Source organism: Pyrgilauda ruficollis, unplaced genomic scaffold (assembly GCF_017590135.1).
Source record: "Pyrgilauda ruficollis isolate IOZ18807 unplaced genomic scaffold, ASM1759013v1 scaffold52, whole genome shotgun sequence".
In the NCBI taxonomy this organism is placed as follows: Eukaryota; Metazoa; Chordata; class Aves; order Passeriformes; family Passeridae; genus Pyrgilauda; species Pyrgilauda ruficollis.
Window position 1 is genome coordinate 694,526 of NW_024526822.1, and position 141,879 is coordinate 836,404.

The 141,879-nt window shown below is 50.2% G+C and overlaps 2 protein-coding genes across 4 annotated transcripts; one reads left to right on the forward strand and one right to left on the reverse strand.

Moving 5' to 3' along the window:
* The first annotated feature begins 16,248 nt into the window (after nucleotides 1-16,248).
* KCNJ1 (potassium inwardly rectifying channel subfamily J member 1) lies at nucleotides 16,249-17,379 on the forward strand. Its single transcript, XM_041480598.1, has one exon. It carries the CDS (start codon nucleotides 16,264-16,266, stop codon nucleotides 17,377-17,379), a length of 1,116 nt encoding a protein of 371 aa, XP_041336532.1. The 5' UTR covers nucleotides 16,249-16,263.
* A 10,642-nt stretch (nucleotides 17,380-28,021) lies between these two features.
* FLI1 (Fli-1 proto-oncogene, ETS transcription factor) lies at nucleotides 28,022-115,097 on the reverse strand. Of its 3 annotated transcripts, XM_041480572.1 has the most exons (9): nucleotides 114,873-115,097; nucleotides 112,982-113,063; nucleotides 67,479-67,687; nucleotides 57,126-57,280; nucleotides 53,624-53,827; nucleotides 47,153-47,218; nucleotides 32,525-32,587; nucleotides 31,457-31,504; nucleotides 28,022-30,459 (listed from the first exon to the last, which is right to left on the reverse strand). In XM_041480572.1, exons 2-9 carry the CDS (start codon nucleotides 113,018-113,020, stop codon nucleotides 29,930-29,932), a joined length of 1,314 nt encoding a protein of 437 aa, XP_041336506.1. In that variant the 5' UTR covers nucleotides 113,021-113,063; nucleotides 114,873-115,097; the 3' UTR covers nucleotides 28,022-29,929. The 3 variants fall into 3 exon arrangements, with proteins under 3 accessions (XP_041336506.1, XP_041336509.1, XP_041336508.1); XM_041480575.1 differs by lacking the exons at nucleotides 112,982-113,063; nucleotides 114,873-115,097 and adding an exon at nucleotides 102,848-102,970; XM_041480574.1 differs by lacking the exons at nucleotides 112,982-113,063; nucleotides 114,873-115,097 and adding an exon at nucleotides 101,333-101,706.
* Between the last annotated feature and the right edge of the window lie 26,782 nt (nucleotides 115,098-141,879).

A 141,879-nucleotide genomic window follows, 5' to 3' on the forward strand; every position in this document is an offset into this window, starting at 1 on the left:
AGCTCATTTGCTTTTAATTTCTCAGTTTTGAGGATAATATTTAACAGAAGTAAATCCCTTTAAGGGCTCAGCTATGGTCTTTGAAGCTAGAGGGAAAAATCCCATTGAGTTTCAGCACAGGAGAACCAGCCAGATGCTTTGGAAAATTATGTTAAACAATCTGCAGTGTGTTAAGTGATGCAAGAAAATTAATTTGTGCCATCATGAACTGCCAATAGGTGAAAAAGATGGGAATCCTGAGTGTAGTAGGTAGGGTATAAAAATAACCAGGTCCTTTCAGGGTATACTTCATCAATCAGTTCCTGGTAAAGGGTCTGGAGCAATTCCATCCTCAGCTCCTGGTGCTGTAAAAGCCCAAAGGTGTTGGTGTGACACAGCTGCCTGCCAGGAGGTGTAACAGGGACTGACATGCTCTGCAGATGAAAAGGGCTGCCTGAGTGAGATCAAATTTGTTACTAATGACAGAGCTATTAGAACAAGGGGTGTCTAATAGCAGAGTTAATTCCTTGTTCCTGTGCTTTTGTCCTTGCAGCTGTGGGGCACGCGCTGCCTCCCTGAGCCACAGAGCTCCTCTGGTTCACTCTGAGCACACCTGCCTCTGCCCAGGTGTTAAAGAACTTGTTTTGAACATCCAAATCCTGTTCCCAAGTTCCTCAAGCCTTGGAGGATCCCATCTCCAGCTGTCCCTGGTGGTGTCCAGAGGCACCGGGCACTTGTTGCTCGATCCCCAAAGAAAGAGCAGCTTCCAGGCTGGGGTTGTTGAGGGAAGAACGAACTCATTTATTTACAGCAGGGCTTCCAAAACTCAGGGATACAGCCTGCCCCAGCCATCCTCTGCTGATGGAGAGGGATGGGCACCTCCACAAAGCAGTGCAGCCTTGGACACCTGCCTGAGAGGGAGAAGAGGAGATGCCTCCTGAGCACGAGTGGAACCAGACCTGGCTTTATCAGACACCTCGTGTCTGTGTGTCTGCAGGTGTGAGGTCACTTGGTCCCTCAGGGTGCAGAGGATGGAGAACTACAAAAGATGGACATTTCTTTAAGCTCCAAGGTGACAGAAATGCAGAGAGACAAACAGCAGTCTCAGTGAGGTTACTCCTGCAGCCTCAGTGGGGTCACTCCTGCAGCCTCAGTGGGGTCACTCCTGCAGCCCCTCCCCTCTGCAAAGGGCTCAGATGGACTCAGGTTCAGCTCAGACCTGGGGGAGAAGTTAGACCAGGAGTTTGGGCAAGGACACAGCCAGCTCACAGAGCACAGCCCCATTAAATCAGGCTGCAGAGGGTTCTGCAGCATGTGGGGTCATCAAGAGGCACCTGGTTCTTGCCCAAACCAGCTCCCCGTGCAAAGGCAAGGCCTGGAGCTCACAGGTGGCCAAGGCACCCATGCTGTGCCTGTGCTGGTGGACTGGGACACGAGGCTCAGGCGTTGGGCAGCAGCAGTAATGTCACTCCTCCAGGGAACGCTGCATTACTGTTTAACTTTGGCAGCCCAGCTCTTCGCTGCCTCCCCATCCATCCTGCAGCCCATTCCCCTGCCTTCCACATGCCCCGTGCAGATGAGGCCCAGCATTAATGAGCCATTGCATACAGATGAGCTGGCAGCCAGTCCGACCTGCCACAGCCACACATAAAAGCCAAGGAGGGCCTTGGGCTCTCTTCCTTTGATGCAGGAGCTGCTGGACCCAAGTTCCGTGGGAGTTCCCTGCTCAGGAGGACACGGGCAGCTCCTCTCCATCTCCCTTCTGCACTGGGTGAGACACAAGGTAAGGGTTCTACTGTTTTCCCATCATACTTCCCTATATACTGTCCCTTCTGTCTCCTTGCACAAATTTGCCATGTCAAGACTACAGCAAGGGAACCAAAAAATTTTTTTTTTTTTTTTTTTTTTGTGGAATCACATGTGTGGATTCTAGTCTGCCTTGTCACTGGCTCGCCTCTCCTTGGGCAGCTCTTTGCCACTTCTGTGCCTTCATTTCTGCTCCCACTAAGCAGCTACTGAGGAGAACACTGCCAAAGAAAAGTTCTGCATCTGCTGCAGTCCCCTCAGCCACCGAGTGCAGCTGATGGCAGCTCAGGCACTGCTCCTGTCTGGGAATGCTGAGTGCATTTCTGACAGTGACATGGGGCTAGAAGGGCCTTCAGCCTCAGCTCTGGGAAAAACTGGGGTGGGATAAGCTGCTACAAGCTCAGAGCATGTCAGATTTGTGTGGGACCTCCCAGCACTGCTGTTTAGCCCTGTGTTAGTAGCAGCCACCTGGGCTTCAGAGTGACTTCAGCAACTTCAGAGTAACTGAAGGGCTAATTAAGTGTGTGCAAGTGGACAGTTAATGAGCATCAGCTCAGGGTTTCCACAGCCCTACCTGAGCTGGGAGGTGTTTTAGTTCCCCAGAAACAACAGCTCAGAGCAGAAGTTCCCCCAGCTCAGCTGCAGGAGATGCTCAGAGCTCTAGGAACAAGGTTCTCTAAACTTCTAAAGTTAAAAAAAGTAACCACCCTTAAATTCTCTTCCATTTTGGGCATGACAACGTGTAGTGCATGGTTCACTTCCTTAATCCCACAGTCAATTGCTTTTCTCAACCCCTATAAACATCAGCAGGGAAAGAGAAAAAATCTGCATATGTGTTAGTAATAAATTTAAAAATCAGGGCATACCACTTAAGGGTTCACTTGTCAGAAAATGGTAATTAAAAGTGTTCCAGCTGACAGTGCTGCTTTAATGAATTATTAGTAATGTTCTCAGAGAACATTTGATGAAAGACACCATAAGAGCTCTTGCTTAAACAAACCAATTTTCTGCATCATGCAACTTCAGTGCACAAGAGGGGGAAAATCTCTCCTATAGAATTACAAAAATAACCAGGTAATGGTTTGAATGATCACGAAGGAAAAAGTGGCCTTCATACTCGGCCTGTATTTCCTCCACCATGGCCTTTTTCCATAGGTACTTATCTGAGAGCTGCCACTCTTGAGTTAAACTCTGTCCCAAAAGCCCAAAGAGGTGCAGTGTGAGAGCTTCTCACAGTTCCAGGTGTTCTCCATGCACAGGGCAGTGTCCCTGAGACAGGCACAGAGCCTTTGGCTCCAGGTCCCTGATCACATCTGGGGCTGCTGGATCCCTCCAGGCTCTGCCTGGCAGCGTCTGGGGGAGCTGGACAAGGCACACAGAACACAGGGGTGAGGAGCTGGAGCTGGATGCAGAGGGCATGGAACTTTAGGGATGGGCTCTCTGAGTACCTAAATCAGTTGTCCAGTGGTTCTTTGTGCCCTTTACTGCTTGGCATCTGCTACAGCTCCTGCAGGAGGTCCTTACTTCAGACAGAACCTAGGCTGGCAAGAAGACACTGAAGGGAGAGTGTGTGGAGAATTGGAAACACAGCCCTGGTTAGTGGGAGCGTTGTATGGAGTGGGAAAGGATGAGGGCAAAGAGCACTAAGCCTCAATCATGGATTTGTGATTGGATGTAAAGGAGACGGTGGTGGGAGAGAGACTCCCATGGTTCATTTTCTTGCCATGGGATTTGGGATTCTTGCTGGGTTCCATCTCCATCCAGATTTGTTTTTTGTCCTTGACAGGAGAAATGTAAGAGTGCAGCTTGGGGAATTCACCTCTCTGGCAGAAGTCCCGTGGACCCAGCCCAGCACTGGTGAGCTGCACATCCTGGGGAACTGTGGGGCTCTTGCAGGGGTGGTGGTGGGAAAGGCCCTTCCCAAGAGGAGTTCAGAGCTCCAGAGGGCTGTAGTGGGTTCAGCAGCTCACCTCAGCCCCCTATGACTAAGGCACATCCCTAAATCTTTGGATTACAGCAGAAATGAGGGCAGTTTGACACGGGAATGGAACCTCCCCTTCCCAGCCAGGGCGCCCCAGGAGTGCCCGCTGTGTGTGCCCTGGGCACGCAATCCCAAAGCTGCACCAGCACCACACGCCCTGCCTGGACTGCAGCTCAGCCTGCCCACAGAGAAAAGGAGCTTTAGAGCTCAGTTCCAGCGCTCTGGCTGCCCCCCATCAGGAGTCCTGTCCCCAGAGCAGGAGCTGGGAGCAGCACGGGGCCGATGAGGGCTCACCCTCCCTGCTGAGCCTCACTCAGGTAAGGGTTTGTTCCCTTCTTGCTTGGCCCAGTGTGGTGGTTTGAATAGCTTGGTTTTGGTGAGGAAAGCAGGGCAGGGACATGGGAACCTGCTTCCTCTGCATGAGAAAGGCAAGGGACTTTAACTCAGCTCAGGCTTTAATAAATTCTCCCAGCCACTGTGTGCTGTGGGCAGAGCTGTGCACAGAGGAGCCCAGAACGGGTAACAAGCTGCCAGGTACTGCTCAAAGCCCTTGGAATGCCCATCCCAAAGGGAAAACCAGGCAGTTCTACAAATGTGCATCACAGGGCAGAGCTGCTGCGACCTGAATGGCCACCCTCTGTGTGGAGGTTTGTTAATATCGAGAGGAATCCGTCTCACTTCCCTTTTTTTGTTTAAATTTGGGGGCTGTGTCTAATCTTGTCACCCTGGGTGAGAGGAGACGCCCTGAAGAGCAGCTCCTTCAGCCCTCAAATTTAAACTGCAGCTCTGGTGCCTCTCTTAAATGAGCTGCCTGGGCTCTTCAAATGTTTGAAGGGGTAAAGTGAGGTGAGAGTAAATCCTTCATGGGCTTTACACCGCTTTAGTAGAACTTTGGAAAGCTCAAATAACATCCTGAAGTTTGCTGCATAATTGAATCCTACATGAAGTGGCACAACTGATACAAGATTTTTTAAAGCTCATTAATGGCTGAGGTCAGAGCTTCAGTTTTGGAAGTAATTTAGTCCCAGGTTCAACTTAGGTACTTAACAGAAGCAGAAACTTAAAAAAAGGAATCTTGGTACCTAGAACTGCTTGTGTAGCTGATGATCCAGGGAAGTTTGAAGCAATTCACTTTGAAATGCCAGTTTCTGAGAACTGAGAGGAATTCTGAGGCACCAGAGTCACTTGAGTAAGTTCCTTCAGGTTGGTGGAATGAATCACCACCACAGAAAATTCCATTGAGATTTAAGCTCTTAAATGAGTGGGAAGGATGTGAGATGCCTGGATAGGTTAAGCTGTTTTTCCCTGGAAATGAAACAGTGGGATATACGTAAAGGGAGTCCAAGAGGTCAACATTGCTCCCTCTTTTCTGTCTGGTTCTGTCTGGAACATAAGGACCTCCTGCAGGAACTGCATTAGGTACTGAAAAATAAGAGGCAGAAAGTGCCACTGGGCACTTGGTGATGGTGTAATTTAAATACAAAGCCTTGCACAGTGTGGGAGCTCATCATAAATCCAAACTTAAGACTTTAATTTGCAAAAGGATCTGCAAATCAGCTTTATATTTGTCCCCCTCCAAAAGCCATTGTATATTCCCTCTGCTTCACTCCTTGCTGAGAATATGGGATACTATATTCGCAGAATTTTTTCCCTTCACAGATAATAAACAGGTGCCTGCCAATATAACAATGGGGCATCTCTTGAGACTCTCCTAAAATCTGTGCTCCATTCCAACTCTGACTACAGCAAGCTGATGCTGTTACCAGCCCACAGCTCCACACTCAAAACTTTGCAGTCACTGAATTTATCCACCCAACCCCCTCCTTCCTCTGCCATCTTACCAGCAGATGGGGAAACAGGCACCAAGAGGAGAATATTTGTCTCATAGTACACAAAAAAGTGGAAAGTTGGGAATTCAGCTCAGCTATTTGGACTCTGGGGAATGCTTTATCACTTGACTGCACTTCCTAGGTCCTGCAGCCAAAAGCCATTTGATTAGGACAGATCAGTTGGGTTTTGGGTTAAGACAGAATCTGCTCCCTAAGTTTACTCCTTGCTGTGAAATAGCAAGGAATGAATGTACTGAATGCTGGTCTCTGACCTTGGTAATAAGTTGATTTAATTGGATTTGATTTTTCAAATGTAACATCTCAAGTCAGCCATAAACGCTGGAATTAGCATAGCACATCTCGGCACAGGAGAGATTTTCAAGCGGCAGAAGGAGCTGAAGTCCGTGCCCAATGAATTTCAAATTACACTGAGGATGAACTCAGCCATATGCATGTCAAACCCAAATTGGGCAGGCTCTGAGTGCAGCAAGGCAGCACAGTTATTAATGGCTTACATTTGCTATTAGGAATGCAGAGTAGCTGCTTTGCACCCAGTTTGTTCTGACGTCTCCTCACATCAATGACCCATGTGACGGGTCAATAATTCACTCCGTGCACTCTGCAAGCCAAGAATGTCTTGCAAGTCAATTACACTCATAGAAATAATTAGGAGCACGAAAGTAACTGGAGGATGGGGATAGAAAAAGCCTTGCTGGTGAAATATTGCATATCCCAGGCAAAGCAGAGTGTTCCTGCCTTTAGATCTGCAGCTCGTGCTCCCCAGCACCTTCCAAGGGCACTGAGCATGCCCCTGACAGCAGGAAATGGCCTGAAAAGGGGCAATTTGCAGTGCCAGTATTTCAGGCAATAATCAGGTTCCCGTGTAACTAAAAGCTATTTTCTTTCTGCAGGAGATGTATAAAAAAGTAGGACATTAGGCAAATAGCTGCCTGCTGAGATCTGAGCCTCAAAATTGTTCCTGAAATTTGTTTAGCTTCCATGGCATTAAACTGTAATAAATCCCAGGAACATTTTAACCAATCTGCTGGGCACAAGCAGACTATAATCCAGATGGACAAAATCTGCTTCATCAGACCCTGTACGAAAGAGCACAAAATGCCTTTACCAGCTCTGGGTTCAGCTGGGTGGTTCTGAAGCCAGGCTTTTCACAGCCTAAGTCTTGGGCTGAGCCTAAAGGCCATAGCAGGGGCTGCAGGCTGTGCTGAGCATCTCTGGAATTAGGGCTGTTATCCACACCATGGGGAGGCAGCCAGGGAGAGCTGAGGGATGGAAATTGCTGAGGTGAGATTGGAGTGGATGTTACTGAAAATGATAGGAATTGGGCCTCAGGAACCAGGGGCAGGACAAAACCCATCAGTGCCAGTCTGGAGCACTTGTGATGGACAGGAATCTTCCCAGCCACTGGTGTCTGGTCTGTGAATGTGCAGCCTGGCCTGGTCCAAGGTGGAGTATCAGCCTGCAGGGGCCAGCCTGAGCAGCCCAGGAGAGCAGGGTCAGGAGCAAAAACAGAGCAGGGAAAATCAGCAGGTCATGGCTGATGTGCTTCAGTGTCAGCTCAGCTCATCACATGGGCAGACACTTAAAGGATTTCACAGGGCAGAAAACCTGTATTATCCAAAGGAAAAGTGCATCTGTTCAGGAATGCAACAAATCCTTTCCCTTTTGAGAAATTCTGTGGGGTCACCGGAGGTTTCTTTGCTTTCTGGAGGTACAGGGAGAATTAAGAGGTTGCATTCTCCCCCCAGTTCCCCCATTCCCTGTGGTGCCACTATGGCCCAACTGCAGATATCAGGGAGGGCCTTTGTGCTTCTGAGGTAAAAAGACAGTTTAAAAGCTGAAGTCCAAAATGTCTATTAATGGAGAGCAAGTCTGGAGTGATGTTCCTTTCAACACATCTGCTGGGAAACTCCTGAGTGAGAGGTGAGACACATTCAGAGGAACCTAGAACATGACCATGAAGCACAGGGTCTGTTACTACTCCTGTCTGAGAGAGACTGATCCTACATACAGAAATTCAGGAAACAAGGACAACTTGACTGCAAAACAAAGCCAAATCCAAGCAACAGCAGAGTCAGGAACAGACAGAACAGTAGGAGAAGAACTAAGAGCAGAAAAGCCCTCTGTAAATGATGTATTTGTGGGATTTACTATGAAAGTACTGTTATTTAAAGAAGGGGATGTGAGATGCTAAGTCATGAGCACAGAACTCAGGCTGCAGTGCAGCCTTTAATCCCTGGCAGGTGAGACAGGCAGAGCTGGGAAATGCTTCACACACAGTGCAGTGATGTAAATGATCCAAGGGAAGAGTTCCACACACACTTTGATCTTGAGAGAAAGCCTTCCTCACTTTGTTCTGTGTTTACATGAAGAAAGAGATAAAATGTGAAAGAGCTGCCTTCTGTGGGAAACAAATCACAATAAATTCTATTTATAGCACAGCAGGGCTCCTGAAAGGTCTCAGAATCCCTGACAGCTTGCCCAGGGATCACTGCAGTTACTACTGAAGCAGCAGCAGTACTCCAGCAGGGCAGGGCAGAGGGTGCTGGGCAGTAAAACAACACCTGGTGAAACCCCAGCCTCAGCCTTAAAATAGCCTCACACTTGCATGTAAAGTAGAGAAATGATTCGTATTTCCTTTGCAGACAGGGACCAGGAGTTAGAGAGAGATGGAAACACCTGAGCACACAGAGTCAGGGCCCCAGCTCAGCAACTGCTGTTTCCAGGCCAGTGAATCCTCACGTGAACCATCTCAGGGGCCTGGGCAGTGCAGCTCCCCCCCATCCCATCCTGCTGTACATCTGCAAGTCTTTCCTCTCCAGTTCTGCTGTCTGGGAAGTGCTCAGGGGCTGCCATTCCCAATGGAAACCTGGCAAAGCAGGGTTTGAGTCTGGCTTATCCAGACCAGTGTGACAGACCTCTGTGCTCTGCTTGGGTTACTGGCGCCCAGCCAGCACAGCACAGGGGGGGTTTAGAAACCAAAGTCACCTTGGTAAGCACCAAAGGCTGGGCTGCTGGAATTACAGCCTCAGGTGAGGACAGTGCTCTGCACATTCCATGAAAACATTCCCTGGCTGACTGGGGTTTTCCCAGGTGCTGTAAGCAGGGGAGAGATGGCAGCAGAGCAGTGACCCCCGGGGTGGCACTCACACCAGGGCTACCAGCAGCTTTTTGTATCCCAAAACCACAGAGCAGCCCTTCCTGCTGCAGTCCCACACAGGACAGGGTTTCTGTGCCTTTCCCTCAGCTTCCTCAGGCTCCCCCACAGGGAGCATCCCACCAAATGCTGCCCTAAGGATGCAGGGTGGCTGTGGCAGGGCCAGCCAGGTCTTGGGTGTGTTCTGAGCACCCCTTCCCATGTCTCTGCTCCACAGGTGGAACTGCTCTCTGAGCTGCTGTGGGGAGACTTTCTGTCTCTCAGCATTTGCTGTTTTGTTTCTGTCCTTGTGCACAGCCCAGCAGAGGAGCTGCAATGCTCCTCCTGTGCCCTGAGTGAGCAGAACCCTTTCCCAACCCACTGAGGTGACCAGTGCTGAGTTCTCTGCCCCCACCCCAGAGCTGGGGTGGTACCACAGCAGTATCAGCTTACATATACTGGCACTTTGGGAAGAAAGCCTGCACAGGGGCAGAGCTCTCACCTGCCAGGCGGTGCTGGGTGCTGAGGGATCTGACAGCAGAGCAGGGTTAGACCTATCTGTGCTCACAGGTGCTTCTGCCTTGGCAAAGCCTGTCCCCTGCTGTGTCCCCAAGCCCAGAACCAGCTGCCAGCTGGTGACTGCCCCTTGACATTGCCAGCCTGGAGAAACACCCCGGGAGTTAATGATTCAACCCCTTAAATGCCTCAGCAAAGAACACCAGCATGGGCAATGTGCAGAACTGGCTCACATGACTCTGCCCGTTTTCCCTGTGGCTTTTTGGTGTGATTATGCAGCATTTGCCTTCCAGCCTCGCTGCTGAGGGTTCACTGCATTCAGATCAATCCCACATGTCCAGGTGAGAACCCATTTCCATCTGCCCTTCTCACACGTTCACAGGGCAGTGCCTTTGTCTGGCAACACAGAGCAGAAGCAGCCACACAAAACCTGCCTTTCTGCATTAAACATTTCAGCTAAAAGCAAAAGGCTTTATATCCAAGGCTCCCCAGCCCATCAAAATCAATTGTTCTTAAAGTAGAACAGAAATCTAGTGCAACACTGGGGGTAAGTTAAATCCCTCTTTTTTCTTCTCATGCAACCACAACATGTCACACACAACTCTACTGCAATGAGAATTATTTGTGGAGATTTTTTTGTCCAAATTAAAATTCCCAAAAGATAGAATTTGCTTGAGAAATTACTCCTCCTAGACAGCAATTTCCTACTAAAACCTGAATCTTTTCAGTGGAAACCTATTTGTCTGAAAATAGAAATGAGTTCTGCTGAGAAATCCTGCTGGAAAGGCAGCTCAGCTCCCAGTCCTCTGTGAGCAGAGGCAACATCCCAGCATGGCTGCACCTGAGCTGGTGCCTGGGAATTCCCTGTCCCAGCAGCAGGTGCAGCAGAGGTTCAGGCCAGTCATGGAATCAACCTGGCACTGCAAAAATATCCAATCATGATGTTTTCCCTGGTGCCTGTGAAGGGATTCTTGCTGAATGCTGGCAGATGGTTTTGTGCAGCCAGAGGTGCTTCCAAGGGCCAGGACAGGAGGAAATGCTGCTCCTCTACCAAACCCTCCCCAGGTTTGTGTATGGGATGTGCCCTTTGCTCTCAGTCTGTTGGAGCCTTTAACTCTCCCCCAGCAAATGCAGCCCTGGATTAATTTCTGTGCAGCACTAATTACAGTATTATTAATTGCTAGCAATGACAGTAATGTCTTTATTGCTGTAAATCCTTTATTTATACATCTGAGGTAAATATTTTAACCTTTGAGGACCCCAAACACTCCTAAGCTTTCAGAAAACAAGATTTGTTTGAGTCCCCAGTGCTGCAGTGCCTGTTCTTTCATTTATTCACTGGCCTGTGTTCCCATGAGGGAATTATTTCTTCCCCTCAGATCTGGGTGGGGGGAACTGCAGCCCCTCCTTTCAAACCATGTATACAGGGCACAGCATTCCTGGGTGGAATTAGTGACTGTTTGTTATCACAGAAATATGATGGAAGTGGCTCCAAGGGGCACCCAAGTCACACTGGGGCTGCTCAGCAGCAGCACATCAGCACCAAACCCTACAAAACAGGCAGGAAGCACCAGGAGAAGATCTCGTGTAAGGCAGAGGGGCAGAACCCCCCTGGCAGGGCAGGGCAGCACTTCTGAGGTGACTGAGTCCCTTGAGCTCCTGTGGAGTCCCTACATCCCACAGATGCCAGAGCTGGCAGGGTTCTGCTCCCGAAAGTCAGGACATGAGGAGAGGAAGGAAGGGGACAGTACCCATCCTGGTTATGGTCCTGCTGGCCTGGGCTGGGCCAGTCCTGCTTGGTGCAGGTCTGGGACAGGAGCATGGGGCCTCTCCCTTCTCCCATCTAAGGGGGACAGTTTGGCACTTCAGGGGTTTCTTCACTGGGTGCTCACACAGAGCTGTGTGCTCCCACAGAAATCTGGGCTGGGACACATCTCTTCCAAGGATATTCCATTTTCCCAGGGGATATTATGGACTATGCCCAGCCCTCAGGCAGGCAGGTGTCCCTCTGCCTGTCCTGATGGAAAAGGGCAGCTTGGAAAGCTCACAGTAATTCTGTTTAGCAGGAGAGAGGGCAAGGCAGGGAATAAGATCCTTTGGGGTATCCACTTGAAATTCCACTTGGGCTTTAGGCAAACACAGTCACTTTGGCTGGAGCTGTGACAAGACTCCAGCTTAGCTCTGAGCCGGATGGAAGGATCACATTTCCCACATGGAGCTGGCAATTCAGGTGACACTCTGAGGCGCAGCCAAATTGCTCAGTGCTCCAAGCTGCTGCCAAGGATAAATATTCCATGGTGGCATTGCCAGGGCCAAGAAGGAGCTGTGCCAGTGCCAGCAGGTCTGGTCCCTTGGCAGCTGTGTCCCTCAGAAGGATGCTCAGAGGATGGTTCAAATCAGGTTCTCTACAGACAGACCCCAAGGCCAACTGGCTGCTGTAGGGACCTCCCAATTAATTCAGCTCTCTTTGACAGTCCTTGATTCTGATTTTGATATAAGCAACAAGACAGAATGGTGCAATTGCTATCCCCTTCCTACAGGCCCATTCCTGCTCCCCATCCCATCCCATCCCATCCCATCCCATCCCATCCCATCCCATCCCACAGCCCTTCCTGCCCTCTGTCCCATTCCAACAGCCCATTCCTGCTCCATCCCATCCCAACAGCCCATTCCTGCCCTTTGTCCCATCCTGGCCTATTCCTGCTTTGCCCAGGGCAGCTGGCAAAGGGCAGAGGAGCTCTGCTCCCCAAAGGGCTCAGCAGTGAAGCAGCCAGAAGATAATACACCATGAGAGTAAGTGTTAGAGCTTGCTATTCTAATAAAAACGGATTTGATAAGGTATTAGGAATTGGATATTTCACGTATTTTGTTCAGAGAAAGTTCAACAAAAAGAAAAACACAGAAAGGACTGAAAGAAGATCTGAATTTTGCAAAGAACTGAACAGGACTGAAAAAAAAAAATAATCCTTTAACTCTGTATCCCCTTTCTTCTACCTAAGCTGCTTAGAACTTCCTCTGAATCCCTAACAAAGATGTGTTTCCAGGCAGGCTGCGGGCTCGGAGCTGCTCTGTCTCCCCCTAATGATCCCCTGGAGCCAGCTTGGCTCCCTCACCCTCTGCTGCCAGGGAGGGAAGGAGTCTGGAGCCACAGACACCAAACTTCAGGGACAGAGCAGGAGATGGAACCTTGCTCTTATCAGGCCCCCATCAAACATTCAACACTTTTTCCTTCCTCCCCCCTCTGATCTCCTCAAGGGCTGCACGTGGCTGGGATTAAAGCCAATTCCCTGGACTAAAACTTACCCAAGGAACAATTGAATGTCCTTATCCCCCACATCCATACTTTTCAAAACAGTCCAGTTGAAAGGAAGTAAGAGCAAAGAGAAGCACTCAGTAACATTCCTGAGGCAGCAGAGGAGCTCCAGCTGCTCAGGACCTGCAAGGACTGGTGTCACCCACCTGCAGGGCTGCAGAGAGCAGGCAGGAATACAGGTAACAGCTCTCAGATATTTGGGGTGGAGGCACTGCTGGAGTGCTGGGAAAGCTGAGAATGGAAGCATGGAAGTTTTTCCTTCCTCTGGTGATCCCTGGGAAATGTGAGACTGGGCCAGGGAAGTGGAACCTCCTTGTTTTCGCAGCTAACCTTGACAGGTCATGCTTATTCATGGGGTTTTTATTGGTGAATGTCCCCCTGTGCAGGAACTGGAGCAGTGCACTCTCTGTAAACACTCCATGCCTGGGGACAGCAGCATTCCCCAGGTCCCACAACACAGAATTCCACACTCCACACAGACAGCAGTGCCCTGTTTATTTGGGTAGAAACAGGAAACATACCTGGTAAACATTAGCTAGGATGTAGTCAGGCACCTTTGCTGATTTGAATTAAAAGGCTTTTAATTGCTGTATTATATAACTTTATATAATCTTCTCCAGACAGTCAGTGATATGCTCACAGCATGCTTATCCAGGAGGGAATTTTTCTCCTGCTGAAGCAAATCAACACATTTCAGCTGTGTGTGGGGGCAAAGGATTTGTTGAAAGGAGTATTCCTTTGTCAACCTGCCCGAAGAGAGGTGTAATTCTTCTGCCTCTTTGATCTGCTCCAGGGTAGCTTAAGCAGGGCTTGTAAAGGAGCCTCAGAAGGGGCCATGGATAATTTAAAAAGGCAGGAGAAGAATGGTGGAGCTGGGAACCTGTTTTTAAGGATCCAGGCTGAGCATCTTGTGGTTCTCAGCTCTTCTGTGGTTGTTATCTGTTCAGCTGCATGTCCAGATCCTCACCCAAATTCCAGGAGGTTTCCAGTGGAGGCTGGATCAGAACTGTGACAGTAATTTGTCATGACTCCTGCTGTGAGGACGTGGGCAGATTAGAAACCAGAATTCCTGCAGATTTCTCCCCTTCATACCTATTCCCTGAGGTCAGGACCCCCTCTATGCCTAAGGAGTCCACGTGCAGCTCATGATGTACAAGGTGAGGCATCCCAAAATTTCACCCTGCCATTCTGGTAAAGCCAATTCCTGCAGAAAAGGACAAAATGAACACAAGAGCCTGCTGAAGTTGGGTGCTTTTGCATAGCAAATCTAAACCCTGGAAAATTTCTTGCAATAATGTGTTGCACAGGAATATTTTATTTCTGCTCAAACTATGCATTAACATGGGCATATTAAAAATGCATCAGGAAAATAAAACTTGAGAATTGCTCAGGAAAGTGTGACCTCATTCCCCTTTCCTTGAATACAGGCTTAAAGTTTAACCTCTGTCAGCTCCATATGCAACCAATAAATTCAACAGCAAAAGGGTGAAAAGGTACAGTACAAAGTGACCTTCACTTCTTTCTTTTATTGAGCAGGGGAGGAAGGTGATTCAGAACAAGTGCAAAAAGAAGGCAGCTGTAAGAGACATAGAAATGAGTTTATTCTTAGGGCTGCTGATACTAACAAGGACACTAAATAATAGAATTACTTCTGGCTTTACAAAATGCAATTAATTTGTACTTAGATTCTGTCCTTGATAATTTAATATTTTCTCTTTGCTACTGATTGACACCTGTGAAGGTGTTTTCTGGTGCCTGTAACTGGGTCCGATGGGAGGATTTCTGCTTTAGCCAGCTGAGACATCAGGCAGCTTCTTTAAATTAATATTACAGGGTAAAGGGACCGTGCCAAACAGCAATCCTTGACTTCATAAAGCTGTTGTGGTAGCAAGGGGACCCTCAGAGGGGGCACTTGGTGCTCCCTGTGTCAGCTGTACAACTGGCACACACGCTTCCCCAGAGTTTAAATGGCTGCAGTTAAATGAGACAAATTTCACAAGAAACTCCCACCAGTGTCTAACGGCTCACTTGGGATTATCCTCATTTTGGATATATGAAATCAGAGTTTAGGAAAGGTAAACAGCTCTTGTCACAAATACTTAAGCACATGAAATCAAGCAAAACTTGGACAGTCCACTTGCCACCAATTTGAGCCCAAGCATTTTGCTGCTGACCAAAGGAAGCCTGGGTGGGCTGGTGATAGGAGGCAGGGTTTGAGATAAGGGTGTAGCATCTTTAGCTTGCTCTAAAAAAGTCATCCCTATGGCTTGTTTTACTGTCCCTTACTATTTTGAAGGTAAAGTAACAACAGAAACACAAAGCCCTTGACATCTCCTCGTTCCAGGTGCACTCACAGGTTTTCCCAAAGGAAGCATCCCCTGGCAGCTGAGGAACCCCAAACCCTCACTGTGTGTGGCTGGGGATTCTCCTCCTCAGAGACCCAGCAGGCTCAGAACAACCCTGTGTGAGTCAGCACTGGGAATATTTTCCCCTCAAGTTCTTTCTTGGTTTGGAAGCTGCAGCATTTTGCCCCAGGACCCATGATCACAGCACACAGCTCATTCAGTCACTCAAGAAGGATTTTGTTCAACAAAAGCTAGATAAAAAGGCACACATGGGTCCAGGGCAGGCTCACTGTGCACTAATCCAACATCCTCTCTGGCAACCAAACACATTTTATGCTTCAAGGGTGATAAACTCAGAAATCAATTCTTTCTAAGAACACTCCTAAGTTTTGGGTCAAAATCAGGCCCTAGGATGGTCCAGGAGCATCCCAGGCAGTGTCTGACTCTGCAGTGCATCAGCGTCTCCCCACACCTGTGTGTCTGAGGAACTCCAAGACTGGAATTTTTCAGATGTAGGGTGATCCAAATTCCAGTCTGAACACATCTGTATCTTTTTCTCCATCAATGACTCTTATTTCCTGGGCCTCTCGTTAACATGGTTGGCCATATGGGACAAAATAAGAGGGACAGAGAAATACACTTTTCTTTAAAGGATGAGGTTCAGAAATTCATTCTTAGTCTTAGCATCACCTTTGTGGTGAGCAAACACCCAAATTCTCCTGCTAGAGTTTCATATTTTCTTTTGTTCTCACTTAATAATCCTATTTGAGATGCTTGTGTGATTCTGGGGTCTGAATTTCACACCTCCAAACCCATCTCTAGCCATGCTAAAAATAACTGTGTGTCTGGCTTAATTATGCTTTCTGCATCTGCTCCCCTTTGTCCCTAAATGTCCTATCCACATTTCATCCAGGGTCTCCTAATGTCAAGATACACACAAAACTGCATCAACAGACCAGGATTCATCTCCTAAAAGGCAGAAAGGTCTCCAAACCCAGCAGTTTTCCCCACACATGCCCGTGATGGAGTTATTGCTGCTCCAGGCTTCACTTACACAACTGAGCACAGGACAATATTAACACTTGACTGACTCGGAGTTCATTGAGCAAGCCTAAATGATTGGTTTTTGCTGGAATGCTCCTTAGGCAAGGAACCCTTGAGTTTCCTCACCAACTTACTGGAACTCTTCCCCACCAACTGCGGGAAAATATGCAAATTATATAACTTTGCCCTAATCAAGCATCTTGAGCCTGGGTCAGAGTTTCCCCCTGGCCTGCAGGTAGAGGTTAAACCGCCCTGGTTGTTGTTTCTCGCCCTGCAGAGCCCTGTCAGTAGCGGGGATGTTCAGCTACCTCCGGGAGCGCTTCACCAGCCACCTCCGGGAGCGCAGCCGGCGCCGGGCCAGGCTCGTCTCCAAGGATGGGAGGTGCAACATTGAATTTGGCAACGTGGAACAGTCCAGGTTTGTCTTCCTGATCGACATATGGACAACCATCCTGGACCTCAGGTGGAGGTACAAGATGACCATCTTCATCTCGGCCTTCCTGGGCAGCTGGTTCCTGTTTGGGCTGCTCTGGTACGTCGTGGCCTACATCCACAAAGACCTGCCCGAGTTCAACCCCTCCATCAACCACACCCCCTGCGTGGAGAACATCAACGGCCTCACCTCGGCCTTCCTCTTCTCCCTGGAGACCCAGGTGACCATCGGGTACGGCTTCAGGTGTGTCACAGAGCAGTGTGCCACTGCCATCTTCCTGCTCATCTTCCAGTCCATCCTGGGTGTCATCATCAACTCCTTCATGTGTGGGGCCATCCTGGCCAAGATCTCCAGGTCCAAAAACCGGGCCAAGACCATCACGTTCAGCAAGAATGCTGTCATCAGCAAGCGTGGGGGGAAGCTCTGCCTCCTGATCCGCGTGGCCAACCTCCGCAAGAGCCTGCTGATCGGGAGCCACATCTACGGGAAGCTGCTGAAGACCACCATCACCCCCGAGGGGGAGACCATCATCCTGGACCAGGTCAACATCGAATTCGTAGTGGATGCTGGCAACGAGAATCTCTTCTTCATCTCGCCCCTCACCATTTACCACATCATAGACAAGAACAGCCCCTTCTTCCACATGGCAGCAGAAACCCTCCTGCAGCAGGACTTTGAGCTGGTGGTGTTTTTGGATGGCACCGTGGAGGCCACCAGTGCCACCTGCCAGGTGAGGACGTCCTACATCCCCGAGGAGGTGCTCTGGGGGTACCGCTTCGCTCCCATCGTGTCCAAGACCAAAGAAGGGAAATACAGAGTGGACTTCCAGAACTTCAGCAAGACAGTGGCTGTGGAGACTCCCCACTGTGCCTTCTGTCTCTACAATGAGAAGGAAGCCAAAGCCAAAGAGAAGAAAGGCTATGACAATCCTGGCTTTGTCTTGTCTGAAGTCAATGAAACCAGTGACACAAAAATGTAGTGCCAGGTATTCGTGGGGCTGAGTTTTCAGAGAGAATTCAGTCTTGAGATGATTAACAAATAATCAGTAAAACAAAACAGAAAGACAGGTTTGGGTTTGCTCTAACCCAGCATTTGTTTTCTCAAAAACCTCCAATCAAAGAGGAGCAGCATACCAGTTATCACTATTTAACTACACTATATATATTTAATAGAATTTATATTTTTATATCCATGGGACATTTAATAAAGCTGCTATGTTGGAATGTCCAACTCATTGAAGTTTTCAGGGGCATATAAAGGTGTTAAAAAGCCTGAAAAGATGGAAAGAAATTTTAGGACATTAAAGATACACAGCTGCTGGAAGGAGAACGTGAAAAGACAAGATAGAAGGCAAGGCTAAAGAAACCTAAAGGACTTAGGAGCCAAAACCTGAAAAAATTTTCTGGTTGTCAAAGTCCTCTATGAAAACAGAGTATCTGGCTCTGGAACTTGAGCACCTTTGAATGTTCTGGAACAATTCCGTCCCTCTTTCTTTGGGGCTGGTACAGCTGCAGGAGAGAGCAGTACGGGATGGGACAAGCCTAGGAAACAGAGGAGACAGAGCTTGGGCCAAGCTGCTGCATCTCCAACTCCAAAATGTGACTTCTCCCCTCTGAAAGCCTTTGACTCCTTTCAGGGAAAAAGAGCCAAATGGAAATGACAACTGAAAAACCAAGGAGAAGCAGAGACCCACTCTGGGACAAAAGGAATTTTGCAGCTTATTCCCAGTTGTCCCAGCCTTCAGCTGCTCTTCACTGCCCCAGGAGCTGCCTGGATGGGGAACAGGGAACCATTTGAAGACAACTCTCCAGAAAGGTGGGGAGATGGAGAACACATTCATTCCTTCACACCTGGCAGAAAGCACTCCACTGGAGAAGAGAGGAAGTTCCCAGATCTGGATGTATCCTTCCAAAAAATCCCCAATGCAAACAGAGATTATCTTCTCCTTTGAAGCACAAAGGTCTTGTTCAAACAAAAACAGAGCCCAGGAGCCTCCTACCAACATTTGGCTTCAGATTTGGTTCCAAACTGTTCATGTCCCCATAGCCAAATGTGCATCCCTACAGGAAACAACTCCAGCTCAGTGGGAGCTGAGTAGTGCTAAAGATTTTCTGGGGATGATTTTTGACATAAATGCAACAAGAAGCTTCAGTACCTTTTTAGTGAATTTCTACTTCCGCACAGTCAGTTTTTTTTCCCCCAATTAATTCTGTTACTGAGAGTCCTAGTGGCAGACCAAAGAGTTTTTGGGAACGCTTCCTGGTGATGGAACTCAACTCATCAATTTTCAATGCTGTGGTAAAATGCAAATAGTGTTAAAAGCTGCTGGACTAAGTGGTTTTAAAAGAAGGGGAGAATTCAGCAGGTCAGATGATGACAAGAGAAAGTTGTGCTGCAGATGAGCACGGTGTGAGCATGTAAATCAAACTCTGGGAACCAGGAGTGTTCAGGTCCTAGTCCCAGAGTAGTGTGAGCTCCTCTCTTGGGTCAGAACAAATCACTCTACTCTGTATCTCTGATTGCCATCAGTAACACTGGACATAAACACTGACATTGTACAGAGAGCAATGGTATGAACAGTTATGTCACTAAAGCACTTTAAAAGCCAATTCTCAGCTGTGTCAATCTTTCCTCGGTGCACCACTGTCACACCCTTTTCCACTCTGGATGGAAAGGTCAGCACACAAAGTTCTGCTCTCATCACACATCAGAGCTACCAAAAGTGACTGCACCAGAACTGTGAATAGAAAAGCAGGAGTGAGACCTTTGAGGTAACTCACAGATACTGCTTGAGATTTTAATTGTGCTGGATTGCAACTTTGCAAACCAACAGTGTAAAAAATACTTTACAGTCCCGATCACCACTGCACCTTAGTGCCCTTCATATAATCACCTTGGAAGGGCAGTTTTGATCCCCCAAAACAAACATCAAGAAATCAGTGGCCGTGCACAGAAATCTCGGAGGGAGCAGGGAAGTGAAATGATGTGTCCAGAGTCCCAGAGTGGTCTGAACCAAAAGGCTGCTCCATCCTTCCAGAGCTGCTGCTGCATTTCCTCCCAAGGCTTCCTGTACAGTTCCCTGGGTGTGGTGTCTCCAGAAAGTGGCACTGTCAGTGCTCAAGGCTCACAAGCTATACCTCTTACCCCTGGGAGAGGAGATGCATCAAGATGCCTTTAATAGAAGCAGAAAAAGTGTCCCCACTGGACAAAAATAGCAAATCCAAGGGAAATCCATTCGAAAGGTCAAACCCAGCTGTGCAATGAGGACTCAGGGAAGATTCCTACTTTAAGTACTGTTTTGGGATGTTAGTGCTAGTGGGAAAAAGAAATCAAATGCTCTGCAGTGCCTGTCCAAGAGGTGGTGGACACCCTCCAAAACTTAGAGGGTCCCTAAACAATGCACTTCCAGGTACTGCCCTTGGAAAGGCTCCTCAAAATCCTAAACCTCAATGTTCTTCTGACCCAGCGATGGAACCTTTTGCCCTGTCTCTGCAGTGTGAGCATGGGGAGGTGTTGCTCCATTTCTAGAAGCATGAAGTGCTCCCACAGCTCAAAGAGAAGACACCTGACCCCCTGAGGGGGTGGTCAATCTTTCCTCGTTGCCTCGTTGCCTGTGCTCCCTCCTGACAGTCACACCTGCCTCGGAACCTGCAGCGCAAGGGAGCTGCACCAGGGGAAGGGTGACTGTGTTCTTTTGTGTATTTTGGTATTACTGGAAGGGATCCAAGAGCAGAGGAAATTCGAGGGGATGGATCCCAAGCTGACAGGGCCATGGCTGAGCTATCAGGCTCCCTTAGAGCAGGATCTTGCTGGGAGCTGACTGGGAATCCCAGAGCGAGCCTCCTGCTGGATGCCACCCCAGGAAGCCCTGGCAGCCCCGCAGCAGCAGGAGATAGAGCTGAGGCAGAGCCCAGCAGCAGCACAACAATGAGTGGAATTTCCTCTGGCTGCCCAGGGAGAGCAGTTTGTCACCCTGCAGATAAAGGCCCGGCCAGGAAGGAGGTTATCGGGGACAGGCCGCTCGGGACACGCTCCGGAGGAAAGCTATTTTGGGGGCTGTCAGCCCTGCTGCCATTAAAAGAAAGTTCAGTTAAGAGGATGAAAATAAATTTAATCTTGCTGAGCAGAAGTGGCTGGAGGGAGCCACAGAGCCGATACTGGAAGACAAACGCCGCGTTCTTCACCCTGGCAGGGCTTCACTCCTCTGGCTCTGCTCAGCTCCTGCTCCCTCGGGTGCCCTCCTGCCTTTGGGCTTCCCCAGAGACTGGGACACCCCGTGGAGCCAGGTCCACACCCTGCAAAGGTCTCAGGAGAAAGGCCTGCCCTTCAGGGGAGCAAACCAGACCATTCCTGCTGCATTAAGGCCTAAAGGATTTCACTGGGAGAGCCAAGCAGCCAGGCTTGGGAATAATGTGTCTGCACTAACTTAATTTATCTTCTCATTTCACAAACAACATGTTTCTTCTACTGTATTTATTTTAAACACTCATTCAAGCTGTGCATAATATTTCAATCATTTTGAAATAGATTTACCCTCCTGCTGGCAAATGAATAAGGCATCCTGCTGACTGCTGGAGAAAGGGCCATGAATTAAAACGACTGCTTTTGGTAAACTGACATGTGCTGGTTTGCTGTCTGTCTGCACACATGCTCTGGGAGGAGCTGGTGAAAAGACACCCCTAAATAATAATAACAACAATAATAATAACAAAAGTCCCTGGCACACTGTTCAGATGCTGCCACTGACTTGCACTGCTGGATTGTGGCAGACCACTGCTCACAGGCTGCCAGCGAATGCCTGCATAGCTCCTGCCTGGACACAATTCCCTGGAAACTCTGCTGCTCACCACAAACCAGTCAGCAGGGGGCAAAGACACAAGTGGTGGCAGCTGAGGTGCCCCATCCCCTTCCTTCTCCCCAGACAAACCCTTGGGAATTCTGCTGGGAACAGCCAGGATTTCCGCCTCGTTTCTTCCCCCTAAAATCAGCCCTGCCTTGATCCACAGTCCTGGTGCTGTGGATCCCCACAGGAGCAGGGAGAAAACACAGCACCAGGCCAGGAATGTGAGCAGAGAGAGGGAAGCAAAGAGGGAAAATATGCAAGTTCCTAAACTCTCTGGTGAATTCTCCTGCTGCAGCTTGGGGAACCTCTGGCACCACCAGCAATGGCCCTAAATCACATTTAACCCTGTGGCAGCATCACTGGAACAGGAGTGAGGAAGGCTGAAGCTCTCTCCATGGCTGCTTGAATACACACAAAGATAATTCCTGAGGCCAAGCTGACATTCCTGTGGTGGAAGCATCTGCCTGGGGACACTTTCACTTGAACAAACTCACTGCTGCACATCAATTCTGCCTGCTCAGGGGAGGTGGATGAGCGAGGGGAGGCTGGAGATGAGACAGACTCACTTGGTGTCTCCTTTTTTTACACTGCTGGCCAAATTTAAGCAAAGAAAGCTTTGATCCTTTGCTCTCCTGGGCAACCACATCCCAACCAGCTGTGCAAAATCACCATATTAATCCATTGTGATAGCCCAGCACAGAGCCAGGTCGGGATTCTGGGGACTATCAGGGATTTTGGGGAGCACAGGGCTTCTGGGGAGCACGGGGAATCCTGGGGAGAACAAAGATGCTGGAGAGCATCAGGGATGCTGGGACCACGGGGATGCTGGGGAGCACAGGGATCCTGGGAGCACAGGGATCCTGGGAGCACAGGGATTCTGGGGAGCACAGGGATGCTGGGGAGCACAGGAATGTTGGGGAGCACAGGGATGTTGAGGACCACAGGGATTCTGGGGAGCACAGAGATGCTGGGGAGCACTGGAATGTTGGGAAACACAGGGATTTTGGGGAGCACAGGGATATTGAGGAACACAGGGATTCTGGGGAGCACAGGAATGTTGGGGAGCACGGGGATTCTGGGGACCATCGGGGACGCTGGGGACCATCGGGGATCCTGGGAAGCCCAGGGATGCTGGGGACCAGCGGGGACACTGGGGACCATCGGGGACGCAGGGATGCAGCCATGCCCGCGGTGCTGTCTGTGCCGCCGCCACAGGATGGCACCGCTCACCTGCGGATCAGCCGCTCCGCAGCCCCGAACTCCGCAGGGCGACCGCGGCCACCTTGAAAAGCAAAGCAAGAATTTATTGGGACTGTTCCGTGTTTTATTACACAAAGTTCAGTGCATTTAGTGGCTCGGTTTTGGCACGGGCCGTGCCAGCAGGATGTATTTACTCCCTTCACAGAAGTGTTGGGAATTCTCGGCGGTGAATTCGGAGCTGCTGCGTGAGTGGAGGGCTGGGGGCTGTAAACATCGGCTGCTGCTGCACCCAAAACAGAGAGGGGGGATCAGAACGGCAAGGCTGAGTCTGGAGAGATCCATATTCCATAGGGAATTCTGCTCTGGAATGCCAGACCAGACACTGCTCCCTGCTTTGTGCCTCAGTTTCCCCAGCTGTTAAAACCCAACAGCACAGTGGTGCTGAGCTAATGCTTGGATTCCATGACCTCAGAGGGCTTTTCCAATCTCACAGATTCCATGATTCCACCACAGATCACCTCGGGACAGCCCCGAATCCTCACTGTGTTAGTTTACAGCAGTGCCCAAGGCTCCTGCTCAGATGAAGCTCCCCCGTGCTCTGGTGCAGTGCTCCTGGTGCAGCACGGAGCCAACACCCCCAAGGAGTCACTGTCACTGTGGCAGGGCCTGCAGAGCCTTGGGATGGTTCTGGAAGCCCAGGTCACATCCCTTCTTGCTGCTGTGCCTGGAGCTCCCCAAACTCTGCTATGGAACCAGCCCAGAATGCCAGGATGGTTTGGGCTGGAAGGGACCTCAAAGCTCATCTCCTTCCACCCCCATGCCAGGCCCCCTGCTCCCCTCTGTCCATCATAGAGAAGGATGCTTCTCCCCACATTCCCACAGCAAGGTTGGGATGCTGGTGCCACTGGGTCTGCAGAGCTTGGAATGTGCTGGCTGAGGATTTTGGGGAGCTGCTCAGCTGCTTGTCAGCCTTGAGCCTCCAGAAATGGAGCATTAAGGGAAGTTTTAAATCCTCCACAGAAACATCTGTCCCAAGCTGACCCCCCTTCTTGATTTGTTTTACCCTAACACCACTGTACACTCTTGTATCAGATATGTGTATATATAGACACACACAATTATATCAAATGTAGGTACATGTACACACACAATTATATCAAATAGGTGTATATACACACACACAATTATATCAAATGTGTGGATATATGCACACACACAGTTCTATCAAATGTGTATGTATATATATACTGTTCTATGAAATATACATAAATCTATATGGGACCACAGAGTGGTTTAGGTTAGAAGGGACCTTAAAGCTCATCCCATTCCACCTCCTGCCATGGGCACTATCCCACGTTGCTCCAAGCCCCATCCAGCCTGGCCCTGGACACTTCCAGGGGTGTGGTAAGTGTATATATATAATAGATGATAGACAGGCAGATAGATAGATAGATAGATAGATAGATAGATAGATAGATTGTATGTATGTATGCATCTATGTAGGTATGTATTATACATGGGTCCTGAGGGAGACAGAAAACCCAGGGAAGGTGTTCAGGTTTCTACAGGTGCCCTCTGCCAGCGCTCCCAGCACAACCCGCTTGAGCCACTGCTCGGGGACACCAGGGACACCGGGAACACCGGGAACACGGACCCTGTGCCCAGGCCGTGTCCCTGCCAGCCTGGTATGGGGACACCAGGACAAGGACCCTGTACCCAGGCGGTGTCCCTGCCAGCCTGGTTTGGGGACACCAGGACAAGGACCCTGTGCCCAGGCCGTGTCCCTGCCAGCCCGGGCTGCCCGCCTGGAGGTGCCGGGCAGAGCTCGGCGCTCGCAGCAGCAGCAGGGGAGGTGAGCCCAGCCCTGGGCTTTACAGCTCCGGCAGACACAAACTCAGGCAGAAGCCAAAGCAAATAACAAGTTTGCAGCAGTTCCTGGAAAGGAAGGAGCCGGCTCTGGTGGTGAAATCGCCCCGATCTGCCAGAGCCCCATCCTCCTTCACCGCTGTGGCTTCACATAAGAACTCCAGGACCGAGTCCTGTTGTCCTGGCCCTGGTTAGGAGCAGCAAGGCCCCTTCACCTGGGAACCTCCCCTGCCCAAAGCCCTTTCCTCTGCAGTTATTGTCCGGGTCGGGGTGGCTGCTGGGCTGCAAACCCAGCTGTGCCCATCCCCTGCCTCCCAGGGCAGATCCTCGGGGCTCCCTGGGCAGCTCCCCGCCGTGGGGTGCAGGGCTGATGGGCTTATTGCTGTCATGGCCTCAAAACTGCTCTGCCTTTGGTCTTCACATCCTGGGGGTTTGGTATCAGGCTCTGTTTGCTGCTCTTGGAGCCTGAAGAGCTGATTTTTGCCAAGGATCTCTAATTCTATTCTGATATAATAGAAGAATCTGAGCTTCATGTGCAGGGATTTCTACCTCTGTAGTAGAAAAAATCAGAACACACAAGCTAAATTATGTGTTGTCATCCTCCACACAACCTTAATCAGAGGTCTCTCAATTCTTTTCTGATTTGACAGAAAGGTCTGAGCTTTATTTGCAGTGACTTCTGATTTCACAGATGAAAATTGTCATGTGTGTGTTATGCTGGGTATTGTGCAAAAATATACAAATAAGGTCTTTGAAGTGAATTCACAAACGCCAGCCCCCGACGTGCCCCTGGACTGCAGCTCTAATTAACACCAAATGCAGCCACGCTCGGTTTGATGTGGGAGAAAAGACTTGGGTAGGCAGCAGGCTGAAGTCTCACCAACTAATTTCACAGAAGTTATTAAAAATACTGGATCAGCACAGCAAAGCAGACTGTAAAAACTCTATTATTGTAATAGGATAATGAAGTGAAGCTGGCTGCTTTCATGCAGCATTTACAGACTGATGGCTCTTTTCCTTGTGACACAGAGGTGGGAAACAGCAGCTGGGTTCATCCCTTAGAGCACAAAGCTTCAGGCCTGGGCATTTACTGCCGTGTATGTGGATGGAACACTGCTGGGCAGCTCCAGCCTCACATTAAGTATTTACATCAACAGAAGTTATGGCAGATTTCCCTCATAATTAATGTCTCGTTTGGGCTGGAGTGTACTTGTTGGGCACGAGTATGAGAAATCTGTCTTTGTCTTTACTAAGGGAAGGTCTTGACACAGGAAAATCCCTCTCCCCTGTCCTGGCACAGAGAAATCCCTCTCCTTTGCCACAACACTCTGTTAGAAATCTGAAGCTGTTTGGAAATTCATCCTCAGGGCTAAAATACAATTTTTAGGTATATAAATCAGGAAGGCACCAGTGTGCACAGGACATGGCTTTTGGCATTCAGGGATTCTGGACAGGAGTGATCTCAGGGATTCTGCACAGGAGTGATCTCAGGTGCTTGGGTCTGGAAGGATTTATTATCCCCTAGTTTAGTGCATCTAACAAGTGCTTAAGCTGGGAGCTCCTTCTTCCAGTGGGGATAAAAAGCCTGCTTCAAAACCCAGTTCAAAGCAGGTTCTAAACCTGCTGGCTGTAATTAAGCAGAAGGAATTCACACACAGAGGCAGGACCAGCTCAAACAGAGAAAAGCAGCACAGAGATCCAGCCAAGAGAGCCAGAGCTCTGAGCCTGTACAGCCATGGCTGATTCTATTCCATGTACAGCTGCACTCTCTATAGCTAGAGGAATGTAGAGTTAATTCCAGTTTGGCATGTCTGATTAGATCCCATTCAGGGTTTGAGGCTGGTGGAACAGAAATCCTGGGGAAATACCAGATCCCTGGAAATCAGCAGGTGAATTCACCCTGAGTGCAATGAGAGCTGGGTTTCCTGGGAAGCTCTGAGTCCTGAAAGTCAATGCAGGGAAGATTTTCTGCTGTCCCTGCTGACTCCCAGCTCACAGCCAAGTGATCCCAATCACCTGCCTGGTAAACTTGCTGATTTAAGCCTGAAATACTTGAATTCAATCTGCCTTGTCCTCCTGGGAAAAGCAGAGAGTAGCATTAGGGCTGTCAAGTTCCTTGTTTGCTTTGTCCCAGTGTGCCCCAGAAACTTGGGCTGGGAGGGCAGATGCCCCTGTTCCCATCCCTGCAGCTTCCAACATGGCAAAGCCAGGTTGATTTTGAGGGGTACAATTTACCCATCTCTGTCTTATTACTCTTTCTCTGAGTGAGGAATGTAAATTATTGAGATCCTGTGAAAATGCTCTAAAAGGTGCCTGGGAAGTGCCCCAGCAGTGTGAGGCTGTCTGGCACTCTGGGGTGAGATCTCCTTGCTCTAAGATCTCTGGATGCCTTGGGAATGACTGGACTGGAGTAGGAGGCAAAATCTGTCTAGAGCTAAATATTAGCAAATACTGGGGAAAAAAAAAAAAAGATAAAGATAAATATTAGTGTATACAAATATTTAGAAAGGATTAATGCCAGCAATGCCTGAAGGGAAGGATGAAAGGAGGCAGAGAAGACCTGAGCTGGGATGCTGCTGATCACCTCCGTCTCAGGAGGGCTCCTCTAACACACTGGGCAGCCCAGAATCAGATGCTTCTATTTTCAAATGTCTTTTCCCCCCCCCACCCCCGCCCCCCCCAAGGTTTCTGCTGGCCAAATTTTGCTGTGAGGGACATCTTTGCACTCTGATAACCTTCAGATTCTGCCTTTAGATGCTTTTGTGCAATCTCACCTTCTGATTTTCCTATTACTGGCAGGCGGGCAGGACATGGTATTCAAATAAAATACTTGATATTTCCACTGATGCTGCACAGCCAGAATTAATCTCGCTGGTGCTGCAGTGGAAAACAACAGAGATAAGCAACAAACCACCCGCTCTTGTGACTAAATTGAGCAACTCTGTTGGAATCCAGAGAGGCAGCAGCTCTGGGGTGCTGGAAGTGGCCCTTTTCCCGAGCCAATCAAGCTCTGTCCTGGCGCTCAGCAACAAAAGGTTGTGTGCAGGAAGGAAATGCTGTGCTTGTGCAGCCCTGCCTTCCCAAGGCTTTATCAGGTCTGCAGGAGCTCCAGATATCTCTCAGGACCACCGTGCAAAAGTGCAGGAAGTGCCTCGGCCTGACCTTTATCCACAATCAGAAGATTCCTTGGCAGAGCTTGTTTTTGCAGCCTCCACCTCAGGAATGCTGTGGAGCACTGGCTCTCCCTGGGGTTTGGGGATAGGTGGGAAACAGGAGCAGGCTGGGCACACACTGACATTCCTGGGGGGTCCTGGGGCATCCCAAGAGCCACCCCGACACTTCAGCTTCTGAGCTCTGGCTGCCCTCCCACTTTCTCTGTCTCTCCATGGACAAAAGCCAGAGCCTGGGTTTTAATCCCTTCAATGACCAAATCCAGTCTGACCATCTCTGGCAACAATTTTCTGGAATGAATGGTCAATACTACAGGGATCAGGATGGGTTGCCACTACTGTGGAGCTGCTTTCTTTCCCTTTTTAGCTAAATTTAATTTCAAGTGCATGCAAGTGTGAGAGGGGAGGGAGAGAGTGGGACAATTTCATGCCTTAGAGAGAAAACCACCATTTATTTTGTCACTTTTTTTTACATCATCTTCTTCATACAACTGTTTCATTGTAACATTAATACATTTAAAAAAAAAAACAACCCACCAAGATAGCTTGCAAAATTATATATATTTTAATATCCAAAAAGTACATTGCATATATATAGTAGCAAAAGCCCCATTTCCATGGGTAGTTCGTTCATACTTAAATTTTGCGATTATTGCAGAAATGTTGCTTAAAAACACCCCGAAAGCACTAGGACCTAACTGTATTAGTTTGATCTTCTCTTCCCACTTTGTTAAATAATGGCATCAGTGCTTGTGTTTAATGTTCTGAGCAGACTCCAATGCTCTGGTTTCAGACTCCCCTCCTGCAATGGGATGCACATGGACCAAATCCCGCCCCCACAGAGTCCCAGGGGTTGGTCTAGACTAGATAGTTGTGATCCTGTTAATTGGCTGCCACTTAATACAAGTCAGCTAATGGGTTGTACATGGAAATCTCACCCCCCAGACATCTGTTCCAAACCCCAAACGCTTGTGGTTTACCCTCTGTTTATGGCACCAAACCGCCGCTTGTGCAGCATCACATTCACATCTGCAAAGCTGGGGATGGCTCAGAGTTCTGGAAGGGGTCGGATTTCCACAGAACCCCCCCCAGCAGAAGCCATCAAAAAAAGGAATATTTCATCTTTTTATCTATGAAGTGGTTAAGATCTTCCCAAATTTCAGGATTTGGGTGAAAAGCGATCACAGAATAGTGCAATGGTTGCCTTGAGATGTTGGGCCTGTTTTCAATCAGCCTCAATGCAAACATGGGAGTAAGTGGAGTTAATTTGCAGACAGCTACAACAGAGTAATAGAGAAAATCCTCTCCTCTAGACAAACCCAGGGCAACCTGGAGGGTTTCTGGCCACTTTGGTGGTCAGTCATGGATCCAGTTGCAGGACTAAGCCTATCTCCAACAGATACATTACTTGTGTCTTATTTTTTTTTTTTTTTTTTTTTTAGCAAAAAGTACAAAGCTACAGCCCAAATGTACAGATTGAAAAGATGTACAAATTACATTAAAAAAATAAACAAAAAACAACCGAGCTGATAGTAAAAAACAAACCTGCATTTGTGACCGAGGTCAACTCGTTTTATTTACTCTTTCTTTTAAAACTGTGAGATATAGGGAAAAATAACTCTGCATAATTTATACAGTAATTTGCCTTCTGGTTTGTTGACCCTTGGTTGACGGTCTGACAAACGCACAGCGTTCGCGAATCGGTGCTTCCAGAGCCCCGCGGCTCGGGCGGAGCCAGGGACCTGCTGTCGTTTATTCACTTCCCTTCTGCTTCCCAGGAATGCCTGTGCTTGACTTTGCCTTAGCTTTGTTCTGGTTTCTGCTGCTTGCTGAGTTCACACACAGTCAAATGAAGTTGTACTATAGGAAAGTTCCTTCAATGCCCTTTACTTCTTAAAATATACATGTACATATATATATATGAATATATATATATATATATTTAATTTCCAGTTGGGTGAAATTCCTCCTCTGCCTTAGAGCTAAGATTCCAGTTGTGGTGCCCTGCAGCCCAACATCCTCCACTGAATGGTCAAAGGGCCAGTGAGAAAAACCCCATTGTGGTTATCTTTTCCTATGACCCACTGCTGGATCTATGCCTTGCCAAAAGCCTTTGAATCCTTAAAAATTGCTCTCATCCAAAAGCTAATAATCATTCCAGGGAATGGTGAACCATCTTCATTGTCACTTCCTACAAAGGACACAAGCCTTAAACCCCAAGGAAAAGGCAGAGTACTGGCCCACAGGAGCTTCCATCTCTCAGTTCAAGACACAAGAGGCAAAGTTACAAAAGTAAAAGGTTTGGTCCAGGAATAACAAATATCCAGTTTCAATTCTTCCCCAGAAAGGCCACAATTATCCATTAAGGGTCCCCCCAAAAACCATACAAATCCCAGGAGTAAAGAAAAAGTCCAAACAGACTGCTCAAGGCCACTGGCAGATCAAAGCATTTAGTAATAGCTGCCCAAGTGCGGTGTGACGTGGGCGTTGGGGTGGCGGGGCACGTTGGGGTTGGGGTAAATGCTTCCTGCAGGGGAGGTCCAATAGGGAGAGGCAGCTCCAAAGAAACTGGATGATGTGACAGGCATGGAGGAGGGGTGTGGGGGCACAAAGTTCACCTTCTGCTGGTGGGCATGGTAGGACGGCATGTAGGACAGATCCGACGGGTACTTGTACATGGAGGACTCGGTGGGGTGGGGCTGCAGGGCCTGGGCGATGCCGTGAAAGTCAAATTTGTAGGCATACCTCTTGCCATGCACTTTGGTCATAATGTTCTTGTCGTAGTAGTATCGCAGCGCCCGGCTCAGCTTGTCATAATTCATGTTGGGTTTGCTCTTCCTCTCGCCCCAGCGCCGCGCCACCTCGTCGGGGTCCGTCATCTTGAACTCGCCGTTGGTGCCCTCCCAGGTGATGCAGTTGGAGTTGGAGCTGTCCGACAGCAGCTCCAGCAGGAACTGCCACAGCTGGATCTGCCCGCTCCCTGCAGACACAGCCAGGGGAAAGGAAATGACTCGGGCCTTCCTGCTCGGGGCACACACAAAGGCAGGAAACAGAAGGGCTATCTCGATCTCGACTGGGAACTGCTCCTTCGGGCCTTGGAAAGGCGGCCCTAGCAGTGGATAAACTGTTCCCAGCAAACAAGTTACTCAGCCCTTTGTTCTGGGCCTGGGCCTGAGGTCACACTACATTTCATAATGGTTGCCTTTGGCCTTAAAATCCTCGGGCTATTCATAAACAGGGCTTTCTATGAGGACACTGCTCTGCAGAGTTTTCACTGACTGGCTAGCACAGTGTCCTTCACCCCTCCACTGCTCTCTGTTTGCCATGGAGATTGTTTTGGATACCTCCAGCTCTCTTTCCAGTGGGTCATCTGAGTTATAAGGGATGATTTGTTCCCCAGATGACTCCTGGTTTTACTCAGTGTAGTTGTACAAGTAGTTAAGGGTAAGTTAAGAGCCTTAGGAGGATGTTTCCTTACAGGCATCCCATGTGTACAAGTTTGGTTAGTTCGAGCAGGATTTGCTCCAGGCAAATTACTTACTCCCTAAAATCAGGGATTATTTACTGCAGATGATGTGCTAGGGACAGTTACACAGTCACTTTCAAATGTCACTTTTTTCTGCCTTTCTTCTTGTAACCCACAGCAGGCAGTGAAAAATTAATCTGTACTGCAAATCTGAGAGACCAGCACTTAGGCCCACTATAAAACCCTTCTCAGAAAATGCTGGGTTTGGGTCAGAACATCCAGGATGAGGATTTTGTCCCAACAGAGATGTTGTTGCACCACTTTGCTCACTTTTCTGCAAGGGTTTTGGCAAAAGCCCTTGTGAGGTCACAGCTGCCGAGTTCAGTGGCTCTCACAGGTCCCCCCCAAGGGTGCAGGGGCAGCAGCTGCTCCCCCAGTGCAGGCTGGAGAAGCAGCTCCAAAGGAAAATTCCTCTTTGGTAAGGGGGGTCTGAAATGTAAAATGAACTCACCTGGATTGGCAAGACGGCTGCTGGTAGGCCCCAGGATTTGGTAAGGATCTAAAAAATAAAATAAAATTTTAAAAAATCATCCAACAAGATTTAAAAGATGTTTCATCAAAAAGAAACTCCAGGTCATTAGGTTTGTTCTAGAAACCAAATTTTCATTTTTCTTTCTTTACTCCTTCTGTTCCTTCTCCCAGGGCCTGGAAGTGCTCCTTCTTTCTTTCTTAGCAAACAACCACCAGGTATTTCTGGCATCTAAAATGGCACAGCCACAGTCTCTGGCACTGCTCTCAGACCTGCCTGCTTTTGCAGCTTGAGATCTCCTTGGACATAGCCTGCACTGTGTGGCAACCAGAACATATCAAACGTGGAAAAAAACCGGTGGGATAGGAGAACAGCCACAAAGCAGAAGCAAATGTATTTTTCCTAACAGAAAAGAGCTCAATAAAAAGGAGAGCAGATGAGATTTTCAGATTCACTGGTTAGCAGCTGAGCTCGCTGCTCTGGGAGGGCAGGAAATGTTCACCCAAGTCTCTCTTTGTGAGGGAAACACAGCATTAGAGAGATGAGAGTAACAGGAGTTTGTCGCTGGCTCCACCAAGGCTGAGCGGTTCTTGAAACCCCACAAAGCATTTATTAGGAATGAATTCCTTCCCTTTCTGTGGGGCCTCCTCAGCCCTAATCTCTGCACTTGTGCTTTGCCTCTGCTTGTGGTGATTTGGATCTGCAGCCCTTGCTGGTGGATTGAACCGGTTCCAAGACAGCCAAGCCCGGAGCAGGGGAAGGGGATGGGGAGCAGCTGTGCTGGGCAGAGAAGGTGAGGAGGCAGCAGGGGACACTCCCTGCTCTGCCCGGAGGGGCTGCTTTCCTCCCCTGCCTCCCTCTGGGCCGGGCAAGCCCTGCTGGGAAGGGACAAGCTGGGATGCTCCAAGGGGACCCTGCAGATCCTGGCCCAGGGATGGGCAGGGACAGAGCAGGGGCAGAGCAGGCACAGAGCCCCGGGGAGAGCTGCTGGCACAGCCCAGCCCCTGCCCTGAGCCCTCCCCAGCCCAGGGTCACAGACCCCACTCTCACCTGGCTGGGGCCGCTGCTGCTCCGTTGTCTTATTCACATTTTGTGTCCCTGCCACAGGAGGGCCTGGAAAGAGAGAAGGGGTTTATAGCAACAGAGAACAGGTACAAAGTACAAAACACACCCCACAGGAATCACAGCAACTGCAAGGGAAAGGTTTGCTCAGACTAGATTTTGGGGGTTGCACTATAAAATAAAGAGATGTCCCTAGAAATTTAAAATTTCAGTGTAAAATGAAAATGTACCAATAAGGAAAGCATTATATAGATATTTACAATTTGCCAAATAGTCAGTGAGACAAGGGAAATATTATGCAGCTACCTCATTAATATTCTGTCTTTTCTTGCAACTGAACTTCCATTCTAGTTTGCATCCATGTTGTGAACAAAAACTTGGATTATTAAATGTACAAATGCCTACCTCCTTCCACATTGGAGCTTTTCCCACATTTTTTACAAATGCAAATTCTTTTTTAGACAAAAAAAAAAAATTAGGGTTTATCAAACATTTAGTTGATAATATCACGGTGATTTGTATAAATCCCTTCAACAGGAAGATCTCCTCGTTGTATCATTTCTCACAACAGAAACCTGTGACTCAAAGAATAATTCTCACATTTGGGGTGAGCACAGCTCAAGAAGCTGCAGAGCAAAGGGAGGGGACTCTGCCAGGTGCTGCCACATGCATTTACAGCAGAAGAACCCTGCTGAGGCTCAGACGTGCCCACCCTGCCCAGGGAGAAGCCCAGCAGTGGGACAGGGAACAGTGGCTCAGAGCCAGCAGGCTGGGCCAGCTGCAACAGGGATTTTAGGGACAGAGAATTGGTCTGGGATGTCCAGAAATCAAAAAATCAAAAATCAAAAAATCAAATCAAACCAAAATCACTACACCTTCCTGTTGGAATCCAAGGCACTCTAAACCCAGCAAGAACAAGAGCTGGGTGTGAGCAGGGCTGGAGCAGAGGGGCCCCATCTGCTGCTGGACTTTGCCTTTCTGCAAAGCTGGCAGAAGCTCTCAGAATGTCCAGATCTACCCCTAAAACCATCACAGCAGGGGACAGGTCTGTGATTAACAGGGTGCAGAGGATTTGCTACTGACTCCTTAACCAAACCCTACAATTTTACTCTGTCCATAACATCATTCTACTTCTTATCTGTCCCCAGTTCTACCTCTTATCTGTCCCCAAATCTTGTGCTCCTCTGACACAGGCCAGCTGTGCCCAAGTCTCATTTTAACTTTCCATTGCACCGTTTGTGATTCCCACTGGGACAACTTACTTTTGGAGAGGCCAGAATTCCCACTACTGTCCCATCCTGCTCTCCTGACTGCACCATAGGAGAGATCTAACGACAAAGGACAACAGGCACACAGGGGTTGGAAAGAACTTTTCCTAGAAAAAAACTTGTAAGACTTTGGCTTACAAGTTTTGCTTGTGGTCCCAGCTAGCTTAGCTTCTGTAGGGCTGCGTTCTTTTCCCCTCCCACATGTCCAGTGCTCCCCCAGCCCCTCACAGAAGGGTACCTAGGGCTGTAAATGCAGCAGTGGGGCTCTTTGGGCAGTTCTCAAGCCTGACACATTCTGACCGTGAAGTGCTGTCCTTGCACTCAGTGGAATTCAGTGAGACCCATCCCAGCCAAAAGGAGACCCCTTTCTATCATCCCAAGACCACAGGCAGAGGAGGAGGAGATGAACCCTGTTACTATTTCACAGAAATGAAATTCAGATTTTAAAACCGGGGAGGCTGAGGATTTGAGGTGACAATAAGGAGGTTATTTCAAGGGATGCAAAAGGGGGAAAAGCATCCTCAGGGACATCCCAAGTGCCCCACTGCCCAGCACCTCCTGCCTGTGGGGCTGTGCAGCTCCCTGAGGATCCATCCCAGGCACTGGCACATTCCTCCAGCACTGGGAAAGCCGCTGAGGCTTTGAAATTACAGCCTTGCAGTTATTGGCATGGAAAGGAAAACACAGAGGGATGGGAGAGGGGAGGGTGGGGGAGCCAGAGGAGGAGGGAAGAGAGAGGAATGGGGAAAACAGAGCTCGTGTAATCTGCCTGTTTTTATTTTTATTTTGCTTGCTTGTTTTTTTCCCTTTTTGCAGAAACCACAAACCCCACTGCAAATAGATCAGACTGGAAAACAAACCACTGTGGTTTCAGCTGGGACAAAGACTGGGATGGGACAGCTCAGGAAAAGGGAGGTGACAGCTTCATCTACACTGTTCCAGCAGGGAGACCTGTCCCAAAAAGGATCCCTGTCCCTGTTAGGGGTCCCTGTCCCATTCAGGACCCCTGTCCCATTCTGGATCCCTGTCCCCATTAGGGATTTCTGCCTCCATTAGGGATTCCTGTTCCCATTCAGGATCCCTGCAAGGGATCTGTCTCCATTAGGGATTCCTGATCCCACTAGGGATCCCTGTCTGCATCTGGAATTCCTGTCCCATTCTGAATCCCATTCCCATTCTGGACCCCTGCACCACTGGGATTCCTGTCCCCATTCCAGATCCCTGTCCCCATTCCAGATTCTTGTCCCCATTCCAGATCCCTGCCCCCATTTTGGATTCCTGTCCCATTCCAGATCCTTTTCCCCATTCCAGATCCCTGTCCCCATTCTAGATCCCTGTCCCCATTCTTTATCCCTGTCCCCATTCCAGATCCCTGCCCCATTCCAGACCCCTGCCCAATTCAGGATCCCTGTCCCCATTCAGGATCCCTGCCCCATTCAGGATCCCTGCCCAATTCAGGATCCCTGTCCCATTCAGGATCCCTGTCCCTGTCCCCGTGGCCCCACAAGCAGCAGCAGGGCTGTCCCCTGCCTTGTGCTGCTGGCACCTTTCCCCAGCCCAGCCAAGGGCTGTCCCTGCTCTAAAGCAGGGGCTGTTTGCAGGAGGCGTTTCCTGCTGCAGTCCCGATGGATCCCAGGGCACGGAGCTCTCCCAGGGACCAAAAGCAGCAGAGCAGGAGGGTCTGAGGCAGGCCCTGCCTCTGTCCATGTCCTCGCTGCAGCCAGGCTCTGACTCCACTGCTCCCTGGGATATCTCTCTGAGGTATTACAACCACAGCTCTCAGAGCCATGTTTGGGGAAACGCTTTGAAAAATCCAGGTTCTGCACTGAGGAAAGCAAAACCCTCAGCAATGTCCAATGGAGATGTTAATGTACATTTTGGTTTGTTCAATCCATAAACAGTTCTGTAATGTAACATTAATGGAAATGCCATATGATTGATCCTGTTAAAGGAAGGCAGCAATTCTTTTTCCAAGAGAAAAATCCTTTTCAAAATAGGGAAAAATTTCCTTCCCAAAAAGTAGTGGAGCTCATTGAAAATTTTCAGTTTTCTCTGATTTTTTGGGGGTCCAGATCATTAAGTCAAGGGAATCAACTGCTACAAAGGGGTTGTTTGATCCAGAGTCATCAGCACATTTTGGGTAAATAAATAGGCCATGATTTGGAGAGATGATCTTCCTCCTCCTCCTCCTCAGGTTTAATCCAGGCTGACTGAGTCCCTTTGCCTCAGTTTTTCCTCTATAAATATGGATTATGGAGCAAAGTGTGGGAATGTATAGGGGCAGCCTTGTGTGAGAGATTGGGTAAGATTTGGCCCTGAGTGTGACTTGGCCATAATAAGAAGGGCTAAATATGATAATCAGCCCTGCTATTGAAACACCGTGTGCACTCAGCTACTTCAAGTTTCCAATTCTCTCTCTCCTTCAAAAAAAAAAAACAAAAAAAAAAATCCAAATGCAGGAAACTATTTTTATTTCACAAAAATCTCTGCAACGTGAAAGAACCACACCAGCCTTCCTGGCTTCCAGGCCCAGGTCCAAAAGCCGAATGTGTTTAAAGCAAAATGGAAAAGGCAGAGCCAGGGAACCCCTCCAGACTTTTGCAGGTTCCTGCAAAAACAGCATCATTCCCAGGACCTGACGCCCAGTGGCTCGAAGAGATCCTACAGAACAGCAGCCAGACAGTGACACGAATAGTCCTATCTGTCATTTAAACCACTCTGATTTTACACCAAAACTTGCCATGGGATGGAAATTCAATTAAAAGACTTGGACTGGGGGTCTCTCCTGGTGTAAATCAGCAAATGGCTACAGTGAAGTGGGGCAAATTTATCCCAGAAAGGATCAGGTCCCTGAGTCTGGTTTAGACTTAAAAGGCCCCGTGGAACAAGAGCCCTATGACAAATGTGTGTTCAATACAAAATGGAATTAAAGAGCAGAAAATAAATCATAGATGCTTTCAAGAACTGTCATTCTGCAGCTGTCTGGTTTATGTCCAGAAATTCCCCAGCATGAATGCTCAGTCTATTAGGAGGAAGGTAAAGGATATTAATAATGCTTTGCACTTTCACAGCAGCTTTCAAGCGAGGATCTCACAGCTTTGCAAACATTCGCACTCACAGCGCGCCTGGGAAGAAGGTTAAATATAATTTTATTTATTCACAGGCATAAATGCACTTTCTGCAGGCTTTAGCTGCCTTTTCCAGATGCACTGCCTTCTCAGGAATTGGGCTATGGGGGGCAGGTTGCAGCCCTGCTCTCTGTGCCCTTTTAGCCCTGGTCTCCACTCTCTCATCCCAAATCTGCCTCAGCTTCTCCCCTGGTACTCTGTGCTCAGCTCTCCAGACAGCCCCTGTCTCCCCTGGAGCTGTGTTCCCTCCCAGCACCTCTGGGGCATATTTAGTCTGAACAGACTGATAGATATAGCTGGGGGCAGATGGACAGACACACAGACTCCCTTCCCAGGAAACCAGCCTGAAAACCCCCAGGTGGATTCCCACACCACCATCCCAAATCCTTGTCAGTCCTGTCAGCCTGAGTGCAGCCCAGTGAGCAAGGGAGTCTGTGTTTGAGATGTGATGTATTAGGGAGCAAACCCTCTCTGATAAACTTCAAAAAAACAAAACAAACAAACAAAAAACAAAACAAAAAAAACCCCCACCAAAACAAAAAACAAAAAAAAAAAAAAAAAAAAAAAAACAAAAAAAACAAAAGACCCAACCCTGGTGTTTTATAAATCTGAGAGTTTGGGACAGAGGGGAGGCGAGGGGGGGTTCAGTGAACAATGGGCTCACAGTGCCTGTGCTTCCTGAGCTGCTGGGAAGTGCTGACAGCCCCTTCATCCTGCTCCCTCTGAGGAGCTTTCCCAGTCAGGCACCACTTTGTGCTACCAGCCTGATGAGGCTTTCCAGGAGAACAACGAGCTTGGGGCCTGGAATAGCCACATTTCTTAGGCCTTTATTTTTCTAGGATGGATACAGTGGGGCTGGGTCATTTATGGACTAAATGCTTTATGGGCACTATAGGGGAATCTTATTTGGAATGCCACCCATGCTGGCACTACAGGCAAGACTGGGAAGGGATGGAGAGCCCAGGAATCTCTGGAGCTGGCACCTCCAAGGAAATTCAGCAGCTGCAGGGTGGGAAGGGGCTTGTCCTGAGCCATGGAGACAGAGCCAGGAAGGGAGACAGGGAGAAGGCAGACCCAGGGGTCCTGGGGGATCCAGGCGAGTGATGTGGACAAGTGATCACTTGGGGTCTATTTTGTGGCAACCACTTTATAGGGAGAGAGGGAAAGGAGGGTCAGGTACCTGGAGAATCTTGTGGATCTCATAGCCCACTTCAGATTTGCAGCCTTCTCCCGACCTGCTTCACTGAAATCCCTAAGGCCAAGTCCTGCCTGGAAGTACCCGTGCTCCCAGTCCAGGCGAGACAGGTCACCCCAGAACAGCTCCTCCTGCACGGCAGGCTTGGGCCATGGACTCTCCGTGCACAACACGGGCTGGGCTTTGCAAGGAGTCCTCCTGCTTCAGGAGGAAGAAAGGTCCTTGGCCTGGTGGCTGGAATTTAAATTAGCTTCCCTAAATGGGGAAAGCAACCCCAGGTGTCCTGGAGGTGCAGACCTGTCATTAATCCAAGTGGTCCCTTGGGGTCTATTTTGTGGCAGCCACTTTATGGGGAGAGAGGGAGAGGAGGGCACAGAGCCCCTGGGCCTCTCCTGCCCAGGTGAGGCTGGGGTTGATGGCACCCCGCTGGTGCCTTGGAAAGGTCCCAACATGGGAACAAACCCAGCCCCCTCTCCTGCTGCCAGCCCAGCCTGTCAGCCAGGCCTGCCCAGGTGTGTGTGCCCAGCCCTCAGGCTGCCCCTTCCCCTCCTGGGCATCCCAGCGAGGAGCTGGGGCTCAAAGCCAGTGGAGAGCAGATTCCCAGGCTGCAGTTTCTGCAGGGACCAGGGGGCCAAAACCACCCCAGCTGCTCCTGGAAACACCCAGGGCACTGCTTTACATGGTGGCAGCAAGCATTTAACTGTGGAGCCCAAAAGGTCCTTCCCTGGCTCCAGGGACATGTTCTGAGTGCTCCACAGACCCCCAGGACATTTCTGACTGCCCCACACACACAGGACATTTCTGAGTGCCCCACAGACCCCCAGGACATTTCTGACTGCCCACACACAGAGAGGATGTTTCTGACTACCCTACAGACCCCCAGGACATTTCTGACTGCCCCTCACCCAGTGCAAACCTCCCAGGTCAGCAGAGAAGCTCCAGCTCCCCTCAGCACAAAGCTGTGAAGGCTCTGGGCTCTCACCTGTCTCTGGGTGTGCGCAGGGATGATGGCACAGGGACTGGAGCAGGGCAGGGTCTGAGGACTCCTGTGGCCTTTTCCAAAGGCTGTCCCATCACATTTACCCAGGTGCAGGGACATGTGTTTTGAGGCACTGAGCCTCAAAACCTCACAGCATCACTTGTCCTGCAAGGAACTGCTTTTCAACTTACTATCTCTGCTAATTAAAACAGTTAATTAACACATGTGCCACATGTCTTTGTCATTCCTGGCCAGTGTTACTGTGACTGTTCCCATGGTTACATGAGACTTCCCAGCCCTTCAGCACCAAACTCTTTCTTTTCCCCTTCAAGACACAATGTGCTGTTCAATGAGCTGAGGAACCACCACTCCCAGGGTCAGAGGAGGAAATCAGTAATTCTAAGTCTCTTCACTAAGAGGAAGAAATTCACTGAGTGCAGAATGATTTCAAAATTACTTCTATTTTACATTATCAGGCAATTTGATTATTTCACAATTGAAAAATATTATCAAGCCATCTTTTGCATCCAACTGGGTGCACTGTTGGTCTCAGAGGTCTTTCCAGCCTGAATGATTTTGTGATTCTCTGCTCTCTACATTGCTGTTAACCTGTTTCACAGATCCCAAATCCAGGAACAACGCTGGGTTTTGACCTGAAGTCAACTCAAACCAAGTGAGAAGGGACTGATTGCTGGATGTAGGTGAGAAATCTGCTGCAGAGATGGATGTGAAGGGCAGATTTAGCCTGACGAGAGTCTGAAAGTAGCTGAGAGCCTGGTTATGAATTGCTGCCCTTACAGAAATACAGATCAGAGGGATTAAACCTTTCTGATTGAACTGCTCTAAATCAGTGATGGACTAAAGACCTGTGGCTGAAGGCCGCTCGTTTCCAGAGTCAGACAGCATCTGGATGGTGCAGGAATAGAACTGGGACTCAGTATTGCTGTCCCTGGGACTGTCCCAGGCCAGGCTGGACAGGCCTTGGAGCAATCTGGGACAGTGGAAGGTGTGGGACAGTGGAAGGGGTGGCACTGGATGTGTTTAAGGTCCTTCCAAGCCAACCCATGCTGGGACCGTGATTTCCAGAGGGGATTTCCTGAGGCAGGGCGTGCTCAGGACAGGTGGCTCTGTTTGAGCCCTGTGCCCTGTCCCTGAGCAGGGGTGCAGGGAAGGGGCTCCCACAGGGCAGAGAGCCCAGCTCTGCTCCCCACTCAGCCCAGAGTCTCTCCCTGCTGCCCCAGCCAGAGGCAACAGCCCCCAGTGGTGTCTGGGGCTGGGAAACATCCCTGAGCCAGCAGCGCTGGCACTTCCTGAGCCACGTCTGCCTCAGCCCTGCCGGCCTCACAAAGACACATTATGGAGAAAAGGAGGAAGTAATGAGAAGACTTTTTTCCTTGTTGTTGCTTTTTTAATATCAGCAGCAGAAATCCCAATGCACAGTGCACAGAGGCTGAAGAATGTGTCCTGAGAACCCTTCCCAGAGCCAGCCTGGAAAAGCAGATGCTCTCCAGCCAGCAGAGATGCTCCTGAGCCACGCAGGGCTGCAGGCACAGCCACGGCACAGCTGTACAACCTCTGCACACCTACAGAACCACCCAAACACAGCCAGCAGCGGGCAGGAATGTGCTCACAGCACTGTGTGGGTTTTACCCCCAGCACAGGGTGTAAAACCAATCATTGACAGGCTGGAGGTTGCTCTTGTTGAAAAACACACAAATGCAGAAGTAAAAAACCCCAAACCTCATATCCATGGAGAAAAAGGCCACGCACACATGAGAGAAAAGAGAAGACACACATGCACAGCCATGGCAGTTTTACAGCTTTTAAGTCATCATCAGGAAACAAATTAACTCTTGTTTTAGGAAACAGCCCAAGCACTTCCAAGGCTTTGGGAGGGAGAGCCTGGCACCCCAGCAAACGTGTGACCCCCCCAGCACAAAAACACTCCTTGCACTGCACTCCAGGCAAAATAATAATGGCTCTTTTGCTGGGGGAAAGGAAGGATAATGGTTACTTAGAAAGTGCTCCAGACAAGCTGTCAGGTTGAATTCAGAGAACTGGAGTCTACTCTGGGACAGCGCTGGCTCGGGGTGATCCCTTGTGAGTTGGGTTTCCTGCCTGCTACAGCTTAAAGACAACGATTCTTTGTTTCCAGTTTTTCTGGTGAAAAAACACACGCCTGCCTCCGAAGAGGGTCAGGGAGAAAGCAGACAAAACACTAACTCTGGAATTTCAAAGGAAAACAATTAAAAAAAAAGAAAGTATAAAAAGCAAAATCCAAGCGCGCTGGCTACTGTCTCCCCTGAACTCATAAATCCCTGCTTGGCCACGCAGCCAAAATGAAAGGAGACCTAAAAAAGCCTCCCCTTTTTCTGCTGCTGAGCTAAAAATGGGATATTTCATCAGCAGGCACACAAATATCATAGAGAAATGTTTTAGCAAGTACAGACAATTAGGAGGGCACAAAGCTGCAGCTGCTTTTCCTCTGCCACAACTGAAGCTGGGGAGTTTAAAATCTTTGCTGTGAAAAGGGGCTGCACTGACACACTCAGAGGAGAGTTTATTGAACATGGTCAATATTTTTCACTACAACCTTTTAACCTGAAAAATGGCCTTTTCAGAAGAAGGGTTTATGCAGGAATTTGAGAGTATTTCCTGTGGGAACTGTGCTTATGCAACCGCATTCCCTGCAGTCTCTGCCCCTGTCTCCCCAGTCCCCCAAAATCTGAACCTGTTACCCCAAATTGTCACTCAATTTACAAGTGGGAGAGAAGAGTTTTGAGGAGTTTAAAGGGAACAGAGGCTGCAGCCCTGATGGGGAGAAAAGCAGCTGCACAGACTCATGTTTTGTGAGGTACCAGAGAATTGGAGTGAGAGAGGTTTTAACTGATGCTCCAACACCAGGAAACTCTTTCTTAGGGCCTCACAACGAACATTGGTACAAAGCCCCAGAAATCACACTGGATTTCAGAGTTCACTGATTTATTTATCCTCTAAAACTTGCCAATAGCCCCACCAAACACACACACACCCTGTACCCAAACATCTTCGTTGTTCACACAACAACTTCTATAACGTGATCATAAATATGGGATAGCCACAGAATAAACCCTTAAAATTCCCCCCTCCATCCCTGTTCATGCATTCACATAGAGATTTCTTCCCTCTTTGAAAGGTACCACATCCCTTTTTCTTGCGCTCTGCTTGAGTTTTTGTTGGATTTCTGAGACTTCGGGCTGGTTTGTCACTGTTCTCAGCCAAATCTGGAAGGCTCAAGAAGGATCAAATCCCTCTCTGCAACTCCCTGCCAGGAGCCAGGTGGGGTTTGGGGTTTCTCCCAGGAAAAACTACAGGACAAGAGGAAACACCCTCAGGCTGTGCCAGGGGAGGCTCAGTTGGAATTTCTTAATGGAAAGGTTTGTTAAACACAGGAAGGGGCTGCCCGGGGAGGTTTGGAGTCCCCATGCCTGGAGGTGTCCAAGGAACACCTGGAAGTGGCACTCAGTGCTCTGGACTGGGTGGCAAGGTGGGGATTGTTTACAGGTAGGATTTGATGGTCTGGGAGGGCTTTTCCAATTTAAATGATTTGGGGACTCTGGGATTCTGCTACCTTGGGCTGAGCACAGTGTGTGCAGAGGACAGACCTGTGCTGAATGCAGCTTTTGAACCAAGATCCTGAACGACCTGGAGACAAACAGCCCCAGGAACCCCTCTGGTTAATTGTCACCTGTGATGCTGAGCCTCCCCTCACACCCTCTGCCACCTCCCTGCACAAAACCCACTTCCCTGGGATCAGCAGTGTTGGAGCTGGGGGTGCTCAGCCTGGAGAAAAGGAGACTCAGGGGTGACCTCATCACTCTCTACAGCTCTGAAAGGTGCCTGTGCTCAGCTGGGGCTGGGCTCTTTCTCCAGGCAGCACTGATACAACCAGAGCACACAGCCTCCAGCTGCACCAAGGGAAATACAGGTTGGATATCAGGAAAAAAGTTTTTTACAGAAAGGGTGATAAAGTTCTGGAATGGCTGCCCAGGGAGGTGGTGCAGTCCCCATCCCTGGGTGTGTTTAACAAAGCCTGGATGTGGCACTGGGTGCCAGGGTTTAGCTGAGGTGTTGGGGCTGGGTTGGACTCGATGATCTTGAAGGTCTCTTCCAACCTGGTCATTCTGTGAATTGGAAAGTACCACACATCCCAGGCCAGGGATTCCCACAGGGAACTTCACACATCCACACACCAGGGCTCTGCCTCGCTGGGAGCCCCCAGCTCTGCCCTGGCCTCAGCTCCTGCACAGCATTCTGCTCCAGTATTAAACACAGGAATTACACAGACCCCAACACACTAAAAGCTTTAAAACTGTGCTGGAGTGAGGCCAGAGAGCTCAGAGCCCTTTGGGGACATGGCCCTTTGGCCTCCCAATGTTGTTGTATGTGAATATTCTTTCCATTTCCCTATGGAAACCTGCTCAAATGACACCATTCTGCAGGAGAGCACTTTAGGGTCTCCCTGGACTGGGGCAGATCGTGGGCTCAGATTCCTGTGCCTGTCTCTAGTACCCACAGAAGATCACTCATTTCTCCAAACAGTCCCAGAAAATGACCCAGACCATCTCTGCAGTGGGAGGGGGACAACTCTTTCCATTCAGCCATGAGAGCAGCCTCATTTCATTTCCCAGAAAATTGCTCTCCAGCCAAAAACCACTGGTGATTTTCATTAGAGCCATTTACTCCTCTGAGGCAGCTGAAGACAATTTGTCCCAGTGACGCTCAGTCCCATCCTTTGGAGTGTTTATGAGGCTGGGAAGGGGAGAAGCTGAGGCAGCAGGAGGCCTTGGAACAGGACAAGGTTCTACCTGTCTGCTGTGAGAACACTCAGCTGCCCTGGGCCCCACTGTGGGACTTCAGGATCTGCTGTAAAGATTCCCAAAATTCCTGCTGCAGAGATCTGCACTTGAGCTGCAGCTCCTGTTTGCAGAGCTGGCACTGCAGGGAGTGAGAGGGCAGAAAACAGAAGGGAAAAAGAGAGTCAGGTCTGCAGCTGCAGCCAGGGCACCAAAGCCAGCCCAGGGACAGCACTGGGACAGGGCCAGGCTCCCTGTGCTCCTGGGGACATCGTCCTGGGGGAGGGAGCAGAGCCTGTGCTGCATCTGGAACATCTGCTGCTGTCTGTTCTGCAGCTGCACTATTTTGTTTTTTTTTTTTTTTTTTTAACTAAGAGAGAATGTCCTGATCTACAGACAGATTCACTGAATCCAGGCTGCAGCTGCACTATTTTTTTTTTTTTTTTTTGACGTGTGGGTTCTTTTTTCCAGCCATGGAGGGAATGTGTTGTGTAAAGCACAGTGTAAATGTATGCAAAGGGCTCCTGTCTCTCCCTGCAATCTGCACAAGCAGGTTATTTGCACTAGTTACATAGAAAAACTACAGGAGGAGTGAAGAAAATGGTATTTTTTTCCTATCTTTGGCATGGTTGGTACTATTTCATTACCTGCTTTTGAATCCTCAAGGGAAGGTGGTTAGAAAAACTCGCTTGTTTTTATTCACAGACATAGGAGAAATATTTACAGGACTGGTAGATTCCAGATGCATTGGCATGAAGAAAACTGTTTAATCTTTTGAGAAGTTAAAAAATCTTTTAAAAAATCATAATTTTTAACCCGAAATTCCTTTTCCAAAAGAACATAATCTTTTGGAGCAAGAATATCATCTTCAAGTGAGCGCATTAAAAAGGAAACAAGGAAAATCCTGTTTCCTAAAAAAAACCAGACTAAGGAATTCCAAGTCCAGTTTTATGAGCATCATGAGTTTCTGCTGTGCTATTGGATGAGCCACTTCACTCTGCTCCCCCAGTCCCTTGTGTGCCAGCCTGTCGTGCTCTCCCATCCCTTTCCCTTATCTCAGTAACCTCAGGCAGCTGCAGTGGGTTGGAGTGGGGCAGTTTATGCTACACCAACACCCAGTGTGGAAGGAATGATGGAATTTATGCCCTATAGGGAGAAATGGGGGAGGAATAGATGGGATTTCAACATTTCTACGTAGTTCTTAATTTTTATTTGCCTCTCTCCTGGGCGTGCTTGGTCCTTTATTGCCACATGATGAAAGTTCCATGTGAAGCTGAGGGCTCCACGCTGACAGCAGTGAACCCAGAGCTCTGTCAGCTGCACTACAGAGACACCCTCGAGGCCACTAAAAATGCAGGGGGAGGGACACTTTCCCCTCAAATTTCTTTCAGCCTGAGTAACTCAAGGCCCAAGTCAAAAAGTGTTTAAAAATTCAGAGGAGTGCAGTTCTACACAGATTTTTGTCTTGAAGAAAAAAAAAAAAAAATTAAAAATCAGACTTTTCTTGGCTTTAGTTTTAGCAACTGCCTGGCCTGAGACAGAATGAGCAGAGGTTTGGGTGTGAGGGGAAACTCTGAAGGAGTACACGTCCCTACTCTATTCCCTTTATTCCCACTATATCCCTGCTACGCAGTGAAAGCCCAGCTGGGATGAACTTTAAATAGTCATTGTTAATGTCAAAGCAGCAGTCAGAGCACAGCCCGAGTGGCTCTGTCCCTCTGTGGCTCCAGTTTTATCACCTGTGCTGCCTCAGAGGAGAGAACAGTGCCAGGGAGCTCCAGCGGGCATTTACCTGCCGGACAAAAGGAGCTGCTGGAGGAGCAGCCCTGGCCTCGTGTCCAGCTCTAAAGCAGATGTTGGGGATGAAATGCAAGGAGAAAGGAGGGCTCCGGGGGCAGCACAGGAAGGAGGCAGCCAGACCCTCCCTGCAGGAGCTGTTAAATGTGGGCTCTGTTTGCTGCAGCCCCTCAGTGCAATGGGAGGTTTTGTCTCTCCAGCTGCTTCAATAAAAAACCTTCTGCCTTTCCCCAGTGTTCTTTTAATCCAAACTTGAGGCTTGTCCATGCAGCCACGTTCTCTGAAGAGCAGAGAAGCGTTTGTGACAGTCAGGGAGCAGGCACAGGGACAGGCTGGCCTCAGGGGGTGGGCAGGAGTTTCACCCTCCACAGAAATTTCTCAACGAGGAGCTGAACAGAGCCCAGGGAACAAACCCAATGTTCCTGCAGCAGCACAAAGGGAAAGGAAAACCCCATTACAGGCTCCTGTCCCTACACAGGAGTTACAGAGCACAGAATGGATTTTTGCTCTTTATCACCCTACTTAGGGGTGATAAATTCACCCAAATAGTCACTATATCAATTCAACTTCTCTATGTAGGTAAGGGATGTGCTTCATCCTGTCCCTGCCCAAGGCCATGGACTGGAACCAGGTGATCCTTAAGGTCCCTTCGAATACCAGCCATTCTGGGATTCTGTGGTCACACCAATGCTCACAACTTTATCCTGACTGAGAGTCCAGTTTGTCAATAAAAATAAGAACAAGAAGCAGGGCTGGAGGTGCAGAGGTTTCAGAAAATCCTGAAACACCTGACTAAAGCACCCACAAACAACTCCAAAGCCTGAAGGAGTCTCAAGAGGGTTATTAACTTTTAAACTCCAAGGTTTCTAAGCTATAGCTACATGGTCAGAATTTCTACTAGATAAAAAACAAATGGGTTATTTGAAACAAAAAAGAAAATCAAATTATTCCAAAATGAAAGTGTCAAAAAGATACAATTCATCTTCCTTGCTGGTTGAAACAAGCTACACATCCATGGATGGGTTTGGAATACCTGAGTGGCCTTTACAATAGTGAAATTTATTGTGAGAAGATTTGATCCTTTCAACTGTGAACTCAGAGAGGAACAGAGTCTCAGACCTTGTGTCTGTGTGAGATTCCAAACTGTTCACACCAGGAACAGAAAATGTGCCAGCAGTTCACCAGCTCAGCAAAACACCAGTGTGACAGTGACATGTTTGATGCCACGGTGCTGGCTGGACAAGCAGAGATGGCATTTCCAGCCTGGGTGGGACTGCACAGTGAGAATTATTCCTTTTTAACTGTGCTGTGAATGCAGAGTGGAGCAGAACATTTTCTGCCAAGGATATTATTAACAAGGTCTAGTTTTAACCCAGTCAAACCCAGGACATTTATATGTAAGAGTTTCACTGACCTTCTTTGGTGGCAAGACGTGAGGAATCTGTGTGGGATGGAGTGTTGTAGACCAGCAGTGAGCTACCTGCAAGGCAAAGAAAAGGAGTTAGAGCAGTCTGGGCACACTGCCACGGGGAGTCATCAAGGTAGGTAGGAAATGTTGTTAATGACATGAAAAAAAAATTTTGCTGTTAATTAGGCAGACATTTTCTGTGAAATTCATCTAAAAGCTTGGTAGCTGCAGGGCACACGTGCTGCTGTTTCCTCACTTGCATAATAAAGATATCTGTCTCCTTCATTGAGTGCCTTGATGTCCCCCATTGAAAACTGATCTTAAGGGGTGAGGTTGTACAGGTACAGGATCTATCCCAGCCCAGCCTCCAGAGATGCCTGTGGCACAGTTTGTGTGACAGGATAAGGAAGAAGCTTTCCTCTCACTGGCTGTGATAGAGAAATTTCCTGTTTGAGGAACAGGCAGGAGAAAAGACACAAATTGCACTGTCAGGACCTTTTTGGCCATTTTTAGAGTGTCACATGCTTGGTTTGGGGCCAGCAGCTGCACAGCTCTCACTGGGATTCCAGCATCTCCCTGCTCTGGGGAATTTGGGAGCAGCTCCCTTGCTTCAGAGAAGCCTTTCCATCCAGCCCCACGTGACACACAAGTGCAGCACAAAAAGAATCTGTTGGAAGTGTCTCTGTTCTGCACAGTCTGTGAGGAAATGTTCCTTTCTAAGCATTTCCCTCTGGTTCTCCTGTAAACTCTCCTGGAAATGGAGGAGGACATCCTGGGAGTGCATGGAAGCCAGCATGAAATGCCCATTTCATGGCTGTCTGGTTAAGTGTGCTCACATCACCCCCTGGGCTCACCTTCCTGCAGCTCTTGGAGCAGCTGCTGCTGGGTCAGTGACAGCCCTGACAAGGCACAGGGTCCTGTTTGTCCTGAGGCTGTGGCTGGAGCACCAATCCTGCCCTGAGTGCTTTTACAGCTCTGCAGATCCCCTCCATAAAGGGGATCCTGCCCCTGGGCATCCCCAGCCCCTCAGCAGGGCAGGAGCCCCTCTCTGCAGGTCCCAGCTGAGCAGGACTTGGGGCTGAGCCCTGCCCGTTTCTCTGGGGCACATAGTCCCAAATGACCTCAGCTGCCCCTCTGTGCTCTCACAGTGTCTCTCCTGTGAGAGCTGAGGTTTGGGCAGGTCCCTGCCAGATCTGAGAGCCATTGCAGGTGCTGGATGTTGCTGGCCCTCTGCCCTCTGCTGCAGTCGATTTCTGTCCTCCCCAAGGCAAACAAAGCCAGACACTGCACAAGCCAGCAGGACACGAGGCAGGAGGTGCTGGGAAACAGAGCTGCTCGCAGGGAGGGGAGGATGGATGGTACCAGATGCTGCAAGTCAGGGGATGCTTCCAAAGCCAGGATGAATGGTGAAGGAGGAGGTAAAGAGTTCAGAGGGATCCCAAGGGCACCCTGGCTCTGAAAGCTGCCAACAGCCAAAGGGATTGGCTGGAATATTTAGAGAGATTGGCTGCTGGAGGAATTGAAACAACTCTGTCCACGTAACTCATGTTTTCATCTGATGGTTTCTGGCTTTGGCATTTCTTTCTTGAATATCTGTGGGGAAACTCCTGTCCACCACTCTCTCCTTTTCAGGTTATTTAAAGCAATCCTGAGTGCAACGCCCAGCCCAGCTTCCCCCTGCCAGACAGGGAAGTGCTGGGGAATTCAGAAACGTGGTTTTCTATGACTAAATGGGCTGCAAATGAGTGGCTGGGGCGGTGGGGGTGGGGTGATGAATAGCACTGAGCGAGCAGGATCAACCTATAGCTACTTTAGGGTAAAAAATGCAGCCCAAGCCACTGGAAAGGACCGGCGCCTCCCCCGGTTTAATTGCTCAAAGTTCTCACCTTTGCCCGGCAGTCTGAGGTTTCTGGTGGGAACACCACAGAGAGGGAAATGTGTTTCCTATTAAGGGTTTCAATGGAGGAGGGAAAGGGAGAAAGGCAGAGACCCAGATCAGGACAGAGGGAAGCAGACAGACAGACAGACACAAGCCAGGCTGCTCCTCCCTCTCTCCTTCGGGGGCAGAGCTTTGGGTGATGAATTTTCATTTTCGTTGCTGTTCCCTCTCCCTGGGTCAGCAACACCATGGATGGATCAGCTCTCTCTGGTATGGTTAATGCAGTGAGGGCTGTTCTCCCATAACTAATGTTTAAACACGTTCTTTTATGGCACCCCAGATCCTTCCTTTTCTTTTATTTCCCTTGCATTCATTACAAAAAGACGGAGAAGGACTGAAAAGCAAGAGAGTTTTTCCCCGTAAACCCTTTCCCTCTCACAAGGCAGCTCATCCTTCAGAGGGACAGGAACACAGCCTTGGGGTTTATTTAACTTTAAAGTCTTTTTTACCCTCACCTTCCCCAGGCCCTGCATGGCTCCTGCTGGAATCCAGGTCCTGCTGCACTTGGCAGGATGGTTTTGTTGGGCATTAACACATGGCTCAAAATCACTGAACAGTTTTCTACCTCTCACCACAGCCTCATTCTTTCCCCTTCAGGCTCTTCCCCTTTGTGCACATCCCACAGCCTGGCCCCCACCACCAGGGAGGGAAAGGATGGAGGTGGCAGCTCAGCTTCTTTTGATTTCATCCCAAACACAGCATGGAAGCATCCAAAACTCCCTTCCCCTGCCCAACAGCTGCCTGGAGAGGATTCACCAGGCAGAATGTGCTGGAGAAAGATCAGTCTGGAGCCCCAAAGTGTGTGGGGATGAACAAAAAGAAGGTGAATCAAGGCATGGCTTCATGATTTTGGAGAGGGAACTAAAAGGAACATGTAAAGAAAGATGATTGTTTGAGGGGGTGGGCAGGGAGCTCCCTGAAAGAACCACTGGGGTGCTTTGGGAGGCTCCAAATGATGGAGAGTGCTGCAGAACTGGGCTCTGCACTCTGAAATGTCCTGAGGATCAGAGGAATTCCTGCCAGCTTCAGTGGCTTGTGGCAACAGGAAACAACTGCACCATTCTGAGCCAGGCCTAAGCCGGAGACTAAAGGTGGTGTGGGATGAGTTTGGGTTACTCTCGACTTCATTACACAGCTCATCTTGAGCTTTCCACTGCTAAAACTGAGACTGAGCTTTTGTTGAGGTCATGCAGATGTTGCTGGTTTGTTTTTTCAGTCTGGACTCAGATGTGCCAAAAGAATGTATTTCATAGGCTGCCTTAAGGAAGTTTTCACCCTGATTAGGAGTGTAAAATGCTGAGAACCTTCTGGGAAAGCTCATTTTCAGGGGATCTCCTTGTCGGGTGAGCAAACAGCCCAGAAAGTTCAGATCAGCTTTGTTTCTTGGAAAACAAACCCCAAAGCTGAGCATTCATAAATCATCACATATCCAGCTTAACATCCTGAGACCACAAACACCTTTAGAGAGCCTGGGCAGAGGCAACCCAGCCTGTAGGTCTGCACTGCCCCCAAATCCTGCTGTGCTGGTGGCCATCACCTGTTCCCTACCCTAAGCAGGAGCAGAGCCGAGTGTCTGTGGGACAAACAAAAGGGGACCCTTCCAAAAAGGGAAAACTCGTGAAAATGAAAGCCCAAATCCCCATGGCACTGAGCTCCAGCTCGGCACTGAGCATCCACTGGAAGCTGGTCTGGAAAAGCCATCAGCTCCTCTGGAAGGTGTTGCTGTGTGAGGAAGCCGCCCAGCACTGCCCAGAGCAGCCTGTCCCTGGGCTGGGAACAGCTGCAGGGAAGTAGGAATGCTCTACCCAGCTCCAGCAGCCAGGAGCTGCTCTGATGAGCAGGGCACTCGCAGCAGGTCTGGGATCAGCACACACAGATCCGTCATCCTAAAGCTGGCATGGACTGGCACTGAATTCCCTGTGAAACAGGAGTGAGCAGTCTGCCTGAACCCAGCAAAGTTCCTCGGGTTTTGCAGTGTCTTAATAGCACAGAAATCACTGCAGGCACTGCCCTGGCAGGACAGGATGTGTTGATGATCATTATTGCAGCAGCACTTAAATATTGCATCTGCACCAGGGCTGCAGTGCTGGGCTGGGGAGGTGTGAGGCACAGACCCTGCTCCACAGACCCACCATCCTGTGACAGATGAGGAATGCCAGCTGACTCTCACAATTAAAAGGCAAATATTATGTATATGCTAAGAGAAGTTTTATAGGTTTACAGTTATGTTTTACCCCCCTTGAATTGTTATCAGGGGGTGGCCTGGGTTTGGGACATTTGGGAGGGTTGACTTGTTACTCTGGCAACACCTGACCTCCAATGTGTAAGAAAGTGATCTCCTCGAGATGCCAGGAAGTGATCTCCACCACTGGACAGTAAAAAAAGAGTCGATGGACAAGATTTTGGGAGGGGCTAAAGGGTTAAAAGGTGGACCATCCATTGTGTGGATGAGGACATGGTGGGAAAAATCCTCTGCTCCCGGCGCCGTAATATTTTCTCTATTCAGTCTTCTGTTGTATTTTTTTCAATAAGGTTTTAATAAACCTTCTAAACTTTCAGAAGTGAGTATCATTCCTCACAATGCCAATGGAAGGGCCCAGCGAGAAGGCAGGATGGCTGGTGCCACCTTACAGACAGCAAAATCTCCTCATTTCAGGTATTTAAAGGCAAGGTGTGAGCCAGGGACTGCTGTCCTGAGTGTCAGCGTGCCCTGGTGCTGCCTGGACACAGTGTGACCAGACCTCAGTGCCCAAGGGATCAAGCAGGAAGTTGCTCCTGAGGAAATGAGCAGCAGCAGATGGTAAAAGTGGCCACTGAGCCCAGGTTTTGGGGCTCATGCCATGAGATCAACAATGCAATTCCCCTGATCCTGCCTTTGGTCAGCCCAAACAATGGGACACAAACACTGGGGACGATCCTGGAGATGCCACTCCTCTGCCAAGCTTTCCAAATCCAGCCCGCTCGTGTGCTTTGACTCCATCCAAGTCCATCTCTCTGACAATTCTCAAACCTTATCAATATCACAACTCAAGTGTCTCACTTGGTGTTTATCTTGTGGGAATTTAGAAGCGTTTCCGCTTACAAAGTGCCTGATTTCCCCAGCCCCAGTCAGCAGGTTTGGCCAAAGCACTGCTGGCTGCACAAAACTGCCTTCCCATTTCCCAGGAAACTGTCTAATTCCACAGGCAATCCTTCGAAAGCTTGCTGTGGACTAGCAGCTCTTTTCTGATGGAACAGAATTAAATTTGTCTACGATTTTGGATGGGAAATTATTTTATTGTCCAGTCACAAGGGACAACTGTTCAAATCCAACAGTTTGGGTTTTTTGTTGTGAATCATTTCCTTGGCTCGACTTCTCAAGAAAAATAAAGGTGGGGCTTCCAGAGGCACCCATCTGTGATCTAACTTCTGTGCCACTGGAATCTGTGAAACTCCCACTGATTTTGGGCAGGGAGAGATCAACTTTGAAGAAACACCCTAAATTCTGTATCTCTGCTTCACTGGCCAGAGGAGACATATTCAGCTGCCTTTTCATCACATTTGGAGTTTCTAGTGGAGAAAATACACTTTTGCCTTTCTCTCCTTGCCCTTCCACCTTGATTTATGTCACCTTCTCCTGATTTTTGAGTGGTTAAATAATGATAGTCCTATAAAAGCTGTTTCACTGGGAAAAACAGCAGAGCATGTTCCCAGCTCCAGTTCTCCGGCTCATCAGAGCACCATTACCCTCAGCACACCTTTGTGGGGAAAGGAAATGCTCTTAGCTCCATTTACAGGTGAAGAGGAGACATTTGGAAGCTGTGGATGTGATCATGATTGCACAGAAGTCTTGGAAAAGCTGAAATCTAAGACTCCCAGCATCAGGTGCATGTGCACCTAAGATGATCATTCCTGTTTGGGTGCTGGGATAACACTTTTCCAGACTGCTCACAGCTCCTGGGTTTGGGGCTTAATAGAGCAAAAAGGGGAATTGGATCCATCCCATACTCAAGTGTGGGGCAGAAAGGAGCAATAAAGAGTTTCCACAACCTTTTCTCAGAGTCCTGGGTCATTTGCACAACATCTGCTCCAGCACATTTACATATGGGGAATCACTCTTGGGTTTTCAACTCTCTCCCACAAACCTGGGCCTGCAGGAGCACAGAAAAGCTCCAGCCCTGGCCACTTGTGGGTCCTGCTTATGGGGAGGGCACAGCCCTCTAACTGCAGAGCTATGGAATCGTTTGCCTGAGACAAATCAGTTAATGTCAGGTTTAATCTCCATGGCAAATTTGTGTATTTTTATCACATAGCCACAGATGTTGTTATCTGTAAGACTTATCTAATCTCCTCCAGAGCCCTGCTCAGTTCTTCACCTCCCTGATAGCACCAGTAGCTCCATCTGTGTTCATGTGAACTTTCCAAGCCCATTTCACTCCCTGTTTCCCTGTTTGCTCTCTCTGCTCGTCTTTCTCTGCTCATTTCCCTGTCCCTTGCTGCAGGAGGAGCCCTGGGAGTTCACCCTGGGGCAGGGCTGGGATGGCCAGGGCAGTACTCACTTTCCCTGAGGTAACTGAGGTGAGACAGCAGAATTTCTGTGTTGTAGGGGGAGGTGGTGCGCAGGAAGTCTTCCTTGTTCATTTTGCAGAGCTCCTTGCCGTCCATGTTCTGGAAGATGGTGGTGTCGATCTCCATCAAGCCGTACTCCTTGATTGCCCACTCCAGCCACTGGCGCACGTGCTCCTGGGTCCAGAGGGTGGGATCTGGCAGGAGAGAGCAGAGGATGGGCACACACACACCTCCAGAGTCCCTGCAGCCCTGCCACAGCACGAGCCATTGTTTCCACAAGCAATTATTGAATTTACTGACCCCCTTTGCCAGGATGAACAGGCACCGTGCTGGAGCAGGGCTCAGGATGTACAACCTGGCATGGTCACTTCTGCCTTCCCCACCTGCCCAAAGCTCCCTCCTCTGCTTGGGAACAGCCCTGGTGGCATTTGACTCTTCTCTGTCTGGAAAAAAGCTTCCCGGAGGAAGCTGAACCCTTTGAGAGGGAGTTCCTGTCCCGGTGTGGCTCTGCAAGGCTGTGCAGTGACATCAGGGCTGTGTGGGTACCACCATGGGCATTAGGGAGCCCACAGCTGGCACAAGAGACCCTGAGCATGGGGTATTCATGGTCAGCAAAGGGACTCAGAAAATTAAAAAATAAAAATAAAATAAAAATTACAATTAAAAATTTAAAACCAAAATAAAATAAAATAAAATAAAAATTTAAATTAAAATATAATAAAATAAAAATTAAAATAAGAGAAAATAATAAAATTAAAATAAATTAAAATAAATTAAAATAAAATAAAATAAAATAAAATAAAATAAAATAAAATAAAATAAAATGGTGCTTCTAGAACAGAGCAGCTTGCCCTGGGTGTGAGTCACAGTTATTCACCCCAGTGCAGGAGCACAATTCTGCCTCCTCTGTCCCTGTAAAGGCAGCCAGCTGTGCGAGGGCAGGGTGGATTTTGTGCTGTCTGGGCGTCCCTGAGTGTCAGCAGACTCCAGCTGGGGGATCTTTATTGCTGCTGCTGACGCAAGAGCTGCTCCGAGCCCGGCTGGAGCTCAGGCCCCGTGGAGATGAGTGGCTGCAGCAGTGGGTAAAAAAAGCAATCAGCCTTTGAATTCTGCAAAGGGCATTAGATCAGAGGGCCCCAGCAAGAGCTGGTGCCACAGTGCTTGACAGTCGTTTTCAGAGCATATCAGCACTCTCAGATGTTTCCTGTGCTGCAGCTCCCCACGGATCCCATTTCCAAACTGGAGCTGCACATTCATGTTCTGCTGCAGCTGCACAGGATTGCAAAGGAGTTCAAACTTTGGAGATGTCTGATGTGTCATTAACAGCTGCTCCAGCTCGGAGACAAACCTCAGACACTCAGATCCCAGGGAGCTGAGAACATGCCCAGGGCTCTGGGGGTGCTCTGGGCAGAACAAGAAATGCCTCTGCGTGCATTTAGGGGATGTGAAGCAGTGCCTCATCCCAGGGCTGGACACTGGGTGCCCAGGCTGAGGGCAGCCCTGGGCACAAAAGGTCAGGAAGAGTCCATTCCTGGCATTCCTGGGCACCTGAGCCCTGCAATAACAGCACCAAACAGGGAACTGAGACCAAGAGAACTGAAATTGTAACTGAGACCTTTCCCCACTGAATCCCCTGAAAACCTGGGCTGCTGAAAGCTGAATTCAGAACATGGAATTTACAACCCCACACCTTTGCAAGTCTGCTCTGAGATGGATTTCCTTCAGGTTTTGGCTATAGTTAATTGAAATTCTGCTTTCTAAGCACTGGCAAAAGGCTGTGAATTTTACAATGCAAGCATTCAAGGGAGGATTCTTTTTTTAATTATTTTTTAATTGAAAGACTTATTTGTCTTGAGTTTTGAAAACAACCCAACATCTAGAGGGCAGAGTGAATTTGTGGCCTCCCTTTAAACACTGTAAAAGACATTGAATGTGTCTGAAAATCTGCCTTCTTGAAACATGGCTTAGAGCTCGTTATTACTACTATTGTAAGCCTAATATGACATTATTCTTGCTTATCTTCACCCTAATGTGCTATAAATCTCCATTCTGGATTAAATTAAAATATCCAAATGCCTTTCTTGGATGACTTGGGCCTCCTCTCCTGCAGCCAGAGATCTGGGATGATGTTCATTATTGTCTTCCAAAGTCTGGTAAATCTCTGCTCTTTCACAAGGATCACAAGGGTTTGATTTGTGAATGGTCATAAGAAGGGGAAAAATCTTTTTCTTCACTTTCCTTCAAAGAGGAGATTTCAAATTTTCTCTTCCACTGGGGGCACTGAAAGTAATTTCCCCTCTTTCAACAATGCTAAACTGTAGCTCACCCGCGTTTTTTTGGTTTTTTTCAAACATACAGGATAAATACTGCCCCTGGAACATCTTTAATAACACAGGGACTGGTTGGTGGCAGCTGCACCTTTCCAGGCAGCTGGAAAGGTGGACACTGGATGCAACTGTGCTGCTGTCCCCAGGCAGCTCAGCCCATCCCTCAAACATCAGCCTCAATGGGATTTAGAGGTGTGCTATCAATCCTTTATTGGCTTCTCCTCACTGCATTCAGTTCAAGCCTTTCCTTTACATCCTAAATGGCAAACAAATGCTTGGGAATTGTCATCTGCTCGTGGTCAAGAGAAAGGAGCTGAATTCCACGAGTGCATTCCCTCCTGCCAGCACTGTCTGCCTGCCCTCCTGCCCTGCTGAAAGCCTCAGAGCAGGGCGAGTTCTGGGATGTCACTGGGCCAGCACTTGGCTCCTTTGCTGGAAACTTCCTGGCCCTGGCTGTTTATAAACTTCACAGGGAAACAGCTCCTCACTCCAGGTTGAGGCTTCCCCCAGAGCAGCTCTCACCCCTGTGTATCCAAATGCATCCAGAGCATCCTGCCAGCTCCAGGGAGCAGATGTGGATACCAAACACAAACAAAGCTGGACAGGAATATTTCTGTGTGACAATTTTTGGAAGGATAACGCAGTTCCTGCAAAATAGAATTTTTCTGGGTTTCTGCTTCTAACAAAAAAAAAAAAAAAAAAAAAAAAAAAAAAAAAAAAAAAGGAAACAAAATAGCTCATTTTGAATCAATCAGTGTGACTTGAAAGCGCAGCTGGATCCTGAGAGCACCAGGGGAGTTATAACTTGGGCCCACTTCATTCCTCTTTGATCATCCCCTGTGTGTCCCAGGAAGCAGATTCTCCTCTAGCACATGACAGGAGATGGATTTGGTTCAGCACACCAAAACAACACTGCATTCCGGGAAAAAAAAATTTAAAACAAAATTTAAAAAAAAGGAAAGAGAAAACACCAGTAATCTGCTGCCTATCCTGATTCAGATCATGCTCTGGGACATGGGAATTCCCACTAGCCAGAAACTCTGATATTTTCCTTATTTTTTGTGTGGTTTGTAAGAGAGAAAATTCCTCTGGGAGCGGATAAACAAACCAAACAAAAATCTCTTCCAGGCAGAGCAGGCCCAGCTGGCCCAGCCCGTGGCAGTACCTGCGGGGACGATGACCCTCCTCTCGTTGGTGGTCATGTTGGGGGGAGGCCCGTTCTTCTCATCCATGTAGGTGCTGTAGCTCATGGGGCTGGACTCGGGCCCTGCTCCCACCAGCTTGCCACACTTGTTCACGCTGCAGTCCACAGGGGACTCCCTGCAAGGCAAAGCAAAGCTGGGTCACCATCAGAGCCCTCCACACAGGAGGGGCTGGCTCACACCACGGACACGGGCCCACGGGGGGACACTCAGGTGTCCCTCTCCCTTATGGACAGGCCATTCCTGACCTGTTGCTGGGTGCCCTTAGGGGTCTGTGCGGCACACAGGGGATTCCTGATAATGCAGCTGGAGTCTCCAGGGGAATGACTCCAGACAAGACAAGGTCTGCAGTGGCTCTGAAATACCAACATGCCCAAACCAGGCAGGCAGCCAGTGCCCAGGACACCAGTCTGTGGTTACACCCCACTCCCTCACCCCTGGCTGCTCAGGGCACTCCAGCAGTCCTGCAGGCAGGCTGGCTGCTCCTGGGAGCCCTGTCAGGCTGTTCCACCCTTTGTGTGCTAAAACAGCCCTCGTGTTGCACTGGGGCCTGGCAGTGGCACACAGGTGCTCTGCTCACCTGCAGAGCTCACAGGGACACAGGAACAGCCCTTTCATGACATCCACAAAGAACCCAGAACACCCACCCAAAGGGACAGGGCTGTCCCCGAGAACACCCAGTGGCAGCACAGAGTCTGATCTGTCCAGGGCTGAAAGGGACAGAGCTTGTCTGTGCTTGGAGCCTCCAGAGCTGCAGGAGAATTTGGATAACACTCAGGGACAGGGTGGGATTGCTGGGGTGTCCTGTGCAGGAACAGGAGATGGACTCAGTTATCCTGTGGTGATCCTTCCAACACAGCCTGTTCAATGATTCTATTGTTCAATTACTCAATTATTCCATTTTTCTGTTATTCTATTATTCTCTGATTAATAGTGCCACAGTTCACTACCTGGTGAGGAAATCTGGGAATCTTGGATGGCCCAGGCATGAGTCAGGAACTTCAGGGGTGTGAGAAGGGTTCTGGCCCCAGTTTAAGTCCTGAGGTGCTGGAGTGACAGAGGGGACATCCAGCAGCTCAGGTGGCACCGTGCTAAGGCCTGGCCTACTGCAGACCCTTGGGAAGACTCTGGGAGAACTGGGAGTCTCCAAAGCCCAGACAGGGAACAGGGATTGTGCTTTTCTCCAGCTGCAGGAGCAGCTCCTGCCTTTTGTCCCTTCAAAGTCCAGCCCCAAGCCTGCCAGGCACACACAGCACATCCCACCTCGAGGGGCTTCCAGAGAAGGGCACATCATTGCCCTCACCTTCCCAAGGCGGGAATTAGTGCACAATCTCTGCACAGAGCAAGCATAGGCTTTAATCCCAGAGCCATTTCCAGGGCAGTTTAGGCCATGCTTTAACCCCAGGGCTGTCCTCCTCCTCTGGCAGAAGCCAAGAGCTTTGAGAGGGAACCATTCCCTGCAGGGTAAGAATGGTGACAGTGCACAAATCCCACCCTCCAAGCTCAGCTGGCAAGAGTTCCAAACAGGACACTAAACAAATTTGTCTCTTAACCTGAGCTGGAGGGGAGGGAGAAGTGCCTGAAATTCAGTTATCATGGCTGGGAGATAAATGCTCCACAGAGATATTCCAAGGCAGACCGTAATTTTTTCCTCATGTCTGACGAAGGGAATGTTGCTGGAAAATGGAAATAAGATGTATAACTTACACATGTTCGAATTTAAGGGTTTACTAGTTCGCCTACTGTTTTTCCAGGCAGGGAACCAAAATCCGCCTTCAGAGGCAACTGCTGAAGGCTCGATGTCCCCTCAGCCGGGAGAGGCTGAGGAGCTGCAAGGACACGGGGCTTTCACAGAGAGAATCAGCAGTGCTGGCTCCCCAGGGCACTGCTCCTGCCAGGGGGGAAAGCCCTGGGCTGGCAGGAACAGCCCTGGGGCAGCAGCAGGGAGCTGAGTGCTGCTGGGCACAGAGCTGAGTGCTTGGGCACAGAGCTGAGTGTTTGGGCACAGAGCTGAGTGTTGCTGGGCACAGAGCTGAGTGTTGCTGGGCACAGAGCTGAGTGTTTGGGCACCGAGCTGAGTGCTTGGGCACAGAGCTGAGTGCTGCTGGGCACAGAACTGAGTGTTTGGGCACAGAGCTGAGTGCTGCTGGGCACAGAGCTGAGACCTGCTGGACATGGAGCTGAGATCTGCTGGGCACAGAGCTGAGAGCTGAGTGCTGCTGGGCATGGCCTGGGCTGGGGAGGGCCAGGGTGGCGTCTGAGATCCAGGTGTGACAGCACAGTCTGGGTGGGACAGAGTGATCCAGGGTGTGACACTGCTCCAGATGTGACAGAGTGATCCACGTGTGACAGAGTGATCCGGGTGTGACAGCGTGATCCAGGTGTGACAGCGTGATCCATGTGTGACAGAGTGATCCAGGTATGACACTGCTCCAACTATGACAGAGTGATCCAGGTATGATACTGCTCTAGATGTGACACTGTGCTCCAGGTGTGACAGGATGATGCGGGTGTGATGATCCAGGTGTGACACCATGATCCAGGCATGACCCTCTGCTCCAGGGGCACATACTGTCCTCCAGCATGTCACATTGTCCTCCAGGGTGTGACACTGTGCTCAGGGGTGTGACACTGTGCTCCAAGGAGCCATACCCTGCTCCAGGGTGTCAGACTGTGCTCAAGGGTGTCACATGATGCACCATGGTGTCACACAGTGTCCCAGGGTGTGACATTGTGCTCTAGGGTGTCAGATCCTGCTCCAGGCTGTCACACTGTACTCCAGGCTGTCACAGCATGCTCCAGGGTGTGACACTGTGCTCCAGGGTCTCACATTGTGCTCCAGGCTGTCACACTCTGCTCCAGGTGTCACTCTGCTCCATGGTGTGACACTGTGCCCCAGGGTCTCACATTGTTCTCCAGGGGCTCTGTTGTGTTCATAGGTCACTACCCCTGGTGAGTGACCAATGTCCTCTCCTGCCCTGCCTGGGGTCCAGAGTTCTCTCTCCCATCCTGTTCTGGAGTAAAATGTCCCTGGAAAATGCCCCTGCAGATGGGACAGGCACTATTTATGAACAAATAATTCTATATATTTCACTCATACAGCTCCAGGACACAGGGAATGGCTTCCACTGCCAGAGGACAGGGTTAGATGGGATATTGGGAGGGAATTTCTCCCTGTGAGGGTGGGCAGGCCCTGGCACTGGGAGCCCAGAGCAGCTGTGGCTGCCCCTGGATCCCTAGCAGTGTCCAAGACCAGGCTGGATGGGGTTTGGAGCAGCCTGGGACAGTGGAATGTGTCCCTGCCCATGGCAGGGGTTTGGATTTGAATGGTGTCTAAAGTCCCTTCCAGCCCAAACTTCTCAGGGATTCTGTGACTCTGTGATATCCAGACTCTTGGATGACAACACCTTGTAAAGAGCATGTTTCTGCTGGCATGGAATGAGCACAGAGCACACGGAATGAGCACAGAGCAGAGTCCTTGGCTGGCTGTGCTCCCTGCTCACACCATGCACGGTGACCTTCACAGTGAAGTAACCAAAATAACCCCGAGGCTGTGAGATGCCCTTGGTGTTTTTGGGATGATTTTTTCACACCACAGACTCTGCTCTGGCAGTTCAGACCCTGCCCATCCCTAGCTCTGTCTCAGCAGCCCAACCCAGACAGCCAAGTACCAGAAACCTCTGGCAGAAAGGTCTGAAGGGACTTGGGACTTTAAGGGACTGAGGTGCCCCTGCTGGGCACTGTGGGCAGAGGAGCAACTCCATGAATCCTGCAGGACACTGAATGTGCTCCAGGTGCCTGGCAGGGTCATGTCCCTGTGCCTGCAGAGCTGTCTTCCTTCCCTCTGGGGAAGTTTTGGGGATGGCTGCATCCAGAGCTGACCCTGTAGGAGACACATAGCTGGGAATAGCATCACCCAGCTGGGCAGGAGACTGAGCTGTCCCTGAGAAAGCACCATGGAATCTTCAGTGACAGCAAGGGAGAAGATCCTTAACTTTGTGTCCTCTGGAACCCAGCATTTCCTACCAAACACAGCCTTTTCTTGGGAATTGAGAAGTTCTGCCAGCCTGAGTCACCCCTGCAGCCCCTGCCCTGCCCTGCCCCAGGTGAGGGATTTACCCCAGCAGGAGGGGGATGTAGCTGTGGCCACACAGGGGAGGATTCAGCCTGGGGAACAATTGTAGTGTCAGAGGAGAGCAGGGAGCTGTGAGCCATGGATGAGTTAATGGAATATCACTCCTTCCTCAGCTCCTCCATCACCCACAGGCAGGCTGGGATTCATAGAAATACTCCCTCATCATTTGAAAGGGTTTGTGCCAGGGCATTTCTGCTGCCACATCAATCCCTGGCTTTTCCCAGAGACTCCAGACGTTGCAGTGCTCTCCATGCTGCATTTGCTCAGGCTCTGGCAGGAAGTGTTGTGGATGCCCACAGGTAAATGGCACAGGCTGGATTCACAAGTTCCCCAGAGCACAGCCCTTGTGGCAGAGGCAAAGTCCAGGGAACAGGAAGCACAGCTCATTCCCAATGTCCAGAGGCTCCTTGTTCCAGCAGCTCTCTCTGGGGATGCCAAGAATTTGTATCTTTTGGTTGGGAAAGTTTTTCCTAGACTGGCCAAAATGGACAAGCAGCTTGCCTGGCACTGACCAGTAAATCCTCTGTACAGCTCCAGCCCCACTCCAGAGGTGTGGAAATAAAACCATCACTGTCCCAGGTCTCTGTCTAGGAACCACCTTTGACTTCTGCTTGAAGGAGCAAGAGATTTCAGGAATTTCTGAACCTGACTCAGGGGAATATTTCCTCCTTTCTATCCATCTTTTCCTATCCTTTCATTCCTCCTTTCTTCCTGCCCTCTTTTCTTTTGAAATTTGATGCCTTTTGGTGCAGAGCCCCGTTTTAATTTGTTGTTGTTGCTGTTGAGTGAAGGAAGGAAGAACACGCACCAGGGTTCTGCCTGTGGTCCCCTCTTACAGAGGGAACAGCCAGCTCCTCCAAACTTGCATCTGCCTGCGCTTCAACCCTGCTCTCAGGGATGCCTCGGGAGGAGGGAAACTCCTGAAAGAGGCTGCAGAACGGCCAAAAGGATGGCAAGGTTCGGGTGGTCTGTCCCAGCCAGGTGAAGGCAGACAGGAGGGAGATGCTGGGGCAGAAGGAGCCGGCAGATCCCACTAGAGGGCTCCGCGGGGAGCTCCTCCCTGCAGGCACCAGAGCAGCTCCCCTTGCCTTGGGCTGACACAACCCCGGGCACAAACACCTTGGGGACCCCCAACCTTGGCGGGATTTTCATGTTCTGGAGCAAGAGAAACATCACATCACATCATAGAACCCCAGAGGGGTTTGGACTGGAAGGAGCCTTCAAGCCCATCCAGTGCTGGCCCTGCCATGGCAGGGACACCTCCCAGGGTTATCCCAGGGTGCTCCAAGCCCCGTCCAGCCTGGCCTTGGGCACTGCCAGGGATCCAGGGGCAGCCACAGCTGCTCTGGGATGTCTCTGCAGAACGGCTCCGGAGCATTCCCAAATTTCATTATTTCAGCTGGACAAAATCTGTGCCACAGCTGGGATTGCCCGGGGAAGTTTGCCCACATCCATCAGCATAGGAGAACTTTCTTTCACATTTGAAGATCAGATGCATTTTGTAATATTTTTTTAAATGGCTCACTGAATTTAGCTGCAAATGCAGATTAGGGGAAGCTCAGTAAATACGGACAAGATCTGGCATTCATTTTGAATTTATGTAAAATATAAGAAAAACTCTATTATTACCATTGGTTGTAAATTGGGTTAAACTTTACCCAGCATTCATCTAAATAATCCTCCTCCTTTATTCAGTAAAATTTCAAATGTGAATTTAAAAAAAAATTTGCTTTGGTTTTAAAATATAATTTTAAATGGGTTTTGCTCTGAGCAAGATGCAAGGGCAGATTTTGAGGCCATAACCTGCCTCAGGGTCTGATAAAAGTAAAGGAGTTAATAAAATTTCTACATCTGAATGTTGCAATAATACAGAATTCCCATCTTCTCCCTATAAACATTGATGCCTGCCTGAGCAGCCACTACAGACAGTTAGGATGCATTTATCTGGAACATTCTTTCCAGTCTGAGGGTAAACCAGGGGATCCTGGCATGGGGTGGAGAGCTGGGTGGGCTTTCTATGTTGGCTAGCACTTGGAGAGTCCTCCAAAGACCCTTCTCCCACCCTGCTGAGGACCAAACCCCCACCACACCCTCAGCCTGGCTCCTGGTCTGAGGGAAAGAGCAAAGCCAGGCACTGTCCCTGCTGTCCCCTGGCACTGGCAGTCCCTGGAGCTGTCCCTGGCAGAGCACACAACCCCAGCCCTGCAGCACTCCCTGGTGACAGCACAGGCCAGGCTGGCTCTGCTGGGGGACACCTGCAACTCGGGGACAGGACACTTGAGAGCGAGAGAGGCAGAGCCAGGGGCAGAGCCAGGGGCAGGGGGCACTGGGTGTTGTACAGCCTGCAGCTGGAGTTAGGTGGGATTGGGGTTGGCATTGGGATTAGTTTGGGGTTGGCATTGGGGTTGGGATTGGCATTGGAGTTGGGATAGGGATTAGTTTGGGCTTGGCATTGGGGTTAGGATTGGGGTTGGGATTGGCATTGGCATGGGGTTGGGATTCAGATTGGGATTGGGGTTGGGATTGGCTGCTCACACGTGTGTGGGGTTGGCCAGGCAGTTGATGGACAGGGGAGTGAGTGATTGGAGTGGCCCAGTCCATCCCCACAGACTGGGATGGACATGCAGGGCAGGGATGAGGGGATGGAGGATAGAGAGAATGTTCTCCTGTCCTGGGTGCCCTGGAGCTCCCATGCTAAGGAGTTATCCAGAGGCAGGCTGGGAGCTCTGGCAGTGCATGGCCCTGACGTTCACAGCAGCCTTTTCTTCTCTCCTGACAGGGGGTTACCTCTCTTTAGGGACACTGAACACATATTTCATGTCCAAGAACCCTGGAGTCTTCAGCAAGTCTGTGATGAAGGATTTCCTGTTTGCCCAGAACCAACACAATCCAAGGGCCTTTTCCATGGCTCCCAGGGCTCCTACAGTTATTCATGAATCAGTTTGTCCAGGCAGAGCTATTTCCCTTTTTTCTGGATACAGGAGGAAATGGCTACAGAGGAATCACCATGGAAGGACAGCCCAGGACGTTTCATTCCAGAGCACACAGAGCACTCAGACAATTTGGGTGTACAAGTACAGATACACTCAGGATGATACAGAGCTTATGCATATAGGACCTGCAGAGCACAGACACATGTGGTTTATGGCAGCTCAGGGGATGTGGAGGGCTCCTTTTCCCTGCCAGATTTCCTTGGGACAGAGGAGTGGAAAGAGAGGAGCCCCTCTGTGTGCATGGGTCTGGCACTGGGGGCGTGAGCAACTGCAGCAACCACAGAATCCCAGGGTGGTTTGGGTTGGGAGGGACCTTAAAGCTCATCCCATCCCAACCTATCCCATCCCACCCCCTGCCATGGACAGGGACACCTCCACTACTCCAGGCTGGTCCAAGCCCCAGCCTTGATCTGGGCAGCCTGGCAATTCGGCAAAGGCTCCTTCCTCCTTCTCCTGAGAAAACCATCCTTGGTAGCCAAAGGTAACCCCCATGACTATCAAAACCCCAGGCACTTTCAAGATCCATCCTTCTCTCTCGTGTTATGCTTTTTCAGGAAAACTCCTTTTCCCATGTTTCACCCAAGTTCTGAGATTGGGAACACAGTGCAAATACCCATGGGGTTTTCATGGAGTCAAGAAATGCCACTGAGGTACAGTCAGGGTGACATGGAGTTCAGCCTGCAAATGATCCCCACGAGAGAGCAACTGCCACAAAAGCCTTTATCTGAGGGCAAAATCAGCATCTACTGTACACTCACGAGGAAAAAACACCATGCTGCTGTTTGATGTCTTTAACAGCCTCATCTCTCTGCAGAGGGCTGAAAGTGCAAGGCTGCTTTGTGTTTCCAACTCTGTGCTTTGCTGTGTTCTCAGAAACCAGGAAAATGTGCTGCTAAACTCACTCTAAAGTAGAAAAACCTTTGAGAGTTTCACCATGAAACACTACAAATGCAGAGACGTTTGTGACTTAGACATTCAAATCATATTTTAAATTAACATGAACTCTAAAAGCTTTTGCTAAAAACCAAAGTGTATCTATATTAAATATATATTTAAAATTGAAAAAATTATTGACATTTTTACACTTAAAAATTATGTTCAAGAAGGTGACATTTGTTTCCAGGCTGTGGACTTGTAGTAATGTTTCTAAAAGAAGCCACCTGGGCTGCTATAACAAAATGTTGGAACCCTGGCTGCCGAGAATTTCAGACTTTCTGTGCTGACAGACTCTGACCCCCAGGAGAACACTGCATTGACCTGAGGCTGTGGAGAAGGCTTCCAAAATGGAATGACAGAACTGGGATTGTGGGTGTGGAGTTTGGATAGAAGTGTGTGATATCACAGGGTGGAAAACTTAGAGTTTGGGATTTTAGAACATAGTGATATAGATAAAGCAAGATGGAGGTTTTAGGGTAGAGGTTGGTCCTTGTCCTTCTTCTTCTTCTTCTTCACCTTCTTCTCCATGGGTTTGGGTGGTTTTGTGTAATTGGATAAAAAAGTCCACATTGCAGGCACAGGTGATTGGTTATTGGGTTAAAGTAAAAATCATTTAGGTGTCATTTCTTAGTTGGACACTTTAGCCTTAAACAACCTTGTGGAAAGGGATACGGGGCCATTTTTTCCTTGTTAGAGCAATGTGCTATAGAACTCACAGTTTGTGAGACTGTAACGTAGCTAAAAACTAATAAACATCTGAGTCCAAACAAAAAATACTATCTCGGATTTAATCCCAGCCTTAGCAGAAAAAAAGCAAATAATCCATTAACAAAATGTTTTCAAGCCATTCAATTTCTCATTGACCAGGGAAAGGATTCACCTCTAAGTACAAATGACAGGGGCTGGGCTGTGAGCTGGGCAGGTTACACCATCCCCAGGCACCCTGTGGGGCTTCACAAAATTAACCTTCTCCAATGGCTCCTGAATTCCCTGTGTCTCCTCTATCCACTCAGAAAGGGTAGGCACAATGATTTTTATTTTTATTATATTAAATAATTATTCGAAGTCTGTAATGTGGACTTTTCTGTTTCATTACAAAATACTATTTAAACTTATGAAGAAGAAGGAAGAAGAAGGTGAAGAAGAATAACTTGATTTTGTTTTAAAACTTTTATCTTGTTTTAGATCCATTACTATATTTTAAAACTCTAAATTTTTTACTTTGTGATATTATATACTTTTAATTAATTATACACTTGCAATTTCAGTGTTATCAATTAATTTTGGAAGATTTTTTTACGGCTTCAGGTTAAATGCACTGTTCTTCTGGGAGTCAGAGTCTGTTAGCACAGAAAGTCTAAAATTCTCAGCATCCAGAACTCCAACAGGCACAGGCCTCTGGTTTTGTTCCACCTCGCAGACTCCCATAAAGGACCTCAGTCTCCTTCCTTCTCCACAGAACCACAAAATCACAGAATGACCAGGCTGAGAGAGACTTTCAAGTCTCTCTCAACCAGTCCCAACGTCTCAACTAAACTCTGGCACCCAGTGCCACATCCAGGCTTTGTTAAACACACCCAGGGATGGTGACTGCACCACCTCCCCGGGCAGCCATTCCAGAACTTTATCACTCTTTCTGTAAAAAACTTTTTTCCTAATATCCAACCTATATTTCACTTGATGCAGCTTGAGACATCAGAAAGCTTTCAATTCCCAGAAGTTTGCTTATGGTCTGGTAGAGCACAAATAAAAGGTGTCCTTCAGGGAAGCCCTGGCAGCCCAGCAGTGCAGCTTTCAGTGCTTCACTGGCAAAAACTCTGATTATTGCTGCATGTTCCCTCTGTGAGCCCCTGGAAACACAGCACATCCACGGGGTGCTGAAGTCAGAGGTGAAATGTGGGATTTTACAGCAGCATTTGCAGCACGAGCTCTGCCCTGGCAGTCTCATGTCCAGTCCATGGAGTTCCATGGATACTGGGAGGGACATGTCCTGCAGGACTGCTCCAGCAGGGTGATCAGGCTGATAAAAATGAGTCACAAAAGAAGGAATTGCAGGAGATTGGGACATGGTCCTGCACAGAGGTGTTGATGTGCAGGAAAAGAGCACAAACGGACAGTGGGTGTTTTGCCTTCATTTGGGCTCAGGGTTTGGATTCAGGAGCTGGGTTCAATGATCCCTGCGGTCCCTCCCAGCTGGGACATTCTGTGATTCCATGTTTAAGACTGTAAGCGTGGAAAGGGTCTTTCCTTACCTGGATCCGTTCATGTGGTCGTACTCCCGTTTGACACTGACCCTCATGGGCTGGTTGATCCACTCCTGCTGGGGGGGCAGGGGGTTGATCTTGTGGGGCTGCCCGAAGTCGGGGCTGCCGGAGGCCGTCATGTCCTTGGGGAGCTGCGCGGCTGCGCCGTACGTGGGGTCAAACAGGGACTGGTCGTCGCTCACCACCGACAGAGCCTCCTGGGGAGAGACAGAACCAGCCCTCAGAGCTGTGACTAAAGCAGGAACTGCCCTCTGGTTCTCCCTCTGAGCTGGGAGCACCTGCAGGGCCCACAGCTGCCCTGCACTGGCTGCCAGCGTCAGCTGCCCGAGGAGCAAGAGCCCAGGCTCCAGGAGCCCCTATGCAAACCAGGGGTTACTCTGCTCTGCTTTGCCGGCTGCCATTTCCACCTGCCAGGGGCAATCAGAGCCTTTGGGGTCCAGGAGCCCCTATGCAAACCACGGCTTGCTCTGCTCTGCTCTGCTGGCTGCTGGCTTTGGGTGGGAGCAGCGTTCAGGTTCACTGGAGCTCTGCAAACAGCAGAGGAGCTGCTGGGGCTGTCACCTCACGGGGGCTGTCACCTCACGGGGGCTGTGTCACCTCAAGGGCTGTGTCACCCCAATGCTCGCTGTGAGCAGTTCAGTCCCAGTCCCAGTGACCGACCTGCCCACCTGCTGCACTGCTGCTCCAAAGCCACCAGGGAACACCTCTGGAGTGGCATGTGAAGATCTCTACGACTCCTTTCGGAGGGTTTGTGTGCTGTTTGTGTTTTGAGGTTGCTGCTGAAGGAGAAGCAGCCAAGCAGGTCACAGTTAAGGGTGTTTGTGGTAGGGGAAAAAATGCATTACTTTACACTTTTTGTTTATTTTGTGGGAAATGAAGGGCTGTGTGTTACCCAACTGTAGAATTTAAGCATTTCTAGAAATGCTTAAAAACAGGAAACTGTTATCCCTTTTTTTTTTTATTTTTATTTTTCCCTCCTTGCTGAAACTCCAAATATTGACAAAAATTCTGGCTATCAATTTCCTTGTGTGGATGTGCTTGGGTTTTCCAAGCAAGGAGTGCTGGGTTCCTGATGGCTTTGGCACAGCCCTGCCTGACTCAAAGTGCATCTGGCAAGGGCTGCCTGCTCTGGAGGGAGCTCAGCTAACCACACACAACACAGCTGCCTTTATGAGTGGCAGGGCAGAAACCGAAGGAGGAACCTCCTGCACTGAAAGCAGCCCCCACTTTCATGTGAGCTGATGGAGCAGACTCCAAAACAAAGCTACAGACTCACCTACTCCGGGCTCTTAGTGCTCAAAAGCCACCCAGCAGTGGTGTGTGGGCTGCAGAGGCTCACTGAACACAGCTGAAACCTGGGGTGTGCTAACCCCTGTGCTCAACATTCATAGGGCACAGCCTCAACAGGGAGATTCTAAAAATAAGAATTTCTTGCACTCTCCCTGCCCTCCCCCTCCCTTCCTCCAAGTAGTTGTTTCGGAGGTTTGTTTTGTAAATTCTTCCATAACCAGGGAGGGAAATAGAAATTCTGAAAGCTTAGAGAAGCACAGCTCCTGGAATGACACGAGAACCTAAGCACAAATCAGATACCACCAGGCTCACGATATTGTCACAAAAAGCATCAGTAATTCAGAGTTGCTGGGTAAACACGAAAATCCCCCTCAAGTTAACCCACTTAAAGAGAGTCAGGCCTACAAAAACCAGCGCTTTTCTATCTCTGATCTCAGATCATGTAACAAACCCAAACAAGCCGAAGTGGCCTAGAACTGGAGTGGGCCTGGCTAAGCTTGAATTCAGAGGAACCCTCAAACATTTGCATAAATCCTGCTGAAGTTCCAGCATTTGCTGCACTTTGTGGTCAACCTCTCACACTGGTTAGAGCCACTAAACAGCAAAAAAGAGTTTTACCCCATACTGCCCAGTGTGGATTGGTGAAAGCAGCTCACGCTGTGTTCAACCTTTCCTGCAGCTTGGTGGATTCACAACCTTTCAAAAATACATCTCCCTTTTTCAGCTTTAGAGTAAGGGAGGGAGTAGAAGGTGTCCCTGAGAAGGATTGGTATGAATTGTGTCAGAAACCCCTCAGAGGGCTGGCTTTATCTCCAGGCTGCAAACTTTGCCTGTGCAGGAAGGTACAAGAACAAGAGACAGTTCAGTCTTAAAGGGGAGCAAAGCCTTCCCATCAAAGCTCAGGATTTGCTGCTCCTCTGATTCACTGAGGTCAGGATTCACCCCAGGCTGGGGTTCCCAATGTCACATTTTCTGCAGGCTTCTACTTCCTCACAGTACAAGAAGCGTCAGGTTTCCTTCTTGAGGCGGTGGGTGAACCCCACACTGGGCTGCACGACTGGCTTAGGGCCCTGTAGACCCACTCTCATCTGGGCAGAGACAAGGGAAATGTGAATAACACGGAAAATTCATCCAATAAAGATTCTGTGTGTTTGGGTTTTAAGATTTCCAGTCTAAAAACATACTCTAAAGATATACAATAATTGGTTTTTGTTTTAGGGAAACAATATCTGGGAAAATAATGATAATGAGAGTTATCCCACAAAATCAGTGTGAGAGGTTGCTCACAAGATTTTTACTGCAATTCAGCAGGACTTATGCAGGGGTTGGAGGGTTCTGAATTCAAGCTTAGTCAGGCACTCTTAATTCCAGGCTGCTTGTTCTACCTAAAGACATTTTTCTTCTGAAGAAGTTTTCTGATGGTAAAGAAATCGGAAAGCAGGGATCTCTCCAGCTGTCCCAAAAAACCCCAAACCTATCAACACTCCACAGAATAACCCTGGACCAAGACCGTGGGGCTGCACAAAGTACAACTTTACATATACAAGCAAGTACACACTGCTCTGTGACACAGAGTATGTGGCAGAGAACCTCCTCAGATAAGGATCTTCCTTGAAAGACAAAGTGGCTGCTCAGACCTGCCTGCATGCAACTGCTGTTAACTGGGACAGCAATAACCTCACTGGGGCACGGGGAAGGAGCTCTGCCTTGTGCTGCATGAACAGTTTCCTCCTGAAAACAGGAGGAGAAACCCAAATGCTCCGGCTGCTCTTGGCAGCTCCTGGGGCAGGAGTGCTTTGAGCTAAACCCGAGCTGGTGGAGCACAAAGGCTCAGCCCCGGGGGAGCTGAGCCACCAGGCAGATGAGGAGAGATAGGGCTGGTGACACCTGCTCAGCTCCAGGGGCACAGCAGAGCAGTGCTGGTGACATGCAAGGCAGGTCGGGTGGCACTGAGCCAGCCCCGCTGCCAGCAGCTCAGCCCTGTGCCGACATCCAGCTCAGAAAAAACATGGGGGCAAGCAGCAGGCAGCCTTGGCTGGAGGGGACCCCTGCGTAAGGCCAGGGCTGCCTGGGGCTCGGGCTCCGCTCCTGGAAGGGGCCAGGGCTCGGCCCCAGCTGTGGGGACGTCCACAGCCCTCCCTGTGCTCGCTGCGGGCTCCGCTCCCCGGACTGCTCAGGGCGGATTGCCTGAGGCACAGAGCGGCAGTCCGTGAAACACCGAGCTTCTCTCCCCTGGAATCGAGAGCTGCTCTGTGTTTGGAGACTGGGAAACCACTCCGAGGTGTCCAGGTACCAACACAGCCTGCCCAGACGGGCACAGCCCGCCCGGTCCCCACATGGCGCTGCCTCAGCCTGTGGCCTTGGGCCGGACAGCCTGAGGCCGAGACAGGGGCTGTGTGTGCTACTCTGGCGTATATGTTACCTTATAGTGCCTCTGGGAATAGGCTGGCCTCAGTTTTTCCAGGTTTTAATCACATTCCTGGCATAAATGTTGCCGTGGCAGCTCGTCCAGCTCCCTGGGCAGCCCAGCCCCAGCCCCTCCAGGGCAGCCCACCAGTGGCTGCCCCAAAGGAGGAGCTGGCACACATTCCTGCATCCCTCAGGCAGGAATCTGTGGTGTGCCTCTTATTTGTACAGCAGTTTCCAGCTGTAAGAGAGTGAATTACCAGGTTTGCCTTTATTTGGATGAGCCATCCTGACCCAGGTCCCAGGTATGAGGGGTACCTAGCGGGAGGCACAGTTTGGCTTTGGCCCTGAGGGCAGGAGCAGCCACTCTGACATTCTGGGAGGGCTGACAAGCCACCAGTGCTTCTACCAAGTTTTCCTGATCTCCTTGCAAAGGGAGATGGCGCGCACATTTTAGCAAAGGTTTCAGTTAGTTAATGAATTGAACAGGACATTTGAGACAGGAGAAAGGCCAGGGGAACAAGGGCTGGTGAGGTGAGTAGTCAGTGCTGTCACCCCAGGTGTCCCCAATAACAGGTTATTCCATGTGTGTGCAATGAGATTTCACTGAACATCAACTTTTAGCTCTCTACATTCACTTTTCTGGCCATAACCACAGTTAAAAGGCATTGCGTTGCTAAAGATCAAAGCTTCATCCTCCTCCACAAAGGCTGCCTTAGAAGAGAAGACAGTGCTGAGTACCTGAACCATTGTGCCATGGAGAGATGACTCCACCACTAGAGAGGTGGTTGTTTTCTTTCCTATTTCCCCCTCCCCAAAATTTCACCACTCCAGGTCCTGTGAGAAAATCACTCCTGAAATATTTTTGTGAAGAGAATGTTGCCAACACAGACCTGAAGAGCTCAGACCTAACGATGTAAAACACCAAAATCCGAGGTCCAGCAACCGCCCATGCGGCCCAGGGTTTGCACCAAGGAGCAACCCTGGAGTAGAGATGACTTTGGCACTGCAGTGTTAGAAGTCAGTATTTCTGCTGCCAACATCTCATACGAGCACAGAGATAACATCAGACTTACAAGAAAATGAGTCAAGAAACTGAAAAAGTAGCAGGGTCTGTGCTGATTGTGGGGCAGCGCATGAGGATGGATCGGGCACTGGATTGGAAGACAGTGTTCTCATCCCTGCCCTCGATCTTTGGGAGCATTCCCCTCTCCCTGCCTTTCCCTCCTCTGTTGCCCTGTACAGTGCACACTGTGGGATACTGAGCCCTGGGCAGTGCTGCCTCTGGGACACACACAGGAATCCTTTGGGCACACTCTCAGATTTCCACTCTTCCTTTGCTCCCAATCAAACCAAGAGTTCCCACTGCAGCTTTTCCAGACCACATTTCCTGAGGTTTGCTCCTGCTATTCCACCTTCCTTACAAGATGTGGCTGGGGCAAGGACTCCCCAGAACTCCCCCTAGAAAACTGTAATAATGAACATTTGATTGCTAACAACCTCAATCCAATCCTGTGTCCTTCACAATCCACTGAAGTCCTGCTTAGGAGTGTTTCCTGGCTGCAGTTGGAGATTCATCATCCCCCTGCTGAGTGAAGCAGGATGTCACTTGTCACTTCAAGGTGCCCTGTTCTTCCCCCTCATACCCTCCTGCAGCACTTCCCAGTGTCCCCCACTGTGCTGCTCACAGCATTTCCCCACTGCTGCTGGTGGAGCTGGGACATCCCAGCTGCTGGAATCCCTGCCCAGAGCTGTCTCTGCCCCAGGAGGGATGGGATGAGATGCAGGCTGTTGTCACAGAGTCATGGAATGGCATGGCTTGGCTTGGAAGGGACCTTAAAGCTCCTCCTGCTCCACCTCCTGCCAAGGGCAAGGACACCTTCCCCTATCCCAGGCTGCTCCAAGCCCCCTTCCCTGCTGCAGCAGCACTCAGGGTTAAGATGGCAGTAAACCTTTAACACTGTGTCCAAATGTCTGCACATCTGAGGATTTCTGTGGGTATAAAGGAGGGGTTTCATTCATTAATTTTAGGACATCCCACACTGCAGGTTTTTGCCCCAGTCTGCACTAGAGACTTGCTCAGAGCCACAGAGCAGGACAGTGACATGACAAAGAGCCGCCCACGCGGCCCAGGCTGCCCTTTCTTCCTTTTCCTTCTCTTTCCACCCAGGCTACTCCATTCAAGGGTAGATTGGCTGCCTTGGAATACAACATAATTCCTTCCCAATTCAAATGAATGGGAAATCACAAGGTGATAACTCATGTTAGGGGGAAACAAAGCAGGAGTAAGAGCAGCAGAAACAGCAAAACCACTGAAAACCACCAAAATCATGCTGAAATTAGACAGCTCAAAATTGGGGCAAAATGATTTGGCAAAATTCCTCAGAAGGAAAAAAAAAGTCTCTATTTTGGGGGTTATTTTTATGCTCACTATTCCCAAGAAATTTTGTATCAAGTGGGTAAAAGAAGGCTGCTAAAATCAATGCTCTATTTTCATCTCAAGATCCCCAAAAGCAGACTCAAAAAGGATAAAAGTATAAATCATTATTCTGTACTTCACTTCTCAGAAAAGCACTTTACTTCAGGCACACTTTTATAGGATCTGGACCAAAGACTTTTTTTTCCCTCTGTCTAGACTTCACATTAATGGTTTCATGGCCTATTTTGGTTTGTTTCCAGCCAACTGGGAATAACCAGGTGACAGTTTCTCTTTCCCAGCAAGTTGCTGCATTAAGCATAATGATAAGGAGGCTTAAACCAGGCCTGGAACTGTGGGAAATCCCCAGGAAAAGCCTCTGTGAGGTCTCAGCACAGACCCAGGAATAGAGGTAGAATTTTAAAAGAACCTGCCCAAATTATCTCTGTGGCCCCTTGACCTCTGGAAAGTAAATGTGGTGAAAGCTGAGGCTGGAAGGACCATCCCATCCCCATCACCCTGAAATCCTGGCATGTGCTGCAGCTCTTCCCATGGAACATGAGCAGCAGCAGCTGTGCCTGGAGCAGGAACAGCCCTGTCAGTCCCCAGCTGGCTCATCCCATCCCTGGGCTGTGGACAGGGAACTCCCCAAGCACTCCTGCCCTCCCCAGGGCTCCCCACCCTGCTGGGACTGACACTGGGATGAGGTGTATGTCCACTGGGACAGAGCACAGCTTCTGGCTGCCCTTCCCAGAGAACTCCCTGGCTTCTGCTCCCTGCCTGGTTCTGCCAGCCAGGACACACGAGATGATTCGGGATGAGGCCAGAGCGAAACCTGTCCTGAATGCTGGAAGCTTTACCTTTGGCATGGCTTGGGCCAGCTTTCTTATCTTGGCAGGTAATTTCACTGCATCACTGGAAATCTGGCATCCGATAAAAGCCAGAAAATGGCTCTAACTGGGATGGACAGTCCTGAGCTGGAGATTTTCCCAGGAGCCTGAAGTGACACAGAACTCAAAAGGATTCACCTCTATGGATTAACCAGCCTGACCCTGCTCAGGCCGAGGACTGTATGATCTCACAAGATCCTTTCCAAGCCGTGTCATATTCCCAGAAAATCAATCAGCCTTTGCCAGGTATTAACACTCCCTTCAGTCACTTTCCTGTGCCCACAGCTTTTCTCCTCTGAAGCTGTATCCCCTTCTCACTGAGACTGACACTATGGGGTGGTTGCTTCCCAGGGCTGAGCACTCAAATCCACCCAGCTCTAGCTCACCTTCCTTTTCATTTCATTTCTTTGTCCCCTCACGCTTTTAAAATAATTGCCTTGCTCTGAGCAGATGTGTTTGTAAACAGAGACACATGGACCTAACTGGGAACATGCACCCTTCAGTAAATATTATTGTAGCATTTTTATGGTCTTCTCTGCTGAAGAAACAGGGAGGGAAACTGCAAGATGGTTTCAGAGTCTGGCTTGCTGACAAACCCCAAGAATCCCGGAGCACAAATGCAGAAATGCTGTGCTGACCTCAGCTCTGTCCTGGAGCACCCAGTGCCCAGCCCCTTGCCTTGATGTGCTGCCAGAGGCTCTTCCCAGTGGCCAGCATTCCATCAGGACTTTGCAGACTGAGCTGAGCTCACCCCCAGCTGCATCTGCCACTGCAGTGGTGTCTCCCTGTCCCTCAAAGCTGAGCTTCTGGGGAGTATTTTTACTTGTGTCAGAAACTGAGACTGTGACAATCCTGTTGGTTTTGTTTCCAACATGCAGAGATAAATTGAAGCTTTTCAATAGAAATTATTTGCCCTAGAAAGGAAAACAACAAATGGAGAAACCCAAAAATACTGGGGGTTTGTTATGAGAGAAGGTTTGTCCCATCTCTGGGCTTCCTCTCAGGCTGTCTTGGAAAAGGACAGAAAGCAGAGTCTTAAAAGCACAAAGGAATAGGTGCAAACCATGAAACCTCATCTCTTCTCTTTGGGTTCCTACTGCCAAAGCACTGGAAACTGTAAAAAGAGCGTTCTCCCAGGAATTCAAGAGGTGGGAGGGGGCAGCTTCAGGAGACAAATATTTCAGGCTGTGACTCAAGGCTCCAGCAGTGCCCATTCATTATTTTTATTCCACTTTGATACCATTGTCCCCGTTACATTCACAAGCCCGTGCCGTATCCTGTTTTGTTCCCTGACACCGTTCCCTGCACAATCGCAGGAAGCCCATCAGGAAGCAGCCATCGGGGGCTGGTTTGTTTCCATCCACAGAGAACAAAACAAGCTCCTGCAGCCCGAGATGACTTATCCCAGACTGAGGAAAAACAACAGCAAGAAAGGATCCCAGCAGCATCTCCAGGAGCGAGCACAGCCTGCGCTGCTCCCTGGGCCAGGAGCCTGGAGCACCTCAGCAGCTCTCGAGGGAATGCTCAGCTAAAAGGAAGTATATGGAATAATCCATCACTGACACCTACAGTGCATAGCCAAGGTCTGGACACTCTATGGGTGCAAATGCAAGTCCAACACAATCCTGCAGCTGAATCCAAAATGAGATGTGGCTTGGGTTTTCCAGTGTGAGGGCTTGAGTCTATTTGTGTCCTGAGCCGTGAGCCAGGTTTGGGTTAAATCTGAACTCAGGGCCTGGGTGCCCAAGACATCCAGAGTGCAAACTCGGGGTTTGAGCCTAAAGTTGGGTTTGGGTTAAATCTGAGCTCAGGGTCTGGGTGCCCAAGACATCCAGAGTGCAAACTCAGGGTTTGAGCCCAGAACAGACTCCTTGGGTCAGGGCCTGCATCCCACAGAGCCCAGAGATAAGAGGAGAAGGGGTAGGAGGTCCAGGACTCATAGGAACCTGTTTGTTCCCCAAGGAGCACATGCATGCTCCTGATCCAGCACCAGGAGTCTGATCTCTGCCTCTTTGCCAGACAAAGGGCTCTGACTGGGATGGACAGGTGCTGACAGAGAGATTCCCAAAGAGCCTGAAGTCACACAAATCACACTCCCATTTACAGGTGCTGGGAACCACAGTACCATAAATGCCTCTCAAATATCAGGTTTAAATCTCGTGATTGGCCCAGGTTTGCATTTCCCTACCCCTGGGCACACTTGGGTGCCCCTGTGCAGCACTGCAGAATCCCCTGCCTCCTGACCCACACCCCATCTGCTCTGCTGAGCCTGGCAGTGGAGCTGAGGGCTGCCACCCTGCTGGGATGGCACGGATCTATGTTTTCCTTGTGCACTGAGCCCAGCCCCTGTGGCTCCAGTGAGGGGATTGTTTCTGCCTACGCCTATAGCAAAAGCAGAGATTTTGTGAACAAGCCTGCCTGCGGCATTCCAAGGAAAACAGCTCGGCAGGATTACACTGAGATATTTTCTTTGTCAATCTTCATCAAGATATTTGAACAGGAAAACCCAGTTTACACCAGTGGAAATTCCCAGGGGCTTTTGATTTCTTCACAAAGGAACAGTGATGTTTTAACTTTGGTGCAAAAGGAAGGTCCTGGAAGAATTCAGGCATTGCCATCAAAACTACCTCTTGGACAAAAAGGCTGAAACCCATCCTGGCATCTGGGCTGGAGCCCAAAGTTAACACTGCCGTACAAAAAGGAGTTGACAAGGTGCTGTTCCTCCTCCTGATATCAAACATGGCAGAGCAAAGACCACCCCACCAACAGTTCCAGGGAGCTCCAGCAGGGAAAGAGCCTCTGCTGCATAAATGTAGTGAAGCTCTTGCTGAGGACAAACATTCCCACTAAATAAACACATCCAAGGCATTCTCTGATGTTACACCTACAAGAACCAGGCTTGAATCAGCAAGAATCTACAAAAACCAAGCAGTGAATATGGGCTCCTGGCTCACACAACAGCAGATGTGAGAGTAAAATTGAAAAAAGGGCTCTTTCACAGCTGTGTTAATGTCCCCATGCCTCAGTTTCCCTGTCTGTGTGATGCTGCCCTGCAAAGAGCTCAGATTTTGTAAATCCCTTGTCCTTGGAGAAGGAGGCCACGGAACAGCCAAGTATTATCCCAGGGATAGGATTGATAGACAAAGCAAAACTGACTTTCCTCTGAGACTGAGCAAAAAACCCTCTCCAAAATCTCTTATCAGTGACCATTAACAGAAAGGCTGTTGGCTTTATCAGTGTGGTGCTGAGAAGGGCTTTGAGCCTGGCTCAGATAAATGAGGTCCCTTGGCACCTCAAGAAGTCCCAGAATCATAGAATGGTCCAAGTCTGTGCCCAGGGATAGTTTTCCATGCCTGGGAGATCCAATGTCTGGTCAGCAGGGTCCATGGGTGAGCCCCTGGCAGGGATTTTGGATGATGTTCTGCTGCAGGGAGGGCAGACCAGAGCTGCAGCAGAGGCTCCTGGTGAGTTTGGGAGGGGCTGGGAGCCAGGGCTGCCAGGAGGCAAATCCCACCCCAGTGCTGTGGCTTTGGCCAGGTCACTCAGCTCTGCATCCTTCTCCTTCTCTTTCACACTGTCCCCAAGGGCCAGTTTGGGGCTGATTCTGCAGGTTTCTGCCATCCCCAGGACCTCTGCTCAGACCTCTATGGGATTCATGTTATCCCTCAGCAGATCCCCACCTGTACCTTCAATGTGATGGGTTTGTCCTGGTTTATTTTGCTGTATTTTAAATGAAAATCAGTAGCTCTGAGTTGATAACTGAAGTAGGGGCTGTCAAGTTCTGTCACAGCAATGATCCAAAAAAACAAAGCCACCATCTCAGGGGGGCCCTGCAGACACAAATGAGGCTGTTCCAGTAATTTTGCAGCATGGGAACTAACACAAAGCACCCAAACACTGCTCCAAGTCATTGTGTCAGTGTAACTAAACCAAGACTAAACCCCAGCTTGCCCATGAAGCTCTCCTATAGAGCAGAGGATCTGCCTTTCCCCCTGCACTTTGGGGTGTTTTCTGAGCTGACTGCACCATGTCTTCCTTTTGCTGGAGAGTTTCTTACACTCAGCCTGGGCTCAGTAACACAAATAAGAAGCAGAACCCTCGGCACATCTCCATGTTCTCAGCAGAGCTGATAGCACTGCTCTTATCTCCAGCAGGGCAAGTCCCCTGAGCTGTGTTGAAAAGCCTTTTATCAGATGCAGTGTAAGGAGAATTCTCTCTGAGATGTAGTTCTGCAGCTTTGGCAGCAAAGTGGGGCTTCTGAGTGAACCTCCTCTGGTTTTGTTTAGTGCTGGGGTGAGGGAGCAGGACAAGGTCCTGTTTGTGGGGCTGACAAGGCAGGGCTGCTCCTTGGCCTTCCCGAAACAACTCCCCACTCCCTGAGCCAGAGGAAAGCCCTGTCAGAAATGGCTTAACGATCTTCTAATATTTCCCTGCAATTAAAGGGCACATCTGTCTTGCAGACCCTGTCCTCCTTTGCTAAAGCACAGACATGAACTAAACAGTCTGTGGTGTCGGACCCGGGGTAACAAAGGGGCCCATTCATAACACAGCACTCGGCCACTTTGTGTGTGTGAAGGAGAGTTTGCGTTTGGAGAATAACCTGTGCTGGAGCACAGGAGCCTTCTGCTCTCATAAATCAATCAGCTTTCCCTGCTAATAACCCAGCCTGCTCCCAGTCCTGCCCGCAGCGAGCAGCAGCCACCCTGCAGAGACCCAGCTCTGCTGGCAAGGCTCGGGGGAGAGGCTGCTGGCTGCTGAAGCTGTGATTAAAGAGGACTGGAACAGTTGGTATCAACCTGGGTTCCTCAAGGCGTGAGGAGACGGGGCCATGCCAGCCCAAGGAATTTGGGGACACCTCCATGGCCTGAGCTGTGCCAGTCCTGGGCTGGCATTTCACACTGTCCCTGTGGCTGGGTCACAGACAGGGGTGGCCCTGCTCTTGTCTTGGCAGGAGAACGGGAGCACTGCACAGCAAACTGTACCAAACCAAACTGAACCGAACCAAACCAAACCAAACTAATCCAAACTGAACTGAACAAAACCAAACTAATCCAAACCAGACCAAACCAAACCAAACCAAACTGAACCCAACCCAACCCAACCCAACCCCAACCCAAACTCAAACCAAACTGAACCAAACTGAACCAAACCAAACCCAACCAGACCAAACCAAACTGAACAGAACCCAACCAAACCAAACCCAACCAGACCAAACCAGAGCAGACCAAACCAAACCAAACCCAACCAGACCAAACCCAACCAGACCAAACCCAACCAGACCAAACCCAACCAGACCAAGCCAGAGCAGACCAAACCAAACCAAACCAAACCAGACCAAACCCAACCAGACCAAGCCAGACCAAACCAACAACCAACCACCCTCAAAGACCCATTCCTGATTTTAGTGAAACTGAGGGCTTAAACCCAAAGAAAAGCAATTGAGGCACGCCTTGGCAGAGTCCTAAGCCACGGCCAGGTTCTGCCCTGGCTGGGAGTGTCAGGCAGTCCCTGCAGGTTAATCCAGGTGCAGTGTTTAACATTCATTTGTAAATGCCTTAGGAATGGGCTCTTAGATTTGTTTTTTTTTCTTTTCTGAGCCCAGCACCTTGGTCATGGGCTGTATCTCTGTCTCCTAGTGCTCTCCCCATACAAACAAACTGAGTTCACACCTCAGCATACCTCATTTCCTCAGCTTTCAAGAAAGCAGGAAATGGCCAGGAAGTGGCCGCAAGATGGTCCTGTGGTTTCAGTACTACAGTGACATTTGGGAAATGGGGGCTCATTTACCATCTCGGAAGCAAAGTTGTTTGTTCAGCTCTAGCCAAAGTTTTCTGTGTAAAATGAGGGGGAAAAAGGGTGTCAAGGCCATGGGCTGTGGGATGGAAAAGTCCAGAATACGGTAGGAGATCCTTGTCGTATCCTGAGAAAATTCTGGAGGTTGCGGGAAAATTTTCAGTCCTAATGTTGGACAGAAGGTCAAAACAATTATCAAGAGAATTCTACCTTAAATTAACCAAAGTTTGTTTTGGATATTCTGAGTGTTCTATTGCAGTTTTAACCTTTTCAGTTTCCTTAAAATATTGCACTTGGTTTCCAACTAAAGTGCAGTTTCAAAGGAAGGCTTGAAAAAATTGAGAAGGCACCAGGTAGGGCAGCATGTCAGTAATCAGCCTTTCCAGGGAACAGGAGGGCTTGGATCCATTTGCATCTTTCCAAGGAAAAGACACCACGTAGGAAAAGGTCAGACTGTATCTCACAGGAATCTCCTGTATCCGTCCCTGGTACGAATGCAGTGAATTCTGTCACAGCCTTTGGGGACAGGACCAAATTAAGGCTCCCCATGCCAGCACAGCCACTGGGAGCTCTGCCTTTGCATTTGGGGTGATGCGTGACCCAACCTTCCCTGCAACTCTTTGTGTATTTGTGTGCTTTGTGTGAATGCAAGAATGATTCTAACGAACACAGGATCTGTCCTGGAAAACTTCCAATAGCCAAGCAGTTGGAGTCTGTACTTTTAATTATATTTTTAATATTTTATACAAACACTAAAGAAGCAATTGGATCCTTAGAAATAATTTAGGAAAATCTGTTTTGTTTTTGGCTCTGGCTGATGCTATTTGACTGCACAGGTACCTCAACATCACTAACATTTGGCATTTTGATATCATGGTGACTCAAACTACATCAGATTCTTATCCTGCCAGGACTATGGAGATCTCAGAGAGACCAAAGGAAAAGTGGATCCTCCTGGGATACCTGGCACAGACTGCTCTGAGCATCTCTTGCAACCTGAGTTGAGTTTTCTGGGGTCTGATTGTCCTCCGCACTCAGGGAGCTCAGTGGGGCCCTTTGAAGGCACAGGTTCTCCCTGGCTGGGAAGGTCCCACAGTAACATCCAAGGGAGGAAGCAGGAGTGCCTCGTGGCAGATCTTACAGTCACCTTCCTCATCAGCATCCTCTGGGAGTGAGATTTCAGCAATTCAGCAGTGCCTCCCTGGGGGCTGCCCTGCCTCTTCCTGGGGGTCTCAGGTGAGGGTGGTGATGGAATTTCTCTTCCATGGGGGCAACAAAGAAATCCCAAACATTGCTTCAGATGATGTTTATCGGGTTGTCAGTAAAAAAATCAGTCTCACAAAGAACAAAGCTTTGAACGGACCTGGGGCCTGGTTGGGGACTTGCTGACAAAACACCTGATGGAGTTACTGCAAAATAGGGGGAAGAGGGAAAATGGGTAAAGCACTTCAAAATTAGAATTGCAGAGTCACAGCGGGGTTTGGGTTGGAATGTCCTTAAAGCCCATCCAGTCCCACCCCTGCCACAGGCAGGGACACCTTCCACTATCCCAGGGTGCCCCAAGCCCTGTCCAAGCTGGCCTTGGGCACTGCCAGGGATGTGGGGAGGAATAGGTTGGAAATAGGAGTCAGCTCCCAGGAAAAGCTGGTGGGGCCAAAGCCTCCGGTCACATTTTAATTACACAGATAAATGGTTTGGGGGAGCAAAGGAGATCATGGGCAGATAATTTTACATATCTTACACTGATGTAATCACTGATGTTTTACTGTCCCTTCCTCCTTCTCCATGTCACCCCAGAGAGAACATGTTTGGGAATGCCAGGGGACCTCAGGGTTAACCAGGGAGACAACTTTTTCAGTGTCATCAAGGAAAAATGTTGGTGGGGATTGTTAAACATGTCAAAATATTGCCTGCCTGTCTCTCACATGCTCAAGGTCACCTTTAGGGGCAGGTTTCACACTGCTTTTCTCACCTCTGAACAACTTTTCTGTAACACAGTCACAGGAGGCCCAAGGATGTCACTCACTGGGGCTCCCACAGCACAACTGCAGCAAAATTGGGCTGAGAGCACAAGGATTTGGGGGCCCAGGGCACTGCCTCAGGTGCTGAGCCACAGTGGGATGTGCAAACAAGGGGGTTTTCTTCAGGGGCATCTTCAAGGGGGAAAATCTGAATCAGGCAAGCAAAAACATTTTATCCTTCATTTAAACCTTCTCAGATCCTACTCTGTGCCTTCACTCAGTTCATATAAAACAGCACGGAGGTAAAGCCTCGACCAGCCAGAGCAGGGACAGAACATTCTGTCTCTGTTTCATTCATTAGGCCTTTTCTCCCCAGCCTTGCCTGCAATTCCCATTTCCTTGCTTGCCTCTCACAGCAAACAGCTCCATTGCACACACCCACTCTGCCTCAGTGGCTTGCAGGCACAGGGAAACTGGTTCACAAAGATCTTTTAAAAGAATATTCTGGTTCTGAGCATTCCTGCCTGGTTTTTTGGGCAGGAGCAAAGGGATCGGTTGGGCCCTGGTTCCTTCCCCAGTGGGGCCAGTTCCAGTCTGTCCATGATCTGAAAAATTCCCTTCCCATTTTCTCATATAAACAGAAGGAACAATTTATAATTTCTGGAGTTTCATAAAGATGGGATTGACTCTCTAATTACAACCAACTACAATGACAGATCCAAGCTTAATAAGTCTGGGCAATGTAAATCTGGGTTTGTTTATCACTTTGGGAAGGAACTTTTAAAGACTCAAACAGCATCTTCCTTGGATGTGCCCAAGTTATTTTTAATGTATGACCCAAAGTTTTTAGCTCTATTTGGGTAGAAAACCTAAGCCAAGTATTTATAACCTAGGCTTTCAGCTCATTCTGGTTAGCAAAGAGAACACTGCCAATGCTATTTTAAAAAAATTATTTTAAAAAATTAATGGTTTGAATGAAAGCGCTGAGTTAAAAATTCTGTTGTTGCAGGAACTTTCAGTCTGATTCTCTAAAGACTTAACTCATACATGAGAATCCAGGGCCCTCCCCTCAATTTGTTTCTTTTCTCCTTGAGGTATTTCTGTGATTAACAAGCAGATTAACAAGGAGTGTGACTTTTGCTTCCATTTTCACTGAAATAACAAATCCACTTAAAACACAAAATTCAGTAAATATCAGGCATAAAACAAGGCAGGAGGAGTTTGCATTTCTGCTTCTCTCAGTTTAGGTTTTAATGTGCTTGATTTCCTTTGACAGTCAAAATTAAGAATGGGTATAATTTGAAATAACCTTGGACGGAAATGTGGATGAATGTGACAAACTGTGGCATAGGATCCCTGAATGGTTTGAGCTGGGAGACCTTAAAAATAACCCCATGTGCAGGGATACCTTCTGCTATCCCAGGTTATTCCAAAACCCATCCAGCCTGGCTTGGGGCACTTCCAGAGATGGGAAGTGTACATTAAAGTGCAGTTAAGTAATGAAGTGTCATTAATTTAATTGTAATTAAGTGCATATAGACATTCAAGTCAATTCATCTCAATAGCAGGAGATTTTACCATTTTGCTGCCCTGAATTCCTTCCATAAAGAATATTCCTGGTTCACTGAGGATGAATGTTCAACTCAGTGGCACAAACCCCAGAGTGGCTGATTTTAAGCAGAAAAAGCCATTTTCACTGGAGCACAGAGCAGGGGACGTGTGTGTGACTGTGTGGATTCAGTCACACCCTCAGCCAGACACAAACCCTGTGCAAGCTGCAGAAAGAACAACAGGAAATGGCCGGGGGTATTTATAGCAGGATTGTGTTTATCCTGAAGTGATGTTTGCACAGATTATGATGAAGCTTTTCATGGGAGAGGACACAGCTTGTGTCAGCTGGAGGTTTGCATGCACTTCACCCCATGTGCTCCTGCCAGACTCCCTCATCCCCCTTGGCTTTCCTTTGCTTTTTCCAGTTTTGCTGAGCTCCAGGAGTCCCCCCCACCCCCTCTCCCAGTGAGCCCTGGTACCACCGGGGTTGCCCAAAACTTGGTTTCTGCAGGTGTGCAAATCCCCGCTGAGATGGTAGGAGAGGAGAACAATCTCTGACACATCCTGAGCCACTGAGAAATGCAGGCCCTGCTGCAGCCACACGAAAGTTCTTCTCACATTTTGGGTCCCATTAACAAAGAAACTGATGGCACAAAATGCCTTTTATCAGAGCTCAGCTCTGCAGCACAGACTCCTCCTTTCCTGCAATTCTCTTGGGGTATCATTTATGCGTCCTTTACTTTCAGAGGGGTATTGAAACACCTCCCCATTTATCCCTTTTTTGAGGGGAGGCATCCAACAAGAAGTAATAATTTTCATGGAGAGATCATCTTCATATCCCCAGCTTCACCTCTGCCATCTCTCTCTGACTTGAACATGTAAAGAAACTTTTTCTAATTCATTCCCATTACCTAAATTTCCCTGAAGAGGCAAAAAAATTCCCCCAAATATGGGAGGTGAAATAGATAGGGCAGCAGCTTAATATCTCTGTGGGGTAAAGAGCCCTCCACCCTCCCACACAGCCTTTGCAAGCACATGTCCATCCCTGCCGAGCAGTTTATCTCGGCCACAGATATAGAATGGGGAACGCTAAAATAATAATGATAAAAAGTGGAACTCGGGCAGCAAAGAACCTGCTATTACTTCATTGTCAGAACAGTTCTTCCTTATCTGAGTCACATCTCCTGAGGTTTGTTCAGCTCACGAGCGCTCAGCTCATTTCTCTGTTTACACCCCCTGATATCTGAAAACCTTGATTAAAAGCAATCAGAAAAATCCATCATATGACACTGAGACCGTTTGCAGCCTGTGACAGTTATTAGCAAATGTTAACCTTTCCTTTGAGAAAACAGAAGGAAATCCTGCTTTAATTTAGGCTTTCAAAGATCATCCCCCTCTATCTCTGCAGTAAATCAGAGCATCTCCACGAGGCCATTGTTTGCAAATATAATAAGTCTCGGGTTTGTGTGTTTAAAACCAAACAGCGAGAGCAAAGCATCAGGAAGTGCCCCTGAATGGGAGCTGCGGCTCGGGATGGGCGCATTAATTACTGCAATTGAGCCAATGCCCCGTCAGTGCCGTGCGAGGCATTATCAGTGCTATTAGTGCTTCATTAGCGCTGCAGGAGCGCGGGCAGCTCCCCGGGCTCATTTGCATCCTGTTCTGACAGGTGCTGGTCCAGGTGTCCCATTGTCATCCCGAATTAATAAACACGCTCCGACTCCTGCTCCTTTCATCGTCTGTGGAAGGAGGCAAGAATGGAGCCCGAACGGGCTGGCGGGGGGGGCAGAACAACCTGACCTCATCTCCCAAAAAGGCTTTTGCTGGGGCTTTGCCAGGTTGAATTTTGAAGTGATGAGCTCGTACCTGTCAGAGCTCCATCCCTGCCGGAGTGACGGCTGAGGCAGGACTGACACCGGCCCCGTACTCTGCCCCAGGGCTTCTTCCTCCGTCCTACAAATCAGGGGGGCTCTAGGCTGCCCAGCTGTCTGCTTTGGGTCCTCTCAGATCTTCTTTATAAAGTCATCCTTGTCCATCCCTGACCCCCAGGTTCTATGTGACCCTCACTTGCCAGTTCATCACTCACAGACTAAAATTATACTCCTAAAGCCATCCTGCTGGTGGTTTTTACACTTTTATTCATGTCAGGTGCTGATGAGCCTTAGTAGGATGCAAGGGTCTTTGCTTTCCAGTCCCATGCTTTAATTGAACATAACATTAATTGAACATGGAACTGTATTTATAATTGACTTCTCAAACTTTTTAGGATATTATTTCAAGCTCTTCCCTGCAATCTTAAGAAATTCAGTTCTATTAAAGAAAAGGTGATATTCTTATGCAGTTGGAGCATAATTCAGGCTTTCCAGATGAAAACCAAATCCCACAAGAGCTGGCAGCAGCACTGCCATGTCACACAGCATCCCTCTTTCCATCCTTCTTCAGCAGCCAGTTGGCCCCACACTGTCTCTTCTGTGGCTTTTCTGTGTTCCCTGATTTCCCAGAGCCTCCCTGGCCATGTGGTGTCCAGATCCCATCGCCTCTGGCCTGGGCACTCCCATCACACCTGGGCTTTGAGGTGGGGCCAGCTCGGTGCCAGGGGAGCAGTGGCTGCAGGGGCCTCGGTGGCTGCTGTCACCTGCCTGATGGCGCCCACCAGCTCCTCACACTCCTCGGGCTCTTCTGGCAAGCAGGGAATGCACTCCAACCTCATCCCAGGGCCCTCTGTGCCTTTGGGGGGTGCAGAAGCGTCACTGAATCTGCAATATTGCTGTCCGCAAAAACCCACGAATTCCAAGCTGTCCTCATTTCCTTCACTAAGGTAACAATTGGAGCGCCTGCTGTTTATGTACAAAGAATATTCCTGAGTGTCCTAATATTCCAGAAATTCATCCCATCCTGCCTCACTCCACTGAGCTATGACCAGAGGGAGGAAACCTGGGCTTCAGGGCACCTTTCTCAACTCCTGCACTAACAAATGTCCTTGACCTAGTGAGATAATAAGCACTTTTCTTCTTCATGCCCAGAAGAGCAGGTGAATGACCTTATCAGGGGACCACATCCCCCAGGCTTCAGGTTGCCTGCCTGGCTCACCTTTTTATTTAAACTGGGCATCTTTTTATGCAACTTGGGCACCTTTCAATTTACCTTGTGCATCTTTTTATTTAGGATCTGCATCTTTCTGTTTAGCTTGTGCATCTTTTTGTATAACTTGTGCATCTTTTTATATAACTTCAGCACCTTTTCATTTGCCTTCTGCATCTTTTTATTTAGTCTGTGCATCCTTTCTCTCTGAGTGATGAAGCAACAGCCTCCCACACCTGCACTCACTCTTGCACTGCCCCCGTACCCAGCCAGGGCTCTGAGCTTGCTCAAAAACCAAAACTCATTTCAAGTGCGTTTTTTTCACCCCTTTGTCTTTTAAGAATCAGCTCGCCACAAATGGCACTCGCTAAATGACTGTCCAGGCAGACACAAAGGTGCAGCAGAGGAGGAAAGGCCCCATCAGGTGCTGCAGAAGAGCCCCTGTTCTATGGAGCATTGAGAGACAAGAGCTGTTCCTTGTTGTTGCAGCCTCTTGGGAAAATTTGCCTGCCATGTACCCGGGTGTGATCTGGAAGCAGATTTGCACCTGTCCCAGCAGTCCAAAATCAAACAATGACAGGGCTGAGAGAGCCAAGGCATGGCCAGGAGAGCTGTGCTGCTCTGCTGCTCTCGGGTTCTGGGCACCACATCACCAGAGCATGGCTTTTCTGTGATCCCAGACACCCCAAACACCTCTCTGTCCTGGAAGAGCAGCCCCTGGCTAATGGGGCCTTTGTATCTCTGATTGTCAGGGCTGGAAGGAGGAGAAGTGTCCTGGGAGGACTGAGCCATGCCAGCTCCATCCCAGGGGCTCTGGGTGCTGTGGGATGTATCCCCCATCCCTGCTGGGGCTGAAGGGCTCGGGCTGCACAAGCCCAGTACAAGGTGTCCCACGAGCCCCTGTTAATGCATCGCTTTAGGCTGCAGAGCACAGACTGTTTCTCTCTGTGTTTCACAAGCACCAGAACACTTCATGTCCTATAAATAGTTCTTTCCTAGTTTCAAAAGCTGCAACTCTTGCATCCAGCTGCTTTGAACTGGATTTCAGAGAGATTTTCTGCTGACATTTCAGGCACCTGCACGTTCTTTATCCAGGGCTTACAAAACTTTTTGTGGAGACTTGCCACTTCTCAGCTTTACCTCAGAAGAGCATTTCCCATTATTATTTTACAATTAGGAAAATCAAGGCACAGAAACCTCTGATGATTTGCTCTGGGTTTGTGGGTAAGGAGGAGGGATAAAGCCAAGGAGACTCCACTTGCAGGGTTTGATTCTGCCCAAAGCTGAGAGTTTCTAAAGAGGGCCATGTGAGCTGATTGTTATCTGCTGAGCAGAGCAGATACCAGCTCAGAGATCTCTCCTCCTTATCTTCTCACTAAATAATAGATGTCTGATTAGGATCTCATATGCTGAGAAAACTTTTTCATAGATAATGGCAGGTTTCTGAACATGTTTCTCTTCTAGAAGTACCCTTATCTCCATAAGCCTTTAACTGAGTCATAACAGAAGGTGAATATCCAAGGACAGGTTTTGGACACAATTCCTGGGGAAATTCTCACCTCCCAGCCCAGGATGAGCCACCCTCAAGTTGCCCCTGTGCTTGTGCTGGGCAAATACACCCTGGGGATGGATCCTATTCCAAACAGCTCAAGGATGGGCAGGCAGAGGATAAACAGAGAATGACCAGGCCTGCCTGAGAGAGTTCAGTGGCTTCTCCAGGCTGCACAAAAAGTCGCTGGCAGAGCCAGGGATGAATGTCAGGTGCCCTAGATCATAAATTTGTATTTTGAGACCTTGGCACAGATTACCCAGAGAAGCTGTGGCTGCCCCATCCCTGGAAGGGTCCAAGGCCAGGACAACTTGGTCTAGGGGAAGGTGTCCCTGCCCACAGCATGGGGTGGAACAAGGTGATTTTTAAGGTCCCTCCCACCCCACCCCATGCAGTGATTCTGTGATATATGAAATTAGCATCAGCTGAGACTGAGCCATTTTACAGCTGTTTGCTCAGCTCCACCACTTTACCCTGCTGTTTGTACAGGGTGAGAGCACATCCCTTTAATCCCTGAGCTGATGACACTCCAGAGCCCTTTGTTTACTCAGGGCATTGCCCATCCTTTGAGCCCTGTGTGCACAAACCCTGCACGTGCCCACCCGTACCTCCCACTGCTGCATTTGTGGGCACCCCAAACACCCAGGCAGGGGGAGAGGAGCCTGGGGAGGACATGAGGCACTGCTGGAAACCTGAGGGGACCACAGAGTGGTTCTTGTGTGCTAGGAGAGGCTGTGAAAGCAGCACACACTTGTGGAGGCTCAGCTCAACCAGGATGGAGCCCTCAGCACCTGAAAACAGCAGAGGTCATGATCTGGGTGAGGAGAGACCTCGGTGGCACTTGGGACAATGGTCTATCAGGACATGGAGGGATTTCTCTGCACAGCCAGCTCCCTCTCTGCTGCCCTGCTGTCCTGTTCCATCCACATTTCCCCTCTCTGCTGAGTGCCCACACCTTCCACATCCCACATTTGCAAAGGTTTGCCTGGCCACCTGAGCTCCCCCAGCCTGGCACAGAGCTGCACGTGGTGAGCACAGGGCTGCTCACAAGGTGGAGTTTCTGTGGCTTAGGGTTATGTTAATTCATGAATTCTTTTTTATTTTTGGAAGCCTGCAGCTGTTAGTTTTGAAACAACAGAACCTCACCCTGCAATAGGGTAAGAAACAGATGGATGAAAGAGAGAAGCAGAGCAGAGTCCTGAGCCTGGGCTGGCTGCTGGCTTTTAGACACATCACCTTTGGCTCATGCAAGAAGCAATCTGGCATTTAGGCCCTGCTGGAACACTGGCAGTGCTGTGTGTGTGGAACCATGGAGCAGCTCCACAGTCACACACATGGACTCAGCTGCCTCCTCCTCTCCTCCAGGGCACTTGCTGCAAACCCCTGGAAAACCTGGAGGCCTTCACACCGTCTCCTCCTCTGGAACAGCCTTTGGTCTGTGGGAAAGCATTCCTGCCATTCTCCAAAGCCACACTGCAAATATGTGCAGGACCCCAAAGGCTGGGAGCTACACCCACCTCTCAGGACAGGCAAAGTTTGTGGGATGTTAATGAAGGACAAGGATGGGAACAACCACTGTTCTCTCTGTCTGTGCCATGGCACTGCAGGACAGGCCTGCACTGAGATCTCTGCTGCTTCTGAACAGAGCCAAAGTCATTCCCAACTTGGGACAGCATTACTGCAACAGGAGCAGAGGAGGCAGGGAGGGAACAGAGGATTTGCTGAGTCCCACGGAGGAGAGGCTGAGGGACAGAGGTGAAGTGCCTGAAATCCTACAGTGGCACCACAACTGACTGAGCCAGGCTGGGCACTGCTGACACAAAGGCTGGAGTCAATTAACAGCACAGAGTTTTCTGATTCACCAGAACCTAAAAAAGCCAAAGCATCTCAATCCCAGGATTGCATCAGGAGGGCATTTCCAGCTGGGCCCTGAGAACAGCATGTGCCACACCAGTGATGCTGAGAAAAGGCAAATCCAGATGGGGTCAGGTGCAGCTGAGGACTAAGGAATAACCAGGAGAAGGAAGGTGAAGGGATCATAAGGGTTTTGTTTGTCCCAGCAAATGCAAGAGGGAGGTACAGCAGTGGTCTGCAAATGCACTGGGGACAGAAGTCCTGGGAAGGGAAAGTGCTGCAGTGGTGCTGGCATGACAAAGGCATGAATCAGTCATGAGCAAATGCCAGCCCCAAGTCAGAAGAAAGTGTCCAAACCTCAGAAGGAAGAAGTTACGGAAGTCCTGTTCAATGGGGAGCAGTGGGGGTGGAAAGAAAATCCTTTACAGAAACCTTGGAGATTTTGAGAAAGGAATGACAGAAGCTGGTCCTGTCTGACAGCAGAGCAGAGCTCTAGAACTGCTCCCACTCTGGAGTTCAAATTAAGTGCCTTAACTTTTCTTCACTGCTCAGGAATTTTGAGGAGGACTCTCCTGTTACACACAGCAGAGACCACACTGGTCTCCAGGCACTGCTGCAGCACAAATAATTCCTCACACTAATGACCAACCATAATTACATCCTTCCTGCAGCAGACATGACATAGGAGAATACCAAAACTGAGAAGCAGGGAGCAAACTGCAAGTTTATTCCATCCATTCCTGAGCAGGCTGTGTCCTGTGAGGATGAGAGCACGTCTGCTCTCACATGCCGTGGTGCAAATCCAGAGGACTTATCACAAGCCAGCTTGAACTTAAGGGCATTGCTTTCCCTTTCTGAAGGGGATGAACTCTGTCCCTTTGTTGAAACCTTTGCCTGCTGCTCTGGGAAAGAATTCCTGGAGCTGTGGAGCTGGGTTTGGAGTGCCCTGTGGAAACCAGGAAAGGGAGAGACACAACTTCAACGCTGACAGACAGAAAATGTTGTCCCTGGCAGGAATGAATTTGGGTTTGGAGTTAAGATTGGATTCACACTTTCCCTGCCACAAAAAGGATCCTATGGGGCTGCATGTGAGTACAGTTTTTACCCAGCCTTGCACACTCTGCTCACACTCCAGAGGATGCAGTCTCACTGCCAAGAGCAGCACAGAGGAAAGGCCCAAGAGGTGCCAGGGCAAAGTCCTGTCCTGCATCTTCTCTGTCCAGTTCCAGTGTGGGTAAGAACATCCTGGACCTGCCCACACTCCTGCTCCCCTTTCTGCAGCCCAGACTGCAGGACAGAACCGTGTCCTGGGAGGCTGGGCCCAGGGTGGGCAGGGCAGGGCAGGAGCTGGAGCCATGGTGAAGCCTTCATCTCCTGGAGACATCTCGGATCTCCAGCACAGTCCCAGCATCCTGGGGGAATTCACCATCACTGGGGTAAAGTTTGACACACGTGAAACTTGCACACACACTTGTCTGGCAGAAAAACAGATTCAGGGGAAATGTGTGCAGCTCAAAGCACCCCAAACCCTGAGCAGGGACCCGTACTCTTTGTCCCTCACCGGAGCTCGTTCCTTCTCCTGTCACTGGAGCTGTTAAAGACAATTTTGGTAATATTTGCAGGATGATACTGAGAGTTCTGCCTAACAAATCACTCCAGAGAGTGCTTATTTTAAAGCTTGGTTGGTTCTAACAAAGTCAGATGTATGAGTTTAGAAATATCAGCTAAATATAAATATTTGTGCTGTGCAAAGATATACATAGGCATATTAAATCTAATTAAGGAAGGTTGTTATGGCTCGTGTCATGTGAATCCTGCTTCGGGTTGGGAGTGTCAGCAGCAGAAAAATTGTCCCTGATGCAGCAAAGTGGCCCTGAAGGTCCTCTGGTGTGGATCCTCAGTGGCCTTGGAAACACCCCCAGCAGCTGCCTAAAACAGCTCTCAGGTTTTTGGGATCAATGTTGAAGGGATCTGTCCCCTTTTCAGCCTGGACTGTATCAATCATTTCTGCCTCTGGTGATTTTTCAGTGGTAAAACCATGGAAGGTATTTAAAATTCACCAGTCCCTGGGCAATTCTGACGCCAGGAACTTGTGAACAGAATCTTTGCATCTCTGCTGGTGCCTTGCTGAGTGACCAGATGCTTCCTGCATTTCATCTCCTGGTTGTTTTTCCTTTTTCCCTTTGCCTGCTTGGATTTTGGGCTCTTATTCCACCTACGTGCCAGGGTTCTCCTTGATGGGAACCTCTGGGGACAACTCCCATAATACAGGGAATTAATCATAGAGCCACAACTTCTGGTTCTAATCAGGAGCCAGTTCTAAAGGCTGAGCTGCAGCACAACCCTCACGGACAAATCCTCCGAATTTAATAGGGATTAAATCAATGGAGTTTTTATGGAAAATGAATTATACTGTAGAGAAATTGTTCCATAAACAGAACACAGCAGAAAAGGCAAAACTTCCTTGATTATCCCCTCGATTTTAGAGTAGGGATATAATTTTCTGATGCCTTTTGCTGGGCATCCCAAAGTGATTTGATTAAAAATGGCATTTCTGACTGTAAAGGTGCATGAGAACACCTCAAAGCAGTGCACAGAAATGTGCAGAAATGCAGTTCTGTATGAGGGAAATTATGTTAATTACTTTCCTGGATCAAAGTAATGCAGCTCTTACTGCTTCCTCAGTCTTGGGTGAGCAGGATTCCCTGGAAACCCTGCCTGCCTGGCCCTGGGTGTGGTGCAGGAATCCTCTGCTGCCTCAGCCTGGTAAAACCAGGGCCTTGCTCTGGCCACCCTTCCGCACCACAGACACATATTCAGGCATGTCCAGGAAACAGCAAAGTCCAGAATCTCCAATCCTATTCCATATTCTGCCATTCCTGAGTGCTGATGGTTTGAGTAAATGAGCATTGGATTTCAGCTGCCTGCTCTGGGCAGGCTGAGTTGGCAAATTCCCTTGGCTCCACACCCACCTGGGTGGCCAAGGGGCTGCACAGCCCAATTTCCCTTCTCCTTTCTAATTCTGCTGAGCTCCTGGGTCTGGATGAAGGGATAAAATATCAGCATGAACTCTTTATACTGATTTCAGTGGGAATTTGCAGATATCCCATGTCTATTCCTCGGAATCAGGCCCAGCTTTGCTCTGAACTCTGCACTAACATCAGCTCTGCACTTGTCCAGTGGATTCTGGTTGTGTTTGAAGGATTTTTATTGGTATCTACTCAGTCCTGCTCTGAGCTCGTGTTCCTCTGTCTGAACAAAGGAAAACAAGGGATCCTTGTCAGTCAAGTGAACAAGAACTTGGGATTTTTGTGCAGAAAATGCCTCAGCTCTGAGATGTGGTGTTATAAAGGATGGAGCATCTCAGCAGAACAGCTGGGGAGAAAGGGCTTTCCCAAGGAAAAGGATCCTCACTGCAGGGCAGGATTTGGATTTTGCCACCATAGGCTGTTCCCTGTGTGAATGGCAGGACTGCAGCCCCTCACAGCTGAGGGAAAACCAGTGCAAGAAGAGAGTAATTGCCCTTCAGGGGAGTGATTTGAAAATAATCCAAATTAAAATATAGTATACAGGGCTGCCAGTTCCCAGTGTGCCAGTGCAGTGACTGTGCATGCTCCTTTTTGGGAGCATTTCCACCACTGGCTCACACATTTCAGGACATAAATTCCCAGGTTCAAATATCAAAGTTCACAACATCAGCCTGAGCAAATCACTGAGACCTCAATACCTGATACTTCAGCAGGACATGAAAAATCCCATGTCTGCAGTGACACACTGAGCCTTTGGGTGAAGAGTTTCCCTTTCTGTTTTACTACATTTTAGCTACTAAAAGCTGCCAGTGGCAGTGGTTCCCTTTCAATGGCACCGAGTTCTTGCCCCTCTGCAGCTGGCAGAGATGAACAGGGCACTGGAGCTCCAGGCAGAGAAAAGACAAGGCAAAGGTTGGATGGTGAGAGTGTGTGCAGTCCCAAGGAGATTGGGAACAGGAGCAGCAGAGGAGTTACAGTTTCCTTTGTTCTGTTAAAAGGAAAAAGGAAACACATCAGGAAACCAGACCACGGAGCACAGGAAGTCTCACTCTGGCTGATAAAAAGGAACTGATGTGAGGTTGGTTCAGATGCAGTTATAAGTCAATCAAGCTTGGAACAACAAGAAGAGATATTCAGAAGAAACCAGAGAGGCAAATTCTGCATTTAGCTGTAAAAAGAGTATTTTAACCTCTTCTAATATTTTCCTTATCTTATTTTTTTTTAAGAAAAGCTGCTATAAAAGCCATTCAAATGAGTATTTTCTCATCCTACAGAAGTCGGTTTCCTGAACTCACCACACCTTCCCCTGACCCCACCATACCTTACTCCAGTTTCTTTCTTTCACTCATCAACCAACTTAAAAAACTGTATTCTTGCTGATTTATCTCTTCCCCTCAGATCAAAACCAGCAGTATTAAGAGGGGCAGTTTTTTTGCTGAATGAGGAATCAGCAGATGAGTAATGAGAGGCTCTGCTGCCTGCTGGGTTATTTTTCACTGCCTCTGGATGACTGACAAGGATTATAATGTTCAGTTCCTGGATGTGCAGCTTTGGCAGGCTGGGCTTAAGGCTTTCTAATTTATTTTAATTGTTTCTCACTCCTTCACAGCTCCGGTAGAGTCCTGGGTTGGTCTATACTGGAAGAACAAGAAGGAAATAAATACAAATAAAGCAGCAAGCTTATCCATGACACTTCCTCTTCTGGGCTGTTTCTTACTAGATTTTAGTGAAAAATCAGGGAAAGAAAGAATGCTGAACACACATGATGGGTTATTTTCTGTACAGCATCCTGAAGAGAAGCAAAGGCTGGAATTTTGCACAACCCCTGGGTGACTGAACCTTCTTCCTCTATTTCCCCTCGTCCTTCTCAGGGCGTTATTCCCAAATTTTGCCCTTGGTGCTGTTTGGAGAACAAGACATTTGTCAGGAGAGCCTGAACCTCCTGCTGCACATCCCTTTGCTTTGGGGCTCTGCCTTGGGCTGAAGGAAAGCTTCAGGTGGGGGAGGAGGGCAGGAGGGAGGCGCCGTTTGTGGTAAGCTCAGTACCAGAGCCAGGTTTCCAGGTGGGTGTTACCGGCGGGGGAGATACACATCAGTAATTATGTGGCCTGGTAATGAGAGGGAGGAAGAAAACAAGCAGAAAATGCATCAACATCTTGAAGGCTTTGGTACCTGGAACTCAGCAGAGCAGGCACTGGCATACACATTGCTGTTCATCCAGCTTGAAGGGTGGTAAGGGCACCCTGCCTGCCCAGGGCACCCTGCGGAGAGAGCCCTGAGTGGTGACACAGCACCCACACCTCGGCTCCACCTCAGACAAATGATTCCCAAGGGAGGCAGAAACCCACATTCGGGGGGGATATTTTAGGTTGCATTTCAAACCCAGCTATAAATGTGCGGCCACAGTCTTCTCTGAAAATCTTTGTTGGCTCAGAAAATGTTCTTGGCCCTAGCCCAGGGCTGTGTGCCTGGCCCCTGGCACTGATGTGCCCTCAGGCAGATCCTTTTAGATGCCAGAGCTTCATGGAGCACCTGTGTTCAGGTGTGCACCAAAGCACAGCAGAGGCATAGGCAGGGAAACAGACCTGCTGTCCAATTCAGGTGAGAGATCTGAAGAGAATTTCACATTTCAGGTGCAAATTGGCTTCAAACCAAGTTGTAGAACTTAACTGGATGTGTTAGACCTGCTTTTTCTAGGGGCACATCCATGCACACCAGGCTTCTACAGCTTTAGGGGTTCAGTAAACCCACAAATACCTGAAACCCTGAAGTTAATGCTCCCCTGGCTCCTTTCATTTCCCTGCTGGTGCATGTTTGCTCTGCGGTGGGACACTGAGGGTCTCTCTGTAAGTGCTCAGGTGAACTCAGGCACAAGGAGACACTTTTTTTTTTTTTTTTTCAAGGGCAGCTGATGAGGGGCTGTAAAGGAACCTCAAACACCTATGGGCTGTGGGGGAAAAAAGGCAGGGAGGTGCTCTGTGCTGAGGCTGTATATTCATGTGTTCCAGACCTAACCCTTCAGAGCAGATGGGAGCTGAACTCAAGAGGAAAATGCTCCTGTAAGTCCAGGAAGGGCAGACCTGGAGGAAATAAACTCTGCTGCCTGCAAACCTTGCTCCAAGTGCCCTTCCCCCAGCACATCTCACCTCTCAGGGTGTCATCTGAGAGCTCACGCTGAGGTGCAGCCTCCCCTGTGCTGCTTCTGATGGTGACCCTGCAAGGAACAGCATCCTGCACCCCACAGAACTGCAGGGCAAGAAATGCTGTGAGCAGAGACAGAGGCTGTTCCTTCCCTCATCTCACAGAAGGAATAGCCCAGAATTAAAATCAATAACTCAAATAAAAGCTTGAAATCCTCAAGACACACATTGCTACTCCTTTGAGTGACCACATCCTGTGGAGGTGAAGAGAAACTACACCAGGCTCTCAGCACCTCCTCAAAGCCTCACAGCAAAACCCCAAGGACTTCATATCCAAGCAGTTGCATTGTTTTGTTGGGTAAAGGTTTTCTTCAGAGAAATCATCCTTTTCTGAGCAGGAAAAAAACCACTACAGCCTTGGAAAAGGCTTTCCCAGTGTTTGCTGGCAACTGGAAGTCAGCACTGAGCACTGTGAGCTGGCAACACCCAGCAGGACACTGGGGCTGGAGGTTCATGCTTCGGCAGGAGATGTCCTTTGCACACAGATCTCAAAGGGAAAATTCCAAATATCCCCATCAAAAAATATCCCCAAAATATCACCATCAAAATATCCCCATCATAAAATCTTTCTAAATGGTTTTTGATGTAGGAAAGTTATTATGCAACATAAACAACTTTGAATGAGGATTAGGGTAGGAGGGAATATTGCTGTTCATGCCCTGGAAATTCCAGATGGGTTTGTTCCAAATTGCTTTTGAGGGACAGCAACATGGAAAGTTGTTGTCCCTCAAATCTTTGTGATTTATTTATTATTTTTCCAATGTGGAGATTAGGAGCCTTGCCCCAGGAGTCAACACCCTTTAGCCAGGAAAGGCCATCCCTCTGGGGCCAAAGCCGGGGCGATTAAAAGGAGCCAAACAGACACGAAAATTGCTCAAAAAGGAAACATTTTCTTAGTCTGAGATCCCCACGGCCAAGTTTGAGAGCGAGAGCAAACGCCTCCAGCTCACAAACGACAGTGATTGCTCCAAAACCCGGCCCCACCCTTTGCTATGGCAACGCCAACACACCAGTCCTCCATTCAAGGACACGGCTGTCCTCCACTTAAATAATGCAAAAACCTCACTGAACATCCCTTAGAGGGGCTCTCTGATGGCCACAACATCAGGATAATTTTATTTTCCTGGAATGAAGGCAAGAGCCACACAAAATGTGCTTTTTCATGAACAGGCAGGCTCTGGCCAGTATATTTGCTTTAATTATTCTCCACACATAAAGTGGAACTGAAACAATTAAAGCAGCTCGAAACCACAGCATTTGTTGTTGTGAGCAAGGCCATGCATGAGCATCGTGCTGTTGATGAGATGTGCCCTTTTCTGATTTATTGTGTGGCAATGAAACCCAAGTCCCTCAAACACAATGCAAGCCAGTCAAAGCGGGTGTTAACCCAAAGAAGATGGGATTTGAATGTCTAGAGGCGCAATAAAAATGTTGGTGACTATTTAAAATTAGTGCAAACACAAAAGTTAGGAGTTTCTCTGGCTCCAATCATCATCTGCCAGTGCTATTGGCAGAATATGAACAGAAGGTGGAAATAACTCAGATTTCCTGCACTTCTTCCTCCACAGAGCTCTTTGAGCATTGCTGCAGGGGGCACTTCCCAAACCAGCCAGTTCTGCTCGCAGCAGGTATTACACAGATTATTTAGAGAATGCAGCAAAAACTGCCACCAACCTCCTCAGCAGATGATCTGATTCTCCTCAGGATAAATAATCCTTAGTGAATAAATACAAATGTGTTCATTTTTGTGGTGCATTGGCTCAGCACTGTCACGTGCGATGTCAGTCAGTGCATGGTGGGGAATGATGACTTTAAATCCCAAGCTGATCCTGTGGTTTATGTTTCTATCCATGGAATTCCCTGCTTGGGTTGAAAGCCTGAGGACAGCTCAATTCACACTTGCACACAATGTCCACATGGGATCCATGTCTACAAGGATCATCCCAACCACATTTATTCTCTGCCCATGCCCTGTTCCCCAGCCTGGTTCTGAGCCCTTGGGACAGCTCAAGGCTCCAGTGGATTCATCCCTTCACCTGCAGCTGGGCAGGTGTGCAGGTAAATTACTCTAGAGAGGTAAAACCAGCAGTCAGAGAGTCATCAAGATCCTTTCTGATAAAAAGATGAAGAGGAAAATACAAGCCTTTCTTGGTAATGCAACCTAAGACAAAGCCAAATATTGGAGACTGCAGGCAAAGGGAGAGATTTGCAAAGTAGGCTGGACCCAAACCCTTGCATCTGCCAGCCTGCAGTCAAAGGTTCCAGCTCAATTAAAACAATTAGTCTGTGCAATAGCATTGCATAGGTTTAAAAAACAGCCACTTGTCAAATTTAAATTGTTCAAGAAGAAAATCATCTGGAGGGCACAGCCCTATCCCAAATCTAGCAGTTGTCCTCTCCAAGGACAGGACTATTTCTGAGTTTGGGGTGGGAAGCGCCTTTCCCCACGCCGGAACTCAGATTTCATCTGGGACCGCCCCGTGTTCTTGCTGTAGATGATGAAAGAACCTTTCTCTGTTTTTCTTGCTCTCCAGTCACTGATGTCCATCTTTCTGCCATATTTTTCCCAAGACAAATGCAGAGCTCTGAGATAAATCAATGCCTGCATGGCAGAGCAGATCTGAGGGCACAATTGCTGTTAAATTGCTTTGCTCTGGATGTGCCCTCAGAGTCACACCCACTCTGCAGCACAGGTTAAAGACAGAGCTCAGCACACCAAAAGCACTGCAGCATCTCAAGCCACATCCTCTCGTGCTGCCCTTCACCTGTGAGAAGCCAGGCGAGGGGGTCTCACCTTCCCTGCAGCCAGTCTCTCTGTGTGGGAGGCTGGCACTGCCTCCAACCCAGTTTTCTGCCCAGCATGAGAATTTGCAAGAAGTCTCAACTAATCCTTTGGGCAGGACAGGAGCACAGAAAGGGGGTACATTGGCAGAGGGGACAAACAGGACATGGGGACCTACTGATCCTGGAACGGCTTGGTAAAGGAGACCAGGAGGAGATCCTGTGTCTGAATCCTGCCTCTGGATCCTGCCTCTGGATCCTGCCTCTGGATCCCATCTCTGGATCCTGCCTCTGGATCCTGTCTCTGGATCCCATCTCTGGATCCTGTCTCTAGATCCTGTCTCTGGATCCCATCTCTGGATCCTGCCTCTGGATCCTGTTTCTGGATCCCATCTCTGGATCCTGTCTCTGGATCCTATCTCTGGATCCTGCCTCTGGATCCTGTGTCTCCCAGCCCCAAGAGTGTCAGGTTCCTGCCCTAGCAGGGTGGCAGGGCAGCAGGGCAGTGCAGAGGCTGCAGAGCAGCCCCAGGGCAGGCCCAGCCCCGGGCAGTGACCTGGGCTGTGGCCGAGTTCCTCCTTTGGCCGCAGCCTCCAGCGTGACTGAGCCCAGCTCGGAGCACGGCAGTTCCTCATCCCCAAACCGCAGCTGGGGGGAGAGCTCAGGGCAGCGGGGACGGGAGCAGCTCCCGGGGGCTCCAGGGGAGAGGGGACAGCCCAGCTCTGCTCAGGGATGGAGCAGGGGACTCATGGTCTGTGCAGAAAAGCAGGTCCACGTGTGCACCACAGCAAAGGCACAGATGGGGAATTTCTGCACTTTCACTGCACAATATTTAGGGCTCCACAAATCAAAGAAAGTTGTGGTGCATTAAATGTATCCTGAATGAGGCCCAGGTTACTTTTGCTACAGATCTGAGGAGGTGGAGGGGGAAACCTGTCTTATTCCAGCCATACCTCCCAAATACTGTGCTTTCAACACTCCTGCTTTCTCCCTTTCTTTCTGACATTCACCCTTTCATTCCCTCTTTCTTTCCTCTTTCCATTTTCTCTTCCTGCCCATCTCCTTCCCTCCCCCTTCTCTTGAGACCTTTCCAAACTGTGCACTTGTCACAAGCTGCAATCTAAGGGAGACAGTTTCAGTTCCTGCCCGTTTGCAGTTCGTTCTACCCAGGTCAGCAAAATAATTTTTTTTTTTTTTAATAAAAAAAAAAAAAAAAAAGAAAAGAAAAAAAAAAAAAAAGGCACTTTTAAGCCGAGCTCGACACCCCACCCAGGCAGGCGATAGGCATCTTTCGAAATCCTCCAACCCAAACACACCCACAGCGTCTCTCGCTTCAAGGCTCCTCTGTTCGAGCGGCTTCTGTTCCGCAGCGCTCCCCAAGAGCCCGTCACAGTCACACAAGGGTCCCCCAAAGCCAGCCCTGTGCTGCCTCGGCTTGGAGAAGCCCTGCGGGAGCTCGGAAGGGCTCGGTTTATCCTTGCAGGGGCTGAAGGAGCTGCCGGAGGGCAGGAGGGGGAACTGCTCACAGCCCAGCAGCGTCCCTGGTTGCTCAAGGCCACCAGAGGTTGGTTATGTTGGTGGTTTATTTGCCTCACCCTGCTTCCCTTTCCCCCAAGCCAGGGTGATGTTTCTCCTCCAGCTCGGGGCTTTTTCCCCGCCAAAAAACCCAAAAAAGCTGCTGGAGGAGCACGGGCGACCACCAGAGCCAGAGCGCCTCGGCCAGGGCCGAGGGACCAGGGCCAGGGACACACGGACAGCGGGGCAGCCCCGAGCCACGCCGGGGCCAGCAGCTGCCGCTGGCACTGCCCCTGAGCCGGGCCCTCCCCGGCCCTCCTCGGGCCCTGGCCCAGGGCTGCGAGCCGGCTGCGAACCCCCGAGCACCGGGGAGGCGACGGGAGAGCCCCGAGACGCGGCGGCGGCGAAAGAGGAGGAGGAGGAGGAGGAGGAGGAGAGAGCCCGGCCGGAGGCGGCCCTCAGCCCCGCGCCCCTTCCCAGAGCCCCCCCAGCCCGAGGAGACCCCCAGCCCCTCCTGCTCCCTTACCTTAATAGTGCCGTCCATCGGGAATAACTTCCAGCCGGCACCAGCAATATTCCACACATTGACCCGGTTTAGCCTGCGACTGACGCCTCCTGAAGTTTTTTATCCTTCTCTCTCTTTTCGCTCTTCTCGCTGCCCTTCCAGCGGTTTTGTTGCTCTCTCCGTACCCCCTCTCCCCCTCTCTCTCCCTCCCTCCCTCTCTCTCGGTCTCTCTCTTTTTTTAACTTTCCTTCTTGCAGCAGAGCGAAAAAGAGACAGTTAACCGGATGAAACGTTTTTTTCTGCTAATTTTGGGAAGTGAAGTCACTCGAGGAGGAAACCTTCGTCTCTACGCTGGTCCTGCCTTCTTGATGAAAATATATATATTTTACATACAGGATATTTGCTCCATTTAGATAAGAAGGGGCAGAACAATAGCCACCTCTGTCACAGCTCCTGTTTGTCGCTGGGACAGCCCGGCCAGCGCAGAGCTTGCCTCGCACCCCAGCCCGTGTTAGCCAGCCTGTGTCATCTCACGGCTTCGTTTAACGTGGAGTTTTGCCTTTTTTTTTTTTTTTTTTTTTTGGCTGGAGCAGCTTTAGCCTGACTCACTGAATTTCCGTCTCTTCCCACAGATTTTTTTATTAATGCGTTTTCCAGTCAACGGGAAAAATTAAGGGGAGAAAACCGTAAATGCAATTCGGTGACGGCAGGCGGAGGGAGAAAAGAAAAAGGCTGCCGATTGAAACGTATTTAAAGCATATTTCGAGCCCTCTCCTTTACGCCTCCCAGCACGGAGCGTGAGCCTGGGGTGCAGCCGCTGCCAGGAGCGAGCGCTGAGTGCAGTAATGCAGGACAGACAGACGGATTAAAGCCAGCCTGCGGATGGGGCTGCGGGCAAGCGCAGGCTCTCGGCCACTCTCGCCCCTTCCCTCGCTCCCACTCGTCTCGCGGGCTGGGATGTGGGGCTGGGAAGGGAGAGCACCGGCATGGATGGTTTTCCGTCCTTTCTTTCAGGTGCCGGGAGCCCTTTCCCAGCCTCCTCTGGCAGTGCGAGCTCCTGGCGGAGATGTGAAACCCCTCAGAGCGGGACGGACACCCCCACTTGATAAACACGTCAGAACCTCACAATAACTATCAGAACAGCCCAATGTGCCGCTCCGGTGCCGTGTCCTCACGGGCACAGCAAACAAACCCCCTCAGCCAGCAGCCCTTGGACCTGGCGAGCCCCTGACGTGCAATCCTCCCTCATTCAAACCGGAGCGAGCGGCACGGGAGAAACGCGCGTTTTCCTTTTTCCGGGAAAAGCCGAACCCTTCCAAAGGACCGGGGAAGTGAGACAATACCCGCCTGTCCAGCTCCCCCGCTCCCCCGCCCTTGCCAAAATAACCACGGCGGAACACATCATGCAACAGCCGGGGCGGCCCCCCGGCCCCACTTCCACAAACCGGGCACGGAGCAGCGAGGGAAAGGAGGCGAAGGCAAGAGGGAAAAGTGCCAGGGCAGGAAGACACCCTGCCCGTCGGCGGAGAGCGTTACCTTGTCCAGTGCCAGTCGTGTCCAGGCTTTTTGTTTCCCCCTGTCTTTAGTCCAGCCACGGGGAAGGGGATGAGGGGAAGCAAAATTATATCCAAAGTTATCCTGCCCTTGCTCCTTCCGAAGGGGAAAAGCAATAATGCCACCAGTGTTTGTCCCCGGCTGCGGCAGGGATGCTTTATTAATACTTTATTTCTCCGAGCCCGAAGCTGGCAGGAGAGAGCCGCAGATCCCCCTTGCCCCTCCCTCCCCTCCCTCCCCCTCCTCTGAAATTAGCCTCATCAATTCAGCTACAATTTTTCAGTTCGGATGCAGACACGGGGCCGAACGTGACCAGACCTAGAGGTTTTTGGCTCGCTGCTTGCCAGCGATTGAGGCCGCCTGCAGCCGGGAGGTGAGGGGGGGGCGCAGGGCCAGCCCGGCCGCCTCCCCTCGCCCCGCGGCCCCGGCCTCTCCTGTCTGCTCCGCGCTCCCGGGGGCTGCGCCGGGTCCCCCGAGAGCAGCACATCTGGATGCTGCTAGCGGGGTCAGGTCCCCCCTTGCCTAGGGCCACAAAACTGGAGTTCAATTAAAAGAAATCACCCTTAACCCTTTGCTTTCCTCATTCCTCTCGCTTTTCTGTGCCCTCTGTCCTGCCCCCCTCCCCGGCAGTGCTCTGGTTCCGGCTCCCCCCTCGGCGTTCCCACACGGCAGGAGACTGCAGCGCCCAGAAAAGCGAGAGGTTAAAGGGAAGAGTGAAACGCATCCTTCCAAAACCCGAATGGTTTCCTCTTTAGACAACGCTCCCCACCGGCCCCGACAAACAACGCGGGTGGGGGTGATGGAGAGGACAGGTTGAGGTTCTCAGCGGCGAAAGGAAGGGGGAAAAATCCCCTGGAAAGAGCTTCTGTCACCCACCCAGCTCACAGGGCACTTTGAGTCGGGGCTACGGGATCGAAGTGGGGGAGCTGAGGATCCGGGAGAGGGGGGGGAACCACCTGAAAACGGGCCCGGGAGAGGAGCCCGACACCCTCAAACCCCCTGAGCCCGACAGCCCCAAACCCCTGAGCCCGACAACCCCAAATCGCCCTGAGCCCGACACCCTCAAACCCCCTGAACCAAACACTCTCAAACCCCCAAACCAAACACTCTCAAACACCCTGAGCCCGACACGCTCAAACCCCCTGAGCCCGACAGCCCCAAACCCCTTTGCCCAGCTCCGGGCTGAAGGTACAAACAAATCCGGCCCCCGCCGCGCATCCCGGCGCTCCCAAAGACGGGAAGTTGCCAAACAGACCCCCCGCCATCCCACCGGGAGATATTTTTGGAACCTAGCTCTGCATTTTGTGGCCAGACGGGCATCGTGACCCGCAGGGTTTATTTTGCGTGTCTGGGGATGACTAAAGCGGAGCTCAGGTCTGGGTATCATTTGAGATACCGGCTCTGTCAGGATGCTCCGCGCTTCTCCTCCTGTGTTTGGTCTAAAGCAGCATTTGGGAGAATCCAAGAGATAAGGGAATGAGCGAAGGTGTTACACACTCTAAAGAGAAGCCGATCAATCTGCTCTTTTCCGCCCAAATAACGACAAATAGAAGCTTTGCATTATTTTTTCTTTCTGTTTTTGTTTTAACCCCCCACCTTCTACCGCAGCCTCCCCCCCCCCCCCAAAAAAAAAAAAAAAAAAAAAAAAAAAAAAAAAAAAACCCAAAAAAAACACAAACCCCAAAAAATCCAAAAAACAAAAACACCAAAAACCAAACAACCTCTAAAAACCTCAAAACCCAACCCAAAAGCCACCTTTGAAGTTATGCCATACTTTTTGGAAAAGGCTGAAATATTCATAACCTCCGGAGGCCAAGCTCTGAATCATCCTAGGTGGTTGTGCCGTGACTCTGGGTATTTATCTGTTATTTAACTGAGTGTTTGACTGAGGTTTTAACTGGTATTTTACTGAGTATTTAACTATTATCTGAGTTTTTAACTGTTACTGCATTTAACCAAGAAGGAGGGAGTCGAGACAGGCGGGGCAAAGGCGGGCACGGGGCTGAGCAGGATCTGTTGCCACTCTGGCTCTGATGCTCGCCCTTCGGATGCACATGTACGTACAGCAAAGGAATTAGGATCTGTTTCATGTGGTCACCGCCAGACAGTTGGAAAGTCATTTGATCTTGGCAACCACGGAAGATTTCAAATGCTTACATCGGGACAGGCTGGTAGAAATCAGTTACTCTTCTATTGTTATCATTATTATTATTATTTTTCTATTTCACTTCGTTAACGAATGGAACGGAATTGTCGAGCAGCCTTGTTAATTAGCTCAATATTGATCTCGGGCGCCTGGCACGTCCCCAGCTCCTCTCCCCATCCTTAGGGCTGGTCCCAGCGGCTGCAGCCCCACACGGAGAAGGTGAAATCGGCGCGATCCGAAAGGAATGAGGAGCCACTGGGGGGATGTGGCCTGGAGCTGTTTCGTGCCCAGACCCAAAGGAGTTAACCCTCGGTGTAGCTCTGTGCCAGTCCCTCGCAGAACCCCTAAGATTTGGATTTTCTGTCTGTTACCCACACGGGATTAGCGGGCATCACTGAATAATTGAAACCGTCCGGTTATTCCCTAGGAACAAACACAATGAAAGCCTTCCCAGCCCCATTGCAGGCTGGCAATCTGATTTTCCGAGAAGGGGAGAGGGGATTGGCTTATGTCACCCTCTCTGACCCCAACAGCATCAGCTGAGCTCTCGTTGAGCCCAACCTGGAGCTGTCACTGTGAACTAACGCGGGGATAGGGGACAGGAGCTCAAAAACCCCCCAACATCCACGCCCTGGCTTTGTGGCCAGAAAGAGCCTCATTTCCCACTGAATGTGACCAAGTGTCCCCTTTGTAAATCGAGCTTTCCATCCACGCGTATTTACAGAGCCCGCGCGGGGTGCACTGTGTGTGTTATATATCTGATAATACCGCTTTACACACAGCCTGCCATGCGTTCTGTTCTCTCTGAACGTAGGCACAATTCCCGTCATTCTGGACTTGCAGGGGGCCGGAATTTATCCCGCTCCAGCCTTCACTGGAGGGAAACTCTCCCTCAGCTCCAGGGAATGTTTAAAATCCCCGGCTCTGACTTTCCTCTGGCACTGACCCATCGCAGAAAGAAAAACGCGACGTGTTTGTTTATTTTCTAACCCCACATTCTTACTAGCAAAAAGTCCAAACTGCAGCCCTGGGATTTGATCCCCCGAAACGAATCCAAATTTTAGACCCAATTAATTGGGAAAACCTCAGCTTTTCAGCTGCAGCAATAAAAGGGAATCGGGAGAGGAAATCAGAACTGAAGGATCGGGCCCCTCCTCCCGACAGGAACAGCCCAGGAGATCTGGAAGCTGAAGCCGGGAAGTTATTCCCCGCTAATCGGTACTAAGTAAAACATAATGTCTTAAAAGTGGGGTGGAGAAGATGCAGGAGCTTTGAAGCTGCATGGCAATGAGAGGCGAGCGGGGCGAGCCAGGGGTGTCCTGGATGCTTTTATTTGAGTTCCATGTCCCAATAAAACAGCCCCCGCCCTCCCTCCCCCATCCCGCAGTTATTGAAAAGCTGAGGCACAAAAAACAAAAATACTGAAGGCCAAAAAAACAGACTGCAGTGCACTAGCTCCGAACGTCTGGCCCCTCGCTTGAGGCCATAATTAATTTGAGATTTATTTTTATTGGAGAACTCAGTCTCGTCTGACCTTAGCCAAACAAGACTTCAGCGAGACCCTTGATGCGCTTGAATGGAACAGAATATTTCTCTCTAACTTCTCTTCAGGCGGCCGTGCCTGCTTTGAATTTGTTCCTCAGACTTCATATATTTGGAGATTTACAGGAAAGATTTAAAGCATTTTTCCCTTAGCATTCACTCTCTATTTTCTTCCCTTTTCGATCCCCTTTCCCTCCACACCTCCTCTCTTCTAACCGCGGGGCTGGGAGAGCATAGGGAGGGCTGGAATACAAAATTCCCTGGATCCAGCATATGGGGAGGGGGGCGTTTTCCCTGTAAATTGGGAAAGAACGGAGCCATTAAAAGGTCGCAGAGCTGGGGAGGGGGGTTGGTTGCTGCTGCCTGAAGACGGAGGTCACTGGAAAAGCTCGTCCCTTGTGCCCGATTTATTTTAGAAAGCTCCAACGTGCCACAATTCCAGGAGAAAAACAACTTTTCTCCCACCTCCACTTAAATTCAAGCCGCGTCTTGAAGGTAAAGAGGGAAGGAGCAATGCCAGCTCTTCCCTACGCAGCGCGGGGCTGAGCACGGGAAAGAGGCAGGACACGGGCATATGGAGAGGGATTTTTCTCTTTAGAGAGATCTGTGCAAACAAGACCCGAATCCTTAAAAAGTAAGTTGTCATAAGGTGTTAATCAACGACTTGCTAAAAGTCCGACAATTTAGCAGCGTTTGTACCCCGAAAAATGGGTGTTAAAAAGGGAAAGAAAGAGAAACGACTGGGTATAAACGTAATTAGTGATCACGGAAGGTGAGTGAGAAGGAGCTCACAGCGCCCACAGCAGCTCCTGCCCCCGAAGCTACTGCAGTCCCCACCCTGGAGGTGCCTGTCTCCTCCTCCCGAGCCCGGGGGAGCATGACTGGACCTCTCCGGGATGCCAGGAATGGGAAAAAAAAAAAAAAAAAAAAAAAAAAAAAAAAAAAGAGAAGCGGATAAAGCGCTGGAGGATGCACATCAGCACCCGGAGCGGAGAAAAACCACTCCAGGGAGGCTTTGGTTCTTTGGTTTTGCCTTTCCTGCCGGGCTCAGGCTCTCCAGCTGCTCCTGGGGCAGGTTTCTGCCCGCTCCACCCGCGCATCCCCGAGCACCTGCGGGCTGACCCCGCACGGGTCCCTGTGCAGCGCTCGGTGCCCCGGGCACCAATCCCGCTGCAAAACAAACGGAATCCCGGGATATTCTTTCCTGGCAACCTGTCCTGTGCTGCTGTTCGGCGAGAGGGGGACGTGTCTGTGCCAGAGTTTGGCAGCGCCCGCTCCAAAGAAACCTCCCCTGTTTTGTCCTTAAAATAAGAATTTACCCCCTCTCTCTTTAGGGCTTCTGTAAACTTTCCAGGCGGAGGGAGAGCAAGAACAAACCCAATATTGTTCCCAGCCACGCAGCCCCTTTTCCCTGCATGAATATCCTTCTTTGTGCTGCACCACAAACCTTAGGGCTGCCTTAAACCCGGGCTTAAAGCGGGAACCCCGCGCTTGCACTGCGGATCCTTCCCGAGCAGAATCCGTGTCCGTGCCCTTCCCGAGGGCTGGAGCAGCCGGACTGGGGTCACTGCAGGCACGGCAGGGCGAGAGAGGAAACGCGGGGGTGACACCGGCACAGCCGCTCCTCTCCGCCCGGGGCTTCCCTCCTTCTCCAAGGGACCTTCCCTGCGGGGTCTGGCCCCTGGAGCAGGAAAAGGGCTCCAGGAAAAGGAAAGGAGCTCCAGGAGAAGGAAAAAGGCTCCAGGAGCAGGAAGGAGCTCTAGGAGAAATAAAGGGGCTCCAGGAGGAGGAGAGTGGCTCCAGGAGCAGGAAAAGGGATCCAGGTGCAGGAAAAGGGATCCAGGAAAAGGAAAGAAGCTCCAGGAAAATGAATGGCACACCAGGAACAGGAAGGGTCTCCAGTAGAAGGAAAGGAGCTCCAGGAACAGGAAAGGGGCTCCAGGAGCAGGAAAACAGTTACAGGAGATGAAAGGCAGTCCAGGAGCAGGAAAAGGACGCCAGGTGCAGGAAAGGGCTCCAGGAGGAGGAAAGGAGCTCCAGGAGGAGGAAAAAGAGCAAAGGAGCTCCAGGAGCAGGAAAAGGGCTCCAGGAGGAGCAAAGGAGCTCCAGGAGGAGGAAAAGGAGCAAAGGAGCTCCAGGAGCAGGAAAAGGACTCCAGGAGTAAGGGGCTCCAGGAGCAGGAAAGGCAGTCCAGGATCAGGGAAGGGCTTCCAGGAGCAGCCAGGAGCTCCAGGAGCAGCAAAAGGGCTGCAGGAGAAGAAAAGGAGTTCCAGGAGAAGGGAAGGAACTCCAGGAGCAGGAGAGGAGCTCCAAGAGCAGGAAAGGAGCTCCAGGGGCATGGAAGGAGCTCCAAGAGAAGGAAAGGAGCTCCAGGAGAAGGAAGGGCGAGAGGCTCACCCCGTGCTGGCTCGGGGAGGGCAGCGCACGGGAAGCGAAAGCAGAAGCGCTGAGTGTGCGAGGAGGAGGCGATAAAGGGGAATGAAGCGTTTGCATGTTGCCCAAGGGCAGAGAAAAACGAGGGTGAACAATGAATCCCCAAATGATCCTTGTGCCGCTTTACACCTTCTGAAAGCACAGACTGGCGGGGCAGGAGGGGAGCGAGGGCTGCTGTGACCTGCAGGAGCTGTCACAATGGTAATAATTAAAAAATCAGAATTCAGAGGTCATGTTGCTTTGCTTATGGCTCTAATTCTTTCCATATCCCTCCAGTCAGGATTCCAGTGCTGTCTTCTTTTAAAATTTAATTTCCCAATTACATTCCATGTTTCATTCTCTAAAGTCAAGTCCTTGTGTTAAGATGAGATTAGCACCCTCTGATACACTGTGAATTATTAAATATTCGCAGATCAGCCAGTCCCTAATGGTCTGAGGAATAGAAATCCTTCAACAGTTATGCAGAATAAGCCATGAAGGATCAAAATTATTTTTCTATTTCTACTTAATTCCCAGCCCTCCATTGAATTAAGGCCCCTACAGGAGGTGTGTGTAAGACAGAAGCTTGGGCTCCCCTGTCGGGAGCTCAGTGGGGTTGGGTTCCTGTGTCAGGAGTTCCATGGGACTGGGTTACTCTGTCAGGAGCTCTGTGGGATTGGGGTCCCCTTTCAGGAGTTCCACAGGATTTGATTTATGTGTCAGGAACTCTGTGGGATTGGGTTCTCTGTTGTGTGGGATCTGTTCTCAGTGCTCTCGATGACCCCTCTGTGCTGTGATGGAAATAGAGGTTACAGCCCTGAGCTCCAATCTGTGTGACTCCACACAAAAATCCTTGTTAAAACAAAGCATTTTAGATGAAATCCTCCTCTGCCTCCTGCAGCTCCCTCACCTCACCTCACCTCACCCCTCAGCCTGCTTTTGGAAAGCCATGACAAGAACCCTGTGGCCTGAAGGTGTCCCAGGACATTTGGTGAATTTTTTCCTCCTGGGATTCCTGTGCAACACCCCGTAGGTGTGTGGCACACCCCGTACCTGCCCCCTCTGGGCTCCAGCTGAGAGACAACGCATTTTCTGTCCCAGGCACAAAGCAAACCTGAAGTGAATGCACACTGTCCATCTGTTGGGGAGGATTTGTAGAAAAGATCAATCCCCATCTCTCTTGTTCTGGTGGGGGTGGTGTAAACATCCCACAAAAGTAACAAAGAAAATACTTCTACCTTCCATAGGACAGCACATAAGGCTTGGTGGAGAATGAATGACATGAAAAAAAAATATAATAAAGAGAAGGAGGAGAAGGAGAAGGAGGAGAAGGAGGAGACGGACATAAAGAGAGAGGAATTGGGACTCAATCATCTCTCAGTCTTCTGCTTTTCAAACTCAGTGCTTCCCAGAGCTTGGGAAGCCCTCCCAGGTGAGGCTGGGGCAGCAGGAAGGGCAGGAAGGCAGGGGGGTCTCAGTGGGACCTGGTTCAGCTGCACCCACACTCGAAGATGGGGAGAAGCAGCAGCAGAGGGTGGAGGTGGTCAGGGGCACTGAGCTCACTGCACAGGGAGAGGATCCACAGCCACACTTGCACTGCCTGGAGCATTCATCAATCCCAGCCCTTCTGTGAACGAAACAGGCACTGTCAGAGCCTCTCTGCTGCCTCTGGGTGCATTTGGGTCACTGGAAGCTGCCACCAAACCCAGAGGGGCAGAGATTAACCTCACCCATGTGCTTAAGGTTCAAATTCCCTGAATTTCACCACGTTCCCATCTTTATGAACGGCTCTAAATGAGCTGCCCAGGCACCTTTTGGTCCCGCTGGGACAGAGCTGCCCAACTCAAACCACTCAGAGCCAGTGGCAGACATTTCCTTTGTCTCCAGAGGATTTTGGTTCAGACTTCATGGAAATCCTGTTGGTGTTTTTAAGCACAGGAATAAATAATTTCCCCAGTGCCATTGGAGTGGGAGAAGCTCTGCAGACAACACAGCAGAGACAGTATCCTTGCCCAAAATACCCTCAGCTGAGGAGGAAGGGCTGTGGCAGAGGCAGAGTCCAGCACCCCACAGCTCATGCCTCTCTCCACACTGCGAGTCCCACCTGGGGAGCTCTTCCTGGTGGACACAGCACAAACTCCTGGGAAGAGAACCCTGTCCCAGCCCTTTTCCTGCAGGGCTGCCCTGCCTGAGGCTGCCCTGACACAGCCGGGGACAGGCTCCCCAGTCCTGCTGCCATGATCAGTTTTTCAGGCCTGGGGCTCACTTCCATGGTTCCAAAGGAATTTTGCTCCCAACAGGAGCAGCCCTGGATATTCCTCCCAGCCCAAGGCAGTGACACCACTCCAGAGGGTGCCTCAGGGCCTTCCTCTCCTCATTGCAGTCAGAGCATCCCGGGCATTCCCTGCATGCCCCGACTCCGCTGGCTACAGCCAGTCACACACTGGGGAACACCTTCCTGTGCTGCAATTCCGAGGGGATTTGCCTTCCCCAGACTTGAATTTCAGCTGTTTTCCACAATTTCTGTTGTTCCAGAACCTGATCCAGAGCTTTGCAAATTTACTGAACAAAATTACCTCATCAACTTTCCCTGAAACACCAAGATGGGAGTGGGATTTTGGGGGATATCAGCCCGTGGGGAATCCTGCCCATTCCTGGTTGGGTTTGTTGTAGTGATGTGGAGCAGCTGCACAAGCTCAGCCAGTGCCACACGACCTGGGATCATCCCAAGCTTTCTTTTCCACTGCTGATTGTCCCACAAGTGCCCAAACTGAGCCATGACATCGGGATTATTCACAGGAATTGTTCAGTGGGTCATCCCCAGTAATCCTGGAGCACAGATCATTGAGAGAGGGAAAGGGGAAAAAAAAGAGAGACCAAATTCCTGTAATAAATTATTCATTACAAATTATCCACCCAGCTGTAGTTAACACCCTCCTGTGTTTCTTCAGGGACAGGAGAGGCTTGTGGTTTAGATTTTCCCTAAGTGCTGCTGCATGCAGGGTTTGCCTCAAACGTGTAACCCAGATGTCCCAGGCTTGGTTTATTTACATTCTTGGGAGCTGTTGTGAAAAAAACCCCTATATGATGTCAAATATAATATAGAGCTCAACTGAGGTATAAAGGGACAAGGCTGTGCCAACCCTGCTTTGGTTTTTATTTTAATCTTTAAAAAAGAGGCAGAAGTGGCCCATCAAAATACATTGTAAGATCTTTTTTTTTTTTTTTATAAATAAATAAATAAATATATAAATGCAAACAAGTATTTGAAGTGCAAGATCTGGTAACATCAGTTAAAAATCAAAACAACTGAAGATAATTTTCCCACCAAATTGCATGGAAACATTCAAGCACAGAAAGAAATTTCAGGAACACAGAAAGAAATCCCAGTGTCACACAGCACTGCCGGGTGTGACAATCCATTGCTGAGAGAGATGTTTGCCTTTAACTCATTCAGTATTTCCCCCCTCTAAATCCATTCTGAAATGGACCTTTCAGAAACCACACAACTCCACAGATCATCTTGCACACAGGGCTCAGGAGCTGGCACGGCAGAGCAGAGAAAGGAAATTCAGCTCTGGCTCAGGGCTAAGGGGGGCTGGGAAAGCAGAAGGTTGGAAGGAAATGGAAGGAACCACGGTGCCAGCTCTGGGGTACAGCCCGGGGGCAGAGCCCCGTGGGTGTGCTGCTTCCAGAGCAGTAAACCAGGACCACACTGGAGTGAAACACAGCCTGACCACAGGACAACCCAGCAGCAATGAAGGGCAAAAAGAGAAACCCACTTGAACTCATTGTCTGTCCCCAGTGATACAACTTCTGACTCAACCCTGCACGTTTCCAAAACGATAAATTTGATATTTCAGTCTCTGACCCTTCTCCCACTGAAGACCAAGGGATTTTTCTTCCTGCTAAATTCAGTAAGAAAGGGAGTGAGATTTTCAACCAATACAAATGACTGAATTTGGGAGGATTGTAAGTTTTGACATTACCTGTTTAAAGATGCTGTCATGTCTTACCTTGACGTAAGACGAAGTGTCCGGTACAGTCTGAAACATCCTTACTTGTTTGTTAGATATATTTAAAGGTCCTAAATTTGACCTGAAATAAATCACAAAAATACTCCCAGTCATATATTTGGGTGTAGAAAAATAAAGGAATAAAGCCTGGTCTAAATAATAAGATTGGTAATAAAATATAGAGGGGAATGATCAAGCATTTAAGTGTTACTTTTAAAGGACAGAGAACCACATCAACACAGTAACTAGAATCAAGTAAGAGACCCACAGAGCAGGGGTTTATTTCTCTTTTTTAACACCAGTTTGGTTTTTTCCTTTGGATTCTCCCTCCTCCTCAGGAAAAGAGCCTTCTTCACGTTAGACCAGAGCAGAGGGAAACGTTTGACATTTGATTAACTGAATTTCTTAGCCAACAATTAAAAGCCAGCTGAAATACTCGTGTTTTCATGTCGAGCCTAGTTAACCCCATTGACTCGTACCCCGAGGTTTCCCCGGGCTGAGTGAGGGGCAGTTGCCTTTCCTGGCTCATTGAAACCATCCCGAGCCATTAACCCGCCGGCCCCGACTGATTTAAGGAACCTTCCCCACCAACAATAATTAAACCATAAATTCAAAAATACTCCGAAAGGGAGCATCGCTGCAAATATTAAAAGAACTCTCGGGGTTGTCAATCCCGTTTCTGTTTGGGGTCCTGCTCAGACTCAGGGCACCCCATGTGTTTTCCTGTGCTCCCCAGACTCGATGAGCCCCCGATGAACCCTGGGGGTTGGGGTTTTGTGCCTCCAACCCCCAGATCGTCACTGCAGAGACGCGGAGATGAACGACGACGGTGCAAAACGTGATGCTGTGTGGGAAAACAAACCCGCAGCCACCAAAACACCCGACAAACCGATTTTATTGGTCCTCCCCAACCCTCTCAGGGTCTTCAGCCCTTCTGGAACGCGCCAGAAACAATTAGCTAAGTGTAATTAGCCAGTGTAAGTGGTGAATCATTAAGAATCACACCCCTCACACATCCCCGCTGCCGCTCTGGGCTGTTTTCCGGGGATGGAAGGAAGAGTGAGAGATGCAGCGGGGAATTCCCGCAGGGAAGGGACCCGGCGGACGGGAAGGATGCGCAGGAGCCGCGCAGCCCGGCTGCCGGGCTGGGACTTTCTCCAGGCTCCTGAGGAAAAGCTGTGGGGTCCTGACGGCTTGTCCCGGTCTGATCCGAGCCAGCCCCAGGTTAATTACAGACCCGCGTTAATGAGGCTGAGACCCCGCAGAGCCCGGGGACACCCCCGGCCCCTGGAGCCGCGGAACCTTCCGTGGAGTTCAGGGAAAGGAAAAAATAAATAAAAACAAGAAAAAAACCCCCACAGTCCAACAACTGGAAAATAAAAGCTCGCTATCTGCATGTAACCCCCCTTTAATTGATTTTTAAAGTATTTATTGCCCGTCCAGCTGGCACGGGAGGGCAAGCGGCTCTAAGGCGGACAATGTGTTTCTGATAAGTACAATTCTTTTTTTTTCCTGTCGTCCTCCCTCCTAACACATTCCAGTTTCTTTTGCTTCTGAACTTGCCACGGGGGGTGGGGGCAGGCAGAGCGGAGGGACAAGGTAATTTTGCCTCGCCAGTAAATTTTCTGGGGTCAAGGATTCCCATATTGGTTTTCCCCGCTCTCCTCTTTACCCCTGATTAGCGTCCCCCCCTCCGCTCCTTTACCTCCCTGTTGTAATTACGCCTGTGCATGTAAATAAATACATCTGCATATTTTGGAGCGGTTCTCAAAGCCTGCAGCGGATTATTTATCAATCGGCTCGCCCTGCCAGCGTCAGCCGCGATAGAAAAAGGCCTCTTAAACTACTTTTAGAATCGCTTTTTCTTATTGCTATGGTTGAAAAGACTCACCTTTTAAAGCCTTTCCCCTCAGCCAGTGGCAGAGCAGTTTGTAAAGATCCAGGGTGAGACCAAGCCCGAGCTCCCCCCCAGCTGCGGAGCGCTGCCCTTGCCGCTGCAGTTTTGCGGGGAGAAGAGAGATTTCAACTTGTTGGATCCAAAGCAGCGCTGAAGTTAAAATTCCCAGCCCATCCAGACAGGCTGCATCAAGCAGGCATTTCCTCAGGGGGCTTCTGTGCTGCTCGCAGCTCCAGGACGTGCTTTGCTTTCCTTTGCCTTGCTTCTCTGCCCTCGACTTTTCATTTGATTTCCGTTTTCCCCCCTTATCAATATTCCAGCTGTTCCGTCAGATTATTCGTGGCCATGGGGCCATCCTTGCCTCTTGAACCCTCCTGGCGCTATGAGCGACTTTAAACAAAACTCCAAAAACAGAAAAAGAGGGGGGAAAAAGGTGGGGGGGAGAAAAATCACAACTTAAAAAAAAATATATATTGCTGAGGAGTCAAGCCGAAAAGAGACGCTGAGTGGAGCTCAAGTGCTACTTTAAATCCCCTTTTTAAAATAAGGAAGTTTCAAATATCCGTTTTTAAATCATCGATCCTTATTTTGAGGTTTTCTTTCCTGACTATTACCTAGAAAAGAGTTAACCCAAAGCATGACGGAGCACGCTGCAGATGCACAGGGCTGGGAGAGCGCGATGGAATCGGCTCCAAACGATTCTTTTGGTTAAAGAATTCCGCATTTCTCCCAGAGAGCTGAAATCTCCTGCTCTTTTCAGCTATTTCACAAGAGCCTATCAAACAGTAACGTGTTCAGGAGGGAAAGGAAACACATCTTCAATCCAGGGATGGTTTTTCCCCATCGGAGTCACGTTCCTGGTGCATTTTGTCATCTCAGAAACCTTCACAGACAATATTTTGTGCTAACCTGGGCAAAAACTTCCAGGGATTTTAGTACAACATCAATTTTAAATGCAACCCTCAGAAGGGTTACCAAAACTATTTGGAAAATGTTCTTCCATTCTCTATTCTCTTTCTCTCCTTCCCGGCTTTGCCCCAAATTCCAACATATTGAAACATTTTTCTCCTTAATAAGAGGAACATATAAAGTGAAGGGGTGAAAGGGCAACCTGGGAGCCGTGCCTTGAGCTCCGCACACAATTTACTCCCTGGTAGACGAGGCGTTTAGCATTCCTCCCAATTTCCAAGGAAAACAGACTCAGACCTGGACTCGGCAACCAGGGACCTAGCCACTTTTTAATATAGAAATTCTTCGGATTCTTTATTGTTATTTTAATTGTTGTTGTTTGTGGCGAGAGAAGCCCTTTCCCAAGGTGAGAGGACGGAGTTTTAGGGAGACGCTTCTTTGGGATGGAAGGAAAAGCAAAGAGACAGGAGGGACAGGAAGGTGCGCAGGAGGGAAGGGATCGGGGGAATAATCAGGACAGAAAGGGAATAGGGAAAAACCCCTCGAAAATCAAAAGCAGCGTTGTCATCATTAAAGGCTTTTCTACAATCGCGTGCACGGGGTTAAAAATGCTCCTTCCAAGCCTTAATCTCATTATTCTGCGAGGATGGGAACAACTCTGTGCCAGTCGAGCCAGCCGGGACCGCACGGGCTCACGTTTCAAAGCCATCGCTGATTCTTTTCTCACGTTTCCACGTGTGAATTACACAGAGCACGGCTCGGGAGGAACCCGAGGCTCCGCTCTCGTGTTCACTGACGTCTCTTCCCGTTTTCCCGGCGGGGCAGGGTACCCGCGGGTGCATCTCTGCCCCGTTCTCCTTTTCCTCTTATTTTCCTGCACTTTTAAAACAATCTCAGCCTGGGTCCGGCAGGGAGCCCTGAACACACGCACAACCTGGGATGAAAAGTCCTTTAAAGGTTGGCGTTAACAGGAATTTGGGATGTAAAGCACTCCCAAGTTCAGGAGAAACGCCTGTCCCGAATCCCGAGCTGGGTTTGCTGCCCCTTGTAACCAAACCCCAGAGCCGAGGGGAAAAACCCATACGGCCAGTTGCAACCATCCTGGGAGCTTTACTAGCCCAAAAGAAAATTGCTGGCAAATTGGAAACAGCTGTAGCGTCGGAGACTGAAAACCCCCAACGCACCATCCCCCTGCTCCTGGGCAGGGAAAGTCGCAGCAGTTTTGTTTACACGAACATCTCGGAGGCAGAGCCCGCATTTCAGGTTTTCCTGCCCAAACCGGGGGTGAGTTGTTCGTAAGCGACATTTCAGCGTCCATCAGCGGCCGCGGGTTTTTAATGATGCCGATGAAATCCTTCCCTCGGCTCCCGACCCTGTCCCTGTCCCCTTTAACGGGGTGCGAGCGACACAAACCCAGCGACTTCCACCCCACAAAGGGATTTATCCCGGGCACTGACAAGTGCCGCCTTCCCACCAGCTCGGCAGACAATTGCTGCTACAAACGGAAAGGTGGAAAAGCTCCGAGCCCTGCAAAATGTGCTCTTTTCATGTTTTCTATTTATTAGCTACGTTAAGAGAAAACAGACTCATATGAGTCCCAAATGGAGGCAGGGTATTAAAAGAGGCATGTGAATGCTCCAGCAATTACAGCTGAATTTGATTAAAAACGTCATGAGGGCTGCAAAAGCAGGAGTTACCTGATACACTCACCCCGAGGTTGCTTTAGGATGAATTATAACACAATTCATTTTATTTTAATAGGTCACTATAAGATTAACTGTTTAAGGATGGAGCTGCGCTATAAATGTTTACATCAAACCGGAGAGAAGCAAGCTTTCCTTTCGGGTTGTTTAGAAATAATGTTTATTACATTTTAAAATTCCTCAACACGTTAATTAGGAATAAGGGGAAAGTCTGGGAAGGCAGATGGAGCTGCAGTGCTTGACATGGAAGCACACACACACTGCTGTGCTTCAGTTTCTCCTTCCTGGCAGGGAAATGCGGGTTTAGAACTGTTCATCACTGTTCCCACATGCCATGGGCAAATAATGACAATTTGTTGGCCCTTGCTCCTCTGCCAGGCTTGGCCCACAATTTAATGGCAGCCCAAAAGCTGCCGAGGAGAGCAGCCCAGGGGAGGTGACCCCTGCCTCGGTGAAGTTGGCCATCAGAGCTCCCAGGTTTGGGGCTTTGGTGGGGGGAAATGGGAGGATCCAGCAGTGACCAAGGGCAGACCTTCCACATCCTGCCCCCACTGCAGGGACACAGGGTTCACACCCCACAGGTGAGTCCAAGGCTCCTGAATTCCCCTGAACCCCTGGATTCCTGAAATTAAATTATTAGTCTGAGAGAAAAATCCTCTCTGTTAAAATTTATTTTCATTTTCCATCGTTAAAAAGGACAAATTTAGAATTTTAGAATGAAAAATATTTTCTCTCATAAACTACAAATGCAATAAGTTTTCATTCAGAGAGCTGAGAAAGCTCCATTCCAGCCAGGATCCGCTCCTTCATTTCCACTAATTAATTTAATCATTAAAGGCACTTTGATGAAGTCCACTGAAAATCTGCAAACCCACTGTAAATATTTTTGGGACAAATACCTCAGCTTTGCTAAATCACTCTCTAGCAGGAAAACCACCTTTGAAATAGAATACGCTTCACCCTAATATTAGTGATGGATGTGATCGCTGTATTCAAATAAATAATCATAAATTATTGATAAAATCATTATCACAACACAGGGAAAGCTTTAGTTCCAGAGATAAAATGAGGGCATAGGAAAAAAGGGATTGCTGTCGTGGTTGGATGCTCTATTATTCCTGAAAAAGGAATGTTAGGTGAAGGTTCATGAGTGCCCCAGGAATTTTAATTTCCTTGTTCCCTGTCTGTTTGATGGGAACGAGAACCTTTCTCTTTTCACTGTCTGGATTTGAGGACACGTTTGGAGTATTTATTTCAAGGAGTGTTTATTGTGGAGTTACAAAAAGTGAGAGTTTGGTGTTGTTAAACTCCCGATCATTTACAGAACATGGGAGTTTATACACATCCAAGGAAATGATTTACTGCCTGTGGGATGCCGTGGAACTCCAGTTAAACCAGTTTGGGTTGGAGACTGGTGTGAGCCTCAGTTCCCGTGGGCTTTTACCAGTCCCTGGAGAGATTCTCCCGAAGCTGCGTGGGGTGGGACCGGAGGGTGACAGTGACATTTCCTGGACAAAGAAAGCCTCACCGACAAAAGGCAGGAAGGAAAGTTTAGGGATGGGGCGATAAGACCTCAGAGCCCAAAGCAGTGGGGTAGGAAGAGGTGGGACAGGAGTCCTGGGGCAGAGGGATCCAATCCCTGTGCAGAGGGGGACAGGAATTCCTGTGGGAGAGGGATTTAATCCTGTGGTGGCAAAGGTGGAACAGGAATTTCATCCCTGTGGCAAAGGGATTTAATTCCTGAGTGGCAGAGGTGGGACAGGAAACCCTTTGGCAAAGGAATTTCATCCCTGTGGCAGAGGCAAAACAGGAATTTCTGTGGCAAAGGGATCTAATCCATGTGGCAGAGGGATCTAATCCCATAGCAGCAAAGGCAGAAAAGGAATTTCATCCCTGTGGCAAAGGGATCTAATCCATGTGGCAGAGGAAAAACAGGAATCTCTGTGGCAGAGGGATTTATTCTTGTAGTGGCAAAGGTGGAACAAGAATTTCATCCCTGTGCCAGAGGGATCTAATCCATGTGGCAGAGGTGGGACAGGAATTCCTGTAGCAGAGAGATTTAATCCTGTAGTGGCAGAGGGAGAACAGAAAATCCTTTGACAATGGGATTTAATCCCTGTGGCAGAGGCAAGACTGGAATTTCTGTGGCAGAGGGAGGAGAGGAATCCTTGTGGCAGAGGGATCTAATCCCATAGTGGCAAAGGTGGAACAGGAATTTCATCCCTGTGGCAGAGGGATCTAATCCCTGTGGCAGAGGGGGGGCAGGAATACCTGTGGGAGAGGGATTGAGTCCTGTTTTGGCAGGGGCAGGACAGGAATCCCACAAAGCCTCACCCCACACCAGCTCTGCCCCCCTGAGCAGTCCCCAGCAGGAGCCCCCACTCTCCTGGACCTCCCTGCTGGACACGTGGCCCTGGAGACTCCTGCTTTAGCCCAGGATTTTTGTGTTCAGCCCCTTCAGCATCATTTAGTGACAGGACACCCATGTGCCATGATGTCACCCCTCGCAGTGGCACCTGCAGAGGCTCACCTGGGTGGCCCTGGTGACAGCACTGCCACCCCTCCAAGGTTCCTTCTCCACAGAGATCCCTGGCCAGCTGATGTTGACTAGAAAAAGAGAAGAAAAGAAGGAAAAGAAATGAAAACAAAAACTCTTCCTCCAGAGGAGTTTTGCCTCTTCAGAAAAGAGAAGTGGCCGTGACCCCAGGTCCCCTGCAAGATTTGCTGCTGCTTTGCTTTTTAGTGAATTTTACATTAAGCACCTTTTCTAGAAGAGTTAAAAATCTTTTTTTTTTTTTTTTTGGATATAAAACTCGAAGTTGTCCTTGCCTCTGGTAAAGCCTCCCCTCCTTGTATAGCACAGCTCCACAGCTTGAGGCCTTTACTCACTCTGGGATTGCTTCTTTCCTCTTTTTTTTTTAAGCAAAACCCCAAATTCTTGTCCTGATTCTCCCTTGGAGCCTACCTGGCCAAACTGGACTTCAGCTCTCCAGCTCAGGAGAGACCAGGCAGCCCCTGAGGACCTTTCTGGAGCTCTAAAGGGCTCCACCTGCTCTGATCTCCACAGAAAAACAACCAGCCAAGCAAACACATCCATTATTTCTTCCTGGAGATCAATTCCTTGGAAATATCTCACCTTGTGGATGGTACAGGAGGAGAGCAGGAGGGAGAAGAAAGGCAGCTCCACCAAAAACATAAACAGGCAGAGGAATAAAAAGGATTAAAATAACCCTAACCCCAAGATGAATGAAAGGAAAATAAATGACTAAAGCTTGATGCCATTCCGAGGCTTTGACATGGAAGTGTGTTTCCCATTCCACTCCTCCACAGAGAAGGTTTCTCTCTGAATCTGATGAACCATAAAATAAAGAGGAAATTTAGAACAACCCAGAAAAATGGTGTTTTAGCCCTTCCCACTGAGGGCTTTCCCTTGAGGAGCTCTGGTACCTCGGCCCTTGTCTCCACACTGTCCCAGCAGCTCAGGGGCTCCAGGCAGATTTAAGGGCTCCTGGAGCAGCCTTTCCATGGGAAGGAGTTTTGGGGGAATAACTGCTCCCAGCTGGAGGAGCCACCATCTGGGAAATCTCCCTGGCTGATGCTGTGAGGTGAGAGTTTGCTGCATCAGAGATGGCTCCGTGTCAGGGCTCTGCCATGCACTGCCAGGGCCCCCCGGGCATCCTGGCTGGAGCAGAGACAGCAGGAGACGCTGAGCCCAGCTCTGAGCAACTTCTGGACCAAAGAAACTGCCTGGGACAAGAGGGGAGAGCTGCTCCCTGTTGGAGCTCTGGATACACAGAATTTCAGACTTTCTGTGCTGACAGACTCTGACCCCCAGGAGAACACTGCATCGATCTGGGGCTGTGGAGAAGCTTCCAAAATGGAATGACAGAACTGGGATTGTGGGTGTGGAGTTTGGATAGAAGTGTGTGATATCACAGGGTGGAAAACTTAAGAGTTTAAGTGTTTAGAATAGAGCAATAAATATGGAGCAAGATGGAGGTTTTGGGGTGGAGGCTGGTCCTTCTTCACCTTCTTCTTTCCCTTCTTCTCCACCTTCTTCTCCATGGGTTTGGGTGGTTTTGTGTAATTGGACAGAAAAGTCCACATTGCAGGGTATGAGTGGTTGGTTATTGGGTTAAAAGTGAAAATAATTTAGGTGTCATTTCTTAATTGGATAGTTTATCCCTAAAAGACCTTGTAGAGAAAGATCGTGAGCCATTTTGTACCTTGTTAGTGAAGAACTGCAGAGCTCACTGCTGTGAGACTGTAACATTGATAAGAAATAAAAAACACCTGAGTCTGAACACGAAATATTTTCTTGAGTGCTTCAATCCCAACCTCAAGAGAAAAAAGCCAGGAACTGGCAATTCCCTGTGCAAGGAGAGGAGATGGCAGAAATGCAGATTTCACAGAGTGGCCTGGGTTGGAAGGGAATTTGAAGATCACCTTATTCCAAGCCTGCTATGGGCAGGCAATCTTCCACCAGCCTCAGACAGCAAAATATGGAGGGGACGAAACCTGGATTCAAACTATTCACAGGGAAAGCTTTGGGGGTGAAAGAGGGATCAATAGGAAGGGGAGGGAAGGCTTGGTTTCCTCTGTGCCAGTGCTGGAAAGCACCTGAGGAATATCCTGGGATCCACAGTAGGGATGGAACTGGGTGAGCTTTCAGGTCCCTCCAAGCCAAACCAATGTGGGATTCTGTGAATGCCCGCAGAGGTGCCAGGGCCAGGGCCAGTGTCTGGAGCAGGGACAGTGCCTGGGACAGGGACACTGCCTGGAGCAGGGACAGTGCCTGGGAGCAGGGACAGTGCCTGGGAGCAGGGACAGTGCCTGGAGCAGGGACACTGCCTGGGACAGGGACACTGCCTGGAGCAGGGACAGTGTCTGGAGCAGGGACAGTGTCTGGAGCAGGGACAGTGCCTGGAGCTCTGTTTAGTCCATCACACCAGTCCTTGGGCCGTGGGGCTCACCCTGGAGCTAGGGTGTGCCAGGGCTGTGGCAGCATTGTGGGGCTCACCCTGGAGCTGGGGGTGTGCCAGGGCTGTGGCAGCAGAATGGAACCTGCTGGAGCAAGGGGAGAATGGAACAGCAGCATGCAAAGCAGGGCTGGAGCAGTGCACAGGAAAAGCCCATCAGCAAGCAGATGAAAATGCTGTGAACACAGGGAGTTCAGCCAGTAAAGCCTGAACCAGGACAGAGCTGGGGTGACCCAGGGCCCTGCAGCTGGAGGCTGTTGGACATCAGTGGCACTCTGCTCTCCATGAGGCTGCCTTTCCTCTCAGTAGCTCAGATATAAAGGCTCTGTCATAAATTACAGAGTTTAAGGTAAAATCAGAGCAGCTGCCCCAAAGAAGAGTTTGCAGAAGTTTTCCTGCTTAGAAACAGCCATGAAAGCTCCCTTCAGTTCGTTTTCCAGAGGAGAGCAGACAGCCTCACTTTTCCATTCCACAGCCATGCTTACAACAGTTTTTGGGCTGCCAGAACAATGTCAGCTGCTGTTCTTGGATATAATTAGCCCAGATATTTTTGTGTTTGAAATACATTACAGACGAAGCCCACAGGCTTTTCCAGTTACCACCAAACCCCTCGTGCACATGGGGATAAGAGGTGATTATAAAAATAACGTGGTGGCTATAAAAATCTCCTGGTGCCCATGTGAGCAGCTCCTGCCTTGTGCTGTGGGTTCTGAGCCACACTCCTGGACACAGACTAGGAGATCCTTTGGGGCCCAGGGAGCTTCCAGATTTACACAGCACATTATAAACCCCAGGTGTGGCTCACGGAGCCGGGAGCTGCTGCTGGGCCCAGCTCGTGCTCGCAGTCCTGCAAAACCAAGAGGGTTATTTCAGGGGCCTGCTTATGGGCTGAGCAGCTTCAATTTGGGCTCTTCACTGGCAAACACTGCAAGTGTGTGAAGAGATCAGGATGTTTCTGTTCTCCATGGCAGGAAGGGCAAATCCTCTCTGCTTGCCGGGGAGCTGCAGTCGTGACAGAGTCGTGACACTGAGCCATGTCCCTGGCACTCCTGAGGTGTCCAGGGGAGCTGCAGTCGTGACAGAGTCGTGACACTGAGCCACGTCTCTGGCACTCCTGAGGTGTCCGGCTGCTTGCTCAGCTTTGTTGACTCTGCTCCAGCCACCAGCCCCATTTCCTGGACTTATCTGGCCCAGCAGATTTCCCCTCCTCTCCCTCCTCCTGTGGCCATAAACACGGAATCTCCTGCAGGCCCAATCTGGGCTCGCAGCTTGTCGGGAGCAGATAGCAGCAGATAAGTGGCCAGGCCGCATTGTCTTTCTGCAGCCTGCGCCCGGAGTTCACTTTTAAATCTGAAAAGTGTTTGCTTAAGGAAAAGGAAATGTGCCTGTGTGTGCTGGGGGGCAGCGGGAGGGAGGGGAAGGAGGAAGGGAGAGGTCCAGAGACCAAAGTGGGGCACACGAGAGGGAGGATTGATGGAGATTGATGAGGGGAGCTCAGCGAAGGCCCTTGGAGCCCCTGTGCTCCCGTTGTCCTGCCCTGGGCCCAAACCTCAGGCTGTTCCCAAAGGAGGGGAGCGCACAGCCCTGGGGTGAGCAGCTCCCAGCCTCACCAAGGCTGAGTTTGGCTGGAGTGACACACAGCTCCTCACACCGGGGAGGGACACCCCATGAGAGGAGTTCTGCCAAGGCCATGCTGGGACTTGATCCCTAAACCAGCCAAAAAGCCCAGTGTAAACACATTTATACCCAGTGCTCAGACTGGGACACTAGGAAACCTCTATCCTGCAATCTGTCCTCTTGCATGGATGAAAAAGGCTCTATATTCCATGTCCCTGCAGTGCTGGGTGACACCTTGTCACTTGTTCTCGTCAGCAGGAAAAACTTATTTCATTTCCCAGGTCCTGAGCAGGCCAGGACTCGCTGCAGATTTTGGGAAGCTCAGCACTCACTGCAGGTTTTGGGAAGCTCAGGACTCACTGCAGGTTTTGGGAAGCTCAGGACTCACTGCAGGTTTTGGGAAGCTCAGGAGGAGCTCAGGACTTGCTGCTCTGGGACTCTGGGGGTGTGGGAACACTCCTGTGCTGGCAGAATGCTCAGGGTGGAGGGAAACTGGGGAGCTCTGTGGCTATAAACCCTTTTATCCAGTGGCCCTGGTGAGGCAGAGCTGTCTCACTGCAGCCCACGAGCAGAGATTTCCAGCACAGGTTTGGGCACAGTGACAAAGCTCCCACGGAAGAGACTGTCAGGAGGAGCACATCCAGCAGCCCAGAATGCTTCCCTCTGAGCCGTGCAAAGTTTCCTTTTGATCTCTGAGGTCCCGGGATACCCCTGGTTCCATGGATCAGGTAATGGCTCAGGGCCCGAGGCAGCCCAGGGCTGAAGGGAACAATAAAGAGAGCTGCTGAGCCTGGCATTGCTGTGTTAATTTATGGATTGATCTCCTGGTGCTGCTGAAGTCAACAAACCCTGCTGTTGTCTCCACTGGGGCAAGGTTTAGACCTTCTCTGGGGATGAATTTGGAGACAGATCTGCATTCCCTGGGAAGCTGGGATCCAGCAGGGATGCAGCCAGCCCAGGGAAACCCGAGGGGCTGATCCTCCTCTCGGGACACACTTTACATCCAGGCAGCTCTGAGGTGCAGGAAACAGCCACATTTTTACACAGCTTTGGCAACAAACACATTGGAAACAGCCAGAAGCAGGGGGAAATCATTGTGGAATCCCAGAATCTCAGAACGGTTTGGGTTGGAAGAGCCCTTAAAGCCCATCTCATTCCAAGCCCTGCCGTGGGCAGGGAGTCCTTCCTCACCTCATCCATTATGGGGCCTGAGAAAGCAAAAGAGAAATTGGGCAGGCCTTGATGCCTTCTTTATCGATGGGCTGGGCACGGCTCATTTGGAAAACTCATTTCCTGGGATCAGAGAGAGCTGGTGCAGCTCCAGGAGCTGGGAGGGGAGCGTGAGCTGCTGACTGAGCTGGGGACCAAGCAGCAGCTCCTCGAGCTGCAGCAAGTTGTGTGCAAGGAAAAGTCTGAACATGTGGAAGTCAAGGGGTCCTGGTGGGACTGGCAGAACCCCTGGAGCCAGGGAATGGCTGTGGGGATGGATGTGGGGATGGATGGATGTGGGGATGGATGTGGGGATGGATGTGGGGATGGATGGATGTGGGGATGGATGGAGGGATGGATGTGGGGATGGATGGATGTGGGGATGGATGGCTGTGGGGATGGATGGATGTGGGGATGGATGGATGTGGGGATGAAGCACTGATGTTCTTTGTCCCTAGCAGTTTTCTCAGGCCTGTCCTGCAGACTGGAGATGAGAGCAAGGCTCCATTCCCCATCCCTGAGGGATAACTGTGCCCAGTGCCATGGCAGCCACGGCTGGGTGCTGCTGGCAGTGCTGAGGGCAGAGCTGGCAAAGGACAGAGTGAACAGCAGAGCATCCTGCCCCAGGCCTTCCCAGGAAACCAGTGCAGGTCTCACACAGGGAGTGCCAAGAACACCACAGGGTTTTTTAGGAAGGAAGAACAACTCAGTCCATGGGGATTCTCTTCTCCATCACCTCCCCACACCATCTCTGGCCTCCCCCAGAAAATCCTTCACCTGCTCATGTTTCCACAGTGCCATTGAAGGAGGAGGGCAATGAGAACAGGGCAGCTGCAAACTCACAGCTTTTACATCTGAGACATCAAAAAATGGCTTCAAAAATTCCAAGGTGGGATTCTGAAGGGCTGTGGAGCTGCTCAAGTACCACCCTGAGAGCCTGGGTGAAGGCAGATGAGGCCTGTGCGGGTTTCCCTGGCCGGAGCCCCCGTGGCAGAGAGGTTTCAGCTCCCGTTCCCATCCCGCCGTTTCCCGCTCCGCTCCGACACTTTGATTCACGGTGCCCGGCCACCCGTGACCACCCAGGGAAATGGGAGCTGGCCCGGGCAGGCAGGGCCCTTCGTGGTCCCCCCAGGGGGAGGAACAGAGGCCACGATAACATCGCTGCATTGCAGCCACAGCCCATTTGTCACTGCCCCTTCCCCGTGATCCCCAGCAGGAGCTGCCACTGTCCCCAGCACGGTCAGCACCCAGACTGGGGGGAGAGGTGACCTCAGAGCCACCTTCCCTTGGCTGGGCCCCCAGACTCTTCCTGGGGGTCAGGACATTCAGCTCTGCCACACAAGGAGTGGCCCTGTGCCTCAGTTTCCCCACCCTGTTCATTGGGACCTTGGGAATGCAAAACTATCTGGAGCTTCCAGGGGCCTGAGGAGCCCTGGGAGCTCCTGGAGAGCCCTGGGGAGAGCTCCTATTCAGCTTGGGAGGGGACAGGCTCTCTCCCATTCCCATCCCATTGTCCTCCTCATAAAAACGAGCTGTCCCCAGGCCCATTTCCCAGTGTTTGGGTTTGGTTTGCTACTGGAATCCTCAGCCATGAGCAGCAGCCAGATGGCAAAGGCAGCCTGAGCCAGCTCTCCGAGGAGCTCTCCAAGGAGCTCTCCAAGGAGCTTTCCAAGCTCCTGGCTAAGACAAAGACACGCTTGAGGACAAATAAACAGAGGAGCAGAAGACAGTGAGAGCAGAGCCCCAGGAGGGGGGGCAGGAGGGGGCCAGCCTGGATCAAAGAGAGGAGACTGCAGCCTTGCCCTGGCCCTTGCCCACCCCACTCCCAGAAAAGGTACCAGGAGTGCCCTGGAGAAGGATGAGCAGCATTGCATGGGCGCTGCTTTTTGAGTCCTTTCTCGGTTACAGAAGCCCTGTGGACAGCAGAATGCAAGCAGCCTGTTTTCCTGGGGGATCCCATTCCTGCTCATCCCCCCCTCCCACCGTGTCCTCTCCCACCTGGCTGGGCTGGCCCTGCTGAGCCGAGCAGAAGGTGTCACACCAGGGCCCTGCCTGGCTCTCCCCTCCACCCAGCTGCTGATTTTTATAAAATCTGTAGAAATTTAATCATGACTGGGACATCCATGCTTTGGGGTGTGGTTGGAGTTGGTCTAGGAGGTGGAGAGGGAGTTAAATCAGGTGGATGAGCAGGGGGATTGCTCCAGATTCCACTGTCAGGAGCCCAGCTCAGCTTCCCTGCAGCTCTGAAATGCCTCACAAATGTCTCTCAGTTTCAGACTCTCTTCCAAGTGTTTTCAAACTTGAGGTGTCCTAGTTTGGTAGCTGTCAAATGCTTTTTTATTTGCACCCTGAGAACCATTTGGTCTAAAAAAGCCCTTTAATTCAAACAGCACAACAACCCATCTAAATCCTGAGGGAATGGCTGTGGGGTTTAGGATTTAGGTGGGTTGATTATGTCAAAAATAAATATTTCATTATTAAAAAATAAATAAGAAAATAAAACAATAAAAAAATAAAATAAATAATATTTTCACTATTCCTTCCCCCCTTTCTTCTTTTTCTTTATTCATTTTTTTTTTTTTTAAATCTGGACTAGTCAAAGCTTCAAAATCTCTGATTAATCTGAAACTCAGAAAGTGCATTTCTCACCCTGCTGGGTGGAGTGGCCTGTCCTGGGGTGCTTGGCCATGGCTGTTCCCACTGGGATGTTGCTGTTCCCTCCCTGGGACCAGAACACCCCCAGGTGTGAGGATGGGGAGCCCTGGGTTGGGTCTGGGAGCTCAGGGCTGGTGACATTTCTGCTGTAAACACCAAGATGGTGACACTGCTGCCATGAATGCAAAGAGTTACCAAAGGTGCTTTGTTCCTGGGCACCCTCAGTGTCAGGGCTGGGCTGAGGGATGGGGATGGCCTGGCTGAGCCTCGGGCAGGGCAGGGCAGCGTGGGCACCCTGCCCAGGCTCTGTCTGCCTGGGAATTCTGGAATTCAGCCCTGATGTCACCCAGGGTGGAGATTTGTGTCCATCAGAGGAGATTTCTCCTGGCAGCACCACAGGGGTTATCCCTCTCCCAGGCTGGCAGGTCTGTGAGGGAAACCATCCTCTCCCACCCCACACCTCTCTCTTTCCATCCCACGCTCCAGGTTTGGTCCTGGAATGAGCTCAGATCCCCTGGGGGTTTGCTGTGGAGTTCATGGAAGCTTCCAGGCTGCTCTGGGTGTCTCCTGAACCTCTGAGAAAGGAGCTCTCCATCCCCAGAAGCTCCTTGCCCCTTCTCTGGGCAAGCAGCACCTCCCAAGCCCTGGGGAGGGTGAATTATTCCTGGAGGTTTTCCTGCTGTGGAGACCACAGCCAGGCCTTTCCTGCTGTGGGAGGCTTGGCACGGGCTGGGGCAGGAGCAGCTGCCATCCCTGCCATGGGCACAGCCCTGGGCAGTGAGCTGCCCGCCCTGGCTGTGTCTGCCAAGGGGCTCCTGACACTCTGTGCCCTGTGCTGTGCCTGCTGGCCCCTGGGAGAGGGATCATTCCAGAGCCTGGATGGCCTCAGTGCCCATCTGCTGCAGGGAAACGGGCACAGCTTCCAGCTGGGCTGGCCTCAATGGCTGCACCCCTGAAACAGCAGGAAAAAGTGTGTACCCACCCCTCCTGGGCTACCTCAGACATACGAAAATCCAGATTTCCCAGCATACCTGGGGTCACAGCTCTTCTCAAGTTTCCTCACCTGTTCCAGCAAGGTAGAAAAATCATGAAGAAAATCTTCACGAAATCCAGCCTGCTGTCCTGGAGTCATTGGCTGGCCTTGTCAAAGCCAGCATTTTGCAAATTCCCACATGAAAGCAATCCTGGTGTGAGCAGTTTGTTAACATAACAATCTATTCCTGGGTGAAAAACAACCAGAACCTTTATTAAGTGTTTTTGCACTGTTAGACGGGAAAAATTAAAACTCTCTCGGACAAATAACTTTTCCTGCACGGACACACCAGGGGTTTGAATGACCCATGAATACAGAATAACAACTTGTTACTGACCAGTAAAGTGATTGGCAAAAAACTACCAACCAATGGGAGTCACCCACGAGGTCTGTAAAACTGCATAAAAAGGAGTTATGTGAATAAAGAAGGAGCTTTTCCACCATGGAGAAAATGGAGTCTGTGTGATTTATCCCCATGCCCACCCATTTCTGCACTCAGATCCCTGCTGAGGTGACGAGGATGGTCCCAGCTCCAGAGATGTTCCTGTCCCTGCACAGGGGCACAGCCAGTTCCGCTAGAATCAGATTTTTCTTCCTTTTTACAGAAATTCACAGTCACTCTGAGCAGCATTCTGCTCTTGGTGTTGTGTGGAAATGCTGGGAAATCTCTTCAGTGAGGCTGGGAGCTGAGGCTGATCCCTGCCTTGGTCAGACTCCTGCCCTCACTCACAGCTGAGGTGTCACAGGAGCTGTGCTCACACTCACAGTGTCACAGGAGCTTTTCCAGCTGCTGGAGATTGTTCACTGCATCCCCAAACTGCCAAGGAAAGGCACATCAGGACAGCTTCCACTTGGCTGGGCAGCATCAGGTGGGCCCTGCTGGAGGTGAGCAGTGCTGGCAGACAAGGAGGGAGATGTGAAACACATTAGGCAGAGACAGGACAGCAGCACCCACAGGAAGAAATGTTCTTAGTGCAAATAAGCCAATTTCTGCTCTCTGAGCATCATAACTCCAGTTTTCCTCATTTATTTTACCTAACCCCTCACTCCAGAGGGATTCAGCGATGCACAGAGGAGAGTGCTGGCCTGAGCAGAGTGGCAAGGAAATCAGGTTTGCTGGTGCTGGGAAATCTCTGCATTTCTGCCTGGGCCTTTTCAAAGAGCTGTGGAGGAAGGAGCAGGGCAGGCTCCAGAGGGGCTGGGGAAGGCTCCTTGGGGGATACCTGTGTGTGTCACCTGTCCATTGCCCCTGAGGTCACCTGTGCAGTACATGGCTCCTGCAGGCTCCAGCTGCTGGGACACTCAGCCCAGGTCAGGGATTGTCCTTTGCAGCACCAGGCCCTGGTGAAGAGAAATAGTAGACATAGCACTTACTTAAAAGAAAAAAAAAAGAGGGGAACTGCAGGCACACAGTGTGTGCTGATTGGGATGGGGCTGTGGCCCAGCTTCATCCCCAGCGGGTGCAGCTGTGAGCAGCAGGTGAGCAGCACTGACAGCAATGAGCCATGGAGTGCCCAGGTGTGCTGAGCAACCACACAGGGAACAGAGGGCACCCAGGTGTAAGGCATGGACATGAGGGGATAAAAGGTTGGGCTAAAGCACAGGAAGGCCTGAGCTTGCAGCCTTCTTTAGTGCCGTGGTGTTACTCTGTGTGGGCTGAAGCTTTCTGATATTCCATGGTGGCACTCTGGGTATTGTGGCTGTCTCAGCTGTGACCCCCTGGTGTCTCCAGGAGAGCTGCTGGACAGTCAGAGCCTGTCACCAAGGCAGAGCTCCACCTCTGCCCAGTGATTTGTTTCTCCTGACTTTGGACACGGAATGTATTTATAGATGGACACTTACAGTCAAACCCACTGCCATGGTGGCTGGGAGGTGACAGTGTCCTGCTGTCCCCAGCTCTGCCCCAGGGATCCCTGTCCCAGGCTGGGAGGGGGGTCCTGTTCCTGGGGCAGCTGCTCTGAGCAGGGTCACAGGGCTGGGCTCAAATCCCAGCTGCAGCAGAACTCAGCCCAAGCAAGACAAACCATCCCCCCCTGCCCCACACAGGGGGCTCAGAGGAGCAGAGCCCACACTCCACTGGGGGTGAGCACCATGCAAGGGGATCCAGACCCTCCAGTGACTTTTCCAGCACGAATGACTCCATGATTCCATGAGTCTGTGACCCAATCCCAACCTGCCAGCTGTGGTTGCTGGGATTTCCTTAACCAGCCACATGCCCTGATGGAATTCTGGAAGCAGAATCAGACCCCTGAGGTGGCCAAGGGTGCTGGGAGCACACAGAGGCAGGGGCAGGGCTAGGGTTTGATGTCCTGGGACCTGTCACTGATTGGTGAAGTCAGGCTGGGCAAAAGAGGGGAGTTTTCCCTTGGATTTACCTGGAGAGCTCCAGGGCTGAGCAGAAATCAATGAGGCAGTGCAGGAGTTGGGCTGGGGCTGAGGCTGAGAACAGCCCCATTTCTGCAGGGCTGAGCTCACCCAGGGGAGAGCACCAGCCCAGGATGTCCCCACAGGGGAGGACACCAGCCCAGGATGTCCCCACGGGGGAGGACACTAGCCCAGGATGTCCCACTGGGGAGGACACCAGCCCAGGATGTCCCCAGGGGGGAGGACACCAGCCCAGGATGTCCCCACAGGGGAGGACACCAGCCCAGGATGTCCCCACGGGGGAGGACACCAGCCCAGGATGTCCCACTGGGGAGGACACCAGCCCAGGATGTCCCCAGGGGGGAGGACACCAGCCCAGGATGTCCCCACAGGGGAGGACACCAGCCCAGGATGTCCCCAGGGGGGAGGACACCAGCCCAGGGTGTCCCCACAGGGGAGGACACCAGCCCAGGATGTCCCCATGGGGGAGGACACCAGCCCAGGATGTCCCCAGGGGGGAGGACACCAGCCCAGGATGTCCCCAGGGGGGATTCCCCAGCTCTGGTGGAACCCAGCATGTTTCCCTTTCTGCGCTGTGCCCTCCTGCCTCTGGAATGGGGGTGTTGGTTTTGGGGCAGTGTTTCTGGGCAGGCTCAGGGACACCCCGTGGTGCTGTCCTGTCTCAGAGCATCCAGGATCATCCCAACAGGACCCAGGGCTTGGCTGGACATTCCTGGTTTTCACATCGTGGGGGATCCTGGCCGAGGTTCGGGCAGGAGCCACCAAGGCCCTGCCGTGCCCTGCTCTCTTTGGCTCCCAGATGACATTTCCCTGGAGCATGGGGCCTGCCTGCACTTTGGGATCAGCCTGCAGGAGGGGATGAGGACACCTCCTCACCCCCAGGGATGCTGTAAATCTGTTATGTGTTATGTCATGTGCAGGAAGGGGTCCTGAGTGTCCATCTGGGGCAGCAGGAGGGATGCAGATCCCCATGGAGCCCCCTTTGGAGTGTCCCAGTCCTCCTGGGTTCCATGGCCTGCTCAGGGCTGGGAGTGCTCTCCCTGGAGCAGGGATGTGGCTCCCAGCTGAGCTGTCACTGTGCCACAGCCTTTCCTGGGGACGCCCCCACGTCAACCAGCCCCTGCAGCCTGCAGGATCCATGGATGCTCCTCCTTTCCCTTTTCTTTCAGTTATTTTTGTGGTTGTTTTTGCTTTGTTGGTCTGAGCAGATGTTGCACACATCTGGCCACAGCATGTTTGCTCTGCAGGCCACTCTGTGCTGCATTGGTGACACAGGGGATGTCCCTGCCACATCTGCACAATCCAGAGGTTTCGGTGCCTTTGCTACTGCCCAGGGGCACCCTGTGGCTTGGGGGGGCTGGCAGCAGGTCCCAGTTAAACTGGGCAGCCTCCAGGGTTCCCAGTGCCAGGCAGGCTGGGCTTGGGGTGTGGTACACAGCAATCAGTGGGGCCAGAGCTGAACTTTGCTCACTGACCTTGGGAAAGGCTTTCCAGCCTGCCACGTACCAAAGCTCTGGTGGGAGCTTTCCCTGAGGAAAGGTGATGGTGAAATACTCCTTTATTTTCTGAGTGCAAAGACTGCACAGCCTCAACTGCACAATGGAAATATTATCAGGAAAATACAATCAATAATTTTTGGTTGTTAAAGGAGGAGATAAGTTGCTCTCTAACAAAAATCACTTATGAGCATACGGTAAAATGTTTGATTTTCCACTCTGGAGCAGAGAAGTCCATTTTATGTGAGTGTGTGTAGAAAAAAGAGATCCATTTCTGAGCATCCCTGTGTGTCACAGGCCAGCCCACACTGTCAGCTGCAGCTGAGGGTTTGAACTGCCAGCCTGTGGTGAGCAGGGAAGGAATTATTGCACAGCCCCATTTCCCAGCTCTTTTATGGAGACAGCATTGTCTGGAAGCAGTGTCTGCCTCCCCAAATATTCCCTGATAAAGCTCGCTGCTGCAGGAGCGAAACAGGAAATTTATCCAACACCTCTGTGGAGTCGTGGAAAACAGAGTGCTGGAAGACTGGCAAGTGTAAAAATCATGGCAAGGTACAAAAAGTCCTTGGCCTGGGCTCCAGGCCGTGAAAACTGAGTTCTTTGCTGACATCAATCCCAACTTGCTGCAGTGAGGGGAGGAATTTTGTGATTGCAAAGACAAATTCCCAAGGAAAATTGTCCTCCCGTGCTGTGGTCTGGGTAATAAAGCTCGAAACCAGCTGGCTACCCTCAAAGCAAACAGGGATTTGGGTTTCCAGTACATTATCCATAATTTCCAATTATCTCCTCTTCCCTCTGGGTGGGAAGGGAGATCCATGAAGCAAGAAAAAAAGGGAAAGGATACATTTATTTATAGAAACAAATATTTATAGAAACAAAGGTGTTGATTCTCCCATCTCCCCATCTCTGGGGGAATGGACAGAAAAGGGGATGGGGACTGCTGGATCTTCCTGGAGAGCTTTGGGGGGTGCCAAGGGGTGTCTGCCAGCCACTGCCACCGTGGCTGTGCTGTAAAGGAGTCACAGAGGAGCCCCGAGGGTTTCAGGTGCCGTGGGCAGCTCCTGCACCCCCTGTCCCTCATCCCCTGCACAAGGGATGGACTGGGAGGGCCCACGTGGGGTTTGGGATGTTTGGAGGATTAGGGGAATTACCCAAGGCTTGCTGGCAAACAAGGGGGGGTCAGCAGGTTATCAGTGGCAGGGAGGAGCTGAATTTCTTCCATGTCTTTCCACAGGAGGAAAAAAAGCTCATCTGAGTTGGAAAAGCCCCCTCAGCTGCTCCTTCTCAGTGGCACTCTCAGGTTTAGGGACATCCAGGAGTTCTGTGCCCCTGGGCAGTGACTCCCGAAGGAGAACTGGGCCCACAGAGTCGTTCTCCTCTGGCTGGGACCTGCTGGAGGGCTGAGGGTGGAGCAGGTGGGGCAGAAACAGAACTGAAAGAGAGCTGGGAGCTCCCCAGGGCTGCCAGGGATAACTGATAGGAGAAAATGGGGAACTGCTTCGTTTGGCTCTCTCTGTTTGGGGAAGTGAGAGGGAAAACTGCTACTGCAAGTGCCTGGGGATGCTGAGGAAGGATTCAGAGAAGTGTGCACAGTTCAGGAGGAGGAGGAGGAGGTTTCCTTTGAGCATGGAAAGAGGCAGCCTCAGCCCAGCTGGAGGGTCTGTGGCTCTCCCAGGCTCAGGGTACCCTTCCCTGCATCCATAAATCCCGGGGTGTGCTCTGTAGCAGGGGAGCCCGGGCTGGGCAGCACCAGGGAGCTCAGAGCTGCTGAGCCTGCTCTGCCTGCAGCCCAGCCAGCCACAGCTCCCGCTCCCAGGGAGGGGCTTTCCTCCACCTCCCGTGGAAATGCTCTCCTCCACCTCCCAGGGAGACTGTCTCCTCCGTTTCCCAGGAAGATACTTTCCTCCATCCCCCCAGAAGATGCTTTGGTCCATCTCCCTGGGAAGATGTTTTCCCTCACCTCCCACAGAGATGTTTTCCTGAATCTCCCATAGATGCTTCTCTCACTTCCCATGGAGATGCTTTTCTCCACCTTGCCCACCCTCGTCCCCTGTCCGTGAGGGGACAGAGGGTTCGGTGACATCGGGGGAGCTGGAGGAGCCGAGGGGGCTCAGCCCAGGGCTGCGCTCCCTCCGCCCTGCTCCCAGCTCAGGAACTCTCTGAAATGCTGGCATCTTGTGGCAGCTTGGGAAAACAACATTTCTGCTGGGGCCAAAGCTGCTGCTTTGAGAAAGCCCTGCTTGTTTCGGATCCCGAAGGATGGGGATGGAATTCTGGTAAGCAAAGAGAGAAATTGGGTACATTTGTTCGGGGGGAAGAGGGGATATGAAGTCCTGCTCCTCCCAACCCCCGACTGCTGCAGCAGCCCTGTCCCTTTCAGAGGATGTGGTTATCAAACCATGAACTTCCCAGATGGATTTTGATCCCCATTCTTCCTCCATGCCATGTTTTGCCCTGCCTGTGGTCTCTGGGCTGGAAGGTTGTGTCAATCAGCCGAGGAGCTGAGACCACATGAGACATTTTCCCTCATCCTGGAGATCTCTCTCATCTGATTTTGGAAGATCTGAGGGAGCTGAGATTTGATGGCAGCTCTGTCCCTTCCAGGCAGTGCCAGATAGAGGTGAAAAATCTCTGTGGGTTTGGTTCAGATCTTCTCCAGCTCCTTTTGCAGATGGACTCTCAGCCAAGCTCAGCTGCAGTGCTGGGAATCCTCATCCAGCAGGAGAAGGGATGTTCAGTCCATTGGAACAAGGGAGTTCCCACAGCTGCACTTTCAGGTGGACTCACCCAGGTGCTCAGTGCATGCCAAATTCCCTCCCTCAGAGCCCTCCTGGATGCACAAATTATCATCTCAGAGCATTAAACCACCAGGAGCAGCTCCCACCCTCCCTCCCTCCCTCCTGCTCTGTGCCACCCCTGGCAGGTGGTGGGACGCTCCAGGAGCTCCTGTGGCCCTTGCTGCTCTGAAAAATGACCTGGGCACCTGAAGCCCTCTAGTAAAGCAAGAAACATCGAATATTCCAGGGATATAAATAACCCAGGAGAACATCTGGTTCTGCACACTCCACGTGGCCTGAGGGCACCGGGGCAGGAGCTGGACAGATCCCAGTTCTGCCACAGCAGGACCCTGGGGTGTCAGCAGGGCCCTCTGAGCCTGCCCAAGTGCTGGAAAACCCTGGCTGCTGAGAATTTCAGACTTTCTGTGCTGACAGACTCTGACCCCCAGGAGACTCTCTCCCAACCTGGTCATTCTGTCATTCTGTAAATATCATGTGGTGGAAAACTTAGAGTTTGGGGGTTTAGAATATAGCAATATATATGGGGCACCTCTTGTTCACCTTCTTCTCCATGGGTTTGGGTGGTATTTTGTAATTAGACAGAAAAGTCCACATTGCAGGACATGAGTGAATAGTTATTGGGTTAAAAGTGAAAATAATTTAGGTGTCATTTCTTTATTGGACAGTTTAGCCTTAAAAGACCTTATAATGAAAGATAGTGAGCCATTTTGTAGCTTGTTAGTAGAATGCTGTATAACCCATGACTTGTAATATAGATAAGAGATAATAAAAAGCTAAACCTGAACATGAAATTCCATCTCGAGAGCTTCAATCCCAACTTGACAGAGCAGAAAAAAGAAGCTGCAAACTGGCACTGAAGAATGAGTTCCCTGCCAGCTCCAATGGGAATCCAGGAGTAGGATGAGTCCAAGGCAGGAGCACAGGGAGGGGGCACATGTCCCACACCCAAGGCATGTCTCAGATGTCAGCAGCTCTCCCAAACCCTGTCCCTGCTCCCCCGTGCCCTGTCCAGGTGAGCTGGGCCGTGCCTGGGGCTGTCCCACCCCGGTGCTGAGGGATGGGAGCTCAGAAAACCTGGAAAGGATGAGGCAGCCCAGTGTCCGTGTCTGTCCTGATAGCCCAGCAGGGCTGGCACCAGAGGGCTCTTCCCTGCTCCTCCAGGAGGGTGGGAGAGAGGCTGGAGGAGCCATGGATTAATAGGGATTGGGGAGTTCTGGGGGTGTTTTCTGCAGAACTTCTGCTGGTCTGGCAGCCCGTGGGGGCTGGAAGGACCAGGGTGGCTGAAGGCTCCCAGGGAGGATTTCTTGTGTGCGTTGGCAAAACGTGCTGGGATTTTTTCTGGGAAAAAGAACCAGCTTCTAAGGAATGTGCTGAGGAAATGTTTTCACAGCCACAATGGGCTTCAGAAGATTATTCTCATAGAGAAAAGACCAACTTAGGGCTCAACAACTGCAACATTGGAGAGAACAGACACACTCGGGGGCAAATCCTTCTTCTGCAAGTGCTCTGTGCATTGTTTGAGGGGGGAGGCAGCCTGGGAGCCATCCTTTACCCAGAGAGGCTCCTGACATGTAAGCCAAGCTCTAAATCACTTCCTCCTTTATTAGAAATAACCATTGGCACAAGCTGCCACGGGAAGTGATGGATTCTCCATCTCTTGAAGTCTTTAAATGAAGACCGGATGGCATTTTGGAGGAGAAGCGGAGGCAGCAGGAGCGCTGAGCTGGGAGCAGGGTGAGCCCGGCTCATCTGGCCTGCGTTAGGCGGGAAGTCAGCCTGGATAATCGATGGTCCTCCCTGGCTCCGAGGGCTCTGCAGGTTCAGATCTGCAGCCAAAGGGGGAGGCTCCTCACGTGCCTCTGGCAGAGCAGCGCCCTGGGGTGCAGGAAAGCCTCTGAACTGCCTGGAAAGCTCCCAGTGCTGCAGATTTCTCCTCACAGGCACCTGAGGCAGTGTCACTTCCCAGGAAATTATCTCTGCTCTGGACTTGCTTCACTCTAGCCCCAAACCCCTCCAAATGTTCCAGCTTCCTGCTCCCACGTTGGGCACTCAGTGATTGCCAAAGATTCTCCACCATCCCACCCCTTCCCAGCTCTTCAGCACCTGGAGGGGCCTCTCCTCCCCCCTCTCATCCCGAGCAAACTCATAATAATTAAACTCGAGCTAATTACCGCAGCAGGGGAAGCTGGAGCCAACTCCCCAGCTCTGCAACAGAGTGGCTAAAAGGAGACGATCTTGGAGAACTTATTTTTGGCTCTTTCCAGCATTTAGGAGATGGATGTGGAAAAAAAGCCAGGAAAGCCAGGAGGGAGGGAGCCCACTGCGCTCAAGATGAAGATGAAAATCTCGATCCAGCGACTGTTAACAGTGAATCTGTGCTCCAGGTCTTGAACAGGTGAAGCCAAAAGCACAGAAACCAAAGTTTGGGAGTTTGGGAGATTTAATCCTTGGACATGTTTGCCATGATTTAATGGGAAAAGAGCATCTCACTTGTGACTTCTGCCTCCCTGGAGGAGAAAAGGGTGGAGAAAAGGAGCCTTTATTCAGCCCCAAGACTGTCTGCACCTGCCAGATCTCGTGATGGAAGGTGGCTGTGCTGCCCTTGGCTGGGCGAGCTCATCCCTCCTTTTCCTGGAAGTCTGGGACTCCATCCCCATCCCTCCTTCCCGGGAAGTCAGGGAGCTCCAGCCCCATCCCTCCCTTTCCGGGTGGTTGGGGGGCCCCATCCCCATCCCCATCCCCACCCCTCCCACCCCGGCTCGGCTCCAGCCCTGCCTCGCAGCGCGGCCGGACGGGGGCAGGCGGCTCCCAGGGACACTGCTGGCTGCGGGCTGTGAAAAACCCCAGAACACAGCGGAGCGAATGTCACTTCAGAGAAAAGCAAAATGTGAAGTCTGTGCATACATTTAGCCCTAGAAAAAGAGAAAAATACAGCAAAAATTAACGAGAGATGCCAGGAAAGGCTGCAAGTGATGAGACTCACCGGGAGCGCTCCCGGCTTTGCTGCAGCTCGAGGCTTTTCATGTAGGATTAAGTCTTTAAAGTGAAGCCGACAGTTTAAAACTGCCTTAAAAAGCTCAGATCCACCTGAACCTTCCAAACAAGCAGCTCCATCAGCGGGGAAATGCCTCTACATTTCCTCCTCCTTTTAATTTAATTTGAACAAAACCATAACGTTGTAAGCCAAGTGCCTGTGCTGATGGATGAGAGCTTGGAAGTGGCACTGACGGAATGCTGAGAGCAAGGGAACGGGAGAGGGGGAAAATGTGTTATTGCTTTACCTCCAGGGCAGAGACAGAGAGAAAGAGAGAGAGAGAAAAAAAAAGAGAAAGAGAGGAAAAAAAAAAAAAGAGAAAGAGAGAAAAAAAAATAGAGGCAAAGAGAGAAAGAGAAAAAAGAGAAAGAAAAAAGAGATGGAAAGAGAGAGAGGAGAAAGAGAAAAAAGGGAGAAAGAGAGTGAAAGGGGAAAGGAAGGAAGGAAGGAAGGAAGGAAGGAAGGAAGAAAGAAAGAAAGAAAGAAAGAAATTCTGATTTTTAGGTGTAGGAATGGAGGAGTTTTGCACTGGTGGAGTAGCACCGGTGACAATTTTATTTGATCTTGCTTTGAGTTGAAAAATGGGCTTTTAACACAATTTAAATAAATGTCAGTGGTGTGTGGTGTGTGTTGGAGGGGGAGCACTGGCAGCGTCCTGCACTGAGCCTGAGGGTTTGTGGAGCTCAGGGGACTCACCAGCGACTCTGCCAAGCAATGGGTGACAGTGGATTTGTCAATCCATTTCCTTGTGCTCCAGTTTCAGCTGAATAACAAAAATCCATAAAGGAGCCACTGGCTTGTGCTGGGGATGAGAATTGCAGCAGAGCTGGGGCTTTGTCCTGTGCTGTGCCCACGGATTCTGCTGTGTGTGGATCCCTGCACGGACCTGGCCCAGCCCCTGGATCCCTGGCAGTGTCCAAGGCCAGGCCGGACGGGGCTTGGAGCAGCCTGGGACAGTGGGAGGTGTAGGGATGAGTAGAATAGAATGGCTTTAAGGTCTGTGCCAGCCCAAACCCTTCGGGACATTGCGATCCCTCGCTGTGCTGGGTGCTCCAGCACTGCTCCCTGAGGAGCCTGCGCTGGCACTGCTGTGCTCCGAGCCGTTCTCCTGACCTGTCCCTGCAGCTCAGCTGCGACCGTCGGAACGTCAATCCCCTGCCCTGCAGATGTGCCGCGGAGATAAACAGCCCGAAAGTTCTGAGCTTCTCCAGATGCTGCGAGGGGGAAGAAAAACCCCAGCTGGGCGCTCCCGACCTGAGCGCAAACCTCAGGGCAGCGCAGGAACTGATTTCTGCCAAAGCCGCCATCGGCTCGGGCACAATAAATTCCTTTCGTCGGAGCAGCGCGGAGCCTCCTCGGCCAGCCCGGGATGTTCACAGGAGCAGGGGAAGCCTGAACGAGAATCGCCTTCGGGAGGCGTCCGTGTGCTTGCCGGGCTGCTCGGGAGAGCGGCAGGGACGCAGCAAAGCTCTCCCGGCTCGGGAGCTGCGGCGCTCCGGGGAGGCGCTGCCGCACCGAGTTCAGCTGGAGAAGCGCTTTTAATGGGGAGCTACAAAGGTTTGGGGCTTGGAAGATGCAAACGCAACTTTTAGGATGCCAGAATGGGGGCAAACTCTGGGCTGCAGTGCTGCCAGTAACTGAGCTTGCTGCCAGTGGGATGGGGGGTTACCCGACCCCAGCGGGGTCTGGGGTGAGATGGGGTCACAGCCTATGGCACAGCACGGGCCACAGTCTACACAGCCACAGAATACACAGAATGTCAGAAAGCTTCAAGCCACACAGAGTAACACCACGGCACTAAAGAAGGCTGCAAGCTCAGCCCTTCCTGTGCTTTAGCCCAAACTTTTGTACCCCTCATGTCCACACCTTACACCTGGGTGCCCTCTGTTCCCTGTGTGGCTGCTCAGCACACCTGGGCACTCCATGGCTCATTGCTGTCAGTGCTGCTCACCTGCTGCTCACAGCTGCACCCACTGGGGATGAGGTTCAGCCCCATCACAATCACCACACACCCTGTGCCTACACCAGAGTCCCTAAAAGGATGTTGTTTCCTTGTTGGATGAAGGTTGGGCTCATGTCCCCTCCCCACGGGGTGGTTTGCAGGGCTCTGGGTCCCTCTGGTGACCCAGCAGTGGCTGCTCTCTCCTCACTTGCCCAGGGCCTTGGCAGGGAGGGAATGCCGGCTCTGAGTGGAGGGAGGGGCAAGTGGGAGTGCCTGGGAAGGACTGGAGGAAAAATAATTTGGAGAAAGTTTAAGTCTCAGCCCCAAACACCCTTATTTCTTTCCCCAGGGCTGCATTCCCTCTTGGCATCCCCTTCCCCAGCTTGGGAAGCAGCTTTGGCAGTGCTTGGATCCTTGCTTGAGCCTCACAAATTTGTGATGTTTCTGAGCAGGATCACAGAATTCCAGAATGGTTTAGGTCAGGAGGGAGTTAAAACTCATCCAGTGCCACCCCTGCCATGGCAGAGACACCTTCCACTGTCCCAGGGGTCTCCAAGCCCTGTCCAACCTGGCCTGGGACACAGCCAGGGATCCAGGGGCAGCCACAGCTGCTCTGGGTACCCTGTGCCAGGACCTGCCCACCCTCAGGGAATTTCCTCCTGATTTCCAATCTGAGCCACCTCTCTCTCAGTTTCAGGACCACTGGGAAAGCACCAGGTGGAGCTGGGGGGACACAGCTCTGGCTGCACTCTGCCCTGGATGAGAAGCAGTGGGATCCTCACCAGGGAGGCAGAGTGAAAGCAGGGCCTCCGCACTGGCTCCTCCTTATTGAATTGCTTCTGATTCTCAGCAGTGTCCCAGGGCCTGCCAAGGGCTGCGTCCATCACACAGGCAGATAACAGCCATCATAATTAATAAACTCTAATGGGAAGGCACAGAAGCCAGAGCACAGGTGAACGACAGGGGCACTGGAGCCTTTTAACGTCCCCAGGACTCGCCCTGCACTGCCCTCAAAGCCAAACACACCACAAGTATTTTCATGAAATCCAGGAATGGTTTGGGTGGGAAGGGACCTTAAAATCCCATCTCATTCCATCCCCTGCCATGGGCAGGGACACCTTCCACTGTCCCAGGCTGCCCCAAGCCCTGTCCAGCCTGGCCTTGGGCACTGCCAGGGATCCAGGGGCAGCCACAGCTGCTCTGGGCACCCTGTGCCAGGGCCTGCCACCCTCACAGGGAAC

Bases quoted from the DNA above. Each gene is read 5' to 3' on its own strand.
- KCNJ1 (XM_041480598.1), top strand. From the start codon at position 16,264: ATGTTCAGCTACCTCCGGGAGCGCTTCACCAGCCACCTCCGGGAGCGC.
- FLI1 (XM_041480572.1), bottom strand. From the start codon at position 113,020: ATGTTTCAGACTGTACCGGACACTTCGTCTTACGTCAAG. The intron at 57,281-67,478 runs GTAAGGAAAGAC...TTTGCCTTGCAG, and splicing joins GACCACATGAACGGATCCAG to GGAGTCCCCTGTGGACTGCA. The intron at 31,505-32,524 runs GTGAGAGTGGGG...TTTATTTTTTAG, and splicing joins GCAGCAGCGGCCCCAGCCAG to ATCCTTACCAAATCCTGGGG.